General features: G+C 43.9%; 3 protein-coding genes across 4 annotated transcripts; 2 read left to right on the forward strand and 1 right to left on the reverse strand.

Annotated features, from left to right (window-relative positions):
• The first annotated feature begins 211 nt into the window (after nucleotides 1-211).
• On the forward strand, nucleotides 212-72,831 carry PINX1 (PIN2 (TERF1) interacting telomerase inhibitor 1). Of its 2 annotated transcripts, XM_036423500.2 has the most exons (7): nucleotides 213-375; nucleotides 3,942-4,051; nucleotides 5,769-5,861; nucleotides 7,623-7,701; nucleotides 11,416-11,508; nucleotides 17,594-17,670; nucleotides 72,116-72,831. In XM_036423500.2, exons 1-7 carry the CDS (start codon nucleotides 357-359, stop codon nucleotides 72,593-72,595), a joined length of 951 nt encoding a protein of 316 aa, XP_036279393.1. In that variant the 5' UTR covers nucleotides 213-356; the 3' UTR covers nucleotides 72,596-72,831. The 2 variants fall into 2 exon arrangements, with proteins under 2 accessions (XP_045432281.1, XP_036279393.1); XM_045576325.1 differs by lacking the exon at nucleotides 5,769-5,861 and having other exon boundaries at nucleotides 212-375.
• Nucleotides 72,832-89,162: 16,331 nt separating this feature from the next.
• Nucleotides 89,163-94,818, forward strand: SOX7 (SRY-box transcription factor 7). Its single transcript, XM_036423498.2, has 2 exons — nucleotides 89,163-89,529; nucleotides 93,178-94,818. Exons 1-2 carry the CDS (start codon nucleotides 89,292-89,294, stop codon nucleotides 94,101-94,103), a joined length of 1,164 nt encoding a protein of 387 aa, XP_036279391.1. The 5' UTR covers nucleotides 89,163-89,291; the 3' UTR covers nucleotides 94,104-94,818.
• Nucleotides 94,819-113,833: 19,015 nt separating this feature from the next.
• On the reverse strand, nucleotides 113,834-133,430 carry CUNH8orf74 (chromosome unknown C8orf74 homolog). The gene is made up of 4 exons (XM_036425212.1): nucleotides 133,383-133,430; nucleotides 131,583-131,775; nucleotides 116,084-116,487; nucleotides 113,834-114,100 (listed from the first exon to the last, which is right to left on the reverse strand). Exons 1-4 carry the CDS (start codon nucleotides 133,428-133,430, stop codon nucleotides 113,834-113,836), a joined length of 912 nt encoding a protein of 303 aa, XP_036281105.1.
• Nucleotides 133,431-144,179: the final 10,749 nt, after the last annotated feature.

Here is a 144,179-nt window from a genome sequence, read left to right on the forward strand (position 1 = left end):
TGCCAAACGCTCTTATGAAGGCTTTACGTATATCCAACCATTTATCGAATAGTACAGGAAATGGCTTAAGCTAAGGAATCGATACTCCTCTGGGCACCTCTTTACATCCATAGATCTCTGACCTCTCCCCACCTACCGCCGCGCCCCGCCCACCAGAGCCCCGCCCACTCAAGCCCCGCCCACTCGCCTCCGCGTGTGGAGAAGCCTGTCGCGCTTCGCTGACGTCACCAGCGCGCGCCCTCGCCGCCGCCGGTCTCTGATCACGCGTCGGTTTGTCCCAACTTCTCTGCTATTAGGCTGCCCCGCGACTCCAGTTGCTCCGGCCCGGACGCCCGCGTCGGCACAGGCTCTGCGACATGTCGATGCTGGCTGAGCGTGAGTGTTGGGCACGGAGGCCCGGCCTGGGCGCGAGGGGAGAGGTCCAGGTGACATGCCGGACCCGACCCGGTAGCAGGGTCTGCGAGTCGCTGGGAAGCCGGGTTCGGTTCGCCCTGCCCGCCGCGGAGACTTGCCAGCCCAGCCTCCTCCACAAGTTAGAGCTGCGGGTCTGCTAGTGAGAGAGACCGCGGGGGTCACCCTCAGAGCAGGGCACGCGCGCGGGGGTTTGAATGAGCACCAGGTCACGGATCGTGGGGTCCCGAACTGGCCCTTTTCACTTCCCTGAACCTCAGCTTCCTCGGGTTAGAAAGAGGTTAAGCCGGCAGAATCTCCTTCGACTTCAACGTCCCTTTCTCGACTTTGTATGCAACCCAGAAATTGAAAAGCAAGCAGATTAGAAGCATCAAAGGCAGGAAGTAGCGTTGTTGTTTTTTTTTTCTTTTAGGAGGTACAAGGCTAAATAATAAGACTTTGGCGGTTTTAACTTTGCTGGAATTAGCACTCTTCCACGAGTGTTACAGAGATGCCTCATCCTGCCTCTGTTTGCCTTTGCCACTTACTGTCACTTTGTGAAATTCACTAATTTCCTTTCTGGAGCGGCTGCGGAACTTCTGTATGGCACCTGCAGCTACGGTTACCTGCCACCAGAGGGCAGTGGTGCTGTGGGCATAACTTTGGAAGTACGTAGTGAGCCTAGATCTGAAATGGTTTACTTAATAGACCAACAGCAACTACTCTGAGATTTTGTGAAATAAATGCTGTCAGCCTTCTTTTAACTTAGGGGATGGAGGGCTGTGAGCACAAAACCAAGTGGATTAGGCTCCACTCCAGTTTTCACAGGAACAGGAATTAAGGTTCAGAGGAAAATTATTCACCCCACCCCAAGTCAGTGAGCTAGAAATGGGACAAAATTGACCTAGCTGTCTCTATCTTTACGTTGCTGCGACTAGGACCAGCAGTTTTCTACTACTTCGAAATAGGACTCAAAGAATTTAATATGTTTTAGATGGTCGGCTTAGAGCCTAGATCTCTGAGGTCTCTTCTGGTTTTAATATTCTTTGGTGCGTGCTTAATTCAGTAGGAAATAGGGGACATTGGCCCTGGCTCTGCTAATTCATTTGTGTCTCTTTCCGTGATTAGTTTCTGTGTGGTATTTAAAAACTTCATTTATTATCTTTATCACTAGGTTGTCTTAAAAAAATCAATGAGATGGTGAATGTGGAAATAGTTCGAAGTATGAAGTGGTATACAGGTGTAAAGTCTCTATCTGTAGACATCACTAATTACAATTGCATAATTTTTAAGGGAATATTTTTAGTTCTCTCCACACCGTACCTCCACATGTTCTTCCTGAGTCCATTTGAAAGATTGCATGTTTCTAGATATTTATTCACTTTGTCCATATTGTCCAATTTGTTGGCATATAGTTGTTCATAATGTTTTCTTATGATCATATGTTTTCTTATTCTTTGTAATTTCTTTGGTGTCAGTTATTTCTCCTCTTTAATTTTTGATTTTATTTGGGTGCTCTCTTTTTACCTTGATGTGTCTGGGTAAAGTTTTGTCAATATTGTTTATCTTTTCAAAGAAACAGCTTTTGGTTTTATTGATCTTTGCTTTTTTTTAAGTCTCTACATCATCTATTTCCACTCTAATTTTTATTATTTGTATTCACTTTGGGCTTTACTTATTACTTTTCTTTTTAAAATATATTTTTATTGATTTCTGAGAGGAAAGGAGAGGGAGAGAAAAATAGAAACATTAATGATGAGACAGAATCATTGGTTGGCTGCCTCTTGCATGCCTTCTACTGGGGATTGAGCCCACAACCTGGGCATGTGCCTTGTCCTGGAATCAAACTATGACCTCCTGGTTCATAGGTCAATGCTCAACCACTGAGCCACACTGATTGGGCAATTTATTGTTATTTTTCTAGTTCCTTTAGGTATAAAGTTACATTGTTTACTTGAGATTTTTCTTGTTTCTTGAGGTAGATCTGTATGGCTATGAATTTTCCTTTTAGGACTGCTGTCACTGTGTCCCATAGGTTTTGGGTTGTTATGTTTTTATTTTCATTTGTCTTAAGTTAACTTGATTTTTTTCCCTTGATCACATTGTTGACCCATTCATTGTTTAGTAATCTTTTATTTAACTTCCATATGTTGTTCAGTTATTTTCTTGTAATTGATTTCTAATTTCACACCATTGTGATAGAAGAAGATGTTGATACAATTTCAGTCTTCTTAAATTTATTGAGACTTGTTTTGTGTCCTAATGTGATCTATCCTAGAAAATGTTCCATGGGTTCTCGAAAAGAATATATAGTCTGCTGCATTGGGGTGAAATGCTCTGAAAATATCAGTTAAATCCATCTGATTTAAAAGACTTAGTGCCCAGGGTATTTGTTGGGGGCTGGTCACCTAATCAGCCTCTGCCTGGCATGTACCAAAATTCCAGGCTCTCTGAAGGGGTGCAGGTATTTGGCATAAACCATATTGTTTGTGTAAACAGTTAGACATAGTGAGCACTCATTTTTGAGAATGGTAGGAAGCTTTCTGAAACCCGAATTCCCAGCTAAGGGCCAGCCTTGTATACAAGATATGGAATAAGCCCTGACCAATTTGACTCCGTGCATAGAGCGTCGGCCTGCGGACTGAAAGGTCCCAGGTTAGATTCTGGTCAAGGGCATGTACCTTGGTTGCGGGCTCATCCCTAGTAGTGGGTGTGTAGGAGGCAGCTGTTCGATGTTTCTCTCTCATCGATGTTTCTAACTCTCTATCCTCTCCCTTCCTCTCTGTAAAAACTCAGTAAAATATATATATATTTTTAAAGACTCTCCTCCCTTCCCTTCCTTTCCCCTCCCCTCATTCATTCACATGTTTATTGAGTGCCTATTGTAGAAATTTATAGTCATTGGAATCATATGACTTTGGAGCATTTCAGTGAGAAGGGAAGGTATCGTTAGTATCTGTAGATCACCTCTGTGGAGGGCACAGTTGACTGTTGTATGTCTTGGACTAAGAATATGAGCTTTGATGTCAGTGGGAACTTTGTTTGGATAAAGGCCCTGGATTTTGCTTGGGGACATGAGGCACATTTCTGTCTCTAAGCCTCAGATTTTCTCATCTATGGAGATAAGAATATCTACCTTCACTGAGTATCGTGAAAATGGAATGTAACGTGGGGAGCATTCGGCACATAATGTATGGCAACAAAAGCGGCAGTGACCGCGGCTGCTGCTGGTGCATCATAGATTGTTGCCTTTAGCTGACTGTGGAAGGCCCAACTGATGGTATGTCTAGGTATTTCGATTTGTGACCTTTGGAGTGAATATCTTCTTTTTTGTCTTAGAAGGTCAGTTTGTATGTTGGGAGTATACAGTTATTGGGGAAATCAGGGTAACGACCCAATCTGATACTGAATCTGGTACCTCTATCTAATAAAACATAATGTATGTTACATTTTATGCAAGTATGTGTGTATGTATTAGGTATGTGAATATTTGTGTGGTATTTCCCAGGTTTGAAAGGTAAGTTGCTAAGGAGATACTTTGTCATTTTCAGGTCGGCGGAAGCAGAAGTGGGCTTTGGATCCAAGAAATACCAGGTGGAGTAACGATGATTCCAAGTTTGGCCAGAGGATGCTGGAGAAGATGGGGTGGTCTAAAGGAAAGGTATTTCGGAGAAGAACATAAAAATATCAGATCTATGCAGAGAGATTACAAGTCAGGAGAATGCATTTTTCTTAGGAGACTGAGAAAAATTTATGTTTTGGATCAATAAGTGATTTTGGAGAAATAACTATAGTGATCTAGTGATGATAAAGTTAGAATTGAACATAAATGTTAGCTCTTTTTATCATTTAAACTGTATGATTAGCATCTTTTAATTAGTTACATTTTGAATATACTTAACCATCAGAGTTTTATGTTGCTAAGAGTAATACTTTATTTCCCTTCATAACTAGACTACACATTTTCTACTGTTTCTCACATTCCAGTTATTCCTGACTCAAATAGGACTTCTACTGATCTCTCTACACTCAAATGGCCTTGTCAAGGTCTTTCATGATCTTATTGCCAAATCCAGTGGGCCCTCCTTTGTCCTCACGTTAGTTAATCACTTAGCAGCATTGGACATATTTGACTACTTCCTTCTTGAAATACTTCTGTGTTGACTCCCACAGTACTGCTTTCTCTCTCTCTCAATCTCAATCTCCCCCCCTCCCCCCTGCTTCTATCTCACCAGCCACTCCAGTCGGTGACTGCCTCTTCCTCCTCCAGACTATTGAGCTGCGGAGCCCCGGGTCCTTTTCTGTACTCTGCTCAGGCAAGCTCACTTATGCCTGCCTATGCTTGAAAAGCTGAGGTTATCTACCTGTTAACTTTTCTGTATCTAGTCCAGATCTGTCCTCTGAGCCCAGGTTTATAAATGAATCAGCCTGCTTGACATTTCCACTGCAGTAGGCATCTCAAGTTTATACCTTTTATTAGGAAACCCTTGATCTCCCAGATCTTTTTCTTCTCAACTTTCCCCATTTTTGCAAATGGCACTTATTTATTCAAGCAAGAAACCTAGGAGTCAGACTTGGTTCCTGCATCTCTCACTTCAGCGCCCCAGTCATTATTCCTCTCTCCAGGGCATCCTCCTGGTCCAGTCACCGACATTGCTTGCTCTGATCACCATCCCACCCTGTCTCCTGCTTCCCTGCCTCCTTTCTTTTCCTCCTCCTCGGGGCCATACGACAGCCAGAATGAGCTTTTAAAATACAGAAATTAGATCATGTCATTCAGTTGCTTAAAAGTTCAGTGGTTTCCCACTGTTTTAAAGGATAAGATCCAAATTTCTACCATAATTTCCAAGGTCTGTGAGCTCTAGCCCTTCATATCATCTTATTTCCTCTTCATTCACTGAGCTGAAGCTAGCCTGCTGGTGCCTTTTAGTTCTGCAGTGTACTCTCTGGGACGCCTTACCAAGGAGTGTTTATACAGGGACCTGGTATCCATTTCTCCCCGCTTCTCGGTGTTGTTCTGTATAATTAGTTAATGGGCAGAGCCACAGACTCATAAGACTTCCGATGGGCTTCTAATATTTTTGTGGCAGAACTCTGATTTGGAGCATTAAATAAAGCATGTTCTCCATAGTGTTTCCCTGGTCCTTAAATTAGGTCTCAGGTTGAAAAGTTAGTATTCATTATTTTAAGTGCATTTTACTTTTTGGATAATAGCCATATCTTATGAGAATCCATTGCACTGTCTTCTTTTTGAGGGCACAGTAGTGCCCTGCTCCTAGATGTTTACTAATGAATGGCATGGGGGGTGATGGAAGATAGAGATAATCACTCTAAATCTGATTTAAAAAGCTAATTCTTTTTGTGTTTATTCTCCACAGGGTTTAGGGGCTCAAGAACAAGGAGCCACAGAACATATTAAAGTTCAAGTTAAAAATAACAACCTGGGACTTGGAGCCACGATCAATAATGAAGTGAGCAACAGTATGCCTGCTGGAGGTTTTTCTTGCATAATTGACTTTAATATATATTGTACATTTTAACCTGATCAGATTGATCAGTTTTTAACTATTCAAGTGTGTATCCTCCTTGTTTTGGTTAAGTACGTCCATGGCTGAGCTGGTTCTTTATCATGTGTCCTGCCTGCTTGCTCTGCCTTATTGTCTTCGCGGGGTTCTGTACTTGCATATGAGTAAGAGATGCAAACTAGTTTTATGGCTTAACTTTGCAAAACGTATTCTTTTTATAGAAATACTCATTTCAGGACAGACAAGAAGTTTTACTTTTACCTGTGTTTTAATATTAGCTTATATTATTAAAAGTTGCTGACATTTAGTTTCAAAAAGAAATTAAATGATTCTCCTGCAAGAAAGTGATACTCTTTTCCTGTACCATTCTCTGTTTCTGACTGTTAGTTGATAGCAGTTAAATTTATTCACATTTCCTCTTAAACACTGACACTTCGTAAATGTGACATTATAGTTAAAAATTAATGGCCTATCCCAGTGGTTGGCAAACTGCGGCTTGCGAGCCACATGTGGCTCTTTGGCCCCTTGAGTGTGGCTCTTCCACAAAATACCATGTGCGGATATGCATGTACAGTGCGATTGAAACTTCTTGGCCCATGCACAGAAGTTGATTTTCGGCTCTCAAAAGAAATTTCAATCATTGTACTGTTGATATTTGGCTTTGTTAACTAATGAGTTTGCCAACCACTGGCCTATCCAGTCATCATGCTTTTTATTTTCAGTATTACTTGCTTTAGACAAGTCTAACCTGAAATCTTTGTTCTTAATTATTTTTTAAGTCTTTTATCATTTTCAATATTCTTAAATTTTTACAACCAACAGAATCTGGTAGAAAATCTGGAGAATTTCATTAGGTAAACTGAATTATTTTGATTAGTTTAGCAGCATTGAGTAGTAGACTAGATCAGCTAAATTTTTTGGACTAACAACTAAAATTTTAAAAGTCTATAGAGGGAGTTTATATAAAGTTGATTTTGAAGGTAGTTGTTGAGAGATATACAGATGTACTAAATTTTTAGAAGAAGCATTGCCCAGTAAACCTGTTTAATATGATTTAACTTTAAGCAGTCTTAAAATAGTGTGTATGAGGCAAATTCCTCCATTGATACCTTGCTTCCCACTGGTTTAGATGGTTTTGGAAATGTTCATTCTCTCTTAAAGCCAGGTCCTCTTTGTTATAATGAACTCACTAGCTTGTCACCTTACATGTGGGTGCTGATTGGTTCATGGAACTTGGAGTCCTCTCTCCTCCATCCTCCAGTGTTATTTTGTAAAATGGGGTCCATGCCAGCAAATAGAATTGGGCAAAATATTTAAAGTTCAAATGAGCAAAGAAGGGAGTCCCCAAGTTCATGATTGCATTTTTCCTTTACTTACGTGATTTAAACTTCGTGAAAAAAATTTATTTTGCTTTCTTTTAATATTTAGTATATAGGTTGCCTGCTGATTATTTGACTATAAATTGACTATAAGTTATGCACATTTGAAATCAGGACTGACATTTCCAAGGAGCCCATTTTTAATACTAAAATAAATACATTTCATTTCAAATTTGCATTATATTTTTCAAATTTACAAATATCTTGGTGAAACATTTAAAAATTCACGTTAATCATCAGATTTTCTTGATTCCAAAATATCTCTTATCTCAACCCAGGTAGATAAAATATAGACTTTTCCTCTAATGATTTTTTTTGTTTGTTTCAGGACAACTGGATTGCTCATCAGGATGATTTTAACCAGCTTCTGGCTCAACTGAACACTTGTCATGGACCAGAAACACCAGGTATGGGAAATCTTTGCCCTGTTATCCATTAGATTTATAAGATATAACCTCTCAAATTAAAACATTCTTACCAAATATGTTTACTCTAAGCATCACATACCTAAAAGGTAATTTATTGAAGCAATTAGAAGCAGTCTTTCCTGTGTATATTTTGATAGTGCTTTCATTGCATGTAAAAAGGCAACATTTCTGACTTAAGAGCTTGAGATGGCAAGATAAATCCACTCAGTTTACAACCCCAAATAGTAAAATGATTTTTCCAGGGCTTCTTGAATGTGACTGAAAACATTTTAAAAATACAAAGCAAGAAATATCAATTGAAACCATAAATTAGCAGCCAGCAAAGGCTTAATAGAAAAGCCTGTTTGTGTGTGTGTGTGTGTTTTGATTCTACTTAATTAAACTTTTATCTTTTAATGTATTAAGGTATTAATATCTGTCTGCCTTATTTTTCCCAATCTACTTCTGAGATTTATCCCTGATGTATTATCAAAGTTCTGTTGGTGAAATGTTTAAAGTGACCCAAAAAACTCTATTATTTGTCAGGAAGGTAGTAAATGTATGACAGATTCCAAGCAGTGGCACCTTGTCCTTGGGCAGTCCCATCCACAGGTTCACCTTTGCAGGCTGATTCTTTTTTTTTTTTCCTGACTAAGACATAGAAATATCTTGAATCATTGGCTGCAGGAGAGTTACCAATCTGTAGGTTAAGTTCCACTTCGAGACCACTAGAGGGTGCAGGGACTGAGCTTTGGTGGCCTGCTTCTTATTTAGCTCAGTTCAAACCAGTAGGCCTTCAACTGCCAGTATTGAAAAGTCTTTGGAATATTCCTTTAAGAAAAACTCTGTTTAAGGAGTGGACCTGGAGAGCTAATAGATTATTTTTCTGCCAGGTCACCTTTCATAAATACGTATCTTTATTCAAGTGAATTTTTGGTCAGAGTAAAGCTGAAATTAACTGTATTAAAGCTGAAAAGTAGATGATACAGTATAACCCAAAACCTCTTTTTTTATAATAAATATTTTTACTTCCTTAAGATTACTTACCAAATCCATATAATTTGCCTTTCAGTTAAACAGAAATTCCATACTGTCCTCTTCATAGGATCTTGCAAACATTCTGGAAATAACCCTTATCTTCTTGTGGGACAGAAAGATCAATATACGTATTCTTTAAAATTTTATTTTTAAAAAGTTATCTTAGTTACTCTCTATCTGACTCAACTTAGCCTTTTCGTAGACTTAATTTCATGGTTTTAGGAAAAGTTTGTTACTTCCATCAGATATTTTGTTCCTTATGATTTTTTTAATACGTGTTATTGATTTTTTTTACAGAGAGGAAGGGAGAAGGATAGAGTTAGAAACATTGATGAGAGAGAAACATCGATCAGCTGCTTCTCATACTCCCTACTGGGTATGTGCAAGCAACCAAGCACATGCCCTTGACTGGAATCGAACCTGGAACGCTTGAGTCCGCAGGATGATGCTCTATCCACTGAGCTAAACTGGTTAGGGTTGTTCCTTATGATTTTAAACTGGTATGCTGATAACCTGCCATCCACAAAGGTGTGGTTTAGGACAGGGATCTTCAGATTATTTTGCTCACATATCCTCTAAGGGAATTTTGAAAAGCTATACACCCTAGCTCATATTTATAAAAACATCTATAATGTTTTTAATCATAGCTTCAAATTGTTGCAAATTGTAATTTCTGTCCTATTGGGAAATATAGGCAATAAAAAAACCACATTACGTTAGTCCCAAATATATTCAGTAGGTAAATACCAGAGCAATTTGATATTGTCATCTATTTAGAAATATATAAATAAGTCCTTAATAGTCAGAAATATTATATTTCATAGTTCCTTTTCTTCTGAAATAATGTTTTGGTTGTATATACCCCATAGTATTTTATGTTAACACTAGAGGCCTGGTGCACAAAATTCATGCATGGCGTGCAGGGTCCCCTCAGCCCAGCCTGCATTCTCTCCAGTCCAGGACCCCTTGGGGGATGTTCGACTGCCAGTTTAGGTCTAATCCCCTAGATTCCTGGATCAGGCCTAAATAGGCAGTAGAACATCCCTCTCACAATCCTGGACTGCTGGCTCTTAATCACGCACCTGCCTGCCCGCCTGTTCGTCTCCAACTGTCCCTACTGCTGGCCTGGTTGCCCCCAAATGCCTCCCCTGCCGGCCTGGTCCCCTTTCACAGCTCCACTGCCAACCTGGTTGTCCCACACAGCCCTGCTTTTTCAGTCATTTGGTCGTCCCTCATTAACCCCCCCAGCTGGCCTGGTAGTAGGAAGCCATCTTGTGAGGGTGTGAGAGTTAATTTGCATATTACTTCTTTATTATATAGGATATTTTTTGCTTAAACTTTTAAAAATTCTTCATCCTATCATACTTCTCTGCCACAAAACAAATGCATATACCTTTTTTGATTTATTTCTAATAACCTCAAGGCTTTAAGTATAATATTTTTCCTTTGGATTAAGTTGTTATTTTAATTAGTATATTATAATTGCTAAAACCAGGAAATATGTCATAAATTTTGATAAGTAATTATTGGGACAGTAAAATCTTTTTGGAAGTGTATCTCTCGGTGAGATAGATTGGTGTGTGGGGATGGGCTGCTTTCGCTGCTTTGATGCTTCCCTGACATTAGTACTTTGGCTTGTTCCTATTTATCTTTGCCTTTCTTTTGTAAACTGGGTGGAGGGCATGTGGGAGAAGTGGAGGAGAAGCAAACTGAGGCATCCACTCCGAATCAGAGCAGTTTTAGGGAAGAGTGCATGTGGACAAATAGAAGCCGATTCCCCAGAGGTCTGTCCTTGCCCAGATATGCTTTGGGAAATCTGTGTACTGGGAAGATGGAGAAGATAGAATCCCAGTAATTCTTACATCCTCCAAAATGGGAGAGCAGCTCTGCTAGGGACACAGTGTAGTGGTTAAGAATGCACACTCACTCGTATCTGCCTGTATTTGAACCCCATTGTAGCCCCCTCCTAGATGTGCCTCATTTTAACCCAGTGTGTGTGTGTTTCTGTGCAGTTTTAGCACATGTATAGATTCATATGGCCACTGCCACAATCAAGGTAGAGGGTTGTTTCATCACTACAAAAGAGCTGCCTCATGCTGCCTCTGTATTCAAACGCATCTTCCACCTCTCTGACCTCTAACACCCTACGTTCATCTCTGTCTCCTGGAAACCATTCATTAGTTCCCCCTCTTATTAGTTTTGTCATTTCAAGAATGTTATATAAATTTAATCATATTGTATGTAGATTGACCTTTTTCACTAACCATATTGCCCTTGAGGTTCATCCAAGATGCTGTGTGTATCAAATAGCTTATTGCTCTTTATCGCGGTGTAGTATTCCAAAATAAGGGTATCCCAGAATTTGCTCAGCCATTCACCCACTGGAGGAACTTTGGGTTATATCCAGTATTTCATTATTATGAATAAGGCTATCATGTACTTTGGTATATAGATTTTAGTCATTTCCTCAAAGACTAAACATTTCTGGAAAATAGCCTTGCTTGATTCATAGTATACAGTTTAAGATGAATTTCTAATCATTTGGTTAGAATTCAATAATAAGTGATAGAGTTTCCAAAGATTTTATTTAAATAAGATCATGTCACTGTTAGAGAACACAGGAGAATGGATTACAGAGTTTAATGTAATGCTTTTTTAATTTTTTTTATTTTTAAGACTCCTCAGACAACAAGGAGAAGAAATCTTTCAGCCTTGAAGAAAAGTCCAAAGTTTCCAAAAACCGTGTTCATTATAAGAAATTCACAAAAGGTAAAATTAATCATTTCTTTATTTATTTGTTATTGATATCTCTGTGTTCCCAGTGGGTTTCTTAAAACAGTTTTAGCTCTTTGCCAACATTGTGTCTTGTTTCCGTTCAAAATGGGGAATTATGGATAGGCTGCCTGGGTGGATCTAAAGCGGTGCTCAAGTTTCAGTATTTATTGTTAGTCTACTGGGGATCTGGTTAGAGTGCATCAGATTCATTAGCTCTGAGGTGGGGCAAAGCTGGAAGTCAACTTGCTATTTAGAGGCAAAAGGGGATTTTTAAATGGCTAGGCCAGGAAATAATTTTAATTAATTGCTCAACATTTTTAGTTACATTTTCTTGTTTTTCAGAGTTTAATGCTGGTGTTGAATAGTTCCTAACATTTTTTAATTTAGAGAATTAGGTTCTGTAATGAGATCTCCAGTATGAGAAATCTCACTTCCCAGTTGATCTTTATATTATCCCACATCTTTTCTTCATTTCATGGAGTGTTAACATGGGCATCCCTTTGTCACTGCGAAGATAGTGTTAGAAAACATGTTTGAGAACTGGGTGGTAAATCCTTTCTTCCTTCATCACACCTCGCCACTCCCCAGTAGTCAATTGTGCATGCCATTGTCCTCTTTAACCACTAGGTGGCGGTCGTGTATTGTAAGAAACAATTTGAGACCTCATCTACTCCCCAAATGTTTTTCCAGAAAACAGTATTCTGCATTAAGTGCACTTTTCAGGCAGAGAAGCCTATTTACTGCATAATATACTTAAAGTATTAAATATGATGATAATATATGTTGTAATATCCAGTCACAATTTGATGGTTCTTTTATGGGAAATTGGATATACACACCCATCTCTTTGCTTCAGTCTTGTTGACATGACTGGGAATTCCCTAATTCCTAGAACCTGCCTGAATAGCAGTGGGAGCTGAAATTCCCACCTATTTAAACTACTAATGGTGGTTCTCACTGGGGCACAGAACCCCAAAAGACAGGAATGAGATTGTTGTAAATGAGAGCCCATGGCAGAGCTGAATGGAGTGGGGAACTGACTAGCTTCAGGAATGTGTGCAAGGAGACCCTGGTGCTTCCTTCTGGCCCGTCCCAGTGGGTGTGGTTTGTATGGCTCTTCCTGTCATCCCTCTTTCTCTCAGGCTAGAACCTCTGTGGTTTTTCTCCATGGCTTCCGATCAGGGTTTCTCTCTACCCCGACCTGCTGTAGGACAGAAGACAGGCCTTGCTGACACTTCAGTCCTTTTGAGGAGAGGCTGAAGGTCAGTTCATGCCCAAGCCCTTAAATGTCCCTCCTTTTCTCATTAGACTCTATAGGAAAAAAAGAGATACAGCAGAAGAGTACTGAGCAAATTTGTGTCATTAAAAGTGTGCCTGTATCTTTTGGACGGTATGGCATCCTTTTAAGCTTTCACTTTTGCAAGTAAAATCTTCTAATTTTCTTTTAGTATCCGACTACATGCATGAGTTCATCTGAAGCATTTGCTGAAGCCAGGATAAACCTCATTAATCTACTTTAATCTAATGGGTGCCCGGAGTATCTGCTTTCTATTTCTCTATTTCTGGTTAAGCCACTCCCTTGCCAGGTGACCCTGTGAACCTTTGTGGTGTGTTGTGCCTTCATTCTTTCTCTTTTAAGATGAGGTGTGCCTCCTTATTAGCCTTGCTTGGAGAGGCGGGGACATTGGTATGCAGGGAAGAGAGTTCCAGGTATATTGTGAGAAAGTAGAGGAGACTGAGTGAGAACACAGAAATGCAGATTGGGAATAAGTAGAAAGATGGGAGAAGGATGCAGAAATCCAAGTAGTGAAGAAGACAACTTTTTCCTATCCATCTTAACAATATACAGGGAAAGATTATTTTAAAGTTCTTTATTTGCATAAAATAAATTTGTTCTTGAAGAGACACTATTGTCACTGGATATGAATGATAAACTGTTTCATCTAAGGTAGGCTGTCTTAGGTCACAGGAAACCTGGTGCTGGCTGTCACTCTCTCAGACAAATTCCTTAACCACCTTCCTTCTTTCAGACTCAGTTTCCTCTTTTGTAAAGTAAAGATTTTTAAGACGTTATTATATATTTAAAATAGGTTCTGTTTTATGACTTACTAGTAATGATCCCATTGTATGGAACTTTTGATTGTTCAGCATTATGGATAATAAGGATTTTAGCCTGTGGTTATGCTCATAATGAAAGTAATTGACTGATTAGATGAAGATGGTTCGTATTGTACAATAGCTTTGTCTGTGGTCCAGGAAATTAAAACATGGAAAAGTGGCATTTTATTTAGCTTAGTGTGAAGAGTGAAGATAAAGGTTTTATTTTAGTAAGATTACAGTAGCAAATAGCATTATAAAATTTGCTATTGCATCAGTATTGGCAACCATTTTAGTTTTGATACATTATTTCTTTCTCTAGTCCCAAGTTTATAATTTTAATTTGAAATAATTTATTAAATAATTTAAAAAGTTAATTTCTTCCATATTTATTTAAAAGCTTAACTTCAGCATGGTTTCTTTTAATTTGAAAATAGTTTGTTAATGACATATCTGCAGAGAGGAAAATTTATAAATAGGGAAATATCAGTTTCTATAAAACCATTTTTTATACACAGTGAGCAGTTGTTGAGAGAGCATTGCTTTATTACCTCTCCCCGCTACCCCCCCCCACGTTGTGCAATGGGTGGATAAAAAGTTGCTTATTAAACTATAGTGTACAACTTTATCATGGTAATTTACTCAGAGTTCTTATCCCTGTGACTATCTGTAGTATTTGTGGATTTTTGCTTTTTAGATAAGGAAACTGTATGTCCTACACAGGTTCTGGTAGTTGTTTTGCTGGTCTGGAAACACAAACTGTGGTACATCTAGCATGGTTAACTCCTCCCCGCCTCCTCCAATTAGACTCTGCTAGTAATGGGCCTTATGTTTCCTCTTCTGATTTTTTTTACATTTAAATATAAGGTAGCACCATCTCAAAAAATTCTGACTCTCTATTCATTCACTTTCTGCTCTGATTCTTTCCTATTTCCTGGTTTCTGACATTATCCTTTCAGGGAAGTTGCCATAATCTCTGTCCTAGGCTTGTCAGTCTCAGGTGTTTTCATTTAAAAACCACCAAAAAAATCCAAAATATAATATTGTTTGTTTTAGTCTTCTTGATTGGGAAATTCATATGAATTTACTAAGCAAGTGAAACTACCTTCGTGCCCTTTAATTTTTTATTAAAATCAACCTATTTCTCAAACCTGCATTTTTTACCCTTGCCCCTTTGCTCTGAGTAGTAAAACTTAGGTTTTTTGCATCTCAGTTATAATACAGTGCTATAATACAATTTTCTCTTTAGAACTTGGGTTCTATGTGACTTCTGCCCTTAAACTGAAAGGCTCCAAATCTCTGTGATTCTTAAGTTTTAGGTGTTTGTTTATTGTTGTTGTTTTTTTCATGGTGTCCTTTGCTTCCCATGTGAACTTCTTGATGTTGTACATGTATCTACCAATAGCAGTAACATTCCTCCCTTCCAACTTATTACTCTGATAAGATTGGAAAACCTGATACTCATGATTATTAGGAAAACAGCTAAAATGATCATAAAGTGCTTTTTCATCGGCTCATCCTTTCATGGACCTTTGTTACATCATCTTGGCCACTGGGAGCTCTGTTTCCTGGTTCTTGAAACATTATGGCCAATTGAAGATTGATAGATATGTGAACCAAATCCAGACAGATAACATATTTCCTAGTCTGTTCAATTTCTGATTACCATTTTCTCTAAGATCTATGCTTAGCAGCAGTATTTCCTGTGATTTGACTGTCATTCAGAACTGAGACCAAGAAGCTTTTATACTCTTTTTTTAATATGAATATTTTGCTCGGGTGGTGTAGTTTAGTGGTTGAACATCAGCCTGTGATCCAGGAGATCACAGTTCGATTCCTGGTCAGGGCACATGCCCAGGTTACAGGTTCGATCCCCGGTGTGGGGTGTGCAGGAGGCAGCCAGTCAGTGATTCTCTCTCATCATTGGTGTTTCTATCTCTCATTCCCTCTCCCTTCCTTTCTGAAATCAATAAAAATATATATTTTTAAATATGTATATTTTATTTAAAGGTGGCCATAAATTTATATTATTTATAACTATTCAATCAGGACTGTTAACTAATAACTATTTCAATATTGCTTCCATCTTCCATTTTTATCTACCTTAAAGTTCCTTCCCTCGGCCTTTGACCCTTAATTCTTCTCTGTGTTTTGTTTTCCAGATTAAGTCCAGAGCAAAGCCTGTAACAATCCTGGTTTCTACATTTTCTTAAGTGAACTTTGCTAAAGGATAAAAATGTCTGATACAAGACCCAATCACCAACACTGTAGAAATACTTGCACCTTCATTGGTACAGCTCACTGTCTCTCCCAGCCGGGCACTTTTCCCTTCCATTTTGAGATTTGCTTTTCATCTCTGTGGGGCCATACTGTTTCATCCTGTTTTAAAATTGTAATCTTGCATGTACCCTCTTTTCCCGAATCCTTCCAGCATTCCTTAGTTGCATTGCTATGAAAGAGATCTTTATTTGCATTTTTTTTTTCAAGTATCTGTTCCAATTCAGAAGATAGTTTACAATAGATGACCAGCACATATTTTGAACTAAGGACAACTCCTTTTCCTGAAATAGAAACTGCCACCCTGAATCTGCTGTGCTTATGCTATGACAAAGATAAGAATAGATCTCTAGACCTACTGAGGGTTTGTCCACCTCTCACCTCCACGGCCGATTTTATTCCCCCCTCTTCTGGTTAATTTTCTGAGTTCCTATCTGGATGTGCTTCGTTTTGTTCTAAAGTTGGTTTCCTTTGGGGTGTTTTGTCTGGGTTCTACTAAATAATCTCTCAGAACCAGGAAGCCTTCCTCTCTAGCTCCGCAGGAAAGGAGAGAGCAGCGTAGAACCACAGAGGAGCATGTTCTTCCGGATGGGAACAGGTCGTACTGACTGGACCGTTGAAATTGCTGCCTATGAAACTGGTTTTGGCACCTGGCTTTGCATTAATCGAAGGGTGTTTTGTTTTTTTAATTTCGTGGAGTCACTGAGCAATATCATATTTGAATGCCCCAGTGATAGTCAGTGAACCAGAACCTTCTGGGTCATGACATTACTTTGCCAAGTCAGTTTTGCTACAGGAAACCAGCAAGTGAGTCTGACAGTGGAACTCGGGCTTCCAGCTCAAAATGAAAATTCCTGTGTCTAACCAAGAGCCTACTCCCCCAGAACCTTAAGACTTACATGCAAGCAGTTACATTTTAAAAGGCATTTACCTGAACTTGACAAATGGGAATAGATTTGGTCGACTGCTCACAGAGTATTTTTGGTAGAAGTGGAAATTCCAAAAAGTGAATTTTAAATTACTTGGTTTGTGGTTTGAAGTTAAGTTAGAGTTTAGCGATTTTAAGAAGAATCATTTGGCTACATTTTGTGAGAAGCCATTTAATTTCCTGCTTTTATTGTTTATCCTATTATTTAAAGGTGGTATAGCAAACTCTTTCACCCTCATCCAAGACTTTTTATTTGCATTTATTCTTTTTAAATGTTCAGTTATTCAGTAACTATTGAGCAGTGTGTTCTTATTCATATGTGCATGTACGGTTTTGAAGTTCTCTATTCAGCTACATTTTCTAATCTGCATTTCATGATCCTATATAAGTAGCTCGTGTCTCCTTGAAGTCAATAAGAACTATTTTATACATGAGGGATCCAGACACAGAAATAGCACCTTGAAGGTGTGCCAGCAGTGGAGCTGGCTTTAGAATTTAGTTCTCCTCTCAGTTCCACGCTCTTAGTTATTTCCACCATTAAGAGAATGTCAGCAGTCCCAGTTCTCAAACATTTATTTGATTTTAAGTTATTTTGAAATTTCATGTTATTAGTTAATGAAAGAATTGTCATCTGTGCAGGGGAGATGGAAGTCAGTAGTTTACAGAATGGTTTCTTTTTAAAAACTCATTTTGCTTTCAGAAGTTCCACAGCTCACGTTCATGCTCTGTCTGGTAGAAAGATTGGTGTGACTCAAAGGCACCGTGTTGTTTTTCCAGGGAAGGATCTATCATCCCGGAGCAGCACAGATCTGGACTGCGTTTTTGGAAAAAGACAGAGTAAGAAGACTCCTGAGGTATTAAGCTACCGTATAGCTGATATGTTCTATTTCCAGTTTGATTTTCAACTGTGTATAGAACTGTTTATTATGAAGAGTAGTTTTCAGACAAAGTTACAAAAAAAAAAACAAACCCACAACACCTTTTAGAGGCTTCTAACAAAGGCTAAATGTGAGCGTCCTTAACAGTTGGTAGACAGTATGTTTTATAAGGAATCTCTAAAAGGAATGTGTGTTTTCTGGGTTTTATTGTTGTTGTATGAGCACTAGACTAAACTCAGGGATGAATCCTATGGCTGATTTATTCAAGGGGAAAGTATATCTCTCCCGTCTGCAGGAGAGAGAGGTCACATGCAGTGATTTTGTTTGCTTTGCTCAGACTGCATCTCTCTATTTGGGAATATGGCCTGGGGAGGAAGAACATCACATGTGAACTACAGTTCTGGTCTGTTCCATTTTAAAAGATCTTGAAATGGTGTTGGATCAGCATTGAGTCTGAAAGGGATTTAGATGCAGTATTTTTTCCGCTGCATAATATGTTTGTTTCAGAATTAGAAGATAAGAATAGGGTGACTGAACTATACTTTAAACTGGATGAATCTATAACTCATAACCCTATTAAATTAGGTTGTGCAATATAGCACAACATTTTTGGGGGACCAGTTTCAGCTGTGAGAAACAGCCCTGGATGTAGTTGGGCTGTCAGTATTAGAATTCTTAAAATATAATTTTTTTTTAGAGATAATGGGATTACAATATTTAAAATTGATGTTGTCTGCAAAAGTCTGGAGTATATGGTTGCTATTGCTATTACTTGGCTGATCTAGTATGACATACTTATATTCCTATACTAGAAGCCCAGTACACGAAATTAATGGACTTGGGGGTCCCTCAACCGGTTTTGTGCCCTCTTCAGTCCGGGAGCCCTTGAGGGATGTCCACTGCCAGCTTAGGCCTGTTCCCTAGAGTCAGACAGCCTTAGTGCTGCCATGTAGGTGGTAGAGGCTCCCACCACTGCCACCTCGCTTTCCAGCCATGAGCCTGGCTTCTGGCTGAGTAGCGCTTCTCCTGTGGGGGCACACTGACCACTAGGGGGCAGCTCCTGTGTTGAGCATCTGCCCCCTGGTGGTCAGTGCTCATCATAGTGACTGGTTATTCTGCCATTTGGTCGATTTGCATATTAGCCTTTTATTATATAGGATTGGTTCTTAGCCAAGGCCCTTGTGACTATAAAATAAAAAAGTCTTGTTTCATTTATTTCTCATATTTCTCCAGACTGACAAATTTCCCTTTATGATAGTTATTTGTTTCTTAATATTATTTTCAGACTTTGGAATGACCAGTTATTAGAAATTTTGGGACTACATTTTTAGTCTTTTAGCACTTTTCTGACCTTATACCTTTAGCAGTGAGGACAGAGGAAGCAGGCCCCAGAAAGGAAACCTAGGCCACACAGCTTGCCGAGGGGTGGTGCCTGTAGGTCGGCTGAGTCATGCCAAAGGCAGGTGGGTTTTTAGGGAGGAGGTGTTCTGATATCAGGTCATGCTGGATGCTTCATTCTCAAGAGGCTGCTGGAAAGAGCCGAGGTCATCAGACAACCTGCTTCTAGTCACACCTCTTGGTTAATGTGTGCCCTGGATTAGTCCCTCTTCCTGTTCATTAAAGACTTTGCATCTGTCTTATCTCAGTCTTCCTCTCTAACCCCTCCTTTGACCATCGTCAGTAATTCAGGATGGCCAAGGAAACTCACCTCTGCTCTGTCCTATCAGCCCCTCCATGACCACATCCTGCACCTTTGCTTTAGCCCCACGTCCCACCCTGGAGCCCCTATGCTAACCTTTCTGTCCCCGCTCTCAGACTAACATTCCTGCTGCACGGGCTCTTCCAAATCCTTGCGTTCTTGGACCCCTTGAGCCTCCCTTTTCTCCCTGCTGCCAACCCCTACTACCCCAAACCTCCTCTTCTCCAGCTCACCCTGTGCAATTATACAGTTGAACAGGTCAGGGAAGGATATATTACCTTTGGGCTTTTGGTAGAATGTGAAAAGAATTTATTTGGTAAGCACAAGAAAGGTTTTCGGACATCTACTGGAGGACTTACTGGTGTTAGGTGCCATGAGGTTCTCAACAGTTTGGTGTTACTTGACTCTTTGGTGGTGTGGTCATTTGTGATCATGTTAAAATGAGCCTGTGTTTGAGGAGCTTCAGAAATAATTGCCCACGACTTACCCCGGGAAAATTTATGTGGGTGCAGTTGGTGTAGAAAAGACACACTGTGTTTTGTGCAAGATTTACATCCAGGTACATCTCAGTTTTCATTCCAGTTTGATGTTTTCTTCTGAGAAATCCTTCTGGGATCCTAAGTGTCTGCAGGGTGGGTTTATGTCCCAGCCCAGTTCTTGATCTATAGCTGTGGTTCTCAGCAACAGTTGCACTCGAATCACCTAGGAGCTTTTAAAAAAATGCTAATGCCAGGGTTCCATCCCATGCCAGTCAAATCCAAATCTTAGGTTAGGGTCCATGCATAAGTATTAAAAAAAGAAGAAGAAATTTTTAATTAAAAAAAGAAAAAGCCTACCCAGATGATCAAGATGATTATTCTAATGTGTAATAAGGAGTAAGGATTGAGAACCACTATGTGTAACTATACAGGGTGGGCAAAAGTAGTTTTACAGCTGTTCATAGGAAAAATTATACATTAATTAATAAATAAATAATACAAGAATAAACTTTCGCATACTCACAGCTCTAAACCTTCTTTTGCCCCACTCTGTATTTGTGGACTTCTGGCTTGAGGGTCACAAGTATTTCCTAGGACAGGGCTTCTCAAATCTTAATGTGTACATAAATCTGGAGCTTTTGTTAACCTGAAAATTCTGGTTCCTGAGGGAGGGTGGGACCCAGAATTCTGCTTCTCTGGGAGTTCCCAGGTGATGATGATGATGATGGTGGTGGTGGTGGTACTGGTGGAGCTTGCTGCAGGCACCTCACTGAGTAGGCGAGTCGCAGTATTTTACATTTGACATATTCCTGTAGGTATAGATAAGATAAAGTGTCTTTAAGTCTAGTTACATTTTCAAACAACAAACTGAAAGTCAGAGCTTCTTTTAAATTTTACAAATACCAAGATTTTCATATATGGAGTTTGCTTTTATTGAGGCACACCTGAATAAACTGTTGCTAAGAAACCTTACCTGTTAGTTACAACAGCCCTTATAGCCAAAGGCGGAAGGCCTTTGATCAGATCTGTTTGAAAATACAACCTCTTTTGGCTTCTGTTCACAGTTGGGAAGAATATTGCTTTGTTTTTACTCCTTTGACCCCCGTAGCAACATTGGCCTGAATTGTGTTTGGCATTGCCAAGGCAAAGGTGCTGCTGCAGGTCACATACCTGAAGGCTCTCAGAAGCCATGAAGATTGAAGGTTAAAGCAGAAAGACCTCTCTGGTGCTCTGGATAAGGTGCTGACATTGCTGCAGTCCTTGCATCTAGATTTAAAGAATCTTGGACATTGACCATGTCTCGCTTGGGGCAAACATGTGTCTCTCACAATAACCCATACTTAGTAATTTCTACACCCCCTGACTGTTAAGTAACAGAATTACAAGTTTATCCATCATCTGTGTGCCAGACATTATGCTAGGCATTTATGATAGTATCTCATTTAATCCTTCTAACAATCCTATGAAGTCGGCATATCGAGGTTCAGAAGTATTTGTTACAGAGCTCTGAAGTGGCACAATGGGATTTAAATCCACAGAGTCCTTTCCCTCTAGCACAACACTGCTAGTGACAATGAACTTTTATTGCATTTTAAAAATCTACATCTAAATGATTTAGTTGTGCTTTAGAAATTTTCCTTTAGATTTTGTCAGAAACAAGTAGTTAATATTTTATCATAACTCTGTGGGGGAAATGATTGGCTGTTATTCTCATTTTGCTGAAAATAATGTTTGTCTTTTAAAACTTCCGCCTTCCCTTCAGGCAGAGTTGAACAGGTGTGGGTTTAGGGTGTGTTACAAATGCCTGGGCCAGCTTTGGGAACTATTTTACTTTGCCATTGGAGGTGTAGGCTGAATTCAGAAAGAGCTAGTGTGAGTTTCTGTGGCATAGGCACTATGTTACTTGTGCATTTTCTGGTCTCAAATGAAATGAATGATCTGAATATATTTTATTAAAAAATATCTCCAGCTCTTGATTAATAACATGAGGGTTTTCTTTAAGCTTTTAATTTTGAAATAATTATGGACACACAGGAAGTTGCAAAGATATACAGAGGTTCAGAGGTGCTGCTCTTCACCTACCAATAGTTATCCCAGTGGTTACATCTGGCATAACTACAGTGCAGATGAAAACCACAAATTCACATTGGTACAATGTTTGTGCATAGTTCTGTGCCACTTTATCACACTGTGGATCCTTGCAGAGATCTCCCTCATAGTCACTTCCCCTCCCCTACCGTCCCTAACCCCAGCTGCCACTGTGCCAACAGAAATGTTCATTTGAAGTAGAATATGTGTGAACAGTCTGATCTCTCTCAGTTTGATGCTGAGTCTGCTCATATCAATAATGATCAATACACAGGTTTTAAGGGCTGATTATAGTTTCCATGACCTACCTCCACTGTTATTCATGCTGGATTTTATGTCTTTTATCTATGGGTCTATAGAGAAAGCCTTGTAGAAAGCAGCTCATTTGATGTCTTTAAAAAGTCCAAACCTCTCAAGTCATTTACTTTAGTAATTTTGGAAATGTATCAAACTGAAAAGTGATAAATATAAAGTGGTATCATCATTATGTGATAGTTTTGTCATCTGTAACACGTCAGTATAGGAAAGCTCCTTGGGCAGTACCTCAGGGTGCACTTATTTAGTGAGGTTGGTGAGTTCCTTTAAATTGCATGAAGATGTGTGTGGGCATGTGTGCATGTATGTATATAAAGTTCAATGCTTTTATCAGATTTTCATAGGAGTCCTTGATCCGAAAAAGAGCTTTAAAGTCCAGGACTATGCATAAAAATCTCTTCCTAGTTAAAATAAAATTAAAAAATCACTTCAAACGAAAATTCCCTTTGTTAAGGTAATAGGAGTAAGCCTTGTATTATGTAGTCAAACTGTGCCAAGCCAAGAATCTAAATCCTTAATTTTCCATATAACCTATAGAAATAAAATAAAATAACATCAAAATAAAACAATCCATGCTAAACCTTTACTACGATGTCTAGGACATGTTTATGAATTTTAAATGACGCTTTCTATCCTCTCACCTGCATGCGTCTGATGGAGAAATCTATCTGCTATATTTTTATAGGTGGATCTTTTTCACCTATCACATGTGAACTACTTAGAGAGGAAGGATCTGTGTTGTACTCATTTCTGGGTCCCCAGCATGTGATAAATTCAGTGCTGGGTCCATGGTAGGGATTCAGTAAATTGAAGTCTCATTGTTCTTCTCTTCTTTTAAATGGACTGAATTGCTACTCTGGTTTCTATAGTTTCAAAATTAAATACTTGAAATATTTTGATCAGTAAACAACTATCTTCTTTTGAGACTAGAAATATTCATCAGCTAATTTCCAATTCTATGCTAAGTACACAGATTTTTGAGAAGGGATTATTATGAATGTGTGCTATGCCATTTTATGTTTTTAAAAGTCAATCCCATTTGCCATAAATGAGCTTTCAGACATTGCACTTCCCTCTAGAATAATTTTTCATGGGCTTGACTGTTCTCCATGGCTACAGAAGTTAAAGGCTTCACTTTATTGGCACATGGTGTTCCCTTAAGCCACAAGGCTGCCTGGAGCTCTGCTTCCCTAGCCAGATCTGGCTGTTCAGAACTGCTGGCCTAAACAGTGAAGGACCATCACAAACTATCAATTAAACTTCTAATATAACTCTTCAGTGTGGGAATGGCTGGTTATATATTTTCATACATTTTTCATTTTCAAGCCCTTCTTTCCCCCACCATTTTGTACTATATTAATCAGAAGACAGTAACTCTGGATTGGAGTGCACCTAAATTAGAGGTGTATGCACTTTCTACAGAGACAAAGAAATGATCAATTATATTGAATTGAAATTACTAGGGCCCCTAGAGACCTGCAGCAGGTACTTGTGCTGGCCAGTGTGTGTATGTGTGTGTGTCTCTTTTCTTACTTGGTTTGCAGGTTGGAATCAGAGACATTGAAAAACAAATTCCATTAGTTCCTATCTGGTTGAACTTCCTGATGTTCCTTTTTTTTTTTTTTTTTTTTTTTTTTCCCTCATTTTTTTCCTCCCCCACCTTACCAGTTTCCTTCCTCTATCCAGCTTGTTTCCTGATTCAGCCTTATCACTAGAGAAAATACTCCTGAACCATATCAAGGAATTACAATGTTATTACCAGCATTTCTACTTTGTTTCTTCAAACAGCATTTTTCTGACATAGTTTCTTGGCAAAATAATTGTTGGTCTCTTTGCCTGATTGAATTAAAAACCTAGTGAGAATTATATTCTCCCGGAATACCCAATTAATGATCACTTCCTTGAAGTCTCCTGATGACTTTTGCTTTTTGAACCAAAGCATGACTTTTTTTTTTTTTTTTTGCTTTGTGTCCCTTTATTGTCAATTATCATGAATCCCCTTTCTTTTTCACTTCTTACTGATCATCAAGTCTGAAAATGAACTTTAAGCAGGTCCTTCTTTTTAGGTTTGTTGAATTCATGGGGTATTTTGGACCATTTTTACAGTACTATAAGCTACCCTAAGCAGATCATAGAGGAAGATCATTGGGAAAAAGAAGAGACTTTTTCATTTTTACTTGAAATGTCTTTGAATTGAACATTATTATTTCTCCTTATTTCCAAGTTTTCATGTTAATGATGTATATTTATGAATTGGGTTGAGTTTTATAAATGGCTTATGGGATATAGACTCTTGAATTTGAACCTCTCCCATTCCTGCAACTCCTATCACTTTGCCTTCTCCTCCTCATCCCAGACCTGGGCGTCAGCATTCAAGAGTTGGGCAGATTTTCCAGCCTAGTATTGGCTAACATTCTAGTGAAGAACTTTTAGTTATAGATAAATTTAAGCTAAGTTCACAACCAGGCCAAATAATATACTTAATGTCTCAAGTTTATTGTTTGTCATCATTGATGGTTTCAGTAATACTTGTCATCACTTGACCATTGATAACAAAACCAAGGTTCAAAATAATCTAAGCAGGGACATTTAGCCAAAACTAACTAGATGAAATTTTATAACAATATATAAAGTCTCATTTAATTCTGGGAAAATCTAATTTGGTAGCAGCAAGATGAGTATTAAATTAGAGGCTAGGGCATGTAACCTGACCCCAAGTTCAATCAAAATATGTAGAATGTCAGCTATCCTGAGTGCAGCCTTGGGCTGCTTTAGATGGTTGTGCCTACATGCTGAAAGCAACGGGCTTTTTGCTTGTTTTCTGCACTGGTGACTATATTTGAACTGTTCTGTTGTGACTCGGTGCCCTATTTTAAAAGAGTGCATTCAGAGAATGCCATTAGGGACATATTGGAAAGAATGTGATGCATAGGAACTAGCAGATGGGCAGTTGGGAAATTATGCCTCACTACAGAGAGGTCCTGACTTTGAATGTTGGATGCTTCAGTGGTCCTCTAGAAAAGGAACAGATTTGTTTGGTATGTTTCATAAGGAAGAACTAGTGCTAACAGGTGATATTCATAGAAAGATTTCTGCTCCGAGAAAGAAAGCAGCATGGGCTGATAAAGCTGGCCAGGTATAGGAAGTACTTTGTGGTTAGAGGTAGGAGTACCACTTGTAAGATGCAGGAGTCTGAACTAAATGCATGAGTCCTTCCAACTCTAAGATTCCTTGGTTCTGGAGTAAAGAGAACACATGAAATACACATGAAATGCTACTTGACCTGAAGTTTTGCATTATCTATGCTTTTTATTCAGATGAATGTGAAAAGTCTTTGGTGTATTCAAACAAGATATCAAATAACCTTGAGGTAAAATAGCAAATTGTCTTAGTGAATTAAGGCTTAAAAGAGTTATTAGAAATTCTGAGTATTAAAGTGAAATGATATTTTTGGATATTTTTATTTTAGCTGTAAACTCAGTTTTCTTATCTATAAGATGAGAGAGTTAAATTCTGTGTTCTAGTAGTAGATTCTATTTTCCAAAGATGGCCTCAGTGTTATCTCCCTTTTCACATACTCTTCTTGGTTGAACCTTGCCACTTCATCCTCAGTAGTTAGAGCCCAATCCTTTCTTTCCCCTTCCATCTGGGCAGGTGAATGCCTTGCTATAGCCAGTAGCATCTAGTGGTGAGCATGTTGTGTGACTACTGGGGCCTTATTAGCTAAAATGCTTGCTCTTGAAACCTTCAGCCTTTGGGTAAGCATTTCAGCTGCCTTGAGCCCCCAAGCTGTAAGAAGGCCCAAGGTAGTGCACCTAGAGAGACAGAAACTCAGAGAGTTAAAAAGAGAGAGAGGTGGCTGGCCAGCCTCCTGCCAGGCCAGCTCTAACCACTTTTTGACCACAGCCATGTTAGTGAGACTATTAGCCAGAACTGCCCAGCCAATCTCTTTTTTGACTTGCTGACCCCACAGAAATAATGAGTAATAGTGAAATGATTGTTAACATTTTATGCTGCTACATTTTTGGGTGGTTTGGAATCTAAATCACTGAAATGTCTCTCTAGGATACCTCATCCTATGTTTCTCTGATTATACATTGATGGTGAACATAGTAGAACCATCTTAACCAGTAGAATGAAAAATGATGCCATCTAGTGAAATGTTTTATTTCTCTAGTTTCTTCTACAGGGAGGCTCAGTCAGTGGACTATAGTTGAGAATAGGCACTTTAGAGTTTGATAAGCCTGCATTTGAGGCCATGAGTAGTTTGAAGATGATGTGAGTTGAGGCATTTGTTTAGAGCACATGTGTCAAACACAAGGCCTGCGGGCCAAATCCGTCCCGCCAGGCCTTGCAATGTGGCCCACACCGCGCTGTCATCACTGCACTCCGCTGCATTTCCATCACAATGACAGTTTATGACTGTTCAGTAAACCATTCGGCCCGCGATTTAGGCTGGATTTTAGATTTTGGCCCCTTCTCTGATTGAGTTCGACACCCCTAGTTTAGAGCATAAAGAACTAATTGCTTTTAAAAAATAAAAGAAAACAGAGATAGAGGCCCTTTATCATCATCATTTATTGAGTATCCATGGAGATGATGGTTCTGAACTTAATAAAATTTATACTATCCATATTCCCAAAATATTTATAGTGTTTTAGTACCTTTAGAGTCTGTTTGTGTAAAGGTAATAGGATCCCAAGGACAGAAAGACATTTTAGGATCATGACCCTACTTTATGTCCCTGTACCCAAGTAGGACTATTTCTGATTTCTTCTTAGTCTAATTTAAGTATCAATAGGAAGGAAAAACAGATTATAATGTGAGCTTCAGAAATTAAGCTAGTTATAAAGAATGTTCCCATTTAAGAAGGAAGTAGTACAAATTACTTGGAGAGGTTATAGAAAGTTTAACTTTTGGAAACACCAGTGGAATCAAATGCCAACTAGGAGAATTGAGAGACAGTCTATTCAGGAGGCACCAGGAGACCATTATTCTACCCTTTCCTTTCACTGAAATCCATCTGAACAACATAACATCCTTGGGAATATGAAAACTAAGACAAAATAGTAAATAGAACCAGGGTGATTCTTTGTACCTAGGGCGATCTTCACTTCTAGTAACACCCTTTAAGCCAGACATAAAAAAGACTTATGGGTTACATACAGTTCTGTTTTCTTCTTCTCTTCCACAATAAGTATAGTTTGTTGGTACTTATTTAATAATGGAAAAGCAGGGAAAACTTCCAGAGTTAACTATTCTGTATTTATTGAGTACCCAATGTGTCCCAGTTATTACTCTAACTTCTAAAACTATAAAGACAATAGTACTTGGCCCCTTAAAGGATGCCATGGTCCTCTGCTAGAGGAAATAGAAATATAAACATATTGAACATAATGTAATCAGTTCTCTATGAGAGTCTTAACAGTGTATTTTTTTCCATAGCAGCTTAAGTTATCTTTTGAAAATGTAATTGAGATCATGTCAGTGCTTTGTTCAAAACTCTCCCAAGTGTCCTTGTCACACTCAGAGTAAAGGGCAGATCTTTACAGTGGCCTACAGTCCTGCATGATCCTCTCCTGCACTTCCCCTCCCCCATTACACACCTCTCCTCTCTCCCCCCCCCCCCCCCCCCCCCACACACACACACAGTTACTGCCCTTGCTCATCTTCTGTTTTGATCTTGCCCACTCACTCTGCTCTGGTGACACTGGCTTTCCTTGCCATTCCTCCAGCACTTCAGGGTTGCTCCCACCTCAGCTTCTTTACTTGGCAGCCCCTCCACATGGAATCGCTCACCCCCTACCTCTCTCACACTTTTGTCATCTCAGTCATTCTTCCTTGATTACCCTATTTGTATTTGAAAATGCAAAAAATAACATCAAAAACCCTGTCATTCTTACACCTCTTTTTTTTTTTTTTTCAACATAGCAGTTATCACCATCTGATTTACTGAGTAGTTTACTTATTTCCTTCTTCCTCAGAGTAAATCAGGAATTTTTGTACTCTTGTAGCACCGAGAACCATGCCTGGCATCCAGTAGATTCTCAGTGACACTTTTGTAAATTGAATTCAGTTATGGGAGGGTGCATTAAACACTATGGGAACACCAGGCCAGGGAGCCATTAATTCTTCCTGGGGATGTGAGGAAAATTTACAGAGAGAAATTGTTAATTTATTGGGCCCAATGGGCAGGAGTCTCTGGATGGATCAGTCATAGAAAAGAAGATGTGACATGAACAACAACTTATCCTGGGTTTCAAATTCAAATGCCAGTGGAGTCCAGTTGTATAACTATAAATGTGTTAGTCTGACTTTAAGACAACAAGGAATCAGGGGAACTGATATCCTGTCTGAAAGTATCCAAGATTCATAAATAATAACGATGGTGATGTTGGTGCTACATTTTCTCCAGGACAAGTGAATAGTGTTTATGGTCTCATCTAGCACAGACTGCTAGCTGGTAATCTTTGGCTTACTTGAAGGTGAGGAAGCTGGCTAGTTTTATGTGCTTAAGGGTGGGAATTGCCCAGAAAAGATGAGCTGCTTAGAACTATCTTGTTGAGTGTGCTTGGCAGCACTGAATATATTTAATATGTGCTTTTCATCTGATGGATATGTGAATAGTCATATCTATCCTCTATAGGAACTTGATTTGAACTTCTACCTCTGTGCTTTGGTAGCTGTCAAATGCATGTGGATGGACAAGAAGCTTAGAGAATTTGTGCATTTGGGCCACTGCCCAGCTAGAGGGATATGAGTGTGTAAATAGTGCCTGAGATCCGGTTACTGGCTGGCCTCTTCTAATTCAGAGTGCAGGTGAAATCATTCAAGTGAGTAAGAAGCATTGCAGAGCTAGATTTTCTATTGAGCACAGCTTTTGATAAAAGGAAGAAAAGCTGGATATTGACTTTTTGGTGCCTGTTCTATCAGTGGCCTGTTAATCAACAGAGGATAAATTATTGCTCTTCAGAAACAGGAAAGGATCCCCTTGGCTTGAAGCCATTCCTACCTTCCTTTTCTTTGTTTCTTCTCCTTATTGGTAGAGGCTCTTTCCTCCAGCCATTTGCTCCTTGGGGGTTTTGTTAAGGACTGAAGGGAAACTGAAGGGAGCTCTTTTGATTTATCTTCTATCCTTTCCTTTTGGTCACTCCACAGGGCTAAAATAGCCGAGTTGGCTTTAATATGTCGCCATTAGAGACCAAACATTAGCTGGAATAAACCATCATGCCTCACAATGAAAAATGTCCCCTGATTGGCTAATTAATCAGTCAAAGGGGAATGACATGGCTCTTGGCTTGAGGGACTCTGCTGGAGAGAAACAGGCTGTTGATAAATGGTTTTCCAACAAATTCATATATCAAGGAAACTTAGTCATTTTTTAACTCTAGTTTGTGTGACTGCAATTTTTTCCCAACTTTTTCTTTTCTGCTGTTCTTGCTGTTTAGTCTGCGTTTTTGTTGTTGATAAAAAAAAAAAATAGATGGGAAAAAATAAATGCTTTCTACTTTTCTTGTCTGTTAGTTTGATTGCTTTTGATTATCTAGGTTTATCAATAAGTGAATTCAAATAGCTATTTCCAAAATGATTTATAAAACTATTAAATTTTCCTGGCTTACTTTAAAGTTAAAAACTCCAGATTTTGGTTCACACTGCCTGAGTTTGAATCGGTACCATCAGTTTCTAGTAATAAGATTCTAGGCAAGTTGTGTGATTTAATTTCCTATAAAAGGGGGGTAATAATAGTGTCACCCAATAGGGTTATTGTGAAAATTAAATATCATATGTAAAGCATTTGGAACAGTGCTTGGCACATATGATTACTTTTTATTTTATATATACATACATATATATATATATATATATTGGAGGCCTGATACACGAAATTTATGCAAGAGTAGGCCTTCCTTTCCTCGGCTGCTGGCACTGGCTTCCCTCTGGCACCTGAGACCCGGGTTTCCCTCCAACTGCCAACAGGCACCCGGGACCCAGGCTTCCCTCTAAATGCTGGCAGGCACCTGGAATCCAGGCTTCCCTTGCACCTTGGCTTCGTCCAGAAGGCCATCCTATCTAATTAGCATATTATTCCATATATATATATATTTGTTGTTGTTAATCTTCACCCGAGGATATTTTTTCCATTGATCTATAGAAAGAATGTTTGGGAGGGAGAGAGGAAGGGAAAGGGGGGAAGGAAGGGGAGAGAGAGAGAGAGAGAGAAAGAGAGAGAGAAAATCAATGTGAGAGAGACACATTGATTTGTTGCCTTCTGCATGTACCCAACCAAGGGATGGAACCTGCAACCCAGATATGTGCCCTTGACAAGGAATTGAACTGTGACCCTTTGGTGTGTGAGCCAACACTCTTAACCACTGAGCAACACCAGCCAGGACTAATTACTTTTTAAATATTCATTATTAATTTTTAATCAAAGTAATAAATTCACATATATTTTTAAAATTGAACTGCACTAAAGAGCACAAAAAAATGGCATTCTTCAATTATGCCCCTAACTTCACTTCCCAAACCTGCTCCCTATAGCACCGGCTGTTCTTTTTAAATTACATGACATTTATCTTTATTAATTTTCCTTTTAAAGTAAAATTTATTGGGATGACATTGCTTAATAAGATTATATAGGTTTCAAGTATACAGTTCTATGATACATTATCACTATATTACATAAGTGCCCACCACACAAAGTCAGATTATCTCCTGCCACTATATATCTGACCTCATTTACCCTTTACTATTCATCCTTCCCTCTGATAACCACCATACTGTTGTCTGTATCTTTTGAGTTTTTTATTTGTTTTTCTTATTTATTCATTTGTTGCTTTCAGTTTTATAGCCCACATATGAATGAAATCATATGGTCCTTAACTTTTTCTGTCTGACTTATTTCACTATCTTACTTGGACTTTCTTGATGTGTTAATTTTTAACATTTTCTGCACTTCTATTTTGGGAGATTAGGATTTAGGCTTTTTACCATTCTAAATGCTGATATATTACAACTAGAGGCCCGGTGCACAAAATTTGTGCCCAAGGGCAGCGGGGCGATGTCCCTCAGCCCAGCCTGCACCCTCTCCAATTTGGGACCCCTTGAGGGATGTCTGACTGCCTGTTTAGGCCCGATCCCGGTGATCAGTCAGACATCCCTCTCACAAACCAGGACTACTGGCTCCCAGTTGCTCGCCTGCCTTTTCCTGATTGCCCCTAACTGCTTCTGCCTGCCAGCCTGATCACCCCCTAACTGCTCCCATGCCAGCCTGATTGATGTCTAACTGCTTCCCTGCCAGCCCGTTTGCCCCCAACTTCCCTCCTCTGCCAGCCTGGTCACCCCTAACTGCCCTCTTTTCAGGGTTGATCGCCTTCAACTGCCCTCTCTTGCAGGCCTGATGCCTCCCAACTGCCCTCCCCTGCTGACCATCTTGTGGTGGCCATCTTGTGTCCACATGGGGGTAGCCATATTGCGTGTTGGAGTGATGGTCAATCTGCATATTACTTTTTTTTATTAGATAAGGTAGAGGCCTGGTGCACGGCTGGGGACCAGCTGATTCGCCCTGAAGGGTGTCCCAGATCAGAGTGGGGGTTCCCTTGGAGCATGGGGCGGCCTGAACTAGGGGCCTGTGGCGGAGGCCCTGGTATCTGGGATATATTTACTTTCTACAACTGAAACTTTGTAGCCTGGAGCGGAGCCAAGCCTCCTGTTCGCTCTGTGGTGGCAGTCGTTTCTGTTTGGATTTGTTTACCTTCTATAATTGAAATCTTGTAGCCTTTAATGGAGGCTTAGGCCTGCAAGGGCAAACAGAAAGCTTGGCTTCTTCCGTTGCCATAGAAACCCAAGCCTTCCTCCTGCTCTCTGTGGCCACAGCAATCTTGGTTGGGGTTCATTTGCATACTCACTCTGATGGGCTGGTGGGCGTGGCTGGTGGAGCGGAGTGATGGTTAATTTGCATATTACTCTTTTATTAGGTAGGATTATTAGTTAATTTGGTGTTTATATAATTACTAGAGGCCCGATGCACCTTTTGCAAGTTTGTATTGTTTTCTGAAGAACAAAAGGTGTATCTATGTAATTTTCCCCATGCCCTCTACTAGCCTCAATATAAAACTTGCTGCAGTGTCAAACATATTGGATACTCTGTCTTATCAGCCTTTCCCCAAGAGACCACCCTCCTCGGACCCCCTTCTTCCTGCTCACCCTGGACTGGCTGTTTGGTTTGCTGTACTCCACCTGCTTCTGTTACCTCCTCTGTCCTGAATCCTACGTCCCTTCACATCTTCAGCAGCTTTCTGAGAAGCGGGTGCAAGTCTGAAATCTCTATCCCAATATCACGATAGACAGTGTAAAGAATTCTGGGTTGGAAATTATTTTCTTTTAGAATTTTGAAAATACTACTCTAGTGTCTTCTGATATCGGTTGTTGCTATTCTTCAATCCTTTATACATGTCTGTTTTCTTTGTCTTATCTTCAGAATTTTTTAGGATCTTTTTATCTTTGAATTTGTAAAATCTTATGGAAATGTGAGTTGGATGAGTTTTATTCACCAGACACTTGATAGACCTTCTGATGTGAAGATTCATGTCCTTTTGTCAGTTCTGGAAAAATTACCTTTTATTCATTCTTTGATAATTTTCCCCCCTCTGTTTTCTCTGGAAGAAATTAGTTACATGGTAGACTTCTTGGATTCATAGATCTTTAAAATATGTTCTTCTATTGTTTTGTATCTTTATTTTGCTTTGGGGGAAATTTTCTTGAGTTTATCTTCTAAACTTTCTATTAAAATTTTTTATTTTGCTCTCATATTTTTAATTTCAAAGAGTCATTTTTCATCATCTAATTCTTATTTTAAAATAGCATCTTGTTCTTGTTTTATGAATACAATATATTCCTTTGTCTCTGAATGAATTATGCTATGAGATTTACAAGTTGTTTTCTGTCTTTTTTTTCCCGAGCTCCTTTTTTTCTTTGGGATTTAAGAGTCAATCGTTGAACAGCTGTTTGGAAGCTGTTTGTATCAGCAGCACTGCTCATCTGGTGAGTTTTGCTGTAGCTGTTCATGGTGAGTTGGCCTTTCCTTGGGTCACATCCCAGATGTCAGAACTTGCAGGTCTGTTCTTCAGTGGGGTTCAGATTCTCCAGAAAGGCACTCTTGCTTGGGGAACATGGCCTAGATTTGGTAAAGGAGGACCTTACCCATATACCCTGGCCTGTTCTGGCTTCCTTGTTCTCAGGCAGCATCTCAGCCTGCCCTCTAGCTGCAACTTAGATCTTACCCAGCAGAGCCTCTCAAGTTCAGTCTTTCCAGAAATTAACCCTTTTGTCTCCTCACAAATGTTTATTTTAGATGGAGCACTAAGATAAAATCCTTTCACATCAAAAGAAAAATTTGTTTGAAAATTTAACAACTTCTTTATCCATCCATCAATTCCACAATGTAAAGTATTTTATTTCAAAAATCTTGGAGGTGGGGAGAGCTGTTGTTTTCCAATTCTGGCCCTACCATTATTTCCATTTTAAACAAAAACTTGCCCAATATACTTCTTCTAAGGTGTATTTATACAGGATTGTCCTAGAAATCATCTAAATTTTAAATGACGTCTAGTGGACCTCTCCTTCTACATGCATATTTCTCTTTCCCCTCCGCCTCCTCATAACTATTTCCTATGCATATCTGTGGAACATGAGCCTGAATAAGACTGGAACCTCCTCCCCCCACTTTACATGAAGGAGGTGGTACTTACTTATCTTTATTCTTCCTTTCCCTTAGCCTATATATTCTTTCTAGGAGTTAAGCACAAGTATTTGCCAAGTGCCACAGTTGTCTAAAATGCCTTGGAAATATGCAAGTCTTAATTTATCCTATAGAAATATGTGAGTGGATTGCAGAAAATGCTCTAAGACTACAGAATTGCATTGTTGTTATTACCCTGATAAGGAAGCCTTTCAGGTGTAATTTCTTTAGCCAGCAAACTTCATCTGTTGTTGGTTTTCTCCCAGCACCCATTGCAGGATGCCATAGGCCATGTCTTGCCCTGGCTCCCATTTTTCTCTCCTGTAGAAAGAATGCAAGGTGCTCTGCCAGGAGAGACAGGCTTCACCCACTGCAGGTTTGCCTTTCATAGACATTATAATTGCACTGTTGGGAAAGATCAATGGAAATTAGTTATGATGTTGAAGTGGAAAGAATAATTTACTGAGTGGCAGAAATATCTCCATTTCAGTCTTAGATCTATTGGTAACTAACTACTTTTTGACCTTGAGCCAAGCCTTAACCTCTTTGGTCCTGAGTTTCAGATTGAAGTATTCGTGGGCTAAATTTCTGTGAGAAGGATGATTAAACCCATACCCAAAGTAGTAGAGAGAAAGAGTAACAACACTAAGTAAACTTTTCCTCATTGTGTTTCTTATTTACCCAGTGTAGTTGGATAATGAACTTGACTATGATCTTTAAATTTTCTTTCCTTTGACTGTCTTATCCAGTCAGGCTATCACCAACTCCTATTGATTTTATATTTTTAATATATACAGCATTCATCCTGCTTTTCCATTTTTACCAATACCCTGATTACAATATTATTACTGCCAATTGTCTTACCCCTGAATTACTCTTCTCACTGATCTTCCTGACTCCAGTTTTCCCCTTTTTTAAGAGTGTCCTATTATTATCTACTTTCTTAAACACCCTCCTAGTATTCTGCCCCCCTTCAGTAGTTCCTACATCTAACAAATGCACACCCCTTTAGCCCAGTGTACTAGACTCTCACCACCTCACCCTGACCTCTGTTCCCGACGCTCCTACCACTGATCCATATACAGATCTCCACCAGGAGTGCCTCAGCCACTCCAGGCATCTTTGTCTCACAGTTGCTTCCCCGCAACATCGCCTCCCTTTTCACTGTCTTCACCTCATCCACTCTTGCTGTCTGAGTCTTTCCAATGCAGCTCAAATCCTACTTCCCTTCATTGAGGAAAGAAGAGAAGGAATGTACAGTTGTTCAACCAAACAAACACTGATTAAAAAAGTCGTGGCTCATTCATGTATTCAGCAGATTTTTTACTGAGTGCCTCTGTGCAAGGAACTGTTCTAGACACTAGTGATGTAGCAGGGAACTAAACAGACAAGAATCACTGCCCCTGGGGAGCCTGCATTTATAGTAACATCTTCATGAAAGTTCCTCACCGCAGCCTTTCCCTTCACCAAACTCTGCATTTGCTTGAATTTGCTATCACTGTGTGCAGCCTTAGCATGTTACCTCTTTTATTATCCTTTTAGTAGAGTTTGTCTTACTACTCTACCCATAAGACAGGGGCCATGACTTTATGTCATAGGCCCTGCATGGCTCAGTATCTTTAATAATTGCTCACTAAGAAACTAGGTAACTGAGTTATTTGGTAGAATTGAATGGATAGATAGATTGAATGTTTTTAATGCTCAGGGGAATCAAGTGTATTGTTTTAATTGCAGGTTAATTTCCTGGCTTCTTGATTAACAACTATATATAAGAATTCTTAAATTTCTGGTTACTACTAATAACCATATACATCACCCACTTTTTAAGAATTACTTAAAAATATTTTTACCTGAGGGTATGGTTCAGTGGTTGAGCATCAACCTATGATTCAGAAAGTCATGGTCCGATTCCCGCTAAAGGCACATGCCCCAGTTGCATGGGAGTGTGCAGGAGGCAGCCGATCAATGATTCTCTCTAATAATTGGTATTTCTCTCTCTTTCTCTCTGAAATCAATAAAAATATATTAAATTTTTCTTTCATAGTAATCTATGGAAATACATTTCAACAGGAGAAAATATTTTTCAGTGTTAATAAAGAACCTACTGTCTCATGGATTGATCTTAGTAATGCTAAATGTAGAACAGTCAGACCTTGTGTATACCTAATACTTGCAGTATGAACCTATAAAGTATCCTTGCTATAAAAAGTTGAACCTAGCCCAAACTGGTTTGGCTCAGTGGATAGAGCACTGGCCTGCAGACTGAAGGGTCTCCGGTTTGATTCCGGTCAAGGGCATGTACCTTGGTCGCAGGTACATCCCCAGTAGGGGGTGTGCAAGAGGCAGCTGATTGATGACAATCATCGATGTTTCTAACTCTATCCCTCTCTTTTACTCTCTGTAAAAAAATCAATAAAATATATATATATTTTTAAAAAGTTGAACCTAAAGCTAATCAAGTCTCTAGAAGTAGTGACTTCCATTCCCAGAAAATACAGATATATAGATACAAGCTTAGCCGAAACCGGTTTGGCTCAGTGGTAGAGCGTTGGTCTGCGGACTGAAAGGTCCCAGGTTCGATTCTGGTCAAGGGCATGTACATTGGTTGTGTGCAAGAGGCAGCTGGTCGATGTTTCTCTCTCATCGACGTTTTTAGCTCTCTATCCCTCTCTCCTCCTCTCTGTAAAAAATCAATAATAAAAAAAAATATATATATATATATATATATATATATATTTTTTTTTTTAAATTTTATTTAATTTTATTTTTTTTTAAATAGATACAAGCTTAATGATCTTCCTGAAATTATTTTGTATGTTTAGGAGGAGGGAGTTCCTCGGAGATGTATGTTATGGGACTTGTTTCAAGGATAATCTTGTTTATTCTAAATCTGATTCCTCTATCTCCTAAGCTTTCTTTTTATTTGTACACTAGTGATCCGGTGCATGGATTCATGCACATTAAAAGAAAATAATTAGAAGGTGGCCAGCGGGGTGAGACTGGGCAAGATGAGCTGAACACGTCCTGGAGCTAACTTCCATGGTCCCTCCCCAGCTAGCCATACCTGGGGCTGCGCCACAGCAAAGCGAATGGGCTCCCTCTAGGAGGTGGGGTCCCTCGGCTTGGCCTGTGGTGATCAGGCAGCAACCAGCTCTCCAATGTCCTCTGAGGGGTCCTGGAGTGCGTAAAGACACTCTGTAAATTTGCTGTCGTACAGGATGTACAATGCAAATGCAAGTGTTCAGTAAACCAGATTCGGGCCAACAGTGCCCCAGCAAAAACATAACCCACAGCTAAAGTTGGAATCACATGGCCCTGTGAGGAGTCGGGCTCCCTCCTCCCTGGTTTTGGGGCATGTTACCCAAGAACTGCCACTGCCAAGTCACTGCAGTTTGGCATTTCCTGCATTGAGCATCTGTCCCCTGGTGGTTAGTGTACTTCATAGCAACCGGTTGGATAGGCAGGCGGACACTTAGCATATTAGCCTTTTATATATATATATTTCTTTGAAGTTCTTGACTTTCTCTCCAGAAAAGGAAACTAGAAATCCATAGAGGTTGAGCTTGACCACCACAGGGCTTGGCTGAGAGAATTCCAATCTTGAACTTCTTGTTGAAGGCACCATACCACTTACCTGACCATACCTCCTCATCTGGAAAATATGGATGAAATAAGATGTGTGAAACCACTTTCAGATTCCTTAAGGCATATAGCAAGTGTAAAGAGTGTCATGATCTTTGAAATGATAGGGAGTTAGTCAAGCAAATACTTGGATCATATTCACTTTTCTGACTTTAATATATATTCAATATGAGAAATAGAGTTTGAGGTGCAATTATGCAAGACATCAATGGAAATCCATCCCATTTTTTTTCTTTATTCCCACTTTCTCTCTTTGCAGGATGAGGTGTGATGTCATACCAAGGAGAATTCACTTAAAGTTTTATATATTCGAGGATTCCATTTTTTAGTAGCAGTATGCACATAGAATATTTTTGTTTCTATCTTGCTGAATTTCTGATAATAAAATGTAGATCTGAAGAGACCTACACTAAAGATCTAGCAAGTTGGTGACTTCTTATGTGCCTTAGAGTCTGCTTGTGCAGAAAGGAGAGTTGGGCCAGACTTATCATCCACATACTTAGTTATGTAGGTCCTGTAAGTAATTGCCCTGGACAAGTGCTTTAGTTGAAGGCTCTGAGGCTATGGAAAAGCAAAGAGAGGAGAGTGGTAGACTTTTTTTTTTTTTTTTTTTAGGTTGGTGTAACATTAAGAATTTGTACTTTATCCTCAACCAGATCATGTAGATAAATTCCATTGTTTTGTTTTAGTTAACCATGACCTTGAGAAACCCAATTTAGTCATAACAGCACTTACAGTAAAAGAACCACAAAATAATTATCACTGACATTGTATAAAACCCTGCGCTAACTTCTGATTGCATCAGTGCAGTTTAGCAATAGGATCACCCTTGAATTGGACAGGTGCGTTTAAACACATGCAGTGTCGAATAAGCCCTAATGAGAGTGTAGATAGAAAAAAAAATTAATTTAAACCAAAACCAAGAAGGACAAACATTTTAAAGAACAGAAGTTACAAATGTAAAAGGGGTATACGGTAGTAGGAGGAGTGAAGGCTCTGTGCAGGCCTGGGTCTCAGTCTTGACTTGGTTCTCAGATAGGACTTTAACTTTTCTGAGCCTCGGGAGTCAGCTACAGACGAATAGTTCAGCAAGAACTAACTTAGGACACGTTCCCTATTCAGCTTCTTTGGAAATCACCCTAACTTGGGAAAAGCCTACCGTTCCTAATAAAATTTCTCAGATCTAGGTTCAAATCCATAATTCTTAAACGCTTGTTTCTGATTCCCTGACAGCTTGCTCTTATTTTGTGGCCGATGGCTGCTGGCTCATATGCTATGCCCTCTCACTCAGATGCCATGTTTTGTCCACTGCACCCCAGCCGAGAGAGAAGCATTGGTTTGTCTTAGACAGCTTTGGGGTTGGTACCCATTGGGCTGTGCTGTTCCCTGCATGCTGCTTCAGTTTAGGCCACTCACTTTGCACATTTCAGATCCTATCAAAGGTGGTGGGAATGAACTAGGGTCTCTTTATGGCCGCTGTAGAAGGCTGAGTACAGTGAATGAGAGCCAAGCTGGAGAAAATGAAATAGAAGCAGACCTGTTTGTTCATTTCTAACAGGCCTCAGGGGCCTAGAGAAGACTGTTCATCTTGTAATGTAAAAGCAGCCACACTGAAACACTTCAGGCATGAACACACCTTTTAAAGTGGTGTCAGTTTTACTAAGACTATCATTCATTGATATCCTATTCAAATACAGTTAATAGCATAAAACGTGAGTGCAACTTTACCATATACTTAACTGAGCCTACCATTTTCTGTAGCTTTTTTCTTCTGTGCAAATATAGTAGAATAGATTCCAAATGCACTGAACTAAATTTTTTAAAAATAGAATACCTTTCTCTAAATGTTGTATTTTATTGAAATTTTAAAATATCATTGCTACATTTATCAATTTTGTAAGAAAGTTGGAATGGTCCTCATCTATCATTTCTTTTCTGTAAAAGTGTGTTTGGGGATAATTCATGTGACAAAAGGGACTTAATGAGAGAGAACAGAAAATATGTAGGCAAAATATATAACTCAAACATAATAATTAAACTAACCACATAGCTAAGAAGAGAGGAAGGGTTTTTCCCACCAGAGCAAGCAGATAGCCTTTTCTTTGACCACTGTACTGAAGATTTGGGTGATGATGGTTGTTCTAGAAAAATTGATTCTTTTGCAAATTTGGGAAAATAGTAATTTCTGAAAAGCTGACACTAGGAGGAGCTCCTGAGCAGAAATTTAATCACTGCCTCCAGTTCTTTGCAGGCAGCAGAGTCATATCCTGGTGAGCTTGTTAAAAATACGTATTTTATACTCAAGGTAGACCCTAGAAATAGGTGCTTTTGTATTTGGTTGTTTTATTTATTTTTAAAATATATTTTTATTTATTCCAGAGATGAGAAAAAGAGAGGGAGAGAGAGATAGAAACATCAATGGTGAGAGAGAATCATTGATCAGCTGCCTCCTGCATGTCCCACATTGGGAATACAGCCCAAAACCCAGGCATATGGCCTGAACAGGAATTGAACCGTGACCTGGTTCATAGGTTGATGCTCAATCATTGAGCCAAGCTGGCTGGGCTAGAAATAGATGTTTGTAACAATCCTTCCGGTAACTGTGATATGCAGTTTTAGAAACACTAACTATGCCATCCTATAATAAAAGGCTTATATGCAAATCGACTGAACGGCAGAACGACCAGTCACTATGACACACACTGTTCACCAGGGGGCAGACATTCAACGCAGGAGCTGCCCCCTGGTGGTCACTGAGTTCCCACAGGGGGAGCATCATTCAGCCAGAAGCCGGGCTCACAGTTGGTGAGTGCAGCAGCGCAAGGGCTCCAGAGTGTGAGAGGGCGCAGGCTGGGCTGAGGGACACACACTGCCCCTCCCCCCCATCCCACCCCTAACCCCGTGCCACAGAGTGTACGAATTTCATGCAGCAGGCCTCCATTTAGGCTGATAAGAATTCATCTCTTCTGAAGTTAAAAAGATTGGGTGGCTTTTCCCTTTTGAGAGAGTTACAAAAACAATAAAGATATGGAAGAATTTTGATTTAATCAGGTTACTTTACCTAAATTCCCACCAATACAACTTTGAATTGCCTGATTGACTTTTATTAATCGGGAGTCCTAATTGCAAACTTGACTGACAACAAGAAATTATATTTTTTCTTTAATAATTTCCATTTTAGGTTTTCTTATATATTAAGGGAAAGAATGCCTTTGTATTTACTTTTTTAACCATATGCTAGTTAAAAATTGGTAAAGTAATATTATATAGCCACATTACCTCATTCTGAGTAGTTTCCAGTTATGTTTAAGGCAAATAGATTTGAGAGGGTGTGAAAGGCAACTAAATAACTCTGAGGCTTAGAATTGTGCTTGCTCAGTATTTTAATAGCATAGGCATGCCCACACTTTAGTGGGCACTTAACAAGCTTTGTCCAAGTCAGATGTATTCTAGAAGAAGTTCAGTTAAATTTTCCAAAGTTTGGCTAACCAGTTTATTCAAAGAAAGTGTACCCATGTCATATGGTCATCTCAGAAGCACATCTGTTAATAGGACAAATCCAGAATGGACTCTATCTCACCGTCTATTCTTTATTTCCAGTGTAGTTCTTAGTTCTGAAAAATCAAGGTAAATACTTTACTTTCCTTCTACTTAAAAATGCTTGCTTTTATTTCTGAGTAGGTAAAGTAGCAGTTATTGTTTTTGACTTAACTCATTATCTAGGACTTTATACCTTCATACAGTAGTAGGAAGACAGATTTTTCTGACGTTTATGTTTAATGCGAATCTCTTCTCTCCTTCAGAAACTGAAAGGACATTTGTTGCTGTTGTACATTTCCTAATTACCAAATGTCTAAAGAAATTATGATTTTTTTTTTTTTCTGTAACAAAGTATGCTAACAGGGTTGTTTTTATCCCCCATTTAAATTAATACAAAATACCAAAAGATGGTTTGGAAGCTTTTTGTCATGATGCACTAAAAATAAAAGTGAGTTTTAGGTGTTCTTGGTCCCAGGCTGATGTTTCTTTTCCTAAATCTTTGATTCTGAGGTTCTCTTTTTATATTGAATAAACTAATTGTTCATTAACACAACCCAAATTACAGTATTAGATAGGATTTAGACCCTTTTGTCTTTAGAAAGTTTTATTTTGTTTTTACAACTATAGCCACGTCTTCAAAACTGTAATCGAGATTAGTACAGCACCATTGTTGACTAGTCCAAGCTCTACTTGGCAGGTTTGAGCTCCGTGCAGATCTTTTCTGTAAAATGAGCTTTCTGTTATACAGGAAATGGTTCAGCAACAATAACAATGCCTTATTTTTATGGAGCTTTTAGAGAGTACAGTCTCAACATGGTTTCATCCTCCAAACTTGAGAGGTAGGCACGGGGAGTATCAAAAGAGGAAGATTCAGAGAGGTTGAAGTAACTTGGCTGAAGATTCAAACCCAGTAAGTGTCACCACCTGTGCTAGAAAAACAATTCTTTTGACTTCAGCTCTACTTCATTCTTGCTGCCATACTGCTTTATTATGCTGTGGATTGATGCAGGGGAGCTGTGCTGGGGTCAGGGAGACAGGTACTGGATCATCTTCAGTTCAAGCTGTGGTATTGCTTCTTCTGGTTGATTCTTACTGTCATTATTGCCTTAGGGCAGCGTTTTCCAAAAGGTGTTTCCTAGAATGATGGGTGGTGTAACAAATGTTGGGGGAAAGAGGAGGGGAGGGGGCTGATGGTTGTCTTGTCATATGCTTATGTTCAATTGTATTTGGGAAACAGCAGATTAAACATAATCTAACACAAGCTTTTTCGTTTTATTTACTGCATCCTTCTTAGCGCCATTTATGTGGTAATGATATACCTCCAAAGCTTGTTGCTTACTTGACTGTGGACCCAACTTAAGTCAACAAGCTAGTTTCTAGGACTTCCTGGGACCTAAAAATTTTATGTTTTAAGGAAATATATTGTTACCATAATAAAACTAAACAAATAGGACAGTAATGCGGAAGGCATGCCTAACTAGCTGGGTCATCAATATAATAGGTGATTATTGTCATTCCTTTTTCAATTCTACTCTCTGAAACATGATGTGATGCTCAAGTGAATATTATGATGGAGGCAGAAATACAAGGTAAAAATGATATAACTCAACAGGTTCTTACAGATCTCTCTTCTGGTTGAAGTTAAGCAAAGCAAAATTCCTTTAAGCTCCCTGTGGCCCAGAGGACACATGTGCTTCCACCTGCCTGGGGTCTTTGACTTAAGATGTGAGCTCTTCACCCCAGACTGTTCTGCTGCCTGGTTTTTGCTCATAGTTCCCTAGAAGCCTTTCTTATCCAAGCAAACAAGCTAAGTCCATGCATTCAGCAGTTATGGATGTGCTTTTCTCCCCAATATCTGCAACCCCAGATATTAGATCTTATTCTCATTAGAGCCCATTAGTTCTCCAAATCTCTAAGCTCTTTTACCACTTGACATCCAAAGTCATCAACCATGACCCTTTATAAAATACCTTTACCTTTCTTCTGTGAGGGCAATAGTTTCACTTAAATCATCTCGAGTACTTAAAGCAGTCGTACCATTTTCTTGTGTTCAGTTGAAAGGGAAGGACACTTAGGCAGCATGAGAAAGATTCAAATGATGTTTGTGAATAAGGGCCTTTTTGTTGTTTTGGGGTAACTATCATAATATTTGGAATTACCTACCCCAAAGTAGATTTTAATTTAAAAAGTGTGGGATTACTTGAATTTTAAGTTTACCTATTTAAGTAATATAGTATACGATTAGTCTTGATTTTTTTTTTTCTTTTAAGCAGTGACTATCAAGTAAGTCACAAAGTTACAAGGTAAAGACTTTTTTAATTTAAGGTGACATTGATTGTTTAGAATTTTTTTTTTGGCACCTTTAGAAAGAACCCTTTCTGCTCCATTGATCATGGCAGCTAAGAAAGACAGCATGGGAGTGAGCCAGGTCCTTGGTCCGTAGCCAGCTCAGAGAAATTCTGTGAACTTACTTGGCCGAAGTGGAGGTTAGATAACCCTTATCATGTATGCTTGGTGAATTTTCTTACTTTGATATTTCCATCCAGCCCAAGTGATTTTTGTTGTTGTTAAGTAAATTAATGTGAGAATTTTGCACTTATAAGTCAAGAAGTTTTTGAGTTTTATTTTCTGGTTTTCTAAATGAATAGCCAGCCGCTATCTAGATGGGCATAATATTTACCCTCTTTTTAAATATTTGGAAATGAGTGATATGTTCATTTCTAACCTCCAACTCCTTTATCACCATTTCTCTTCTTCATTGATGTTAAATATCCCAATCTGACATGGGCAGGGAAGCTTTCCCTGAATAAATACAATAGATAAATGGGATTTCTGTTCTTGGGAAGAGTGCTTTTTGTCTATGATGTCACTAAAAACAAAATGCCATCTTAAACATATTTCTGCACTCAAATTTTAGTTTCCAATCCCAAAAGTCTCACTGGAGGCATAAATTTTCTTCCCACCCGTTTAGAAATAGTAACCTCTATACTTTGTAATATTGTTTCAGCCTTAAACAAATAGCTGTATATAATAAAGCTGCTTTTTTTGTGAGAAAACAAAAGTTGTTTTCTTTAACAGTAAGTTAAAGCAAGTGTTTGTGTGGATAGGGTCTACATTTTAATTGGTGCTAAATTACCAATGAGTGAGCATGCATACTTTGGTTCTTACTAGCCCATTCCTAGAAATCCCCTTTATTGCCTTTCCATATCATTCTCATTTTTTTAAGAGAAAAATCAACGAGAAGTATGTTAATAACAACTGCTAAGGAATTAACAAATCTGTTTTTAACATTAAAAAAACCTGACTCCTAAACCTTTGCATGTAGTTGTCCCATTATGTAAAAGCTATGCTGACCACCATACCTTCATACCCCCCAATTGACTTGTTTTGCCTCTTGTTTGAATCTGTTAATCGATTCTCATTGCAATAATATTTGTTTTAAGTTTATCTTCAGTTAAATCTGTATAGGTAATAAGGAATGCCAAAATTTTTGTGACTCATATTATCATGATTTGTTACAACAACATTCATTAACTGTAATCGTGCTGCTGCTTTGACAGAGATCCCTGAGGCTAAGTGACTTGTAAACTCACTCTACTTTTAGTTTTGAAAATAGAGTTCTTTTTGTTTGGTTATTGAGAATAATGACTTTTCATGGTAAAACTTAAAACAATATTTCACTGTACATGTATGTGTGATCTTCCTTTAGCATTAGCTCATTTGAAGTTTTTTCCGTGGGAAAATAATTGTTTAGGTCAAAACATTTGAACAAACTGAGCTCAGGAACATGATTCTTCCCTTAGAGAACTCTCGTGCCATAAATAATTGGTTTGAGATTTTATTTTTTTATTTTTTTATTTTTGGTAGACCCTCTACTATAGGATTATATAGATAATATGTTCATTAAAATCATTTAGGGAGCTCTGGCCAGTTTGGCTCAATTGATAAGAGCATCGGTCTATGGACTGAAGGGTCTTGGATTCAATTTTGATAAAGGGCACGCATACTTCAGTTGCAGACTCTATCCCTGGCCCCACTCAGGGTGATTGTGTGAGGCAACCAATCCACGTGTCTCTCTCACATTGATGTTTCTCTCTCTGTGGCACTCTCCCCTCTCTTAAAAAATCAATGGAAAAATCTCCTCAGGTGAGGATTAACAACAACAAAAATTGTTTAGGGAATGCAAACATTAGTAGAGTTAGATTTAGATTAAGGACAGGAATTACTCACTTCTAGAAGTTCCTCAAGGGCAAGGTCTATAGTAGGCACTCCATGGATGTTGACAAGGGTTGGAGTACTGTATAAGAACACACTTTGGGGAGCTGATTTGGCAAAGGCATGGCCCTAGGTGGATAGCTCAGTTGGTTGGAGTATCGTCCTGATACACCAAAGTTACAGGTTCAATCCTTGGTCAGGGTACATATAAGAAGCATCCAATGGCCGGCACCGGTTTGGCTCAGTGGATAGAGCATCGGCCTGCGGACTGAAAGGTCCCGGGTTCGATTCCGGTCAAGGGCATGTACGTTGGTTGCGGGCACATCCCCAGTGGGGAGTGTGCAAGAGGCAGCTGGTCGATGATTCTCTCTCATCGATGTTTCTAACTCTCTATCCCTCTCTCTTCTTCTCTGTGAAAAATCAATAAAATATATTTTAAAAAAAAAGAAGCAACCAATGAATGCATAAGTGGAACAACTAATTGATCTCTCTCTCTCTCTCTCTCTCTCTCTCTCTCTCTCTCTCTCTCTCTCTCTTTCTCTTTTGTCTCGTCTCTCTCTCCGTTCCTCCCTCCAAAAATCAATCAATAAAATTTTTTTAAAGTTCATGGCAAATACATGGAAGTGGGAAAAAGTCTGTGGACCATGCCATGGCTGTGAGTGTTCTACAGGAATGAGAGTTGCCTAAATGGGGAAAAGGTTGAGCAGTAATCTAAAATGGGCAGTAAATGGTAGTCTCAAATAATATAATGGTTTATTTTTATTAATCACACATATTATATATTGCTACTGCACCTTATGGTATAAATTATATATATATATATGTATGTATATGTATATGTATATGTAGTATACATACATACATACTACATATATGTGTGTGTTTGTGTGTGCGTATATATATATATATATATATATATATATATGGTAGGGCAAAAGTAGGTTTACAATTGTTTGTATGGAAAATAATACATTAATAAATAATAATACAAAAATAAACTCTGTTTTGTCTACTCACAACAATAAACCTAGTTTTCTCCAATCCTATATATGTGTGTGTATACACACTCATATGCACACACTACATAGAATACCTTCTTTTACTAACTCAGAGTCGTGCTCTCTATGGGCCGTATATCACGACTTAAAGCAATCCTGTCCTTTCATTATTTTTTGTTTTCTATTCCATTCACCTGTCAATAAAACTATTAGTCTCGAGTTCCTAAAAATATCATTAAGCCTGAGTCCCTATGGTACAGATTACATGCCATTTGGAAATCTTTCATGAATTCAATCATTAAGATTATTTTATTGTAAATTTGCTTTATTTAATTCATTAATTACATAAATTGTTCTTGAGCATCTGTTGTGTGTGTGCCAGGCACCCGTCAAAGCAATGATTGGAAGACAAGGCATGGTCCATCCTCCCAGGGAGCTCACAGTGCCGTGGAGGAGAGAAATGGCCCATCATTTCAGTGCAGTTTGGTAATCGTTGCACTGGAGGTGGGCACATGGCCTCATGGGAAGCCTCAGGTGGGCTCTCATCTTTCAGGAAGAGGTGTCCTTCCATAAAGGACAAATGGGTTCGAAAGGGAAGGGACAGGAAGGGGTTTCAAGCTGGAGTAGCATCGTGTGCAAAGATGAAGCTGAAGACTGTGGAGAGGTTCAGTGTGCCAGGGAGGGTGTTAGGAGACGAGGTGTGAGCCATGTTGTACAGGATCTGCACGACTCTGATTAGAGCCTGATCATCCTGGGAGCCACAGGTCCTCCAAGAGCTACATTCTTTGTGGCCAGGCTAGAAAAGGATTTCCACCACATCCCCAGCAAGTACGCCAGCAGCACCCCAGGCCAGTGCCAAGCCCTTTTGTCTTGGAGGGGACTAGAGAGAGGCCATCACCACTCTTGCCTTTCTTCTAGCTGCATACTCACTGTTACTAGAAAACCATATGAAGCCAGGAGATTCCCTAAGTGCAGTGGGAGATAGCCACAAAGGCAGAGGCTGGAACCCCGCAAACAAAAATACCCTAGAGCTCCTTTTAAAGAAATATAGTATGTTTCCAACTTTGCACTGAAGCCTAAATTCAAGTGGTAGTTTGACAGGCAAGTTTCACCAGCCAGCTTTATTTTTGAGGCTGGATTTAGCAGCCAGTGTGCCAGGAATGAATTGCAGGTGTGCTGAGATATGGATTCCCTCAGCCCTGGAAGTGGCAGGTGGGGCCTGGAGCAACTGACATCACTGGACCGGTCACCTGCAACTGCCACCAACACATTCACCCTTGCATGCTGTATTTGTGTTTGTTTTATGTGCTTCACTAAAAAGGGTGGGCAACCTTTAGATTCCGCTTCACATAACATACTCTAGGGGGCAGTTTGCTATCAAAAGAAAAGAAAGTCTTGTTATAAATTAGTTTTGACTTTTGGGGTGGGTGTTAGACATGGGTCTAACAGGGGTAGTCCCAGAGAACCCTATTAAGACACATGCTAGGAACTTAGACCACAATCTCAGCCTGCACTGGGGGCAACTGAGAAGGCTCAAAGCCTAGGAGAGGGGGCATGATTATTTTTGCAATTTAGCAAGATCCTTTTGGCTGCAGGAGATCAGAAAATAAGAATGAGGGTGAGAGGGACAGAACTAGGCAAACCGGTGAAGAGGCTGTTTTCTAGAGAATTACCCAGAGAATTATGGGCAGCCTGAGCTAATCCTGTGGCAGAGAGCTGGAGAGAAAGGAACAGATTCGGGTGATAGTGTAGATGTTTCAGGACTTGGGGATTTCATTTCATTTCAACTGAATGTGAAAGCACTGAGGCTCTGACTTGGCTTAGGCAATTGCAAGAATAGATGGTGGTGTGTGTCACTGGGACAAAATCCCAAGGGAGGAGTAAATCTGTGGGTACTGGCCAGTTCAGCAGGAAACATTAGCAAACTGTGGGTGTCACCCAGGGCTTTCCATGCAGTCATATCTTCACTTCCTTCCCACTCACTGTCCATTCACCTGCCTATCATTTTATTGCCATTTCTATCAACTTTTTCCCCCACATTTCACCTGTTGCTGTGAAATTCTTACTTGTTTCGTGTACTCATCCACATCTGCCAAAGCCCCTTTCCCCTGGAGCCGTGTATTCCCGATAAGCCTCCTTCATTCTCACTTAGCCACTTTGTCCTGTCACTCCCGTGTGATGGAAGGCGTTTTCAGTCGGCCTCGTTAGAATCCCCGTGACACATGCTGGTGGAGTTTAATGAGAGGAATCACCTTCAGAGACATGTTGGGACCCTCTGGAAGTGAAAAGGATGAGGGAAAGAGTGTGGAGTGGTAGAGGGAACTGAGAAATGCCACCTCCTGTGATGAGCTCAGCCACAAAGGCCAGCACCTGCAGCCTGGGCACAACAGCAGTCTGACCCAAATGTGATTATCCTGGAAGAAGAGCACTGTGCCTCCACCTTGTAGGGTTTATTTTATTTATTTTATTTTTTCATTTCACATGACTTTTTTTAAATTATAAAAGCAGTAAATATTCACCGTAGAAAAATTATTATCTATAGATATGCATGAAGAAAAAAAAAACAACGATCCAGACACCTAGAGATAACCGTGATTAAAACCCTGGCATGTGGAGGCGTGTGGTTGTGGTAGAACTGGTGTCTGTCTGCTGTTTTCTGGTTTGTCAAAAGCAAGATCATAATGTATATGCTATGCTGTAGCCTTTTAAAAATACATACATTTTGCCGTAGCTGGTTTGTCTCAGTGGACAGAGAGCTGGCCTGTGGACTGAAGGGTCCTGGGTTCTATTCCAATCAAGGGCACATGCCTGGTTGCTGGCTGGATCCCCAGTAGGGGGCGTGCAGGAGGCACCCAATCAGTGATTCTGATCATTGATGTTTCTATCTCTCTCTCCCTGTCCCTCTCCCTTCCTCTCTGAAGTCAATAAAAATGTATTGAAGGAAAAACAAACAAACAAACAAACAAACAAACAAAAAAAACCCACTGTGTGGCTATAGGCTGGCTACGGTCTAAGGACCACCAGTTTAAAAAAAAAAAATGCACACATTTGTCTCTTTACTAGGAGCTAGGATTTTTAGCTCTGCCACTAAGCCTGTGAATCATGTTGCTTGTGGGCCTGTGATTGGCGGTATTCCCTCGCTTGACCGTGGCTCTACAGGGAAAGGAAGCTCATCCAGTATGCCACCCTCTCTCATTGGCCCCCTTTCCTTCTCTTTACCTAGGATCCCTTCATTTCTACTTGTTAACTATGGAGATTATCTTTTTTATTCCCTTGTCATTTCTGCTGGCCTAAAAGTTGTCTGGTAATCGAGGGAAAGAAGGAACTGGCTGGAATGGGTGAGGCCAGCAGGAAGTTGTCCTGGGCTTTGTCCCTTTAAGGGCCTGTGAGTGGCTTTTCCATTCCCCGCCTCCACCTTCATCCTGTCATCCTGTAGCTCTTCTTACCCCTCATCCTGCTTTCCCCAGTCTCCTCTGTTCCCTGGTATTACATAATATTCCTGTTAGGTTCAGTTCCTGTTTTGCTAGTGAGAGGAATTGTGACCTCTTCAGGGAAAAACCCTGTTCTAACATTAGTAGCAGCTGCTGGTGGCCAATCCATGATCTCATATGGGAAACACACCGCTTTGCTAGCTTCTGGGTTCCTGTCTGAGTCAGCGCACAGATGGGATTACCTTTCTGCCTTGGTCGGGTTCCCCTCCGCCTTGTTTCTTTTGTGGGAGTCCAAGATGATTTTTCTTATGATAATGGAAGTGGGAGTCCAAGATGATTTTTCTTATGATAATGACAAGCCTCAGTTAGGCCAATTCAGGATCACTTTCACTTATGTAGAAATAGCTAGGGTTACTCAGTGCACTCCAGGAAAAATGGTATAGTAGCAAACATTTGTTCACTTTGTATTAGATTAGCATTTTTTAAAAATATATTTTATTGATTTTTGTACAGAGAGGAAGGGAGAGAGAGAGTTAGAAACATCGATGAGAGAGAGAGTCATCGAACAGCTGCCTCTTGCACACCCTCTACTGGGGATGTGCCTGCAACCACGGTACATGCCCTTGACTGGAATCGAACCCGGGACCTTTCGGTTCCCAAGCTGACGCTGTATCCATTGAGCCAAACCGGTTTTGCCTAGATTAGCATTTTATTATGGAAAGTTTAAAATGTAATAAAAGTAGAGAGACTAATGCTAGTCCTTACCTACCCGCTCCAGTTCTTGGTCAGTTTTGTGTCAGCCGTATTCCACCCACGGCTCTCCCCAGTCATTCAAGCAATTCCTAGATATCATGTTATTCTATCTTATCTTGTTTATTAGCATTTCATTATACGTCTCTAAAAGATAAGGACTCTTAAACAGACTATCGCAGTATCATTGTCACACCTAAAAAATGAACCACAATTTCTTAATCTCATAAAATCTAGTGTATCAGGGCTCCTGAGGGCTCAGTGTTGAAATTTCCTCAGTTGTCTCATAAATTTTTAGCGTGTATGTTTGAATCAGAATCCAACAAGATCTATATGTTGCAATTAATTAATGTGTTTAGATTCTTAACCTAACAGTTCCAATTCCTTCTCTCTTTTTTACTTGCATTAGTTATTGTTAGAGAAACCTTGAATTTTTCAGATTCTGAATTTTGTTTAATTTCTTCTTCATAGTGCATTCACTTTTTAAAGAATCCTTACACTGAATCTTTTTATAACAGAAATTATCATCCCTGCTGGCCCCTTTTTAATTTTCCTTACATGGCTCTTTACCACAAAAATAGTTATTGCCTTCATGTAACTTACAACATGATCTGAAAGACAATGTTGTAAGATATTCTGAAGTACTAATGTCAAATATAAAATGTAAATATAATGTCAAATGTAGGCATTTTTGCATAATACAATATATGTGTTCATTAAAAATGTTATATTTTGCCCTAACTAGTTTGGCTCAGTGGATAGAGCTTGGTCTGCGGACTGAAGGGTCCCAGGTACAATTCTGGTTAAGGGCATGTGCCTTGGTTGTGGGCACATCCCCAGTAGGGGGGGTATGCTGGAGGCAGCTGATCGATGTTTCTCTCTCATCCATGTTTCTAACTCTCTGTTAGAACCCTTTCTCTCTGTAAAAAATCAATAAAATATCTATATTTTTTAAATGTTACATGTTGTAAAAATCCTGTTAAAAATAATAGACCTTATTGGGAAAATTGAGTCAGAGGTATGTTGCTAAAATTGTGCATTTTGTTACAAGGCCTCCTCACCATCTCTTTCTCTTACACACACACACACACACACTGTTGCCTCAGAGAAAATTCACTCAGACCAGGGAAACTACTTAGGGGGATCTTAAAAATGCTCATAAACAATAGAATGAACACATTGGCTGATAGGTGCTGAGTTACTAAGGACCAGAGTGAGCCTAAGGTTAATGCAGTCTGCTGCCAGCTGAGAGCTCTGGGGAGGGAGCCCCATGCAAAGTGCTGTTGCTGGTAGGTTCCTTAGGAAGCAGACTGTAAAAGGGACATTGTGTGGCATGTAGGGAGTGCATTGGGAGGTGCTCTCAGGGTTACTGGCTGGGAGGGGGGGAATAGTGGGAGGAAGCAGGATTGGGCAGAAGATATACTCACATTCCTCAGCTGACTCTGCCCCAGGCCTTTGGAGGAGGCTGGGCCTTTATGGAACTGCATTTCAGTCACTAGTCCAGCCCCCTGACCCCCAGGAATGGGAGTGTGACCCTAGGCCTGGTGCTTGTTCCCAGAGAGGAACTGAGAGCTTAGAGTTGCTAGCCCCTGAGGGAGCAAACCCTTTAGTTCTGAAGGGCAGGTCTGTGACACCAGGCTAAGCGAAAGGACTTTGGCAGACATGGATGGGCCCATGAAAAAGGTTAAGTAAGCATCAGGTGAAATATTTAGAAAAATAGTTAACAGTCATGGCAGTGAATTGCTAGCTAGGTACATTCAATGAGTGTGCATATACTGTCCATTGAGTGGAAAGGAAGTCTTACCAGTGCTCATCTTAATTTTCTGAGAATAGAACTGAAGGTTCCTGCCTGAGCACCAGCCAAGCTGAGGTTTTGGCAGTGGATTCTTTCTTCTGGTGTATACTTACACCATCCTGGCTCCCTTGACCTCAGAAAAGTCACACAACTTCCACATCCTACTGTTACAGTTCCCTGCTTACTAGAGACAGATGAGCTGATTGGTGTTACAGAAAAGATGTTGCCACAGAACAAACTATGTAAATGAGGAGAGAGGATAACATAAGGCCTGTTCACTTTTTTGTTGACTTCAGAAGGTGTTGAAGCCATTCATAGACTTGGCCTTGGCAGTTAATTATCGGTTTAATTACCCCCAAGAAATTCACCTAAAATTTAAGGCTCTTTGTATGGTGGTACCTGATAAATTATACCTAACTTATTCTCTCTCATCAGATGGTCACAGATTTACAGTTATTTATTAGAAAACAACAAAAACTGAGAAACTACTAGATTTTTCTGGCCATCAAGAAAACTCAGATGATTCATTACTTTTAATAACTCTAACTATATTGACAAGGAAACAAACAAATGATGAATGATAATTTACAAAGCATTTTTGATTAATGAAAGTGTGAAGAAAAAAAAGACTAGAATCATGAACTCCAAATAGCTTTTTACAAGTACTTAAACTTTATTGTCTCTTGACTTCAGTAACCTAGATTTGGTGGGGTTTCTATTTTTACAAACAGAAAAGCTGACCTAGGGAGGCTACTTTACCTAAGTAACATTCCAACATTTCATGTCACATAGAACCTGGGCACCTTCAGTGATAAAGTGGATAGCCTCATCTTGCTGTTCACCGTGTCCTAGTTCTGCCATGATAGTCAGACAAAATCCCTAATCTTCTAGTGATCTACCCAGCCCAGAATCTTCAGGTTACTAATCCTACCATCCTCAATTTGGTTTGCCTGGCAACAAGTGCAAACATTTATCTAGCTAAGGAGGAAAGCTATTCACAGGACATTGTGTTCCTTTATAGTATACATTACTTCATCCTTACACGGGGAGTGTATACTCATAGATAGCTACAGAGGTGGGCAAAAGTAGGCTTACAGTTGTTCATATGGAAAATAGTACAATACTTAATAAACAATAATACAAGAATAAATTCTGTTTCCCATATTCACAAGTATAAGCCTGCTTTTGCCAGCCCCTGTAGATGTAGCTTTACATAATCAAGCAGTCCTTAAAAATTGGGTCCTTAAAAATTAATCTTTTAACACTTGTTTGTTCAGACAAGTAAACATATTCAAAATTTTCTTTCATTTCTTCTTTAAGATTGGAGTTTAGGAACCTTTATTCCACAGTAAGAAAACAGGTTCAGCCCTACCTTATTCTTTAAGCTGTCAAAACAGGATTGCTTTGATAAAAACTAATTGTCATTAGCACAGCAAATGTTTGTATATAAATGCGCATTACTAAATTGCTTGAAGCTACCTGAAAGCATTTCTTTTAAGTAATTTAAATAAGTACTTCCCTTAGCCTTAACAGTTCTTTGTAATTAAAACTATTTTGTAATTAAATCATTTGAATAATATATCATCAAAACACTATTGGATGGAGTTTAAGAATCTTGTCTTTTATAGTCTTTGGTTCTAAAGTAAAATACTGAGGACTCTGATTTGTTCCTTTGCTAGGCTAATCCTTTTATAAAACAATATATGTAGTTTAAACCTAGCTCTAAATTGGTAGGATTTCACTAATAGCTCTGTGTAGTTTAATATATTTTTATGCTTATCAGTCATTAAATTGTAATTTTCTGTAGTTCTATTGAACCATCTTAAAATAATCAAAGAAAAATTTAAAACCTCAACCTTTAAAATAAAACTTTACAGGAATTTCCCGAATATTTTTTTCTTCCATAAGATTTAAAATATAAGTTCTCTGTTTATTAGGTATCAGAGTGATGGTAAGTCTCTTTACTTTTCAAGGTTATGTTAGTCCGTGTCTGAAACCAGCTGAGCCTTAGAAGTTCACTCTGAGCTTTATTTCTTAGAACAGCCTGTCTCTGAACAGCACAAGGCTAAAACGATTGGGTTTTAATTTGTCATCTGTTCTGTTGACAAGTTTATCTTTTCTGCACCAGAAAAAGTCGTTTGAAGCAAAGTAGTAGCAATTATGACAACCAACCTCCAGTCACTTTTGTCCCCTGACATTGGTCCAGGATTCCTTTTATAATTTCCATTATAACTCTTAAAGTCATATGGAGGTTTTAAGTTTTACTTGCCTGGCTCTGAAGCATTTTGTGAGCCTGATCTCCAAATATCTTTCTAGTTAGAGCTTAAATTTATTTTATGTCTCAGTAACCGAGATTTGGTGGGGTTTCTATTTCTTCCAACAAACGATCCTAAGAAATCTTTTAATAAAAACATTTATGGTATACTTTATAAAGTTAAACAATGACATTACTCATTCAGTTAAATCGATCATTTAATTTTAGATTATCATGCTTACACTCATTCCATCACTCCCTGTTAAGATGGTAAATACATTATTAGGCAAACAAAAGCATGGTATTTATATTATTTTGGTTTTGAATGTACCCCAATTACTCAGAATTGGATTAATCATGATGCATGTGACATTATCATTATTGGCTATAGTTTATTTTAGACTCCTTTGTCCTTACAAGGGCCTAGGGTCTATAGGCTGATACTATGAGGCCACTTTCTTAAAATTAATGGAAAAAATCAGCCTTCTATGAACTGAAGTTATAAGTGAGCTAATACAGAGCCGGCTTTCTAGTCAGCTATAGGATGACTTAAAACCATGAGATCAGGTTCAGCTGACTTATTGTCTTTTTAAGGATAGTCTTGAACATTTCTTGTTTCGGTGTAATCTCTTATTATTTCATCATTATTATTCTAACTAATATAATTTTAATTGTTTTCTTCCTATCTACTCCCTCTGTTCTAGACCCTTTCAATTCCTTTTTCTACTCAGCTCAAATGTTTGTCCAATGGCATTGTTGCATGACAGATGATTAAATGAGACAAAGTGTCTACTCACAGTCTAGATGGGAAGTCAGAGATGCACACAATCAGCTGGAGCAAAGGCCTCAAGGGCCAGAGGTCTAGGACATGACAGATATTACGTAGTGATGAATTTAGCTTGCAGAGATTAAAGAAGGTGGCACAAGTGTGGTATCTTAAAGGAGCAGCAGGTCAGCCAGGTTGAGAGGCCTTATGAGGAGAAAAGAAAACCATATCCACAAAGACACAAATCCTTGAAGAAGCCACGGGCCTTTGGGGGAACAAATAGAGAATGTGACTAGACTGCAAAGGTGGATTGAGAGGGGCAATTAACCCTGCACACTTCTCCCCTCTGTGTTACTTTTAAATAAATCCCCAAAATCATAACATTTCATCCATAAATATTTCAACACCGTAGTATACACTAAGTGGCCAGATTATTATGATCTCTGAACACTTAATAATCTGGCCACTCAGTGTATATACTATATAATAAAAGGCTAATAGGCAAATTGTCCCATCAACCAGGATTTCAACCAGTTGGCAGGCCGGCCAACCGCCCATGTCCCCTCCCCCTGGCCAGGCTGGCTGGACTCCACCTATGCACAAATTCATGCACCAGATCTCTAATATACATACACTGAGTGGCCAGATTATTATGCATTCAGAGATCATAATAATCTGGCCACTCAGTGTATATATTGTAAAGTTAAAAGCATATTTTTAAATGTATAACTCTAAGACCATTATTATGTAAAAACTGATGATTATTGCATACTATCAATATCAGTAAGTGTTCAGAATTTCAATTTTTATAAGTGTCCTAAATTTTGGTTTTCTTTACAATTTCTTTGTTTGAATGAAATCCAAATAAGGGTCATAGAAAACAGTTAGTTCACATATCTTTATAAGTTTTTTTTTTAATCTATGAATTTCCTCTCTATATCTCTTTCCTTTTTTCTTCAATTTTAGAATAAAATTTAGAATAGACATTTTTACATATCTACTATTTGATTACCCTGAGGTAATATATAAGTAATGAATATTTTACTTGTTTCCTTTATTTACCAATGAGTTTTCCCTGTTTTTTGTCACTCATGGATTGAAATATATTTGCTTTGTTTCAATCTGTTGCACTTACTGTCTTCATTGAGGATCAAATTTTCCATCTTTGCCCAGTAGATGTTAGTTCCTGAATTCTTCTGATATGACCCTAAATGGTATTTGATCACTCCTTCCTCCCTAGTATAAGATTTTCCAGGTTTACCTTTTACATTTAATGTCCTAGACTCAGAATTCATTTCTCCCTGGTTTCTTTGGTGGTAAATGATGTTTAGAGACCACAATCTGAGCAGTAGGGTTACTTATAGTCACCAGTTTGCTTTTTGTTCCTAGACCTTATTCCATGGATAGAACTGTAACTTTTTATTGTTAAGAAATAATTTGAGTTTAAATGCATATTGCCAATTAAAATTCAGGACTACAAAGACTTAACCTCATTAATATTTTTCTTTACTCACAGTAAAAGCATAAAAATATTACATTACTCACCTGCTTATTTCCCAGTATATGCACAATAGTTACAAAATAACACCAATAACTTGATTATTTTTTTAAAAAGTGAAAGAGGGTGTTTTGGGGGGGACAGAGGTTGCCCATTTTGTTTTGTCCTTAAGGTATATCGCATTAGGTTATGTGTAGTCAAATTATGGTGTTTTAAACTCATCTGGAATTTTGTTCTGTGTAGGTATTCAGCTAGCTGGTCACACAGTCAGGTTTGTTTCATTTTATTATTATAAATTGTTTTCTTAAATTTTAATTGTGTTATATGTCCATTGGTTCCTGATTATGTTCCCTATTTAAAAAAAAACACAAAAAAAAAACACATTTTTATTGATTTCAGAGAGGAAGGGAGAAGAAGAGAGAAAGAGAAACATCAATGATAAGAGAGAATCATGGATTGGCTGCTTCCTACACACCTCCAATTTGGGATTGAGCCTGCAACCTGGGCATGTGCCTGACCAGGAATCGAACTGTGACCTCCTGGTTCATAGGTCGACACTCAACCACTGAGCCATACCAGCCGGGCCCATTTTTATCCTTTTGATCGTATTCTAAATTATTCACTATTCTGTTGTTTGAAATTTTCAGACTTTTAAGGAAAACTCAATATCAAGATCTTTCTTCTTCATCTTGGTTATTTGATTGGGTAGACTGTGCAGCTATTCCTGCTTTTGCATATACTAAAAGGAAATATGGTTAGATAGTAGGAAGTCTTGAAACTTGATCCATACATACTTGACATGGTTTAGGGCATATTATTTCTCTGCCACCTTCCATTCCAAGTTGGAAGAATGATTTTTCTGACTAAGCCTGAGAAGAGATTTTCCCATTTCAATAGTGGCATGTCTAGGAATGAGCTAGCCTCTTCTCCCAGGGTCATCTAGCAAGCTGGTTGTTCATAGCAGAATGCTTGGCTGGTCCTCTTTTCACTTCCCTGCCTAGTACCAGCCATTTTTGCATAAAATGTGTGATCCATGGTAAAAACCCACCCACTTAGAAAGACCCAGATCAATCAAAGATTTACTATAAGATTTAATAATAATAAAAAAGTTGCACATTTTATCCAGGTCATGGCAATATCTGTGAGCGCAAACCTCAAAGTAGGCTCAGCAGAATGCGAATTCCATGGGATGTTAGTGATGGTTATACCAAAAATGTTTTCAAAGTGAAATAAGTTTGGGAAATTCTGACGTTTAACAACTCAGATGATAAATATGCATTTTAAATCAAAGGGAGGAATAGCACAGGTTTATTTCTTCAGCTTACTTAACCATGAATGCATCCCAATTTTTCATAAAGCTACATGCTGCGTTAGAAAATAAGGCTGCTTCTAGATGAAACTTCACAGTACATACACGAGGAATATATTAACCCATTTTATAAGTCCATCCATTCAGTAAAATCCAGATCCTGAAAGAACTCTGTAGGACAAATGACTTTGTTTCATCAACAGGAAATTGAAATGAGAGAAGATGGAAACTTGTTGTCCAAAAGAAATGAGACATATCAATCAATCACAGTATTTGGACCTGCTTCAAATAACTTGTAATAAGAAATAACTTAGCCCTAGCTGGTTTGGCTCAGTGGATAGAGTGTCAGCCTACAGACTGAAGAGTCCTGGGTTCAGTTCTGGTCAAGGGCACATGCCGGGGTTGTAGACTCAATCCCAGTAAGGGGTATGCAGGAGGCAGCCAATCAATGATTCTCATCATTGATGTTTCCATCTCCCTCTCCCTTCCTCTCTGAAATATTTTATGTAAATCTTTTCATGTGATAATGTTATTTTAGTTATGGATTTTTCTTAAAAATCGTATCTTTATAGAGATGCATACTGAAATCCTATATAATAAAGAGCTAATATGCTAATTAGACCAGACAACAGAATGACTTTTTGGAACAACCTTCTGGATGGACCAGTGGGTGGGGGCATGGGGCCATGGGCTATGAGGCAGCCAGAGCTGCAAAGGCCAAGCCCTTTGCAGGAATTTCGTGCAAAGGCCTCTAGTATCTTATATAATAAAGAGGTAATATGCAAATTGAACCTCATGCCCTTGTATAAGATGGCCACCACAAGATGGCCAGCAGGAGAGGGCAGTTGGGGGTGACCAGGCTGGCAGGGGAAGGCAGTTGGGGGCGACTGAGCTGGCAGAGGATGGCAGTTGGGGGCAATTGGGCCCACAGGGGAGCAGTTAGGCATTGATCGATCAGGCAAGCAGGCGAGTGATTGGGAACCAAGAGTCCTGGATTGTGAGAGGGATGTCTGACTGCCGGTTTAGGCCTGATCCCACAGTTGGACATCCCCAGAGGAGTCCCACATTGGAGAGGGTGCAGACTGGGCTGAGGGGACCGGGCCTCTAGTTTATAATGAAAGTATATGGTATCTTTGATTTGCTGTGAATGAATGAGATTAGAGTTGGTAATGGTTCTCTTTTAATCGTTGTTGAAACTGAGTAATGGGTAATGGGTACCTTGGTCTCACTATACTATTTTCTCCGCTTATATATGTTTTAAAGGTTTCATGATAAAAAAGTTTCTAAGAGATTTCCAAATTTATATTGCTTTACATGAGTAGAAATAACTGAGGCCATAACTAATTTTAAATTTACCTACTTAGTTTAGATTCTTCAGCAGCTTTGTTTCCCACCTCCCAAAAGACCAGGATTTCCACAGTGTATAAAACTTGGATTCACAGGTGTGATTTGTTGCAGAATGAAGAGGTCCTCAGTGAATTTGCAGGAGTGGCTCATAGCTTGCTCATTCCTTTGCAATGGAAATGGGATTGTGAGTGCCCTGACCCCAGCAAACACTGGCTCTCTAAATGGAGGCACATGTGCCCAGTCTGTTGTCTATGGGCCTCCTGTCAGCACCCACAGCAGATTGGCGCCCACAGCACATCAGTCTTGTACTACGTGCGCAGGAGTCAGTAGCACAAGGCAGTTATGGATGGGCAGGGCTCAAAGCAAGGAAAGTGTTGGTGCATTCCAACCAGAAAGGAAGTTCTTATAAAAACTTCTATCCCTGTTGCTGAAGTTGTAACAAAAGGAGATAGAAAGCGTGTTTTCTTTTTAAAGGCAATTTTATTTGGGCCAGACAGTTTTAAGATATATTAAAAGCCTCATCTCTTTTCCTCATCTTACACCCCTTCCTACATCACTCCCTCCAATCCCCAAGCTGCTCATACACCCGGCCCCCCTTCAGCTAGTTTAGTTTATTGCCAGTCATAGCGCTGTCTGCTCTGGAAAGTAGCAGGAAAAGCTGATAAGGTTCTGAGGACAGAAATCTCTGGTCTTATCTCTCCCTAGCACACGGTGCCGAGAGTGCATCCTTTTCCTGTCCTGGGACAAGAGACATAAACCGACCATCTCCTGGCAGCAAGGACTTCAAAAAGGGTTCTGGGGCCTGCCTCTACTTTCTATAAGAACCAAAAAGGAGAAAGTGGGTCACTGCATTTTGTTTTAGTACAGTAAAAAAATGCTGTCTTCTAGATCAACAAGCATGACTTCGTAATAAGACACTCATTTAAAAAGAATAAAAAGAAGGGGATGAGGGGACTATCAAAACAACCCAAGAGTTCTAAGTCACTGGGCTGTTCTGTTTGGTTAGACTTTTGCCAGGATATAGGTTTGGCCTGAAAGGATTAGATTTGGCTTTTTATTTGTTGACAGACCAGGCAATTGGTTTTAAGAGCTTCTATGATAAGAAGTTGATACACAGATGGCACAGTGTTAGAGGAGAAGAGTAAAATATTGGCTCATTTTTCCTTCTGTTCCTCTGACCTGCCAGAAAAGCAAAAATAACATTTTCTTCCAGATTTCCATCTTGTGATGTAATGAAAATAGAATGAAGAGTTACCTTCCTTTAGGTTAGAGCGCGGCTGGTGGTTGGTGAGAAAGCAATGCTTTTTTTTCTCATGCTGTCATCTGCAGCGACTGTGGTGGGGACTCTGGTGATGTGGGTTTGGATGTCACAGTCTCCTGTCTTGGTCCTCTTCAGAGCCTCACTAGATAAAGCCAAAAGAGTCAGCAAATCTTGATATCATCCTATCACCTGGATAAGAGAGCATCCAGTTTGCAACCTATGACTTCATAGTATTGAGGAGGCCACACTTAATATTTTGCTACCATTTTCAGAAGAAATTTGTCACTGGACAGACAGCCAATGGTTGGAATTCCAACAGTTAACGACAGCTTTCAGAATTGTGTGTATTATATAATAGGCCCAGTTTTATTGTTGAAAGCTTCTTAGTCTCCTGTTGATGAGTGCTGTGAAATTATCTGGGCTACAGTGAATGTTATAATTGCTATGAACCTTTCAAACATGGCTGTTTTGTTTTTTTTTAATTGTATTCCACACAGCCCTAGGAGTTTCTCACAGATGCCTCAAAGGTCTTACAAGGGGTGAGAAGGTTAGGACATGAGCTTTGGGTGCCCCCCAGCCTCACATCAACTACAGAATTTTGGATGTGTTATATATTGGCCTTCTGTTTCTGACTTCCTTTGAAGAATGGTGTGCTAAAACTACAGTATGTTTGGAGGGGGAAAAATTGCTGTGTAGTCCTACTTCCTTGTTTTGCAAATTATTCACTTTAAGACCCAGAAAGGCCAATAACTTGTTCAAGATCACACAGTCTGTCAGATGTGAGTTGGATTTTTTGATGCCCAGGTCACTGTCAGCTTTTACTACACTGAATTTAGCACTTTTCTTACTTTTCTTCAGTAGCTAATATTTTATATGAGTACCACTCAAGGTATGGTCCACACACAAATTGATAGTAAGCATTTAGAAACTTTTATAAATTGGAATTTGTGTTTTATGTCTTAAATTTTTTATTTTCCTAGTAATTAAAAAAAAGTTTGTATTTTATAAAAATCTTGTCCCCAATATATTGTAGATTTTCAAAATAAGTTAAAAAATGGCACTTCTTTCCTGGTGGTTTAAGAAGCACTGTGATATAGGGCATCAGATTTCCACAGAGGATGAGCCTGTTAGCGACTACAGACAAGAGACAGGTCTTGCTTTAAGGAATCTTTTTGTATTCTGGACAGGTTGGGAGGTAGTATTACTTGTTCTTTTTTGCTTAAACTTTTAATATCTTTCTTGCTTATAAAATAAAATATTATAGCTGTGTAAAACTACGATTATATATTTAATAGCAGTAATAATGGTGTTTTTTTTTTAGTTCTTTGGAATTGTAATCTCAATTTAATTGGTGAGGGGTTTCATTGAATGGAGTTCTTTTATAGTTATCTAGTTTCTGTCTATTCAAAAAGTAAATTCTGCCCGGCTCCTGTGGCTCAGTGGTTGAACCAAGAAAGTCACCAGTTCGATTCCTGTTTGGGGCACATGCCTGTGTTGCGGACTCAATCCCCAGTGAGGGGGGTGTACAGGAGGCAGCTGATCCATGATGTTGCTTTCTCATTGAAGTTTCTGTCTCTCTATCCCTTTCCCCTCTTAAAATCAATAAAAACGTATTTTTAACAGCAACAGTAACAACAAAAACCGCCACCTAAATTCTCCCAATGTATTATTTTTATTTTATTTTATAGTCTGTGTCTGGGCCCCTGCCCCAGTCAGGTAAACAGTAGCTGCTCAGTGGATATTAATGAAGGACTGGATGGCCAAATCTTTTTTACTTCAGCCATCTCAGTATCTTATTGTTGTGTAACTTACTTATATTACATCACTCAATGAGTTCAAAATTTAACTTAATCTTACTACTAAAATATCTTCTAAACATAGAACTTTTTGCCCTATCAAATTTACTCCTTCACATGGTTTTATTTACTGCTTTGATTTCTTCTCAATTAAAAAGAGTCTATGTGAAGATTACTCTTATATCGTATTCAAAAACTGAGTAACGGGACTTTTCTGTTTGTAACTTTATTTACCTAAATTAATATACCTTTCTTTTAAAAACAGTCCTGACTATTCCAGATTCATACTCTATTCCTACTTTCAAAATATGAGATTCTCTAACATCTTCCCAAAATGCCATGTTTTCTTTAATAAGGAACCTAAATTTGAGTTGTCGTGATTCTTAAGGAATTTTCTGTGAAGTAAAGATGGAAGAGACAGACTCTCTGTTAGCCCGTTTCTATTTTTTTGAGATTTGGGTACTAACCCTTAATTACTTATAAAAGCCATGTATCCTGTCTCCAGAGAGAAGGAAGGGACCAGTTGACCTAGAATTATAAAATGTAGTCAATTTGGATTATTTTTAGATTCGTCCACAAAAGTCAGTGCCCATGTCACATTGATCATTTCAGGCTTTGGAGGAGCCTCGTTTATCTCAGAATGGCCAGTGTGTTGTGAAATGTTGTCACATGAGTCACTGCAACTTTCCAAGTGGTAGGACCTTTCAGGGAGGCAGGAAACCTGCTCTCTTTTCTTTCCCCTCTTTCCCCCAGAGGCTGTATGACTCTTGTCAGTAGTTCTGATGTCAATTACTTGAGAAATTGTTGCCATAGAGAACCATCCTCTTAAAACATGTTTATGTTGGCTTTTTTTAATGAGTGGTAATATGACCAGCTGACTAGGCAAGTGGAAAAAAAAATGAACAGCTTTGTTAGCATTGGCCTTCATATGAGGAATTTGGCATTGCTTGTATTTTTCTACTAGTGTCCAGTGAAAAGCAAGATACTCTTTCCTTCTCCGTTGTCATCTCTGAGATGCCCTGTTCATTTGTCTGAGTTTGTAAATTCCAGCCAAGGTCTAATGCCAGATTGTTAGAAAAGTATCTCTGCGTGCTGATGGGGCATTGAGAATTCTCTTTGTGCTTGTCTGTCATCCTTCGCTGCTTGAAATCAGACAGCAGTTAGCAGCCTCTCCACCATTTACTAGCATAGCTCATTAAGACATAGAGACACTTCATCAAAACCCAAAGTCCTCCAATTCTGTGTGTGTGTGTGTGTGTATACATCAAACATTTCCAAAAAAGAGATCATATTTCATAATAAACATATTCATTCACTTATCCAACAAATATTTACTTAACACTTTTTGTGTTTACTTAAATACTAGAGGAAACCCCCCCCACAAATTTCCACATATTTTTACTGATGAAATTTAAAACTCTACTTATGGACACTGATATTTGAAATTCATGTAATTTTCACATGTAATATTCTTTCAACATTTTTGTCCCAACCATTTAAAAACATAAAACCCATACTTAGTTTGCAAGGGGTACAAAGATAGCCAGCAGGCTGAACGTGGCCTTTGGGCCCTAGTTTACCAACCCTGTTCTAGAGAGAACCTCTGGGAATTCCTGCTACGTGCCATGGGTTCCAAGACTTGTTCCCACAAGCACACACATCCACACATCATTTCTGAAGGCGTTTTCCAATTGAGTTACTGCATAATTCTAGTTCTGTTAACTATATTTTGGTCTTAACCCCCACTTCAATCAGTGGAGTTTTGTATTTGTTTTTAACTCTTGTGAAGCTTGCTGGCACTAACAGTGATTGTGTTTTCCAGGCAAATTCTCTTAAGGCTGGTTATTATTGAGACTGTGTATTTAAAGCTAACTCCAGATGTGAGTGATAGATACCTGAAAAAACAAAACAAAACAAAAAAAAACCCACATGCTATCACACTTGAATAAACTTTTTGTGAGTGCAAAAGTAGCTTTTTGTACCGAATGTTTTCAATCATAGGGAATCCAAAAGGCTGCCATAGAAAGCAAGAGAAGGCTGCCATAGTGGCACAATCCCTGCTTTCTAATGAACAGTGTTGGTCACTGCTTTAGCTCAACCTGTGAAGGCAAACCCATCTAATGATTCCTGAGAATCAAAAGCTTTCCCAGGTCATATTTTCAGCTCAAAATATAAAGTATGCTGCACTTTAACAAGTTGCTATTGGGACTTCTGGTGGAACTATTACCCACCTGTTGGCCTTCTCAGAATGAGCTCCCACCTTTGCCTCTGATATGCCCTGGAACTCCCTGCTCTCCGGCTTTCCCTTTTCATGGCGAGAATAGTCCAGCCTTACTGCTCTGTTCAGCCAGTCCCACAGAATGACCATGGCGGTTCACATACATCACAGCACCTCACTTATTTCCAATTTGCTCATCTCTAGGAAGGTGACTATGCTAACCTGGAATAATAGACCAGAGGAGAAATTTATGGATTGTCTGACTGGGTTCCTCTGCGTCGCTAAGGCCATAGGGAGTAATTGGACGTTCACACCAGACGGCACTCAGATGTACTTGCCACAATTAGAGAGGCAGCTTGCACCAGACGGCAAAGTGGTATCTGATGAGAAGGGAATGGTTTTATCTGGATGCAAAGAATATACACTGCAGAACGTTGATTCTCTCTTCCCTTCCTACCCTTCCAAATCCCATCTAGTCATTCACTGACGTGCCGATAGTCATTCACTGGCGTGCCGACAAATCTATGCCAACAAATACAAGGCTTATGGTTCAGTGGGAGTGCTTCCCAGCCTTGATCTGCTTGGGCTTGGTGTTTCTTGTGCTTCCCTTGAGCATTCATATGTTTGTTCCTCATTAAAGAGGATGTGTCCAATATAAGTGAAATAGAAATTGTCTGTCTCCAGGAACTTAAAATTTCTTTGGGAAGATGCTTACAAAGCAAATGATACAAAACCAGAAAAATAGAAGTAACTAATTACTAGTCACTGGAAGTGAACATGAGGGTATTCCACAGGGAGGGATTTGGACTTGTTGAAGGAGACAGTTTTGTACTTGATCTTCAAGGAGGTGATGCACTTGACTACGTACACAGGAGCTGTAGGAGCACTGTATCCTGCATAACTAGTGACTCCGTCAGCCCATTCTGCCCCCTGAACCTTCCAGCACTCACTTCAGCTTAATGAGTCATGGAATCACTTTTACCTGAATTTATCTCTGTCCAAAGATTGGTGTAATGTCTAAATCCCAGGAGTATGTCAAGGCATAATTCATGTTTGTCAGAACAGTCCTGCTATAAAGTTTGAAACACACACAAGATGTTCTTTCAAACTACTCACTTGCCAAGCTTTCATAATTTTTCACAGATTAATCCAGTCGGAGCTGACAACAGACTGGCTGGGGTGGAGGTGTGTATTTACTCATCACAAGCAAGAGCTCTCAGAGCTAAGAACCCCAATTGCTAAATCCATTACCCCTGAGCTCTTGGTGCCTACTTTTTCTTTCAATGAGAAAAGTTCATTGAAGGATTACTGTTGCAACATGATCTCTGTATCTTAATATGGAAATCAAAAGGCTTCAATCACCTTGTCACTTAAAATCAGCAGTGACATATGACAAAGTCTGTGAGATGAAAGGTTTTGCTTTTGAAACCCTATCCCTGGACTGGTATACTTATCATAAGTAGTAAGGTTTTATATTTATGGTGCATATGCCCTAAATAATTCTCTGTCCAAAAGATACTAACAACATTCTAATGAGAATCATAACAGTCCACTTTATTTGGGCATTTTACTGTTAATCCATCTCAGTACATGTATTTGAATGACACAGAGGAAACCAGAAGAGCTTGAGCAGATGCTCATTGAGCTGCAAAGCCTCTGGAAAGAATACCTAAACGAAACAAAGAACAGATTGATAATCGTATAGACATTTGAGAAAAGTTGTCATGCGTAGTTTGGGGCATCTTTCAGGCACCTGAGATGATTGTGATATATCATAATTGATGTCTTAAGGAGTTCTCTTGGCAAGGTCTTGTGTTCTTTGCATCCCCCCCACCAACTTTAACCCCCTCACCCCCCACCCCAATTCCAGTGGTAATTCAGAGTTGCCAGAAATAGGTTTAGGCTTTAGGATTCTCTGGCTGTAGACATTACACTCATACAGTATACAGCCATAAACCACTTGAATATGCCTATTACTGAGACAAAGCAAGTTCACAGTGGAGTGGACCGCCTGCCACACCAAGTAATCACTGTCGGTATTGGAAGTGCCCAGGCGGAAGTTGTCTGATATCTGTCCATATGTGGAAGAGTCTGCTTTAGGTGGAAGGATAGACTTCGGTTTTAGTTCCTGCTTTAAAGCACTCCCACTTTGCCAGGTACAACTACATGCTAATTTGACAAAGTATAAACTCTTACACCTGGCTTTAAGCTATATTTAATTCATCTGAATTACAAACTAGCTAATAGTGGTTTTCTGTTTAGAAAGTAGTGTCTATTTCTGGAGATATTTTTTTCTACATGAAGCTTTTGCATCAGTTAACTGTGCCCTTATGAAGTTGAGTGTGGGTCTTGGTCCCTGGATTATATGACCAATTATATAGGGAAACAGGGACAAGTGAGTCTGTGTGTTGCAGGCTGGAAGTCAGTGCGCTGTGATGGAAGAAGGGCAAGTCTGTTTCTACCTCTGAGAAATGGAGAGGATGCCTCTCAGATCGCTGCTGTGAGCATCGCATGAGACGACATATGATGATAAGTGACTGGCATGTTAAAGGCGTCTAAGAGATGACAGCTGCTTTCTCAGCACCCCGAGGTGTGGCCACAGAGGGTAGTTCCTTTTGTGATGAGTGGAGCGATCTTGCAGGGCTCCTATGACTTTAAACCTGAGAGTCCTGATGTGGGAACAGGCCCTCCTGAGCTCTAAGCCTCAGAGTATTTACTGATGGGGGAGAAATTAAGGCCCTCACTATAATTGGGAAAATCGGTGGTCAGTATTTTTTAACACATATTGTTATACTCACCAGCTCTGAAAGAAATGAGAGCACAGTGACATTTGCTGAGAACAGACAAGATTAATCTGTGAAACCATTTTTTCGAATAACACAAGAAACTGGTTCTATTTGTATTTTACAAAGAGTCGCTTCTATAATACATGGAAAATACTTAAGGGGTCTAACTGTGCCTTTGGGTCTTTTTAATAATTAATGTTAGGGGACATGGAATAGTGGATATTACAAATCTAGGGGGATATTTTAAAAACTGTTTTGTTCATTTCCTCACCAGTTACCCTCCTCCACTAGGCTCTTTGAAAAGCTTCTTCATCTCAGGTATTCTGCTTGGCCCTGGACATGCACGTTACATGTGACATGTCCCTGCCCAGATGAGGGGCAAAGGGACTGGTGGCTTCCACAGTCAGAGCCCTCGCTCCTGCTGGTGCAGACTTGATCACCTTTATCCTTCATTGTACCCAAATCACAGCCTTCCTGTGCCATACTAGGCAGCAGCGGCAACTGTCAACATTCGAGCAGGACTTGAAAAAGCTCAGACTGTGGAGGCATAAAGGCAGGGGAGATATTGCCAGGTTATGCATTTCCTTAGCCCACCACACTTTCAGTTCCAGCCAGAGAGCACCATTAGCATGTTCCTCACGTGCTGCCTTTGAGAAAACAAGTTTAGAGGCTGTGAAGGCTCAGTGGAGATTTTTCAGCCAAGGTATGTTAAAAGAGAATCTTCAAATCAGAAGTACAAAGTGGAAATTTATTATCATGTTTAAAAAGTCTCAGCTTCTTACCACCTTTCTTAGAAGTATTGGGATGATTTCCAGGACTTAAGTTTAAAATAAAGTTGTATTCCAGTTAATAATCACTCCAGTTTTTTGTTTTTATTGGTCTTAGCATCTGTATAAACAAATTCTTAAAACGGACTCAGTAATCCAGCTCTCTAAGTTATATTACTGGATCTGCTCTTGGCTATATGCTTTTGTTCAGGTGATGGAGAATATCTTTTCCATGTGGGTAGTCTCTTGTTCACTGCTATCACTTCTGCATTCTGACTGGACAGTTGGCGTAATAGCTGTCTATGAATCAAGCTCTGCCCTGCTGCCTGCTTATCTTGCCTCACTCTCCCTTCTCTCTCTCCTAATCATAGGACAATGGCCAACCCAGATGTCTTTTCACAGAAGAGTACATTGTAGGCCTCCAAGGGGCATTGAAAGTTACCTAACTTAACCTAGTGATTTGACTTCATTAGATAACTGTAAGATGATTCATGCATTAACCATGTGTTTCTTGATAGTATTTTGTATGGAACTGAAAGTTTTCAAGGTATCTGTAAATTTACTTTATTTATTTTTAGAATACTGTTAGCAAATTGGAATGTTCTCACAGTTTATAAAGTAGTGAAAGTCATATTGGTATTACAAATTTTTTTGAGGTAGTGTTATGTGTTGAATGGAAACGTGGGAAGACGCAAGTTGACTCCGTTTCAAAATGCTAAGTAACTAGTGATTCTCTCAGTGCTTGTTCACTTTGAAGTTGAGAGCAGAAATGAAAAGTATTCCTTTTCTTGAGAAGGTGTACATTTTTTATATTCATGGCCAAGAATACAGAAACAGGGATTATAATCTCAGTAGTAAAACTGTATTTATGATCTATAAAATCATCAATTATGAGCTTGTAAAATATGAGTCCTGGGCATCGCTTCTACTGGAATCAGGTTTACTTGTACATCCTATTCCTCCTTGGTTTCTATGGTTCTTAAAACAGACACATTGCAGCAGTGTGGGAGGGCGGCTGCCCCTGGCATTAAATAGCTCTCCCCAGCAAGTCATTGTTCTGCCTACACTTTACTCGGGATAAATAGGATTCGGTGCTGGCACCTCTCTTGCTTGTCTCCATGCCCTGCTAAGCCCAGTGCGCAGTGGCCCAGGGTTGTTACAGTCTTTACCACTGGAGGAGTTATTACAAGCATGGTTATTTTCTGGGATTAGAAAAGCCCTCTGAATTCAACAAGTGACTCAAAAATTGTCTTATATTTCCTAATAATGAAAAGTGTGATTAATACCAGCAGTTGGTTCCCATGATTTAACTGAAAAGCAGAAATTAATAGGTGAGCAAGGTAGGGAGCCATAGGCTAGCACTTGAATTTGAATTCCTGAGACACAGATACACTCCAGAAGAGTTGACAAACCTCTTTTAATCCCATGAAACTAGATGAGACCTATTTTACATAAACAGGCCACCATTATAGTCTGTGTGTGGCTGTGAGCTCTGGTAGAGAAAAGGCAAGAGCTTTCTTGTCCATTAAACTGGGATTGCCTCGTACCAAGAGAGCCCTGAGATTTTCCCATTCTGCTGCGCAGCATTTCAGCTCTCTTTCCACATTTGAAGAACAGAAAGATTAACTGACCTTGTTTTCGTCTCCTGGGACAGCTACCGTATTTTTAAATTTTTCTCAGAATTACCTGGTGGGGTTCCAGCCAAAATTGAATGCCGATAGGTAATATTTAAACTTCTTTCCAAAGCCCAGTTGGCTATTCCACACGTTCTGCATTTTACATTTTGAAATTTTAAACTTTAACCACAGACTTTGTGTTTTTAGGCCTGGGTAAAATAAGGTTTGTGTTGATTAGATGAGGTGTGATGTTGTTGGTAAGGTACCCTTTGTGAGAGATCTCTATGGCATTGGCCACTCAAAATACAATTGTCCATTTGTATGATATTGATTCTGCCAGAATTTCAAATGTGATGCTACTTTGATTCCACTGAGCCCACATTTAAGTTCTGCCCTATCAAGAAAATACATGGTCCATTTATACGTGCTGGTTTGTAATAAAGTTGAATTAATTCCCACCAAGTTCGTAATAACTTACACAGTACTAATTTGAAAACAGTCATTCAGAAAACTCTTTTCCCACCCTCCCAACATGAGAGGGTCAACCAGCCAATCTCTTCCTATGTGAGTAAGTGAATATGAAGGAAGAAGCTGGGTAATTATGAAACCTAAATTTAGCATTATTATTAAATGGCTTGGTTATTTTAAAAGTCTCTGGGCAAAGTTACTCTAGAAATTGACTTTTCTTAAAGCATAGTCCTGCCCTGGCCGGTGTGGTCAGTTGGTTGGGTGTCATCCCTTTCTGTTTGGATTCCTGGTCAGGACACATGCCCAAATTGGAGGCTTGATCCCCGGTGTGGGGCATTATTGGAGTCAGCCAATTGCTGTTCTACTCTCACATCTTTTCATCAATGTTTCTCTCTCTCTCTCTCTCTCTCTCTCTCTCTCTCTCTCTCTCTCTCTCTCTCTCTCTCTCTCTCAAAATCAGTAAAAATATTTTAAATTTAAAAAAGCATAGTCCTTATATTCTTCATCATAAAGGGACTGCCTTTGCACACCTACATTTTCATCATATTATTGGCAGCCAGTGTAACCTATATAGTGACACCAGATTTTCCTTTTTTTATCCCAGCCTACTAAGGCAGTGGTCGGCAAACTGCGGCTCACAAGCCACATGTGGCTCTTTGGCCCCTTGAGTGTGGCTCTTTCACAAAATACCACAGCCTGGGTGAGTCTCTTTTAAAGAAGTGGCGTTAGAAGAAGTTTAAAAAAAAATTGGGCTATCAAAGAAATTTCAGTCGTTGTACTGTTGATATTTGGCTCTGTTGACTAATGAATTTGCCAACCACTGTACTAAGGCATGAATTTTCTCTCTCTTCTCAAGCCTTACAGTGGAACATACTTATTTGAAGTTAAAATGTAAATCTTACATAACCTCAGCTGTTGTGAGTGATTCCTCATATTTAGGAACAAGACTAACACAGACCTGAGTACCTGGTCCATGTCAGAGCAGTGATGGAGGCATCTCCCTTCTCCCCATCCCCAGCCGAGGGGAGAAGGGCTGTCATGCTAACTTGTTCTTTCTGGGAGGAAAATGGAATGCATGCATTCCCAGCCCTGGTGCCTTCTCTCCTGGAACAGGTGCCAGGGACCCACACTTTGCCTTTGGAGGAGAAAGAAGGTGCTTCCAACACTCTAGGTTCCAGGATGACATTGTGATAGGAAGGGTTAATATATGAATGTGGCATCTGAATTTCCACATCAGTGCAAATACCTGAGTAATCTATAACAGAGCTGGAATCTGACAAGATCACAAAGCTCGAGGACTTCGGTGTTCCTCTTTTTCATGGCAGACTGGGGTTGCCATGTATAACATGGTTGCTAAGGTGCTGTTTATTCCGAATTTCATTTAGGTGACTTTCCAGCTCACTCTCTGAAGGTATATTCAACCTGTCATCTCCTATAGTATTCAACCAAAGTGCCTGCCACTTTGTTCTATGCTTTGCAGTTCATTTCTACCCGGGTAGGATGTGAGGGGGATCAAGGAATACCTGGTACTCAGCCTGGTCTCTAACTGCTGAGGGCTAATGGCTCCAGCTGGAGTCCTCCTGGATGCCCTGACATGTAAACAGCTGGTGTTTAACCAGTTTTAATCTTTTTCCACACCTCAGGATGATTCCAGTTCCAGTCCCACCACTCCAGATGGGAATGAAAACTCTATTACGACAACCAGCACCTTCACCATCCAGGAGTACTTTGCCAAGCGGATGGCAGAGCTAAAGAACAAGACACAGGTTGCGGCTGCAGGGCCTGACCTTCTAGAGACCCAAATGGAAAGGAAAAAAGGAAAGAAAAGAAAGAAAGAGGCAAAAAATAAAAACGTTGAGAATTATATCCAACCCAAGACCAAGAAAAAGAGAGACCAAGCTGAGCAGCAGCTCGGAGACCCTCGGGGGGACAAGAATTCTGATGCTTCTGCTGAAGATGGAGAGGACTGCATGTGGCCATATGATGACCAGGACTTACCACCAAAGCCCAAAAAAAAGAAAGCAAAGAAAAAGCTACAAGAGCAGGTTGAGGCAGCAGTGGATGCTACTGTGGACGAAACACCAGTGAAAAAGAAGAAAAAAAAGAAGAAAGATTCCAAGTAAATTCTCTGGAGCCAGGGCCTTCCAGCCACTCAGGTGTTTGGGCACTGCCAGGCTGTCTTGGCCTGGAGTCAGAGCAGAGTTCACCCAAGAGAGTGTGTGCACACCTTTTAACATGCCCGTGGATTGCTGGGTCTCGCCCTCTCACCACATTTTCCCCAAACCATTTTTCAAGAAGAACTTTTTAATGTTTCAAATCATGGCTCTTATGAACAAATAAATTTCTTTGTAGACTCTGAGCCCTTCACTGTGAGTGTTCATTCATATTCGTATGAACACGTCAAGTTGTGTATGTGCACACATGTGTGTAGGTATGTGACAGTCTATATTTGCTCTTTATTTCCTTCAGTAACAATGAATTGTGCTTCCTTCTAAAGGACTTAGTCTAATTAAAGGATTAAGAGGCAATAGTTTAGATTCAGATCATTCTTTTTGTTCTATAGCCAACCATATATTTTTGCCAAGTAGGTATTATATTATTACATTCCCAAATCAGACTTGGTTTGGTTTGGTTTGATTTGGTGTAGTTTTGATGGGGAAACTGTTTTAATGCCCTCTTTTCACTAAGCAGTGACAGCCTGGTGTTCTGAGGTCTCCTTCCCAAGACTGTAGTCTAAGTGAGCTGACTAAGAGTAGGCTCTCCGTGTGATGATGCTCGGGGTCAAATCTCCTATTGTGGGCTCTACCTTATTTATAACGACCAGGAGCTCCTCAGAAGCTTAAAAGGTTGGGAGTCTAAGATCAGGAAATTAGATTGAAATTACCTTGTGAATGTTCTTAAAAGTATTAATAGCACATAAATGTAAAAGATACTTCTCAGTTCAGTCCTGCTCAGACTCAGTTGTGTTTATACTGCCTTCTGCCACACCCAGGCGTCTCCCTGTGTGTGTTTACACAGATAACTTCACGCCCTCCTTGGGATACAGAATTAAGAAGAAAATGCATGCTTATAAATTAAGAGGTCCAGCCTTATTGTTTTCTCTGCCTGTTTCTTCTCTCTTCCTTTCTTTGTTCTCTTTATCTCTTCCTCCTTTTCTTCTCCATCCTTTATTCGTTTATTCCCTCATCCACATTCCCTCCTCATTTTCAATTCCAGTTTTCTTCTAACCTCTTTTCAGTTGCATTCTTAGTGCTTGGCCTGCTCCTGACAGACCTGTCAAGAGTAGCTGTGGGGGTGTGGCAGGGCGTGCAGGCTCAGTCCTCTTTTCCACTTGATTGATAGATTGCTCCTGGATAATACATGCAAGCTGATGACCTTTTGCCCTGATTTTAATTCTGGGGGAGAGTGGGTGGGCCATCATACATTAGATATGAAGCATGGCCCTGAGAGTCTTCAAATTGAGAAAGTATTGTAAGGATGTTCAGTTTTGGCCTCTTAAGAATTCTGAATTTTTTTTTTTTTTTTTTTTAAATCACACATACTACCCACAAAGAAAATTCACAGCCTGAGGTCTAGTTTTTAAATTTTATCATGCCCCCATCCCCGAGTTCAGAATTCCAGGCTATAGTCCAGTCTATTAAAACACCAAAGATTTTAAAGTCACTTTCCTTCACAGAGGGCACATGCCCAAATTATCTCTGCTTGTCCTATCTTGTAAATGAACTGAGTTCCAGAAGGGAGTGAGAATGTATGAAACCTAAAAGGAATACTCTTTAAAAAAATATTTTTTCTTCTCCATCCACATATTTAATATATATGTTTAATATATATAACATATTCTTTTTTGCCTTTTATTTTATAACTTTAATTTTTTTTTTTACCAATAAAAATGAGAGGCATGCAAATATACTGAATTGTGTGCAGGAGGAAGCAGGTGAGATGCGGACGTCAGGTGAGATGAAGAGGCCGGCCAGGAAGACCAGGTAGGGAGGTGCTGAAGGAAAGTTCTTGGAGTTGAGAATTCCAAGGCAAGAGTAAAACATCTCAAGATTATTTAGATGCAACTAAATAAAGAGATCGTGTAGGCTGTAATTTCTATTATTTTAATGGGCTGCAAAAAGAATTCCTAGATGATTTTAGGAATTTCAGGGTAGCCTGAGAAAGAAGTACTTGCTCAGCAAAGAGCAGACATTGTGACCCTCTATTTTGAAGGACATGAAGCTTAATTTTCGCTGGAAATCTGCAGTGTTCATTTTCTCCAAGTGTCTCTTTTATAGGCCACTTAGTTTTCCGGATCTAAGCGAAACATTGAACAATAAAATATATACGCTTGAAAGTTGCATTTCATAGACATGATATTTCTTAAAGTGTTAACATATGAACCCTGTTTTTGCCTTTAATTATTTTACTTGGTAAAAAATGTATTTGTATTCTTCAGTGCTTTCCTTGGCATCCTCTAGTTTTAATAGGGAAAGTAGGTGCCCCGGAAAAGATTTAGCCAATGAAGAGGTTCTTAAATGTTACAGCACCCTTCTTTCCCTTCTGTTAATTTTAATAGATATTAATTATTGCTGCATGAGGTCCTATGTGCCTGGCCCTATTCAAGCACTTTAAATCAGCTCATGTCATCCTCAACCCAGTAAGTAAGCATTATTGTTAGTTAACCCCCTTTTACAGATAAACGCTGTTTTAATAAAAGGGCCTCTTTCAGTTTTTATAATTAGATTGATGCTGCTCCCAGAGAACCAGGGGAAGCCGCTGGCAAACGGTAGAGTTCTACAATGAACTGGGGTTAGCATTACTTACATGAGCTGTGGAAAATACTTGCGGATAGCCTGTACATTTGAAATTCTCAACGGATGCTCCTTCCCAACTTGGTCAAGAGGGTTGGTGAGAAATTAGGTAAGTAACTCAACTTCTTAAAACTTGTTTGCCAGTCTATGAAAAAAAAAAAAAAAAAGTTTCTTCTAATTTGCAGAAAATAATGGTACTTCTGAAAAACAAAATCTAAATGAGCCCTGGTTTTATACCACAGTGCGGATCTTGCCTCTCTCCTCCCTCACCTGTTGGCTGACTCCCACAGGAGCAAGCTGGGACCTGCTCTTTTAGAAATGGCATCAGAGAAATGTTTCGGCACAATCTACCTGAGTGATCTCAGCCTGGACCGGCAAGCAGCGGCTGTATTTAGATTTGACTAAGAACTTCCCACCGTCACCCTGTTTATCTCATGGGTTCTGCAATCATTGCAGTTTGGAGCCTGTTGTGCTGGCACTGACGCTGGGGAGGTCAGATCCCTGCTGATGTGCGATTTCATAGCTCTCGGTTGTTATGAACAAATTAGTATCACATCCTAATAAAACAGATGACTAGATTCCATGCATAAAAGTTTATGATCTAGATAGGAAATACTGAGTCCACTAAAATGGCATGCACAAAGCCCTTATGGGACCGGTAAGAGACAGGCAAAGGCAGAGAGACGGCAGGTAAAAAGGTGGGTGGGCACAGGACTGCGTCTGGTGCCCATGTTGGGATGGTTGCAGTGTGTGGGCTAATGCAGACATGCTCACGGAGCGCTTTCTCACCTGAGTTGAGTTTTTGTGTAAGCATTAGCATCAAACTTTTAAGAAAAAGTGCAATTATTTAACCAATGGAAGGATTTTGTAGTTGTTACATCTTAAGCTTTCTGTTTGTGTTTCCTGAAATTGTTTTCCTTTGAGAAAGGTAACGTGGATGCCAGAAGCTGTTATTTATTCTAAAACCATTTGCTGAGCCCCATCTTTGAACTAAGCCTAGGCCAATTCAGGACTGAGTAACTAATCCACATTCAAGATCTACCAACCTGTGTCATTTAGGATGGGTTTGCTTATCCTAGAATGTACTCAGGACCTGGCCCCCTCCTCACTGGGGGGTTTCATCACCTTTGACATTCATGCTAATCGTGTTAATCAAATTGGGTATTAAGCTGTAAGCCATTCTTTGCTAGCTCATTATTTGACTTAAACCTGAGAAGTGACTTCCTACTCAGATCTCCCTTATTAACATTTCTAACTGTAATAAATAAGCAAAATTATATGCACATTCTTCCACAAAGAGTGAATTAAAAAGATATTTTTGCCTAAGTGGAGAGTGTGAGAAAGATAGACCCCAGCTCCTCTCGCCAGCCCCTCCCCTCACCTCTCCGTCCCTTCTGTTACTGGCATATCTGTTGAGAGAACTGCCTAGGGACCAGGGACACCCTTTGACCCAGATGGAACAACAAATACTAAACATTTGTTAAAGAAATGGAAACCTGCTGAAGGCAAACTCCAGCCTTCAAAACTTGGGGAGTGAAGCTGTGAGAAATCCAGGGGAGTGCCACAGAGCCTTCACTGAGGGGAGTGTCTTGCTTTCACCCTCCTTATCACCAGCTATGTGGCTTCCCCCAGGTGAGTGGCTTTACTCCAGGCTGTTCTGTCTCCTTTCACCTACCCTGCACCCCCTAAATCTCCTGAGTGTCCTTTCCTGAATATTCCTTGGCTGGCAGGAGACAAAGTCCTTGAGTATTTTACTCAGAGGTTTTGTGTTCACTTGTTCCCCCCCCCCCTCTCTCTTTCTCTTTCTCTCCATATATATATATATATATTCATGAACAATGTTTCTGCTTCTTTCTAAACAATTCCCAGGTCTGGATCTGTCCCCCACTGGTCAGTCTCAAGCTTTCCTTCCGAATCTCTACTTAATCATTCTGAGGGTCCCTCACCCCTCACATTCAAAGGATCTGAAAGGAACTATCCTTTCCAGGACACCTTCTGTACCTGTCATTGCTATGGATACCCCTATGCTTTCACTCTGGCTTTAATATCTAGGGCCATTTACAACCAACCTAATTAAGTGACTGTCATTGGTGTCCTAGGTTAAGTCCTTGCTCTTAGGAGCCCACAGTGTAGCACTCCTTCCCTCTTGATCCCTTTGCCTGGTGAGTCATGCCCCAGAGCTCCTGTTTTCCATTTATCTAGTTAATTCCATAATAATTGTTCCTGGACCATTGTACCCACTGCCTTAAGGGACCCCACGTTTCCCACTTGCACTCTCACTCTAGTGTGTGACTGTGCCTCTTGTGTATCACTGTCCCTTCCCTCCTGCTGGCCTTCTCTACCTACTGGCCTTTAAAACCTGCCTCTGATATCATCAACGGTTTCTCCAGCTTTTCCTCACCCGGCCCCCAGCAGCAAACTCTCTCATTCCTGAATCTTCATAGCTTTCTGACTCATCCAAGTATCCCTGATAGTAGAGCTTATGGCTGTCTCATTTCCCCCATTCAAGTCTGGGGCCATTGAAGGTGAAGTTAATCTCTATGCCTACAGCACCCAGGACAATGCCTTGCACGTAACAGGTAGAGAAGGACTCTTAAATGAAGAAGCAAATGAACTGACCACAGCTAGGCAAGAACCGGGCTTTGAAGACCTGCATTGTATCCAGGATGAGGATGTCTAGTCAGGATGCACTGCTGTGACCACAGCCTCCACTTTGGTTCCTTCAAGTTCTGAACCCAAAATATGTGAGACCTGCTCACCCAATTTGAAGGCTCGATTATTAATTCCTCCCTATTTCTCCCCTAGCCTGCCCTGTTGGGGACTCACCTTGCCCACCAGGATCTCCAATGACTCCCTCTCAGGGCCCTATTTTCAAGTCTCCCTCCAGTGGTGGCTGTAGGATCTAGCAAAATACCTGATGAGGCCCTCAGTACATTTTCCTCTCTTTAAGCACAAGAGAAAATGAAAAGTGAGTTCCCTACAAATATTGGAGCCCATCAGAGGGGTGCAGCAGCCGTCCTCCCAGTGCCCCACAGAGCTATCACCAGAGCTATCATAAGTTGACACTTATCCTGATCAACTCTAACTCCTGCAGCTGCTCTTCCTCTTGACTGACAAGCTCCAGAATGAAACAGGGCTGTGTGGTCAGGTCATCCTGAAGACATCAGCGTCCCAGGAGGGCTTAGCGCTCCCCACTGGAGGAGGTAACCTGTGAGCAGGCCCAGGGCAGGGTGGGGTGTGGTCACATTGACTCAGACTTCTCAGGTGACAGGTCTCAGAATCCTGCCCTTGCCTGGGACTCCTAGGCAGCCCTAGTCAAGCAAGTTGTTGCAAATTAGCCTAGAGGGATTACAAAATCCTGCTGAGATGGGGCAAGGCACTACAAGCTGAGATGAACAAATGATGGCAACTGTGCTGGAAGAGGGAGAACAGTGTGCTGGCCACATAAGCCAGTAGGTTCGGTCTTTCTAATCAGAGGAGCCTGAGACAAGCCACCCTGCTCTTACCTCAACCCTGTAAGAGCTGTTATTACATTCCTCATTTATAGATGAAAAAGTAGGCTCAGAATTGTTCAGTGCTTACATCAAGGTCACCAGTTCATAATATGACAGAAGGGCTGTTCCCCCTGAGCTACAACCCTTTTTTTGATCCTGGGAGCATGAGTGTGACAATTCAGAGTTTGGAGGAGTTAGTGCCCGAGTACTTGATGCTCTTCAGAGGGCAGTCAAGAGTGATGACCTTGAAATTCCTTTCCTGGAACTAAACTTTAGTGTTTTGAGTTTTGCTTCATGGATCTTGGAGTTTAGAACTGGAAGGAACCTTAGAAGTTTAAACCAGAAAGATAAAAGTCAGAGCAGTGATTTGGTGCAGAACCACCTGGGCAGAAGCAAAGGAGCTACAGTAGATGACTTATGTCCCACCCAGTCCCTGGGCTAGAGCCTTCTCCTAGCTGACTCCTGCGAGATACTCAGGCTACAAAGACCACTCTACCCCAAGACCACTGGAAGTGACACTACGTGACCTTTGAGTTTCAGGGGTCCCTGCCCTTTCTTATTACTAGTGTTTGACCAAGATGGTTGAAAGGCTTATACATAGAGATCTTAGGCACAGTATAATGAATTTAGATAATTATGTTGTACTATAATTTAATGTGATAAATATCACTACATCGGCAATCATTACAATATGTAAATGTGTCAAAGTAACACATTGTACACCTTCAACTTACACAATGTTACACATTAGATTTATTCAATTAAAAAGAGGCTTATGGTAACCAGGGAGGATGACCGATATATTTATCTCATTATCAGTTATTAATGTCATCCTTTATTAAGCTGGATGCTTTGCAATTATTTTCTCATTCTCAGAACAACCTGTAGGTAATTATGATTACCCTAATTTTGGGTGTGAAAAAAAATGAGATTCTGCTTGATTGACATTTTCTCAAGATTACACATCTAGTAAGTAGCCAAACCAGTACTGGAGCCCACATTTTTCTGACGCCAAAGTACCCACTGTTTCCTCTGTGCTACAGAGCCTTCTTGCTATTCCTGAGAATCATATGAACATGGTTGAGAAGAAACATTATTCAAGATTTCATTCAGCAGCCACCTGCCTCCCTAACCACTCTTGGTATGGATTGTGTGTCCCTCTCAGAGCTTTGCTCCTTTGGAGATGATTGTGTGCTTTTTTTCCAATGTATCACTGGAGAAGATTTTTCTCCTGTATCTCCACCACCTACCACTGCCTATCCTCTAATAAGAATTATTTTTTAAGTAATGATGGAGTTAATAAGTGAGTAAATGAAATAATTTCCTCTCATTCCTAATGTCTCTCCATTTCAGCGCAGGGTGCACGTGTAGACCAAAGAGATCTGTGCCTAGCAATCAATGTTGTATAATTAACAGACTAATGAAGATGTAATTTATAAACAATAAATTCACCAATTTTAAGTGCAATTTAATGAGTTTTGAGAAGTGAGTATAGTTGTGCAATCACCACCTCTATTGTAATATATGACATTTCTATCAGCCAGTAAGTGTCCTTGTGCTCCTTATCAGTTCCCTCCCCCCATGCCCTGGCCCCTGGGCAACTACTGATCTGCTTTCTATCATTACAGCTTTCTAATTTCCAGAATTTTATATAAATGGAATCATTTTAACTTAGAATAGCACTTTTGAGATTTAACAATGTTATTGTATTTGTTAGTAGTTTGTTCATTTTATTACTATGTAAATTACATTATATAGATAGATCATGGTGTATCTATTCATCAGATGAACATTTTGGATTTTTACAGCTGTGTACTTTTGTGCATAAAGCTTCAACTTTTAATACAAGAATATCCATATGAACATTCAAATAAATGTCCTTATTTGGACATACACTTTCATTTCTCATGAAGAAATTCCTAGGAGTGGAATGTCCAGGTCATATGATAAATATTTGTTTAACTTTGTACTGCCAAACAGTTTTCTAAAGGCTACCACTTTACATTCTCACAAGCAGTTTATGAGAGTCCTATATGTTCCACATCCTCGGTACTCTCAATCTTTTTAATTTAAGCCATTCTAGTAGATATATACTAGTATCTCATTATGGCTTTAAATTACATTTGCCCCTGATAACTAATAATGTTGAGCATTTTTTTTTCATGTGCATTTTGGCTATTTTTATATATTTTCTTAAGCATTCTATTTTTGCCCTATACTTCCATTGCATTTTCTTCTTAACATTGAATTGAAGATGATTTCCTACATAGAAAACTCATAGGAATCTACCCCCAAAATGTCCTTGAACTGATAAGTAAGTTTAAATAGCTCACAGGATACAAGGGCCACATAACTATATTAGTACTTTAATAAATTATTGGCTTACTAGGCAAAGACTTTAAATAACTTTTATATGCTCAAATAGCTAAAAGAATTAAAGGAAATTAGGATAATGACATACGAAAAAAATGAGAGTATAAACAGATAGAAATTATAAAAATAAACCTAACAAAATTCTGAAAAGTACAATAACTGAAATTTTACTAGAGGTATTCAACAGGAAACTCTAATAGGCAGAAGAAAAATATCAGTGAACTCCGAAGAGCCAAAAAAAAAAGTGAAGGAAAATGAACAGTCTAAGATACTTGTAGGACATAAGCTGATCAATATAAAAATTATAGAAGTGCCAGAAGGAGAAGAAAGGAGCAGAGCAAATATTTGAAGAAATAATAACTGAAAAATTATCAAACTTGATGAAATAGATGGATGAATCCAAGAAGCTTAACAAACTTCAAGTATGATATGCCCAAAGAAACACACACCAAGACACATTACCAGTATAATCAAACTGTTGAAAGGTTTTTTTAAAAAGCCAGAGAAAAGTGACTCATCACATGTAAGAGACCTCACATAAGACTATCAGATTTCTCAGCAGAAACTTTGCAGGACAGAAGTCAATGGGATTATATATTTTAAATCATGACATTTTAAATCTGTCAATCAAGAATACTATACCTGGCAAAACTGTTCTTCAAAAATTGAGGGAGAAAGTAAGATATTGTATTTCCAGACAAAGAGTTCATTGCCACTGGATCTATTCTACCAAAAACTCTAAAGGGAGTCCTTCAAGTTGAAATATAAGAACATGAGAGAGAGAGAGAGAGAGAGAGAGAGAGAAACTTGAATCATATGAAAATATAAGATTCTTTATAAAGATAAATAAACAAGTATTAAAAATATTGTTGTAATTTTGGTTTATAATAAATGTTTAAAAACAAGCCATACAAAATATTTTTTTTCCAATCACAATAGAATGAAACTAGAAATCAACAGAAGGGAAATTAGAAAATTCACAAATATGTGGAAATTAACACAATCTCAAACAGTCAGTATGTCAAAGAAAAAAATCATGAGGGAGATTAAGAAATATTGAGACAAAAACTATAATACATCACATGAAATGACGAAGCAGACACCTTCACTGTACACTATTCAAATTCCTGACCCATAGAGGCATCAAGCATAATAGTTATTATTTGGATAGTTTATTATGCAGAAATAGATAACTGGAACACATTCCTTCATGGATCACTGTCCAATTCTAGCAGAAATTCAAGGAATAAATTATACAGCTAGTCTAAGTGCATATGTTGAATGGGGAGCATGTTTCCCAGTGAGGTCTTCACAGAGACTGTTGAGATGTCCCAACTTTCTGAATATATATTCAGGAGCAGTTGAGTGGAGTCTCTTCATATGAGTTACTGTAAGCACTCATGTCAGTGCTTGTTGAAAGTGAGGCTATTGAAGGCTGCCCTCTTGTTGCCCAGCTAGCTGGCACACTGTGCACTATCCCTTTTGCCCCAACCGTTTTCTTTCCTTCCATCTTACCCCTTTCACTGAGTGCCCATGATGTACAACACATTATTTTAGGTTCTGGAGTGTGAAAGATGAATATGTATTAACCATGTTATTTATTATCTGCATGCTGATGCTTTGCCACCTCAGGTCTCACTGACTCTGGAGGGACTGCCCCTCCCCAAGCTAGCCAGTTCCTATAGTTAGCAAACAACTCACCTGCTGGTATGCTTTTCACGCAAATCCACACCCCAAACTCTGGGGCCACCATCTACCTGCCCCAATCATGAAGGCCAGGTATCTGACTCTGAGGGATACCTTTATGCCCCAGTGTCCACCTAAATTATTCAGATTTAGTTTATCTAAAGCCTACTTTCCCTGCCTGGCCATTCCTTCCCAAGGAAGCCACAGAAGGCTCTTGCCCACTGTTTCTCCCTCCCAGTACTTTGCCATGTGGCCCCCATAGCATGATATGCCCCTCTTGGGAAGTGTGAATAACTAGCTCTCCAGCAGTCTTCTCCTGATACATTGGCCCTACTATACCTCAAATTTTCTATTAATGTATTTTAAAATAGATACTCAGTCCTTGCCCTAAGGAAACTTAAAATTTATTGAGTTGGGGAGTCCTAAACTAGTAGGACTGGTAGCATTCTGTGTCAGGCATGTTTCAGGCTATGAAATGTTAGCCAGTACTCACCATGTCTGCTTCTCTGTAGGCGTACTGTACTTCAATGAAAAATAATTTTTAAAATCATGGTACTTTATCCAAGCAACCTCATACACTGAACAAATAAGTATCCTCTGCTTCTCACAGCCGGAGTTCACGATGACATCTCCATCGGTGCTGCTTCATAATGTCAGCCATTAGCCTGACACCACTTACCCAGAAATCAGACGACGTGTATGGGTAGTCTGAGAAAAGACTTATTTTTCATTTCATATTATTGATAGGCATTTGCTAGTCACTTTCCCTTCTTCCTCTTAGGCATTTGGAAAGAAGAGGCAATAGAATAAAGAGATAGAAACATTCCCCTTGAACCAACTGCTAGTTTTTCTTGGAATTTGTTCTTTTTTCTACCTAAATTTCAAAGTTCAGCTTCTGACAAACTAAATAAAGATCAGTTCAGTGCTGTAATCCTTGCTCCTTACAGAAGGAAAACTGGCCATTGTTCAGAGTGGAGTGGGAGAAAATTCATGTCTTTGACATGGAGTTCTCCCGGCCCTCAGTGCTAGGGAGAAGCACACACAAAGCCCAGAGAAAGCATTAGCTTGTCTTGGCACTGCTGTGAGAATGTACACACACATCCAGCCTTCACCTCCCTGGGCCCACAAGGCTATCCACCCTGTGCACCGGGCAAGTGACTTGCTCAAACGTGTACCTGCACTCATGGCAAATGGGACCAGACTCATGTCTCTGCTCCAAGCCCAGCTTCTTCCCAGCATTCATTGGGAACTGTGATTAATCATAGATGAGCAGGCATGTATACAGGGAAGATTCTGCAGTAATTAGGACATTGGATCTGGGAGACTCCCAAGAAAATGTGGGCTTCAGTACCCCAGTATTTTGGTACCAATGAGTCCCTCTTGCAAAAGGGTTTGGATATTGTCTGCAGGTTACACTCCCCACACTCAAGAGCAATGTCATTTGAAAATCCTATTCCTTCCCCCTAGTTCCCCACAGGAAAACTGTTAAACCTAAGAAGCTGTACTCTGTCTAGTTGTCTATGCGTCCTACCTGCTTCCAGTCCATGCCGGTAAGCCTATAGGTACATCGTAAATCCATGCTGTGTGGCTGAGTTCCCCCAAATTATTCTAAATTAGGGACCTTGCTGAATTTCTTCTAAATGACTGAAGAGATTTCTGTGGGTTAAAAGAGTGGACTCTGAACACAAGTTTCTTGGAGGGAAGTCAAGGTTTCTGGTTATTGGACCAGCTGTGAGGGGTGAGGGATAGCGTGGCTGGAAAGTCTGGGTCCAGTTTCCTGGCTCTTCAGCATGCGCCTCAACTATTGCCGACAGGGTTAGCCCATTTGCTCTTCACATTCCCTTGCACTTATTTAAGCGTTCTTTGGGTGAGGGTGGGTCCAATGGAACTTGGAGAGATGGGACTGGAGAAGCCACAAGCGGCTTGTTAGAAGCCCTGCTCTCTGGCCGGAGCCTCTGGTGAGTGTGGGGTGCTGGGAGCTGAGCCTGGGCGGCCCTGGAACCCAGAAGCAAAGGCATGAGGGACAGAGATGTATGTTCAGGACTCTGCACTGCCACTTGCATGCTGCAGCCTCACCTTCTTCACTGGCAAGCAGCTTAACACAAACTTGGGCTGCCTACTTTGCAGAGGGCTGTGTAGAGGCTCCGATGAGCCAGAGAATGAGCTTCACAAAGACTGCCAATAAAGTATGGACAAGTTAGTGTGAGCAAAGAAGATGGCAGTGATAATTTTCAAATTTTCACCTCTAGCCTGCTATGAGGGACAAAAAGCACAACCAAAGATTTGTATGCATACATATTAGCATAACCAATGGATACAGACACTGGAAGGGAGGGCTTGCCCTGGGTGAGAATGCCTGGAGTGGGGGGAGGTCAACTGGGTGGAAAAGAGACATATGTAAAACTTTAGACAATAAAAAAAAAAATGTGCAAAGACAAGGGCCACCAGCTGAGTCTCTGCCAACCCAGAACTTGTTCTGTCCCCAAGTTCTGGTGCCCTAGCGTCACTGAGATTCTTCAGTTTAGAATAGAATAAAGCTCTTCAAGGGGAAAGTTTTGGAGACCTGACTGTCAATTTTATTTAAATTTCCCACCATTCATTATTTTATACTATTTCACAGTTCTTTAAATATGCGAGCTGCTTTCACAACTACTGTATCAGTTATCCTATATTACCCCCATTTACAAGTGAAGAAACTGAAGCTGAGATCTGGTAAATGCAACTTGCACCTGGGGCTTCTGACTTCAAGTCCTATATTCCTGGAAACCACTATTTGGAAAGAAAGAAAGAAAGAGAGAGAGAGAGAGAGAGAGAGAGAGAGAGAGAGAGAGAGAGAGAGAGAGAGAGAGAGGGAAAGGAAAGAAGGGAGGGAGGGAGGGAGGGAGGGAGGGAGGGAGGGAGGGAGGGAGGGAGGAAGAAGGAAGGAAGGAAAAAGGTGGGAGGGATAAGAAAGAAAGAAAGAAAGAAAAGGAAGGAAGGAAGGAAGGAAGGAAGGAAGGAAGGAAGGAAGGAAGGAAGGAAGGAAGGAAGGAAAAAGGTGGGAGGGATAAGAAAGAAAAAGGAAGGAAGGAAGGAAGGAAGGAAGGAAGGAAGGAAGGAAGGAAGGAAGGAAGGAAGGGCGAGCCAAAGAAAAAGGTGGGAGGGATGGGAATAAAAGGGATAGGAAGGAGGAAGAAGAAAGAGTTGGATAGGAGGTCAGGTGAGGAGAGAAGAGGGAAAGGAAGGAAGCAAGAAAGCAGGGAAGGAGGGAACTCATTTAAGAGGAGCAAAAAGCATAATTTAAGCAATACACACCTGAAGAATAAGGCTCAGACAGGTCCATTGCATGCGGGGTGTTCACTGCGCCCTTACTCGTCAAGCGCAGACCAGTCACCCGCTTTCCCTTGCCTGCGGGGACCTCCATCCCATTCCGCTGCGGGTCCAAGCACCCGCAGGACCCAGCACCGCAGCCCTTAAGTCTCGCCCTTCTTGGTTCGGCTGCCTGCGGGTTCACCACGCCGCCGAACTCGGCAGATGAACCTTTGGATCAACAACTAAGGGGCCGCGCTGGTCCTGGGCCCAGCGCTGGCCGGAGCAGGCGTCGGGAATGCCTTGGAAGGCGCCAGCGCAGGTCCTCTGCTCAGCCCTCCACGCCCGAGCTTTGGGGATGTTTGGGCTCTCAGCAGCGCTCCGGAGGATTGAAGGTCTGAAGGCTGCCCTGACCAGAGGCGTCAGTCACATTTGACCTCGAATCCATTAGCGCCGCCCGCACCGGGGCACGCTAGCATAAAGTTGCCCAAGTACATCAACGCACGGGTGCAAAATAACGCAGAGACGAAGGAATGGAACGAGTAAAGAGCCTGGGTTCCAGCATGTGGACAGCTCACACTAGCCAGGACGCGCCGGTACTAGCAACGGGGCTGCTAACCCTGGGGTCCTGGAAAACCCAGGCTCAAACGCTTTCTCCGCAGGAAATGCAAGAAATTAAACGATTGGAAACAACCACCACCACGCGGATCGTCTCTGCCCCCGCCCCCGCTGTTTTCTCCATTTTTGCCTTTTGTCTATGGAATCCAACCTGACTGCTCTGCCCTGCCCAGGGTCTGCGTATCTTCCTAACCCGGTGCCGGACGCGGCCCCACTGCGTGCGCGTCCTGCTCCGGAACCGCGCTGGGAGGGCGCCAGGGGCTGGCGCCGGAGTGGGGATGCCCGCGGCGGCAAGGGGGCGCTGTCCCCTGGAGGCCTCTGACCCTGTGGTGGAGCACTGTCTCCTGCCTGGAGGGCGGTGGGGTTACAAAAGGTGGGAACCAAATTCTCCCCGGGGTCCTCCGCTGCAGCGCCAGTGCCCCTGCCCGGATCCCTCTCCACCCCTCACCCTTCCTATTCCCTAAAGAGCTGCCCTTCCCCGGACGGGCGCGGCCCTCGCTCCTCGCCGTTCCCAGAGCATTCCGGCCTGGGATTTTTCTAAAGGAATTTCTGGCAGAGGGGTCCAACACGGGAAATGGCCTAGGCCTCCCGGGGTAGGGAAACCCGCCTAGACCGCGGACACATTCTCTCCGCAGACCTGCCCCACCCCGCCCCGCTCGGCCCCGGCGCCAGCCAGCCCCACCACCGGGCTCCACCTCGGGCTCCAGGATGCTCTCTGGCTGCAAAGCACCCGCTTTCCAGCTCGCTCTGCGCGGTGCCCTGCGCCCTGGGCTGGTCAGCCCGACTGGGCAGAGCAGCAGGCGGAGGCCTACGGTACTGCTTCTGGCTCCTGGCTGGAAGGGAGAGGAAAATTATTAGCTTTTCATTTTATGCGGAGAGCCCGTTCTCAGATGAAAACTATCAGGGTCTTTAGAGATTAAAATTGTGACTTAAACACCGAGAAGTTGCATCTCTCCGTCGATTTGCCGCGTTGTAGCCGTGGAGGCGGTTCGGACGTGCGTATTGCGCGCAAGGCGCCTGTGAACCCGGTCCCTGCCCGCCGTGCGCTGGGGCATTTCAGCCCGGACTTAGAACCTACCAGCTCTACATCCAGAGTTATCTTAGCATCTGCCATCAAGTATAGAGTGTGAACCTCGCACAGGTTATCTCATCGAGTCTTCACAACAGCCCTGTGAGATCAGTCTTATCATCGTCCTTCTTTTAGGATCGGGAAAGGAGGTTTAGAGAGATACCCGACTTGCTCTGAGTCACATGAGTTAGGTAACCCAGACGTGGAAGGCAGGCCCGGACCCCGACCCCCAGTCCTCCCATGACAAAGCTATACCTTCCTTTTGGGTCGCTTCTGGGGAGCGCCGCGCAGGAGGGGGGCACACACACAGCAAATATTGGTGGATAGAATTCCAGGATCTAGTCAAGCCTTGCGATTGCGGTGTTTTATACAGTAGGGTGTGTCCTCGCCGTATTTACACACTCGTTTCTTCATTCACTTATTTGGTGTGCCAGCGCTGAGGTTAAGAACCAGGGGGAACAGTCCTACCCACAGGACGCAGGGTGACACGGAGATGTCACCCCATGGGAGGTAGGTGGGTGTCAGGACTAGGGGAGCTCAGGGGCTCCAGAGCTGGCGGGAGGAGCAAAGAGAAGATACAAGGAGGGGATTCCTTAAGAGAAGAGCTATCGACAGGGGGGCTGGAGACCCCGCACCGGAGACCACAGTGGGGTGGCGAGGGGGGTGTAAGAAGAGAGAATCAGGTGGCAGGCGGAGTGAGTAAGAACTGAGCGCGAAAGCTTTCCCAGAGCCGGGACGCCTCGGGGACATCGCGGGAGGGAGGGGCTCGCATGGATGCTGCCTAGACCCCATGCGGGATCCAACTCCGGCCCCTGTTAGCCTCTGGTGGCCACCAAAGTCCTCTGGGGGCCCTGGTCATTGCATACGACGTGTGTTCTCTGGAGAACGGTCCCCAAGCTGCTCTGGGAGGTTCATGGTCAATGTCTCTGGCGCCCGGCATTCCCAGGGAAACCTGCTGGCTTCGGTTCTCCGCTGGATCCCACGCCCGAAAGGAGCTGGTGGCGTCTGGCCCGTGGAGGCCGTGGCCAGGGGACCGGCTCTGGCTCCGGCTCCTACTCCAGGGCGAGGTGACCGCGGGCGGTGCCCGCCTCCCTGCTCTGCGGCACCGGAGCCGGGAGCCGGGAGCCGGGAGCCGGAGGCGGCGGGACGGGAGGCGGCCCCGGGCGGCGGGGCGCATGTCCCCGGGAGGGACCAGGGAGGCGGAGGGGCGGGCTGGGGGCGGGCTCGGGGAAGCGGCCCTCCTTTCCTCTCCGGCTCCTGGGCGGCAGGTCGGAGCGGGGACGGGGAGGTCGGGTACTCAGGGAGGGAGGGGGCCGCGCCGAGACGGAGGGAGGGGCCGAGCCGCCGCCTTCAAGAGTCATTGGCGGACGGGACCGCCCGAAGCTGATAAATAAGGGACCGGGCCGCGGCTGCGGGCCAAGTTGGACGCCCCGACCCGTTTGAGGGCCAGGTCCACGCCGGCCCCGCCAGGCGCAACCAGACGACCCCCCGTGCGGCCATGGCCTCGCTTTTGGGGACTTACCCGTGGCCCGAGGGGCTGGAGTGCCCGGCCCTGGAAGCCGAGCTGTCGGACGGGCTGTCGCCGCCGGCCGCCCCCCGCCCGCCGGGGGACAAGGGCTCGGAGAGCCGCATCCGGCGGCCCATGAACGCCTTCATGGTGTGGGCCAAGGACGAGAGGAAACGTCTGGCAGTGCAGAACCCGGACCTGCACAACGCCGAGCTCAGCAAGATGCTGGGTGAGTGCCTGGGCGGGCCGGCGAGCCCGAGGGCGCGGGCAGGGGCGCCGGGGCGAGAGCGCAGAGTGGCCGGACCGGCGGTTGGGGACGCGGGGGGCGCGGTGCCGCCGAGGCTGGGCGTCTGCGCGGCCGTGGGTGTGAGCGCGGGGCCTGGGATCAGAGCAGGGGCACCTCTGCGAGGCCCGAAGAGAAACAGCTTGGCCCTGGGGTGGCCCGGGAGGACAGGAGCGGGTTGGGGGCCCCAGGGTGCTGGCCGGGTGGGGCTGTGTCCTGGTCTGGGTCGCCGCTCCGCGGAGACCCGAGCGCGTACTGAGCGGCCGGGATGGACAGATACTCGGAGATGAGTGGGAACTGGCCTTTGCTAGGGAAGATGGACCCTGAACTTTACCATCCAAGAGAGAGATGGTAACTATTATTAACGAATATTCGTGAAGAGAGACCTTTCGGAACGCATTCCTTCTTTAACTTTATCATTAAAGTCTATGCAAATAGACTCCCTTGGAGACTCCACGTCTCAATGGCAGCCGTTTGGTACATTTGATCCGGACACTCGGGGCGCAGGCGGTGAGGATCTGTCTGTCCGCAGCCTGGCCTGGTCGCTTCCTCCGGGGGGTTGATGCTGTGCAGTCCCAGCAGGGGTGGTGGGACCGGGGGCAGGGATGAGCCGGAGAGAGGATGTTAGGGCAGGTCGGAAAAAGCAGAGTTCCTGTCAGGCTTTCTAGTCTTTCTCCCCTGCCTGGAGCAGAGCACTTTTCAACTCCGCCCTTACCCCTAACCTCCTAACTGGTGGGAACCTTTGGAAACACTTGGTGAGGGGAGCAGACCCCTGGCCCTGAGAGCAGGGACAGCATGTGGTTGTGGGAGGCTGGCCCTGCTCTCCAACCCCACCAGACCCAGAACCAAAAACGCCAGTTTCCCTTTTCCCCTTTTCCGTTGGCGTTTGGGCTTCTTCGGGGTTGGAACCCTGAACTGAGGGCTGACACCCACTTTTCTGCCGGTTAAAGCCACAGGCCCCCAGAGAAGGTCCCTCAGGCAATCTAGATGCCCTTTCAAAGCGGCTGGTTGAGTGGAGGTTTCCAAGAGCCTTCTAACCGCCCAGCCTCCTGGTCAGCCTGCCCAGGACTCGTGAGGGAGCCACGTCTTAGTGAGCCTCTTCTCCGTAAAAAGTGTTTGAAATTGTATTTTACCTGGTTGGCATAAAGACAAAGGTATTGATATACACAACAACACATTTTCTTCAACTTGAAAGTTCATATTGGCCCTCAGATTGCTAAAGAAATGAAAACACTTTTTTTTTTTTTTCATGTGTGGGCCTCTAAAAGGTTTTTTTTGGTAGGCCCTAGATGCTGTTCCCGGATGCCCTGGTGGCAGGGATAGAGCGGGGTTTCTGTTGCAGACCCAGGGCCACAGACGGGAGAAGAACTTGGTCTGGGGAGCGTTACAGGAGTGAGGCTGCCTGCTCCCAGGGAGAGGGCTGGCCAAGGGACCTGGGGGACAAATGCCTCCCATAAGCTGATCTCTGCTCCCTAGTTGCATTTCGGCTTTCAGAGGTTACAGTCCATTTTGCAGGAAAGACACAGATTCCTTCCTGCTTAACCACACAGCCCCTGGCACAGGGGGAGGGAAACCAACCCGGGGTTGCTTTTTCAAACACGGTCTTTCTAATCTGTTCATAGCATGATGGATTTTAACTCCCCTCCCTGCCCCCCACCCCGGGATCTCGCCCAGCCCTTTCCTTTCTGACCTAGGAAAGGAAGAGACTGGATGTGAGAGTCCCAGCTTCCCCCACCTACCCCCCCCCCCCCCAGCTTTCTAATCTGTAACATTGAAAACCTCACCAGGAACACTAGTATTCGGAGTATATTATGAATGAGGAAGTGCATAAAGGCAGCTGTACATTTAGTGACATTTTATTACTACTGCAACCCAGGTACACTTAGAACCTAGAGTCACATTTTATATACTCGTTCCACAGATAGGGTGTGTGTGTGTGTGTGTGTGTGAGAGAGAGAGAGAGAGAGAGAGAGAGAGAGAGAGAGAGAGAGAGAGAGTCTGAATCTTGGGCCTCTTGCAACAACTTTGTGGCCCCGGCCCAGGCTGGGAGTTGCGGACCAGCTCCAAATCCAGAGTTCCTCACACTTTTCACATTGCCCTTTTAAGCGACAGCTAAGGAGATTACCCGATGATGGCCAGCACAGTTATAGACTTTTATCCCAGTGGCAGAACACCTTTAATAATCCTCCTCCTCCCACCCTCTTGGAGGGCCTGGTGTGCAGAGCCAGCCCACAAGGGCACAGGCACCAGCAATGGAGGGCCACACACACAGCTCTACTCCCCCTGGGCAGAGGGCTCCGGGTAGGAGATGTGCCCTTTCCTTACAGGGCTTAGCAGGGCCTGTCCTCCAGGCTAGTAACGGAAACGTCCCGGGGGGACCTGTCCAAGTTGTAGAGCCTGAGTTCACCCTAGGACCGTGGTCGGCAAACTGTGGTTCTCGAGCCACATGTGGCTCTTTGGCCCCTTGAGTGTGGCTCTTCCACAAAATACCCCGGCCTGGGTGAGTCTATTTTGAAGAAGTAGCATTAGAAGAAATTTAAGTTTAAAAAAATTTGACTCTGAAGAGAAATTCCAATCATTGTACTGTTGATATTTGGCTCTGTTGGCTAATGAGTTTGCCGACCCCTGCCCTAGGAGGTAGCAGCCTAGGGGTCCAGCAGTGACCTTCAGAAAACCTGCAGCTGGAGGGATGTGCAATGCACTTAGAAAGACTGAATATAGCCTTTTACAAAACAATACACAAGTGAGGGAGGACGAGTAGGAAACACAAGTGAAACCAGCATTGTAGTCCCAGCATTGGGGTCCATGTGTGCGAAGCTTTTAAAAGAGGGAGTTTTGAGTGGAGTAGTATCACAATGTGTTTTCTAATGAGCAAAATAGAGACCCAGGGAAATTTGCTTCTGTATGGAGTCAGTGGCTGTGCAGGTGCCCCCTGCCAGGGTCAAAGGAAGGAACATGTGTGTGTATGTGTATACATGTGTATGCATGCATATGTGCATTCTGGCCACTGGGTCCTCAGACAACAGGGTCCTACTTGACCTTCAGATGTAAGGGGTAATCATATTACCTTAAGTGGGATCCTCTCATTTAATTCTATCTGAGAAATTATTACTCTACCTGGGCTCCCTTATGGAGAGGCCTGTGAGGTTTATACACTAAGTAAATATTATACTATCACCCTGAGAAACAGCAATAATCCACGAGGGCAGAGGATCTTCACTGAGATGCACAGATAATTAGAATCGGCTCTCCCAGGGTTAAAAGAACCCAAGTCAATGCTGTAGTCCTTATATATTTTTCTCCTGTGGCTGACACTGGCCTTTTGCTGTGAGTCCCACCTGCTTTCCATGTTCATGTTGTGGGATGGTTTTTATAGGGGAGGTGATGTGGAAGTGTGTGTCTTTGGCATGAAGTGGTGTTGCCCGGTGCAGGCGGGGGAGGTTGGTCTGGCCTCACTGTGTACGCAGGACCTGGGCTGGAAGAGGGTGCCCTCACATGTGCCTGGTGCTTGGAGGCAAGGATCTGAGACAGGTGCAGCCGCCACCCGGAGCAGCGTAGATACTGACAGGGCCCTTTTCTGACTTGTGTGAGCAGGAAAGTCTTGGAAGGCGCTGACCCTGTCGCAGAAGAGGCCCTACGTGGACGAGGCGGAGCGGCTGCGGCTGCAGCACATGCAGGACTACCCCAACTACAAGTACCGCCCGCGCAGGAAGAAGCAGGCCAAGCGCCTCTGCAAGCGCGTGGACCCCGGCTTCCTCCTGAGCTCACTGTCCCGGGACCAGAACGCGCTGCCCGACAAGCGGGGCGGCAGCGGCCGGGGGGCGCTGGGGGACAAAGAGGACCGGGGTGAGTACTCCCCGGGCGCCGCCCTGCCCAGCCTCCGGGGCTGCTACCACGAGGGGCCTGCGGGCGGCGGCGGCGCCCCTGGCAGCACGGACACCTACCCCTACGGGCTGCCCACGCCCCCGGAGATGTCCCCCTTGGACGCGCTGGAGCCGGAGCAGACCTTCTTCTCCTCCCCGTGCCAGGAGGAGCACGCGCACTCCCACCGCATCCCGCACCTGCCCCGGCCCCCCTACTCCCCGGAGTACGCCCCCAGCCCTCTACACTGCCGCCACCCGCTGGGCTCCCTGGCCCTGGGCCAGTCCCCGGGCGTCTCTATGATGCCCGCGGTCCCCGGCTGCCCCCCATCCCCTGCCTATTACTCCCCCGCCACCTACCACTCTCTCCACTCCAACCTGCACGCCCACCTGGGCCAGCTCTCCCCGCCTCCGGAGCACCCGGGCTTTGACGCGCTGGATCAGCTGAGCCAGGTGGAACTCCTGGGGGATATGGATCGGAATGAGTTCGACCAGTATTTGAACACTCCCGGCCACCCAGACTCCGCCGCGGGTGCCGTGGCTCTCAGTGGGCACACCCCCGTCTCTCAGATGACACCCACGGGCCCCACAGAGACCAGCCTCATCTCCGTGCTGGCAGATGCCACGGCCACGTATTACAACAGCTACAGCGTCTCCTAGAGCCAGAGGCCCGCCGCCCAGCCCTGCCTCCGCCCTGGGCACAGAGCACGTCCCGGATCTCCCTCCTGGGCCCTGAGCATACCGATCAGCGCTGTACTGCCGCCCCACAGGCACGTCTGCAGGAGGGACCCCCAGCGAACCGGCTCTGCAGATTCGAGGACCTTCTCCATCCCCTTTCTCCCCGGCCCCAGTCCCCGCAGCCTGCATTTTGAGTAGATTCCTTCAAATGAGTTGTCATGGGCTACACCTGGAATAAGGCCGGGGCGTTTTTTGAAAGACTACTGGTTCCAGGTAGAATTTTCACGGACCTCTCCTCCCGGTTCCCATCCCCAGAAATAAATGTGTAAAAAGCCCAGCAGCGTTCCCACCTGGGAGCCCTGGGCTGGGATCCGGAGACCAGGGACTCTTAGAGGGCTGGTGATACTCTCTGACTGGCCTCCCCCGCCTGCCAGCCTGTTCCTCCACCCCCCTCTGCAAAGTGGGGGACAGATTTAACAGCGAAAGTCCCTTCTGCTCCAGGGTTTTCTGATTTAGGATTCTCGAAAGGCTCAAAGGAAAGGAAAGGTGGGCCCCGGAAACTCGTTGAGGTATAATCTGGGATAATTTCGTGTGCACAGCCCACGGACACAGGGCTTTCTGCACTTGCACTGCCTTCCAAAGTGATCCTAGTTGTCCAAACGAACCCTTCCAATTTGAGAAAAAAAACAAAAAAACACACTGATCTTGATTTGGGGAATTAACCACTAGGATAGACTGAGTCACTAAAAATGAGACTGTATTCAAGCTGCATTTTTAAAAATATACTTTTTAGACAAGTTCTTTTTTCTTTTGTTACACATTTTAAGAGAGTATACACAGCCTGGATATATACAGTCAGGGTGTAAGAGATACACAACATGCACACGCCTCGTGCACACCCTTACACGCATCCCTGGGTGGCCTAAATCAGATACTCTTGTTGACATTGGCAATTCTTTGTCAACTCCCTCTTCCTATTGACCCAAAGAGCAGGGAACCTAAAAAGAATTTCCTCCAATCTGAATGTGTTGGTTTCTTGAGCAAAATTTCAGCAGCGGGGGGGGCCCCCCCCCTCCCTACCCCTCCCCCCAGCAAATGCAAAGGGAGCTTTCTTCCCTCTGTCTCCATCTCCCTCTCTCCCTTTCCTGAGCTTTCTTTTTCCGTTGCTCTTCCTCCACCCTGAATTGGCCACTAATTCAAAGGTCCCCTGACTTGAAAATTCCAAGCTCGATTCCCATGGCTGGGATGGGAATCCCTCCTGCTCACCAGCCCTGCTGGTCCTTTAGGTAACATCTTCAGACAGTACTTCAGAACAGCTTCTCCCCTACCCCTTCAGGTGCTTACTTCCCAAAGAACAGAAGCCCACTGTGATTCGGAAGGTGTTTCTGAGCCCTGACCCCGCCCCCAGAACATTTCTATCCTCTCAGACCTCCTTTGAAGGAACACACCTAACAGGGAGTGAAAAGGCCATGGTTGGTCTTTGGATGTCTGCATATTATTGCCTGTATGAAATATGTAAGTGTTTTATATATTCTCCTCTTAGTTTTACCTTATATTTTGTATTGTTGAAAGATCCTTTTCTTTTTCCTTCTAAGGAGTCCGATTGTGAAATCGCTTATAAGATATAATTAATCTTTATGCTATTCCTGTATATAATGTTTGGTAATAAATAGTAAACCATTGACAATATGATTGACTGGTGCAGACCAGAACGTGTATCAATAATCTTGTAAAACATGATCACAGACGTTAAGCTAAACTGTTCCTTTTTTTCTTTTCTTTATTTTTATTATTATTATTTTTTTTTTTTGGCGAAAAACTACACATGCTTTGGAACGGTTGTAGATATTGATTTGTCTAAAATATTTAATTTAAATAAACCTTTTTGTACCGTGACCATGCTATCATTTGAAATCAAGTTGTGCCAAAAAAGAACTGTTTCTGAGTGAAGCAGAGATAGAATGCCCAGTGCTTCTTAGAGTATTGGTCCAAATGTTTTCCACATTAACTTTTTTTTTAATTTCACAAAGTTGTTATTTGTAGGCTTATTTTATTTTTGAGTTATGGGGAAGAGCTAAAGGCTGGTATCACACATTGAAAACAGCGTTGTTATTAATAATGATGAAAGAAAAGGCTGATTTATAGCCTACTGGCAGGACAGTTTTCTCCTTAGGATATCTTCCCCGCTTGTAAAATAGAACTGCGTGTTATCTCAAGATAAGAAGTAAGTTCTGCCAGGTGATTGCTTACTTAAGGCTACCACAATTTCTTTCTTTTTGAAATAGTCTTGAAAAATACCTGGGTTGCCCTCTCCGCTATGTATTTACCAGATGTGGCAATAACAAGGCATGTGGGCTCTCGAAATTGGATGGAATGCTGTGAGAAGGCAGGGGAGCACACGGATCAGCAATTAAAGGATGTAACAACTTGGGAGGTTTGGGATTAAAACGCCAGCCAAAAAGTGCCTGGAAAAAGCGGAGGATTGCTCAGTCCGTGCAGGTCACCCGTGTCTGGCTTCTCTGTGTGGCGAAGCGGTTGGAACTTGTTCGAGTCGTGGCCAGTCTTGTGTTTCCCCGGGGCCCTCGGAGCCAAGGAGTGCGTCTTGGGAGAGCCCAATATGTTCCTCCTTCAATGTTGATCACAATCTATAGTCATTATGTTAATAGCACTTTATAGGTGTAGGGAGCTTTACAGAAGGTTTTATGGGCCATTTCTCATCTACAGCCCCAGGTGGGGACTTGTCATCCATCCACCCCACTGCGTACGTAGCCAGGGACACTGGGGTCTGGGGTGGGGAGGTGATACTGTGCAGCTCCCCTCTCCCTACGTGGCCAGTGGTGGCTGGGGTTTCACCCCTTGTTTTCGCGTACATTTGTGGATGGCATCAGCCTCCCAGTCTCACACCGAGGGGCTTTGCCCTCCACCATGGCATGGGGTTACTGTACACGCAGTCCAATGTGTACCTATCACAGCCCAGGGAGAGAGTGGACAGAGAGGAAATCACAGGGCCAGAAATAGACCTGATTTGAACTCGAAGCCGCCCAGGCCCACCGCAGTGGACAGTGGCTGTTGCAGGGTCACAGCTGGCTGGAGCACTGGCCCAGCAGCATCTGCCTAAGACATTGGCCCTCGCCGGTGCCAAAGGGGCGTATTTCATTCCAGGACACACTGCGGGAGAGGGGGCGGTGTCCCTGCCCCTGGGAATGCAGGAAACGAGCAGGCGACAGGGCCGCTCTTTCACTTTTGCCTCAGCTCCCCCTGTGACGGTGGTGTCCCGTGACGAGAGCACTTGTTGCCTTGCCTGATAAGAATTGATGGCTGTAAAGAGTTATAAGTTATGTTTCTAAATGGTAGATGTTATCCTTTCACTCTTTTCCTTAAGATCCTTCAGCGCCTGCTGGCCACCTGTGGCTCACAGGATGAGCGTGGCGGCGGGCTCATGGGAAGCCGACCAGGGTCAAACCTCCCTGTCCCCTCGCATCTGCAGGTTCCTGGGAGGCACCTGGTAATGTAGTCACATGGCCATTTGTTTTTATAAACTTTGCAAAAAGGAAGATTTCTTAGTGTTCTTTCCTTTAAAAGCCCTCCCTACCCCCACTCCCCACCCCAGTTGTACAAGCTTCAGGACCCCAACACCTGCCTTGGTCGCATGTGAGTGCCCATATGGTAGAGCCTCTTCTTTTCAGAAGCCTCTCGTGGTCCCCATCACCCTCCCCCACATGGTGTACCGACTGCACAGAAAACCTATTGTTCCCTGGGAATGCTGTCTTTTTCCATACTTTCGTGTTTTCCCTGACCTGGGAGACCCTCGCTTCCATGATCTATCTAATGACATCCTACTCTCTGTTCCAGTCCAGCTCAGATGCCCCTGACCCTGCTGGGAGGGGGGCTAGGAGGGCTTGAGCGGATCTGGTTTACGGCACTTAACAACTGGTGTCAGAATCATTTACCCATCACATAGTAGCTGTTCAACAAGTAAATGAACAAATGAATAAAGTAATCATTTGAAATGGCCTGAGGGTATTCTGCCTGGTGGGGAAAACCTGAAACCTTTGGGTTCCTAATTTTCTGGCCCATCTCTCTGGAAACCAGGACTCTGGAGCCTTTGTGTGTGTGGTCCCCAGGCGCTGAGGCTGGATGTGATGCAGCCACACTATTCACCCTCGCCTGCTAGAGTGTAGCCTGGAGCAGAGAGGGCAGTGGGTGGGCACGAGGGCACCAGAGGGGAATCTTCTCATCCATCCTTTCAGCAGCAGAATAGAGCTGAGGACAGATGACCTGTAACATTTGTAATTGTCGACTTTTTCTTTTTGAGAAGGTTGTGCTCTTGATTTCATCCCAGTGAAGGGGATTTGGATGGAAGGAAGGAAAAGAGATAGTTATATATATATATATATATGTATATATATATATATATATATATATATATATATATATATATATATATATATCTACCTATCATGCATCTTTCTGTCATCATCTATCCATCTATTCATTTACCCATCTCACTCACCCATCAACTATTCCATCCATCCATCCTACCTATCTATTTATCCATCATTTTTTGGTATTTTAATTCTCAAAAGAGAATGTCTTTGTAGAAAGTTTAAAAAAATAACATTATAGGTTAAAATAAGTTGTCTATTGTCCACATCTTAGAGACATTACTGGTATTTTTTTTTTTTTTTACATCTATCTAGTTTTTTTTTTTTTTTTTGTCTAGTTCTACATATACATATGTTTTTTTTTATAATAAACATTTTTTCATTAACATTAAATAAACATTTTCCTATGCCATTAAACACCATTAAAACACCATTTCTGCAAAAGGTGTTTTCTTTCCAGTAGAAAAATCACTATGAAAAAAAAATTGGAAAAAGATTTCCCACTCCATTGACATACATATTTTTAACCTACTTATGTTTACATACCAACCTCCCCAGTCTTGCATTGATGTGTTCAGAATTGGACCTGATGTGCTCACAGTGCAGATATAGATCCATTGGCATTTGTTTTGATAGTGGTCATTGTGACAATGGCACCCTACTTTGGTACATTAACGTAGCTTTGTTTGCTTGACCATCCCCTTGCCATTAGATAACTGAATTGTCCCATTTTAATTTTTTTTCATTATAAGTAACACTGCAGTGAACATTTTCTTGCTTCCATTGTTAGCTGGATTCCCAGCAGGGTATCACTGGGTCTGAGCATTCAAACAAGTTTCCCAAGAGTCTCAATTGGTAGTTGAGGCACAAAATGACTTCATTCAATACCCAGAATGAAACGACTCCTTTCTTAGCTGGGAGAATTAACCCCCGGAAGACTATTTATAACTGACTTACCTCTGACCAGGTTCAAGTGGCTTTACTCATGGCGGCTTTGTCTTTCTGAAAACCTATTATGTGCTTATTGCTGGCTTCCCCTGGCAAATTGAGAATGTTCCTTTCCCTAAACACCACGGTGGTTGGCACGCCATTCCCTGAGCATAACTTATCAGTGGGGGGAAGGGTTAGTCTGTCAGTTAGCAAGACAAGACCTTTGGTTCCCCAGCATCCCTGGAGCACTCCATCGGGGCTGCTGGCTGCATTCACAGGGCTCAGAGCTCTCGCGGCAGCAGAACAACATCTGGAAATAGCCCAGACCTGTGGACAGAGTCTGCCTTACCCCCTCACTGGATTTTGATTGGGACTTAGGTAAATCCCTGGACCTGTTTTCACCTAAGGGGGGTAGTTAGTGAATATGTGGGAACCTGAGGAATTGTAGAGCTTTATATGCACATACAATATAGCTATTGTCTATTTCTTTGGACAGTTTAGATTTCTTGCAGGCCTGGAGGCAGGTATTAGTGTGAAAAACCTGGAGCCATGTGATTGTCATGCTGGGATTGACTGCCTGGGAGAAACGAGGAAACATGACCCCACGGTGGCTAGAGCGATAACAGAGGGACTCAGCTTTCTTTTTTCTTTTTTTTTAATTAATATATTTTATTGATTTTTACACAGAGAGAAATTGAGAGGGATAGAGAGTTAGAAACGTCGATGAGAGAGATACATCGACCAGCTGCCTCTTCACACCCTCCACTGGGGATGTGCCTGCAATCAATGTACATGCCCTTGACCGGAATCGAACCCGGGATCTTTCAGTCCACAGGCCGACGCTCTATCCATTGAGCCAAACTGGTTTCGGCGGGACTCAGCTTTCTTATCTGGGCCCTAAACTGGGATGGAAAGAGACCATTTGGGTCATGTAGTCCATTCTCCCGCTTCTACTGAGGTCTGCCTCTTAGCCATTCTGGGCAGTGGGGTTCTATATGATTTGCCAGGCCTCTGGGAAAATGGATTTTCCTCTCTGTAAGCCAATCTAACAAGTTCCACCACTAAAGCTTCTTTCTTCTGCCTCCCCCGGTTCCCTTCTCTTCCGTCTGCTTCCCTGTCCCCTTGACGCCACCTGTGGGGATGCACACCCTTCATCCCGCCTGGCCCCGAAGGCTGGTGCTCAGGCTCCTTTTCCTTTTGTTCTGGGCCCATGTTTGAGGCTGGGTAGGGGTGGTGGTCCCCCTCCAGTTCCTCTCTCAGGTCCGCATTCCCCTCTGTCAGACGCTGAATGTTGTATGGATGTGGGAGAAGGAAGGCCTCCTCGCTCCACTGTGAGGGAAAGGCAGGCAACCTCACCGGGAGTGGGAGAGCGGACTCCTCGGGGCACTTTTGGAATGTTCTGCGCGTGGGCGTAGGGTGTGGTCACTTCACATCACTGGGTCAAATAGTCACTCATCTGCCATCCATGCGAAGGGCGGTGCAGTGGCACGGATCTGGGCCAAGGGGGAGGAGACCTTCACACAAGGAAAAGATTTCACTGGGTTCTGGAGAAAGCTCTAGATTAGGATGGACAGAATGGCTCTGCAGCCTCCCGGGGCACCAGGGATGACAGAATGGCTCTCCTGTGTGAGGCTGGAACCCTGCGAGGTGAGGCTGCGGCTTCCAGGGGTGAGAGGTCCTGTGAAGAGGGCAGGGGGACAAAGGCACTGGGTTGCTCCCCCTGCATCTCTTCATGCTGGTTTGTTCTCACCGAGTCAGAGGATCCAGGAAAACCTCCACATTTCAGGTGCCGCGCCGGTCAGGGAAGCGGGCGGCCTTAAACTCCACGGAACCAGGGTAACAGGAGACAGCGATGTGCTCTGATGAAGACCACCAGCTGTCGGAGGGGCACCCTCATGCCAGGAGAGGGGTTCCATTTGTCCTGGAAAGAACAGGGGCCTTGGAATTAGGAGATTCCCGTCCCAGCTCTGTGACCTTGAAAAAAAAAAAAACCACTGGCGGTCAGAGCTGGAAAAACTTACTGTTATCACGCTGTCACCCCCCAGATTTGATGAAAGAGGAAACAGAGGCCCAGGGAGGTCAGGGGATTCGCCTGAGAGCCAGCAGCTGAGAGCAGAAGCCGGTGGAGAGCTGGGGAGGCGGGGGGTGGGGAGGGAGATAGACTATGGGGAGAGCAAATAGTAGGGGCTGATGAGACCCCTCAGGGACAGGGTGGGGCAGGCAGTGGTGGTCAGCGGGGACAGCCAGGGCAGGGCCGTGGAAGAGGGCCCCGCTGCTCTCTGCGGGGCCACAGGTCTCAGCAGTGGACAGGAGCTAGGGGCCCAGGTACAGGGAGGTCAGGTAGTGGGAAGGGGCTGTGGGAATGCAGATGGAGGGGAGGCAGGGGCCCTGTGCGTTGGCATGCCTTCAGGAGACCTCCCATAAGGTTTCTTTTTGTGTTTCCTGATGCCCAGGTGGTCTCGGTGGGTGCTGGCCCAGGGGGTGAGGCTGGGAATGGGCGGCGCAGAGCAAGGGTCCCAGGCAGTCCAGGGACCAAGTGGTGGCTTTTGAGAGCCAGAGGTCGGCACAGAGAGACCCGAGGAGCCCACCTGGACATCTCTGGGAGCCCGTGGCCCTCTGTCGTGTTTCTGCCACCCCTGCCCGCCCCGCGCTGTGTCCGGGCTGCAGGGAAAGGCGGCAGGCAGTCCAGGGGGGCAGAGGGGCTGGGAAGCCGGCACCAGGCAGAGCTCCCAGGGCAGGAGACCACACACTGGACGCTCTGCCTCCCCCGTCGCTGGAGGCCGAGGAGGAGGAGGAGGAGGCCGAAGGCACGCAGGAGGGGCTGCGAGGGCGGAGGAGCAGCGGCTGCTGAGTGTTTTCCTGCCCCTGGGAGCTGCTGTGACCAGGAGGAGGAGGATGTGGCCGGAGCCCAGTGTTTCCTGCCTGATAAGCCGGCCCCTCCCTGGGAGCCCTGGCCGGCCTACCTCCCGGCGCACAGCCCGGCCTAGGGAGGGGCCGGCTGAGAAGGAAAATCACTTCTCCAGATTAGGTCGCCCAGGCCCAGCCTTCCTCCCCCGCCCCTGTCCCCACAGCGGCCACAGGAAACGGGCTGGGGCCAGCCACCCTGAGGTCCCCACCTTCAGGGACCCGGCCTGTCTGGGAGCCCCGCCACCCAAGCTCCCTGAGTGCGGAAGCCCTCTGGCTCCAAAGCCAACTGTCTTCAAGGAGGGCAGCGCCCGCCCGCCAGCCTTTTATGTGTCTGTCAGGTCTCACGCCTGCAGTTCGGGCCTAGAATCCTGGCGGTGAGTTTAAGTACCCGCCCCCGCCCACCTGGCCACTTCTCCCAGGGCACTAAGCACAGAGGGTGCTGAGCTTGGAAGGTAAGATGCCTGGGGGTCACAGAGGGAAGGGCAGGCGCTCCCGTCCCCCAGGCCCAGCTCCTGCTCGGCTTTGCCCAGATGGGTCATGTGTCAGGGGTGAGACCCCCACCCTCTCTGGGCTTCACTTCTCATCTGTAACCGGAAGGGGTGATGTTGTGAGAGCGAGGGCTTCCCTCCCTCCCAGCATCCAGGATGAAGGGCGAGGGTGCTGGACTTGACCGCTTTGTGGGAGCGTTAGGGAGTGTGGCACCCCTGAAATAAGGACGGAGGCCCAGGGAGGTTAGGGGGGCTGCTCAGAGACACGACCAGGATGGTGATTCCATGACACCCAGGGGAGCCCCTTCCACAATAGCATGGCTCTCCCCCAAGCTCACTCAAACTGTGGGTGCCTCCTTTCCCAAGGCCTAGACCTGCTTCCGGAGCCACTGGAAAAGGCACCCCCTCCACCCTCACTGAGGAGCCACCTCTTGATCATTAAAGGGCACAGAGGGAGGACTTAGCGCCCGGCACAGAGGAACACGTGCCTGCCTTGGGGAAACGTTGCACAGGTGTCGACAGACACGGAGCCGCACACACGTACATGAGCAGGCGGCACCTCTGCCCTTCAAACGTGGGCTACCTGCCACTGACAAGGCGCGCTCCCAGCTGGCATTGTATGTGACCCCACAGCAATCCCGCGGGAGGCAGCTACGTGGGTACGATTTGTAGGTGCGATCACGTCCTTTCCAGGTAGGGAAGCTGATGCTCAGGTGGGGCGAAGAGGCCGAGTAAGGTCACCCGGCTGGTAAGCAGAGATAGGGATCAGTTCACACACCTGCCCTCCCTCGTTCCTGCCCAGAAGGAGGGGCTGGCTGACCTCAGCCTGCTCCGGGGGGAGCATCCACACAACCACAGCTGAGCCTGAGCCGCTGGTGGGCGGCTGAGAGGGAGAAGGGGAATTCCCTGGGCCAGAGACTGCCTGCAGCCCTGCGGATGGCGCAGGGCCACCCCAGCCACCTCTGCGGGGCAGCCCTCCCTCACCTGGGGCCCCTGATCATGGGAGACCTGGATTTAGGAGAGGTGGGAAAGGAAGTTCAGGGTCTAGGCCTTTTCATCTTACACTCTGCAGTGCTAGTCCAGCCACTTGAGCAGGTCACTTTCCTTCTCTGCGCCTCTCTAAATCAGCAGGCCAGAATCCATAGCCTTCGGGGGCTAGACTACCCTGGTTCTCTGAGACTGTGGAAGGAAGCAAGGAACAGAGGAGTCCCCTCCTCTCTGCTTCTGGCCTCGATGAGGAGTGGTTTCCAGGGAGGTGGCACTGGTGGGATGTTGCAGGGCAGTGGTGGGGTGTCCCCCTGAGCAGAGTGAGAGCTGCACAGGTCAGTGCTAGAGCTGAAGCTCCCGAATGCAGGTCCTGAACACCTCCCGCCACATCCCCCACTCCTGCCTCAGCCTCTGTCACTAGGCCATGACATGCGGTCCCCAGACACCTGGCCTGGCCCCACCCCCATGTGTCAGTCAGGCCCCGGCCCCACCTCCTTGGAGCTCTGCCCCATCTTACCCACATGAGGTGCTGGGCCGGACAGGATGGGGCAGGAGACCGCTGTCGTCTGAGCCCAGCCCGGCAGGTCCTCACGTAAACTTGACACCCAGGAGCACTCCCTGCCAGGCAGGATGTGGTGTGAAGGTTGTAGCTGGTCTCCTGAGGGAGGCTGCGGCCTCCACGGAGGCTCTCAGACTTCATTCTCCCACCCCTGTCCACTCCAGGCTCTTAGCACAGCCACGCAGGGGCTGGGGGTTCTCTTCTTCCCATCTAGCTAGGGGTTCCATAAGGTCTGAAAATGACACGTTTTTGCTTAAGCTCCTTTCTCCCCAGTACTGCCAATAAGGAGAAACTCAAACTTTTCTGAGAGACATTCAGGTCCCAAATCACCTGGCCCTCCTCTTTTCCCCTTGACTCACTCCCCACCCTAGATTCTGAGCACAGAAAATTTCCAAATAGGAGTTGTTTCTCCATACCTCAGTGTCTTTGCATAGGCTGTTCCCTTAGGCTGGAATGCTCTTCCCCACATCTTCACTCTGTGGATTCCTACTTATGTCTCAGGACCCAGCTCAATTATTTCCCCTCTCAGAAAGCCTTTCCTCACACCCTCTACCTCTCCCCTAGTCCCCACTCCAGGTGAGCTTGTGGCACCATTTTCTACATATTCACACAACCCTCTCATATAGCACCTATAAGGTGCTGATGCAATCTCTCTGTTTTTAAGCCTCTATCCTCCCACTAGTCTGGGAATGTATTTATCTGGGAAAGGCATCTCATTTCTCTTTGATTCCATAGGACCTGCTTTGTGCCAGGCACATAGTAGGTATCCACAATATCTGTTCGATGATGGAACAGATATTCATCTCAAACACGTACTGATCCACATTCTTCTCAGTGTCTGATCTCAGGCCCACCACTTTATTTCTCTACGACTCAGCTTTTCTCTCTGTCACCTGGCACTGGTTTATATTAAGAGCTTTCAGATTATGGGAATAGCTCTGGGGATGACCAATAGTGAGGTATAAAGTCCTACTGTTGCCTTTTCATGATCCCAGGAAAAATGTAATTCTCACTGGCAATTCCATCACCTACTAGCCCGTGTCCATACCTTGGCCATCAGTTAGGAATGAAGACTATTTGTAATGTTGTCCCTACCAGAGCAGTTAGGAAGAAAATTTGTTCTGCATGTAGAGTTTACACACACACACACACACACACACACACACACACATGCATATGTGTGTGAAGCCTGATATAAAAGGCCTGAAATACCTTACTTTCTGGCTGCCTCCAGGTACAAGGGCTGACATGAACAGGTAGTGTTAGGCTTTCTCACAGTAAGGAGCTGGCTGCTAATTCCATAGTAATAAAAATGCTAACTTCCCTTTGAAAATAAATTAGCCCTTTAGCAAGTTGCCTTTTCCAGGTCTAATTAATTTTAAAAATCATATTCTTAATACATTTATTGTTATATAGGTACATCCAGAAAGCTTTCAAAAACATAGATACAATGAGAGAGAGAGAGAGAGAGAGAGAGAGAGATTGTCACCTGACCTTGCAAGGTTACCTTCTGTTAATATTTTGCTGTATTCTTTCTAGGCTTTTTTTCTATGCATATGTGTGTGCTCATACAAATATTTTTTAGCTTTAATTTTAGAATATTGGGACGACATTGTTTCATAAACTCTATTTTTAAAGAAGTGAAATTCAGCCCCAGCCAGTGTTGTTCAGTGGTTGGAGCGTTGGTCCTCGCACTGCAGGGTAACTGGTATGTTTCCTGGTCAAGGGCATGTGCCTGGGTTGCAGGTTCCATCTGTGGCTCTGGCCCCAGTTGGGCAGGTGCCAGAGGCAACCAGGCATGTGTTTCTCTCGCATCAATGTTTCTCTCTCTCTCCTACTCTTTCTCTGCCCTCCCTCCCTTCCATTCTCTCTAAAACTCAATGGGAAAAAATATCCTCGGGTAAGGATTAACAAAAAGAGAGAGAGAGAAAGAGAGAGGGAGAGAGAAAAAGAGAGGGGAGGGAGATAGAGGAAGGGAGAGAGAGAGAGAGAGAGAGAGAGAGAGAGAGAGAGAGAGAGAGAGAGAACAAGAGAGGGAGAGAGAGAGAGAGAGAGAGAAAGAGAACAAGAGAGAGACAGAGAGAGAAAGAGAAAGAGAGGGAGAGAGAAAGAGAACAAGAGAGGGAGAGAGAGAGAGAGAGAGAGAGAGAGAGAGACAGAGAGAGAGACAGAGAGAGACAGAGAGAGAGACAGAGAGAGAGACAGAGAGAGACAGAGAGAGACAGCATTGAGCCTCTCAGTGGGCGGGGAAGGCTCTGATGTGGCTGTTTGGCAGTTCCTTTCTGCTCCCCATGTTATGGAGCCTGTGGATGCCGAAGAAGCTGAGGTGGCCCCAACCAGGACCTTCCTCTTCTGCTAGCGAGTTCACCTGCGTGTCACATCTGACAGTCAAGTATGCAATCCCCACCTCTTAGGGGTTCTCAGCCTTCAGCTGTCCTCTCTTTCTGGGAGTACAACCTCCCTCCTTCCTCTTCCCTTCCAGGAACTACCTCCCGTGCCTGTTCCCATCGCTCAAGCAGGGTTCAGGGCTTTCTTCAGTGGTGTGTGTTGCAAAAATAAGTAGGCACTGTTTTCACTTTCTAAATGCAGGTTATATTTTCCCGTGGAATATCAGCTTTCAGGTCAGATGTTTCCCACTCTCCTGTGTCACCTGTCCTCCCTTCCCACCCAACCGGCAGCCGGCAGTTCTGATGGGAGGAGACCCTCTGGCAAGGGTGTGGGTGGTGAGGGACGCAGGGATGCCCACTTTCAATGCTAGGCCGGGTGCCCAGCAGGGAAGTGACTTGTCTGGAGGTTGCTCCGTGAGTCAGCAGCTTGGCCCAGCTGCCCTGTGAGTGCTGGGAATGGGCCCCAGATCGCGGGCTGCGGGCCTCGGCCTCTGACGTGTGCTGTCTTGCTCAAGGCGGAAACCTCTCTTCCTGGGAAGGAGGGACAAAGGCCCTGGGGTGGCCCCGGGCCCGGCGCTGCCTCCCTCTGCTAGGAACCACACAGGGGGCTTTTGGGTGGTATTTCCTGTGTGCGTCTCCTCCGTGCAGCCAGACTGTGACTGTGCAGGACGCAGGCTTCCTGTCTCCTGGGCCTCCCTCCCCAGCTTGCGGCAGGGCAGAGCGTGCACACAGCGGGCAGAGGCCGGGATCCATGAGACCAGGGTGAGTCACTCCATTTCCCTGAACCCCAGGTTCTCCAGTGGGAAGGATGGAGACCCCGAGACCCCCTCACAGGGTGGGTAGAAATCCCACGTCGTCCTCAGATAATTCAAAGCAGGCCCTCCTTACTGAGCACTCTTCCATCTGCTTCATCCCATTGCTGCCCCGCTGGGAGTCACGTGGCTCCTTCCCTGGGAACACTGCCCAGAAGCCTCCACCTCACCTGCAGGCCCTTTTCCAGGGTCTTCTCCCGCCTGTGTGGTGAGGCCGGGTTTGTGGAGGGGATGCACCCCCCCCCCCCCCATGAGCACACAATTTAAAAAACAACAGGGCAGCTTCAAGACAGGCCTCGCAGTGCTGCTCTGTGAACTTGGCATTCAGGAGCCCCCATCCTCCTACACAGACATTCCTGGGCCTGGGCCCCACCAGCCAGCCTTACCTCCGCCACTGCCACCAACTCTACCATCCACCCTCCTCCTCAGCAACCAGCCTTCGCTCCAGTGGGCATCATGTCTGCTCCGGTGCCCTGCCCTCCCCTCTCTCTCTCTCCAGAACCTCCTATCTCGGAGGCCTGGGCCCTCCTGGGGTCCTGCGGTGCCTCCAGGGCAGGAGTCTGCCTCTCCTGTGACGCTCTGCCCCTGAGTGCCTATGGGCTTGTCAGCCTCAGTCACATACCTATGGATGCAAGGGGAGGATTTTGGCCTCTGGTTCAATGGACCTCCTCGGGGGAGGGATCACATTCATGTGAAGACCCATTGAGGGGTGAAGGTGAACCCAGGTGGGGTTAGGTCAGATGGGCCTGGGTTTGAATCCCAGCAGGTTACTTATTAGCTCAGGAACAATATAGGAAAGTCCCCTACTCCCCCCAGCCTCAGTTTCCTCATCCATGAAATGAGAATAATGAAGCAAAGTGCCCGATACTTGCTAGGTACTGAGTGCAACGTTAGAGAGGACATTTGTTGGGCTAGTTCTGCATTCTCCTCGGGGCCTTGTGTGTTCCAGTGGTACCACCAGCGTTCCCAACACGGGGATGCGGCAGTGGTGGGCGTGCTGGCTTGGGCTGTGCAGCTGGGACAGGCACAGACGCAGAGCAGGCAAAGCTGCACACAGAGGCCCTGCGGGGTCCAGTCTGAGCCGCTGCCTGTGTGACAGCCTTAGCCCTTTCACGGGCTCCCTCCTACTCTCGGTTTCTGAAGAGTTTTCAGTAGCTGCTTACATCAGGTGAGAGGGTGGCATTTCCCAGGAATAGAGACTTGGGAGGGATTTGGAAGGCAGAGGTCTAGGTGGAGAAGGCAGCCCTTCCTGCTCTCCTCTGGCCGACATCTCAGCACACGGGGAGGATTCGCGCTGGGAACTCCAGGCCTGGGATTGTGTCCCCAGGACCTCGGTTTCCTCAGCTGTACCGTGAAGGGCAACCTCCTGAGAAATGGCTCTGAGTCCATAGGCCTGGTGGCATAGTCTTATTGTATCAGGGTCAGAGAAGTTTCTCCCGGTCTCCCTCTAACCCAGGAGCCTGGGAGCCGCGGCTGGCAGCCATGCTGGAACAGGAAGGGGTGTCAGAAAGGATACAAGGGTTACCTGGCTCCTCAGGTGAGCCCCAGCAATGTTCTCTGTCTTCTCAACCTTTGGTGTGGGTATGAAAGGACTTGACAATATCAGAAATCCCACTGGGTTATTGGGAGGACGTTGCACAAGTGCCACGGTGAGGAGCTATGATAATAACCCGGATGGTTGACAGAATTTTGGGCTGAATGCATTTTATGCCAGCGACCCTATGGAACAAGTAGAATAAGATGGGGCAGTTTTCAGAAGTGGAACCAATGGTGATTGGTAAATCCTGGCTCTTGTTGCTCAAACCTTCCATTTGATTTTCTGCATACAAGTTCCCAGAGAAGAGGTTCTGGCCCCTGGGCCCTGAGTAGTTTTCCATCTAAGAGCAGATGCTGTGGTCTCGCTCAGAGTCCAACACGAAAAGGTGGCTTATACCCAGGAGACATTGCACATTTGAGCAGGGTGGTGGTAGTGCTACAGGGACCGTACTCTTTGAGGCAGTGGATGAGACAAGAACTCCCAACGAAAAGGTAGAAGTTCCGGTTGCTTCTGTCCTTGCTTCACCCCTCTTAGTAAAGTGACCTTGAGCAATCGTTTCACCTGTCCGAACCTCAGTTTCCTCATCTGTAATGTAGGAAGCATTCCTTGCCCTGCCTGTCTCACTGACCTCAGTTAGATCCTGGGTGTGTGCAACCACTACCAGGGTGGAGCTGCCTCCAGGGTGATTGGATTACTGAGCAATCTCTCAATCAATCTTGCCTTTTTCTCTCCTACTTCCCATTGTATGTTGTTTTTGTTCTCTCAGGCTGGAAATAGCTACTGGCTGCTCTGACCTACTAGAATCCTTACAGCCTCAAAACCAAAAGTGAGAGAACCTTGCCAACAGTAGGTAGAAAAACTCCTGAATTAATCACCATGACTTGGTGATGGTGGGAGGTGGGGGGAGGACAGAGCATTTTGATTGGTCTAGCTTGGCTCATGTGCCCGTGCCTGCCTGGCCCAATCACTGTGGCCAAGGACAATGGAGTACTATGATTGGTCCACTTGGGGAATGTGCTCATCCTTTGGCCAGGGAGGGAGGCAGGTAGCTGGGAGCCCCCATCACAACCAGCTGATGGCGGCAGGGAGTAGAGAACAATTCCTCAAAGGAGTAGCTGCTGATCTGGGAAGTCAAAACTAAATATCCACTGAGGTATAGGGCTACTCTGTAAGCCTGTGGGTGCCGTATTTCTGTTGTTAGCCCTGTACCCGAGTTCTGTGAGGATAGCCAGGGACTGGTACCCAGCTCCATTCTGAGTACCCTAGCCAAGATAATGGGAACTTGAGTTCTTGCCCATCATTGAGAATTCCAGTGTCTGGTAATAAAAAAAGGTCTTCCTTTCAAAGCAAAGAACACAGGATGGGTACCATTAAAAATGGTTCTCTATTTCTCCTCTATCAACACAACCACTCTTGGCTGAACAGGTGGTCTTTGGCAATGCTCTTGAGTCTATGTGCATGCAACGTGCCCAGCCCAGTGTGCCTCTAAGCAGACACAATAGAGGTGCAATGGCTCCTGGCTCCTAAGGAGTTGCGGGCTAGCAGGCAAAGCAGCTGGCAAACCAGTGCTCAGGAGCTTCTGGGGGAGGGGAGAGAGCGGGAAGGTGGGGGCTACAGATGCCTAGTCTAGTGAAAGGAAGCCCCTGTTACGGCCAGGCCACCAGCCCATGAAAAACAGTAAAATGTGGATGTGGAATATGTGCTTTGTCCAAACCTTCTGGTGTTACTTAAGCCCTGCCCATCAGTTTTCTCATCTATAAAATGGGAATGGTAATAATAGTATCTATGTCATAGGACTGTCACAAAAATAAAAATATGTTAGTACATATCAAGTGCTTAGAAGAGTACCTGGCACACAGTATGTGTTTAACTATATAACTGTCACATCTGTTACATCAACTATTTAAATACCTATTTATTTATTCTTCTCCCACTAGATTATGAGCAGGGACTTTTTTACTCTCTGGTGTAGTATTCTCAGGGCCCAGAAGAGTCGCAAGCACACAGTAGGCACTTACTAAATATTTGTGTATTGCATACTGACAGCTAATATTATATTTGACTTGAATTATTTTAATAGTTTCCTTCCTGGTTTCCTGCTGGGGGTTTTGATCCAGCATCTTGAAGAGTTCAGGAATCTGAAAAATGTGCTGTGTGTAAATTAATCAAGAGTCCAGAGACAAAAAATAAATTTTGGAAGTCATTTTGGGAAGCCAGATGAGACTTAGTTAAAGAAAACAGCAGAGAGAGAGAGAGAGGGAGAGAGGGAGAGAGAGAGAGAGAGAGAGAGAGAGAGAGAGAGAGAGAGAGAGAGAGAGAATTCCAATATGTTAGAGCTGTTGTTTCAAGTAGTCTAAAGGCTGAGTCTGCTGTAGAAACAAAAAGAGCTGATGTCCCATTTCAAAGGCTGTCAGGAAGGAGGAATTTTTCTTACTCAACAGAGGTCAGTGTTTTGTTTAATTCAGGCTTTCAACTGATTGAATGAGGCCCACCATGTTAGGGAGAGCAATCTGTTTTATTTAGTCTACTGATTCAGACATTCATCTCATCCAAGACACCCTCACAGAAACACCTGGGGTAATGTTTGGCTGGGATTTTAGACAGTCTTCTGAAAGTTACTGGTGACCTTTGAGTTAGATGCTAGTGCTTCTTGAACAGATTTTGTCTTGATTTTTATATGATAATTGGCATCACTATGGTTCTCAGGGGGATGATTAAACACAGGAAACCATTTTATACATTACAGTTTCATCATTTTCTTGAAGAAGAGAAAGTCAAGATAACTTACATTTTCATTACTCAAGCACTTTCCTTTTTTTGGTCAAAGTCATTGCTACTGAGGGTTATTGAAAAATGAAAATGCCATAGCAAACACCAAGATAAATAATTGTAGATTCACACTGTATAGTAAGTGGCAGTGTCTGCAGCAAGGCTGCTCCCACCACGGTCTGAGCCCATTAGCAAGACGCCTGCCTTCTAGCTCCTGCACATCGTGTGTATACCCTCATTTGCCACTCCCACCTTTCCCTGCTGACCCTGGTGCCTGGTGGCCTAGTGGCTTCATGCATTTGCAGTCTGTGGCACAGAGCAGCAATACTGTTTGTCCCTAGCAGCATCCCAGAGGGGAAACTAAACCTAATTAGTTGCTGTATCTGCATGCATTTCACCATCCCAAGTAGAGTTGCATGCATTGTCCCTGAGAGGGTAACACTAAGTCAGGAAAGGGTGGGGAAGGAGAGGCAGGTCAGCAGCCCTCATCATCTTTTGCATTTAACCTTGAGTTGAGGTGAAAACTTGCTCACTGTCCATGTGACACACACACACACCAAGAGAAGCAATCGTGGGGGTAGCTGGAAGTACAAGTGGAGGGATACCAGTCCTATCCAGTTCTTAATTGGATTCCCTTAAGCAATGACAACCTAGGCAGGACACTATGGCATCAAGGTAAGATGGAGAGAGAGAGTCTGAAGTAGTGCTCCCAGTGAAGCCCCTTCGCAGCCAGAGTTCCGGTCTCCTGCAATTCTCTCAGAGGGCCCCAGGGCTGGTGACATGCCATCCCGGGTCTCCCTCTCTCAATCTTGGATCAGCCTGGCTTCCAAAGCAGGCTGGCTTTGCCTGGAAACAGACCCAGGCATATCTTCAGTAGCAAGACTTAGAAAGCAGTTGTGGTCATGGAGAGATAGACGTGAAAATGACAGGGAGAGCTGCACTGTGGCCCACCCCGTTCTGAACAAGGAGCATGGAATGGACAGCAGAGATGACAGCAGGTCACTGGCCTGGGAAGAGTCAGTGAGAGGTAACATCCTTTCTGCCATGATCTTCAGGGCCCATTCACCTGTCAATTATATGTCTGCAATAGCCAACAACTACAGGATTTGTGTGATTGTTTACACGTGGCACGATGTTGCAGAGAAAAGAGCACAGACATGAGTCTGGAAGCCTGAGTTCTAATCCCGGTTATTTCATTGCCTTGCTGAGTGACTTTGAGTAAATACTCCATTCCTCCTTGAACCTTGAACCCCCTTGACAAATGGGAATAGCAAACCTTGCTTCATCTATCTCCTGAGGAAGATGGGCCTTTGACACTGGCCCGGAACTCTCCCACTTGATAGAAGAGAGAGCTGGGACCTTGAGACAGAAAGGACACTGGCGAGGTCACACAGCAGACTAGCAGCAGAGCTGGGTTTGAAACCTGATCTCTGACCTCTAATATATTGTAGTTTGCTCCCCTGACTCAGTCTAAACAGAGTGGATTCTTTCAGAAGGAAGAGTTCTCTGGAGGCACCAGTCTCCTCTATCAGGGAGACCAGCACACGGAGAGCAGGCTGAATGTGGTCTATTCTGTGTACCCAGAAATGGCAATAGGATCCCAGGACCTGTTCTCCCCATGTGAACATCAGAACGAGTGTGTTCCTGGAAGTCCTTCTTGGTGTCTGGTGTCAGCCCTACTCTTACCTGCTTCAACCCACTGGTAGAGGTTCTGTCCTCAGTGTCTAGGCTCAGGCTTAGTAAGGAGGGGATGTTTACCTGCCCATCCGGCACAAAGCTCTGTGGTTGGCAGAGAACAGCCTTCTTATTTGGGTTAGATTTTCAGGTGGTAGAAGATGGTTTCCAGAAAAAGGATAGAGATAAGATGATGGGTGTTGTTTCATTTCTTTTAATCACTAGAAATCACTGATCTATTTGGTGCTGAGCATATCACATAATACTTTCATAATCGTCAATGATTCTTCTTCAGTGAGTCTTTAGATTGCCTCTTGTCTTTTGCTTTCTTTGCTTTGCGTGCTTTGTTGGTCTTGAGAGATTCGTCTTGGCCTGGCTGGCCACTGATGGAGAGTGGGAAAGGGATAGGAGCATTGAGATTTAAAGTCTTCTTCTGAAGTTTCAGGTCCAAAATATCAAAAGTTGTCTGTATCTCATACTGAAGCAGCTCTTTCAGGCACTTGATCTGGATGTGAATGGCCTCATTGATGAGATTTTCCAACTCCTAGAAGAAACAGAACATGGCTAGTGAACAGGGCTCAGGGGAAGGTTAAGGCCATCTGCAGATAAGGTTCCTCAACAGGATCCAATTCTCTCCTCTTACTAAGTGCTAGGACCTTCCATTTCCCTCTCTGGACCTCTCTGCCCTTCACCCTACTCTTCCCTGGGAGGCTGACTTAAGAGGGCAGCATCAACTGGCTACCTTAGCTTTTGGCTTCTGGTGGAGTTCCACCAATGGGAGGTTCTGGTAGGAGATCTGAGTGTGGAAGGAGAATGAGGTCTCTCACCTTCCTCCCAACCAGCTCTGGGTTGGCCATAGCTATGATCCTCTACCTACAGCTACACTTCCTGTCCCATGATTCCAGCAATTGCTCCTTTTCTTCTCCATTCTGGCCTATTGTGGTGATCACCCTACTTGAGTGTGTAATTTATTACTAACATTGTTCTGGGACCACAGGTCAATGCCATATCTTCTGATTTTCTTGTCAATGCAAGTTCCATTTGGATATCATCTCCCTTCCTTTTCCTCCTGCCCTCATCTCATTCCCACATATGAAAGTTTTAGTAGCTTCTTTGGAGGGGATGGGAAATTTCTTAGAGAGTTGAGAAGTCACTAACCAGCATTATGGGAGGGATGTGGTGTGGGCAAGAGTTGGACAGGATGTATCCCCTTCTACCCATAGCTTTGCCCACATATTCTAGAGCAAGGTCCCTGGAAGGGCATGGAGACAAGCTCACTTGGGTTCTGTTGGTCCCCATTGGATGGCTTAATGCACTAAAATTATGTAACAGCCTGGTGAGCTATTTACCTGGGAGACTTAACTTTAGAAAAGTATCATTCATTCTGTTGTGTTTATTGTTCTTTAGAGATTTTTCTCAATGTTTTATTTGGATTCTTTCCAGGACCATTCACTCTTTGCCTGACAATTCAGAAATACCCTCCTTCCCTTCATTTTTGTTAATCCTCTCCCACGGATATTTTTCCATTGATTTTTAGAGGGAAAGGAAGATGGAGGGAGGGAGAAACAGAGGAAGAGAAAGAGGGAGAGGAACATCGATATGAGAAAGCACATCAGATTGGTTGCTTCTGGTACACACCCCAACTCACACCCTGACTGAACCTGCAACTCAGGTACGTGCCCTAGACCAGGAATCAAACATGCAACCCTTTGATGTGTGGGCTGATTCTCTACGACTGAGCTACACTGGCCAGGGCAGAAACTAAACTCTTTTGATGCACACAGACCCTGTGACTTCAATGTCACATCTAGTTATTAACCCCTCATACATGTGTTCATGTACATACATGCAGACATGCCACATGTCTCTGTGTTCAAAGATGATCCAACAGTGATGATATCAGTGTCTATGTATCGCTAAAAAAACAAGTTTAGACTCTGCCAGGCCCTCAAGAAGTTGACTCCCTGAGGACAACATAGTCGCCATTTATTAAAGAGCTGGTCTCTGGAGACTCTGGCTCCTAGAGGGCAGTCCAGTGTCTTAGCTCCACACACCCCATCTCTTTACCACCGTATCACATCACTTACCCTTCCTTTGTTACCTCCACCCAGGCCTCATTGCAGGCAGACAAAGAGCCCTGAGAGAATCTGTGGTTCAGAGCTTGGGAGTCATTCTGGGGGGAATCTGTCACTGATTCTTGAACTTGGACTTTGGAGTCACCAGGCCTCATTCTAAATCTAAACTCTACAACATGCTAGCTTGGTGACCTTAAGCAAGTTGATGAACTTCTCTGAGCCTCAGTTGGCTCATCACTAAAATGGGAACGTGAATTACACCTTTTTAGCATGTTTCATGAAATGCACATGCAAAGGGTGTGTCAGATGGTCAATGACTCGCTGTCTCTTTCTACCCCTTTCCATGTGTGCAGACAATCGAAGTCTTGTCGGCACCTGGATACTTTCTTGGTAGGAATGGATGTTTGCTCATGGCATGTGAGCAGCATTCCACCTTGCAGGCATAGCCTTACCTCTCTCTTCAGAACCCGTCTCTGCTGCACAGCCATCTCAGAGAACTTCTTCTGCAGCATGTGCTCCTGCTCCAGGTGCAGCGCCTCCTTCAGGAGCAGCACATTGGTGCGCTTCTGCATCTCAGCTGTAGTGAGCTCAGCCAACTGCTGCTCAAGGTTACATAGGTCCCTGTCTTTGCCCTCAGCCAGCGGGAGGGGCTGGGGCGGCACACACACCTCCACATGGTTGATGGTCAGGTTGACTTCTTGGTCCTGGCCCAGGACATATTGGTAGAGTCTGTAGTGGCGGATAAAGGTGTTGTAGAAGTAGTCACAGAGGGCCAGCAGGTGGGTGGTGTTGAACTGCCCCTGGTAATCACTAAGCTTATTCCTCAGGATGGTAATGGCTTGGGTGATGGAGCAGCCTGTGGGCAGAGGGTACAGGCATGGAGTGAATCAGGGGACAGCTGCATTGATGGGCTTGATCAACATAGGCTCTGAATCCAGGCACTCTGACCCCAGAGCCCATGGGGCCAGAGCCTACTAGCTATTTTATATTACCATTTATTAGTTTTTAGAAGATACAGGATGTACTACATTTCCCTTCTTACCTTGGATTCTTGGAAGCTCAAAGTCAATTTTATGTAATAACATTTATCCTATTGTTTTCTTATGTGATTATCCTTCTCCTTACCTATAGTTTGACTTTTAACTCATTGTAAAGCCTTATATTATATAAGCCTTCAGCTGTGCCTTATATTGTCCCTACTTCAAACCCTTTGGAGATGAGGGTGTAAAAAAGGGAGTCAGATAAGAGAGCAGTATGAGATGATTGGAGAGATAGATGTTATATTGGAGATTTGTGGCACAGAGTTGGGCAAATACTGTTTGCACCATGAAAAAACATCAGCTCTGTGTGGCATCCCTCACAATGTGAAAGTCCGGGTCCTACAGGGGCTCATCTGTCTCTTCCTTTTGACTTAGTTGCCCTCCATCCCCTCCTGGCACACTGGCCTCAGTCTAGGATGCCCTTCCCTGTGTAGGACTCACTGAGTCACCCCCAGGAGTGCCACTTCCCCTCACCCCCCACAGTGCCACTTCCTGAACTACCTTACCCCACACTGCCTAGAAACTAGTTCTTTTGCCATATCAAGCAAAAGTTAGAAGTTAAGTTTAGTGAAAAGAATTTTTAAGAAATCAACTTCATCTGGAGGTGGAAGAGGGAACAGGGAGAATAAATGGTGATTAGAACAACACATAAAAAATAAAAAAGAAATTAACTTTATTAACTGTTTTGCTAGAAAAGTGACAGTTTCAACTGATAGAAGATTTGTTGCATTGCTATTATTACTATGTATTTATGTAAATTGTTCCTTTGCATGTTTAATTTAACAATTACAATTTAGGTAGGTAAATAAATTACATTAAAAGTTATTCAGAAAGTATAGCTACAATGTTAAGTTAGATGTTGGTAGTTTTTCATTTTTAATTTAACTTAATCATCCTTAAATTTTATTTAGTCTTCCTTAGCCCTGAATCGAATACAAAGAGTAAGCTTTCCATGTGAATAAAGCAGATACTATATACATCCAGTGTATAATCAGATGTATAGATTATGGCATTACAACTTGATGGGGGTGGGCAATTAGAAAAAAAAATGTCTGAAAGAGCTTCTCAATATGGCCCAGCAATTCCATGTCTGAGTTCATATCCAAAGGTCATTCTATCCGGCTCTTGAAGGGATATCTGCATTCCTGTGTTCACTGCAGCAATAGTCCCACTTGACAAGATATGGACACAACCTAACTGAATGTCAATGGGTGAACGGGTAAAGACTATGTGATACACACACACACACACACACACACACACACACACACACAATGGAGTGTTATTCAGCTCTAAAAAAGAAGGCAATCCTGTCATTTGCAAAAATGTGGATGGACCTGGAAGATATTATGCTAATTGAAATAAGGCACAGAAAGACAAATAACTGTTTGACTCACTTAGACGTGGAATCTCAGAAAATGCAAATCATAGCAGCAGAGAGTAGAATGCTGGTTGCCAAGGGCTGGGGGCGGGAGAAATGGAGAGATGCTTGTTGGTCAGGGAGGCCAAGTTCCAGTTACACAGGATGAGCAAGTCCTGGAGATCAGCTGTGCAGTGTCGTGCCCATAGCTAGCAATGCTGTTCTGAGTGCTTGACATTTGCTGAGAGTAGACCTTAAATGTTCTCATTATCAATAAAAGTGGTAACTGTGTGAGGTAGTGAATATGTTAATTAGACTGAGGGTGGTTACCATTTCACAGTGTATATCAAATGTTACATTGCACACCTGACATACTTGTGAATTACTGACAACTGAAAATTATTTGTGCATACTATGTCAATAAAGCTGGTGGAAAACCACACACAAAGCTATTTTTTAAGAATTGCTCTTGAGGAAAACAACAGTGACAGGTTAAGCTGCTGCCTTGGCATGTGCGTCAGTGTGAAGTGCACTCTCCTCCCAGCTTTTCATTGGGTTCTCGAAGCTTCTCATTGTTCCTGGAGAACGAGCCTCAATGACAGCGATCTCTGCATTCCTTGCTTGGCCTTCTTCTGGGAAATAAGCCAGCCAGGTTGCTGATCCCGGGGACCTCTTCACTCCTAAACCTTTGTCTCAGGTTGGTGGTGTGGGGGGCCCAGGGCCAGCAGGAGCTCTATGTTCCAGAATCATCTGGAGCTTTCTAAAATCACAGAGCCCCCCTGTGCGTGCACGTGCACGCGCACACACACACACATAAGCACACATGTGCACACATGTGCACAAACACACATCAGCACAAAAATGCTGATTTCAAGCTGGGGACTGGCTTGGGAATTGCTCCTAACTTTGATAAATGACTCAGATTGAGCCTAAAGAACTCAGACATGGCACACAAGGACCATTGAGTCATCAAATGACCAACTGCAGGAGGATAGTGCCAAAGGCCCTGTTCTGAGAAGTGACCCTGACACATGGCGTCTGTCCTTAGAAACCCGGTCCCCTCACTTATAGTAGGGCTGCCGGGCCCCTTCCTGCACATGTGTGAGCTTCGTGCTGCTCAGATATGGCGGGTATTTTGTTCTATTCCTCTTGCTTTGGGAGAGAGGTGGTTAAAAGGGACAATATGGAGTCTTATTTTTATGGTGCTCGGGTACATTATAAAATCACAGAACAAGCATTGAGGGCTCCCCTAAAGACAACATGCAAGTCAGTGCCCGGGGCAAACTGGGCACCCACCCAAGTGCAGAGAGGAGGAAGGGAAGCACAATAAGACCAGGTAGAGGAGGCGCTCTGACCCCAGATGCTGTGGGGCTGGGCGCCAGGGAAGGTTTCCTGCAGAGAGGACGTTGGAGCCCAGAAACAGGATGAGTTTGGCAGATATGGCATTCCTGGTGAAGGGACAGAAGGGAAAAAGGCTAGAGGCAAGTGGAGTACTATGTGGTTGTATGCATGGGTCCTCATGGCTCGGGGATCCTGGGAGGCAGAGCTGGAGCCCGGGCATCGGAGCTGGGGAACAGGAGACTTAAAGTCTTCAGTTTGCAAAAGGCAAGCATGCGTAAGGCACATGGAAGACCTGCACTTCATCCCAAAGCCAGAGTTCATGGAACCCGAGGACATCCAAGGATGGGCTCCAGGACCCGTGGCACCCCCAGGAATTGCACTGTCCAGGATTTTGCATGCGCATGTTTCTGGGGAGAGTGTGCATAGAGAGAATCATCAAACTAAGAACCACAGAAATCATCAAACTAAGAACTACAGTTCTTAACTGCAGCTGAGAGTTGAGGAGCCACTCAGAGGTATTAAGATGAGACGTAAGATGTCAGATGGGTATTTCCGAGAGATGGTGATGGCACCTGGAGGCCAGCAGGGAAGGCAGCAAAGGCATCCCAGTGAGTGGGGGCAGGGTGAGGTCACCCTTTTCTGATCATCAAAGCTGGAGTCCAGGCTGGTGTGGAAATGACTGTATCAATTTTGTCAGGTGAATCATTGCACCTCTAGGCTCCGTGGAGGTTGTACTGTTGGAAGACGCCCTCCTCCTCCCCCAGCTCGGTCGGTAACTCATGGGGCTGGGTCACCAGCACCCCCACCCCCCATGACTGCCTCCCCACCAAGGCCAGCCCCTAGCATTCTCTCTTTGGCCAGCAGCCATGCACTTGGCTCAAGCTTGGACCAAGGTCTCCAGGCCCAGCAGTGCTGAGCACCCTCAGTGTGTGCACCAGCTCCCAGTTGCCCGGCATCCTGGGAGAGGCCCCACACTGGGTGTGAGCTGTGACCTCAGCCTGGAGGTCATGAAACACAAGTGGGGACCTTGTCCTGGGTAAATAGGGAAGGACCTCTTAGACATAATTCCAACGCTCAGCCCCATGACACTCGGGCAGGCCTGGTTTTCAGCAAAGCTCATCCCCAGCTGGCCCGTGAGACACACTTTCCTGGCCCCCGGACCACTCTCCACTTGCTACAGGCTGAGAAGTCTTGATGACTCAGAGGATTAAGTCTCCGGAGAAGCCTCTGGCTGCCAGGTAGACAGATCTGAACCTGCAAGTGGTTCTTCAATAACAAGGAGTGGCCTTCATTTGCATTGGCTGCTGGAAACTTCCTGAAGATGGTCCCCAAGCCCCTGGAGGCCAGCACCTGCTCGGGGACAAGGGCAATGAGCAGGGAAGAGCGGGGGTGGGTGACAACACCAGACACTCCAGAATTGGGGCAAAAAGGCACGGGCATGGACCAGGCACCCTGGGCACCCTCTCACTGCCCCTCACATTTGGGTCTGGGGCTGGGAGACCAACAGGGGCTGCTCCTTCTGGGTGGGCGTGAGGGGGAGGATCCAGGTGCCACGGGTGCCCTGACAAACCAGTTTGGTGCCCCCGCCTTGGCTCCCAGGGGAGGAACCAAGTCAGGTCACAGCCTGGCTGGCTTACCTTTCCGAATACCTGAGCGCCTACCAGGGCTGACCTTGGATGGTGGGAAGCAGACCAGAGCACAGGGCCCACCCTGTCACCTCATCCTGTGGCCTGAATGCTGCCCCCTGCCCATTTTTTCTGCTCTTAGCAAGGCCCTGACAAATTCATTCACTCTGGGGTGCCAATGGCAGTGACAGCTCAGAGGACAGGTGTGCTTTTGAAGTAGCAGATGACTCTTGTGTAGGGAGTTCTCCCTGGGTCCCTCAGGCCCTGGGTCACTGCAAGTTCCACCCCACCCCAACCCTCTGGGATCTGTGAGACAGATGTAGGCATCATCCCGAGTTTATCTAAGAAGGAAACTGAGGCTCAAAAAGGTCAGGGAATTTTACAAATGGTAAATGGCAGAGCCAACATTCAAACTGGGGCCTGACCCAAGGAGGCCCCTTGCAGCCATCCTGATGGCTCTGCACTCTCTTTGCAGACTCTTGGAGGTAGATACTAGAATATGTTGGACCCAGAGAAATTAAACAGAGCTCATGATATGCTATTAGGCTCAGCAAAATGTATTACTAGGCCAGAGAAGGTTGAGCATCTGCATGTTTCTCAAATTTATTTTGAGTTAAGTAGTCTCTTGGGACTAAGGATCCTATTTTGGCAGCTATTGAGCTAGTTAGTCCTTTCACCCTACAGATGGGAAACTGAGGTCCAGGGAGAGGCAGAGCCTTACCTGAGGCTCATTGTGACAAAATCAGGTGTTGGTAGTCTAGGACCTGTTAGCACTTGCACTGTGGGGAAGGGACTGGTTTTATTTTCCTCTCTGCCCACTGGTCCTGAGGCTTGGACAGTCAGAAATGTCTCTGAAGAGTGCGTGGGGGTGCTGCTTGCCCAGGGGGAGGAAAGAGCCAGGTCAGGAGACACGTGTCTGGTTCTTCTCTGGGAAGTTTGCTCTGTGGCTACCCTGCTAACCTCTGGCCTGGACCTAGGCAGGAGGAGCCTGGGATGAGAGCTTGCACACCCTCCACTTCCTGCAGCTCCTGCCTGTCCCAAGGTGTCTGAGCTGCTGGCCTCCCCTCCTGGAAAGGGGTGTTCCCCAAGGAACTGCTTGCTCTGCAATGGAAGGAGATGGTGCCCATGGTGCACTGGTTTGTCCATGGTGCAGCTGCCTGGTGAGTTGCAGGGAGAGTAGAGTGGGTGTCTGGTTTGGTCTGATGCCCATCTGCACTGCTTGGGATTGGCCACAGGAGGAGCAAACTGGGTGGATAAACCTTCCCTGCTGTCCTGTGATTGCGGGATCAAGGATCCCATAGCATCTCATCTTGCCAGCCACATGCTCTGTTCTCAGCCACTGTTCATGGTCATGTGGAAGCCACCAGTGAGCCTGGGGCAGCCCCTGGATTGGAGTTGACATTGACGCTGGGGGTGGGTCATTCTCAGAGCTTGTGTGGGGTGCTGGGTTAGAGCACAACTGGGAATGCAAACCGATATGGACCCACACGTTGCTTCTTGATCACTTGCACAGGTTATTTGCTTTAGTGTTTTCATCTGTGAATCAGAGGTACTAACAATGCCCACCTCATGGCATCAGAGGAGAGCATGTGTGTACAGAGCTTCCCATCATGCCTGGTACACAGTAAGCAATCAGTAAATACTGGGGTTGCCATTTTCAATATTGTGAAGAGGCTACTAGCATTTCAACTCCCCAGGACTGTGAATTGTTCAGGAATTCACCAATTTCTCCTGCTAAGAGAGTCCTCACTCTTCCCAGTCCTCTGGACCAGGGCTCTGGATGCTGGCTGGAGAATGGCTGGGGAAGTGGAGCAGGATTAAACTGATGGGGAGGAGGAGAGGTCAGAGGGTAGACCAGGAGCCATTAGGCAGAAGGCTCAGAGAGACAAATTTCAGTTCAACAGCAGGAAGAACTTTCTAGAAAATGAGAGTATTGTCCATGGAGTGACTCTTACTTTGAGCAGTGAGGAGGCATTTAACTAGAGAGGATTCAGTGATGGTGAGGTGTGGATCAGATTACTTCTTGGGTCCCTTTTGACTCTGAGAAGCTATGGTGACTTCCATGAAGATGACAGCTCCTCAAAGCCACATATGGGGTGTGTGGGCCTCCTGGTGAAGCTCTGCAGCTGTCTCAAGCTTGGCGAGGGGAGCCTCATGGTAAGTCTTTGTCATCATCCTTGTCGTCAGCATCCCTGAGATGAAAACGACCTAGCCGTCCCACCATGCCAGGGACAGGGCACGTCAAAGCTGTACCTCACCACCTTTGATGTTGGGATCTCTAGGAACCAGCATGTCCAGCTGACCATGGGAGGATAAGGGAAGGCAGAGGTAGGGTAAGAGGTCACTCCAAAGGGCTGGAGGTTTGGTCTCAAGGGCACTGGTACCATCTGCCCACACCCGGGTGGCACCTCCAGACTGGAACACATTAGACAAATGGCACAGCTCACCTTCTCAGCTTGGCCTGCACACTGGAGCCACCTTGCTGGAGGCTAGGATCTCAGGCCCATGTTGTGAGCAACTCCAGGTGACCCAGTTAGGAACCCGGTCCCCAGGTGTTCTCCCTGGTCTACCAGGTTCTCAGCTCTTCCTGCTCCCTGGAAGCCTCATGCCCCTCACTGCAGGGTGCTCTCCTGAGTCACATACTTCTCAGGCTTTCATGTGCCCGGTGTACAGATCCCTCTGATGAAGATGAAGGTCACAGGTGGGGCTCGTGCTTTGCCACCAGGAAGTCCTGAGTTCAAACCCCAACCTTGCTTATGAGAAGTGCAACCTGAGAGAGTTTACTTAAAGTTTCTGAGCTTTTAAAAAGAACTTCAGATAAAGTTCTTTTATCTTTACAACTAGAGGACTGGTGCCTGAGGCGGAGGGGGGGGGGTTAAGGGAGAGGGGGTAGTCCCTTAGCTTGGCCTGCACCCTCTCCAATCTGGGACCCTTGGGGGATGTCCAACTGCCATTTTAGGCCTGGTTCTCATCCCTCATCTGCCCTCCCCTGCAGGCCATATTGTGGTGGCCATTTTTTGGCAGCCATCTTATGACAACATGAAGGTGGCCATCTTGTGATGACACTGCATGAGGACGTGATACCACCTAGACTTTTATTATATAGGATTATGCTTATGTTATTCACAGTGGCCAAGACATGGAAACAATGAAAGGGTCCTGTGATAGAGGATTGGATAAAGAAGATGTGATACATATACACAATGGAGTACTACTCAGCCATAAGAAAGGATGAAATAGCACCATATGCAACAACATGGATGGACCTTGACAACATTTTTCTAAGTGAAATAAGTCAGTCAGAAAAAGCTAAGAACCATATGATTTCACTCATATGTGGGATATAAAACTGAAACTTATGAACACAAACAGCAGTGTGGTGGTTGTCAGAGGGAAGAGGGTAGGGGAAGAAGGTGGACACATGGTGCAATATACAGATTTCGTAACAAGGAATCCACACATGAAACCTATATGTTCATGTTGACCAGTGTCACCCCAATCAATTTAATAAAATTTTAAAATGCTTATGATTCAAGTTCAAAGTAAGGATTACTAATGATGCTATGTGTGCAAATGCAAGGCTCCATAGTGCCTCCTTCTGCAGATTACTAATGATGCTATGTCTGCAGAATGCACAGCTCCTTGGGAAGGTTTGGGAAGGTTTCTATGGCACAGTCTTGATTTCTGGCCTACTAACTGGCTCAGTCTTCCCTGGTAAGCTGTGACCTCACTCAGTACTATGGGCTGACTTATGGTATCCCCACTTGATTCATATGTTGAAGTCCTAACCCCCAGGACCCTCAGAATGTGACTATATTAAAAATAAGGTATTTAAAGAGGTTTAAATTAAGGTTAAATGAGTCATGCAGTGGGCCCTAATCCAATTTGACTGGTGTGCTTATAAGAAGAGAAGATTAGGACATCACACACAGAAGGAAGACCACATGAAGTACAGTGTGAGGATGGCCATCTACAAACCAATGAGGGAGGCCTCAGGAGAAACCAATCCTGCTGACACCTTGATCTTGGACATCCAGTCTCCAGAACTACACGACAATACATTTCTAGTATTGAAACTGCCCAATTTGTGGTATTTGTTATCGCAGCCTGAGCAAGCAAAAATGCTCAGGGAGGTATCTCTGAAGTGATAGTTGCCCATTTGCCCCAAAATATCAATCATTGTCCTCTGTGGAATCTTCCTCTAACCATCAATGAAGAAGTTGCCTCCAAAAGCCCCTCCTCCAGGTTTAGTGTGAGGAGCATTGGGTTCATGCTGTCTGCTCAGGCTGCTCCTGAATCACTGGAGGCTCCCCCATGTGGGCGGGGTATTTGGGGGCTGGCAGATAGACCCTGGGCATGGCTGTGAGTGTGCAGGGGGTGGGGGATGGGGGAGTAATCCCCCTCTTCCAGACCCCAGCAGTGGAGTGTGGGTGGGGTATCTGTCTTCCATCCTATGGCTGCCTGGACGACATTTCCTAGAGAATCAGGAGTGGCTGTGGGTGGGACTGCAGATACCAGTGCCGTGACACACTTCACTCGGCATTCATCAAGCCCACTTCCTGCCACCTCCGGGACAACAGAAAGGGGATGCTTCTTAGTCCAGACATCTAGGAGCATCAGAGAGAGGCCAGTGCTCACCAGACGCAGAGGATGCCAAGAGGCAAAAGCTACAAAGTGGTCAAAGAGGTGGCTGGTAGTGGTTGGGGTTCTGGGGTAAGTGTTTGCACTGGCCTGCACCCCTCCAGCGCTGAACTCCATGCTGAGTGATGGCTGGGGCAGGGGAGGCTGTTTCTCCTTTTACCGTGCTGACTGCAATGTGCCAGACACAGACAGGAAGTTCACCCGAATCCTCTGCAGCTCCCCCAGGTGGAGGAGCGACTTCAGAGTCAACATACGCCCCAACATTTCTCTCCGTTCCTGGTCTTGGCAGGGTTTGCAATATCTGCCCTTTTCCTGTGATTTCCTTCCACCAGGACAGAGCTGGCAGCCTCTGTCCCTCTGTGCTGTGCCTGGTGACTTCATGATGGGAACCACTCAGCGCTTCCGGAGGCTGTCAGGGGAGGTGTGAGGGAAGGACTCATTCTTCTGGCCTGGGGTTGAGACCAGAATGTCCTGGTGAGCCATTTTCCAGGACATGGAATCAGCTTACACTTTTGAATAAAGGGCCACCCTTTCCCTCCTGGTCCCAATGCTCGATGATTGGGCAGGGAGATAAGCTGAGCTGTGGGCTGTCCTGGCAAAGCTCTGATTCATTGTTGTGCAAACATGACTCTCCTTAAACGCTGTCTGCCAACTTCGTTATCTAGTATGCAAGCAGAGCTCAGCCATCCTTATCCCCAGATTAAACACACACACACACACACACACACACACACACACACACGCCTCGAGAAGCTATTTTCCAAGAGGAGTGACAGACAAGTGTGGAGTTTAGCTGAAATAGAAGCTTGAATGTAAGTCAATTGGCCAGCGGGACCCCAGGCTGTCTGTATCCTGCACCCCATGACCTAGGGAAGATGTAGCTAGATATGTAGATGGGACGTGTGCCCAGGAGGAGGGCAGGGCAACTGTGAGATGGGAGGGACCTGACCTGCCTTCTTCACCAGCCCTTTCTCTCCCTTAACAAGAACAGTGAGCAGATGCCTTGGGCAGGGATGCCTCCTCACATGTGTGCCCGAGGATGGGTCATATGAGTGTTTAGAGGGTGTTTGGACCACCATTCAGTCTGGTCTGCAGATTGGGAGAAGACAAGAAATGGTACAGACAGCAAGTCCCCTGAGGGGCAGCATATTGTAACTCTAGTCCTGGATCACTGGTATCTGCTGTTCTTCTGCCTCACCTCATGTGTGGTGGACACATGGGAGCTGACATTAGCTGAGCACTTACTATGTGCCTGTCACTCTGCAATGAACACATTTTGCGTGCCCTTTCTCATTTAATCCTGCCAACTGTCCTAAGAGATGGAGTTATTACAGCCCTCATTTTAGAGAAGAGGAAATGAAGGCTCAGGGAGGGAATGTTTGCAAGATTACACAGTAAGTGGGGAGGTGGGATCTGAACCCAGATCTTCTGACTATAGAGTTTGGTGGACTTCACTGTGCCGCTTCTAACATCATCTGCACACACAACCCTCAATCCTGGGATGAGCCAAGCAACCTAACCTTCTCTGTGCATATAGAACTTGTTTTCTCCATGGCCATCAAGAATCCATTCATTCATTCATTCATTTCTTCATGCAACACCTACTGTGTGCCACATGCATTAATAACACTGGTAGGACAGATAGAGGGGACAAAAAGAAAGAAGGTATAGATGCCCTCTCCAGGGATTCAATCTCCCAAAGAAGGGCAATAAGAAAGGGGGCAGAGGGGCTTGGGTGAAAGGACTCTATGGAAATGATACAATATTAAGGTAATAAAAGGCACAGGAAATCCTAGTCCAAACGGGAACACCTGATGATCACACTATGTAATGATGAAATATCTCCAGGGCTTGCACTCTGCGTCTAGAGGACACACTTGGAGCATTTGACTAAAAGGTGTAAAAGGAAGACATAGCTAGATATGTAAAGAACTTCAAGGATTTCCTAACAACAAAAGCAGTGTACACAGGAATGCATTGCCTCAGAAGGAGGGAGCTCCTGGCTGCTCAGATGGTTCCTGCAGAGGCCGGAAGAACCTTGTTGGCTGCTTGGGCTCCCTGCAGAGAGGGAGTTAAGTTTTCTGATCACCAAATCTTCCAACTCGTTAGAAGCCTACGAGATACAGATAGACTGTGTTGGCAAGGTACGTGATACCAGACACGCCGACAGCGATCTAATCTCCTCAGTTTGAAGCTGGGTTTGCATCATCACCGACTGTTTTTGAAGGGTTTGGCCTGTGGAAGGCTCTGATGGAAACTTGAAAGAGCCCGCGTTCCCACCTGCTTGGGGCTGACATTCTTCTTCTCCCTAGTCAGTGTTTGTTCTGGCCGTGAGCCACCGCAGAGCTCACCCAACGGAGGTGAACTCTGGTACCCATGTGCTGCTGTGAGCAGCGGGGAGTGGGAGCCAGAAGGATGCCAGGAAGGCCCCGGGGAGCGGGGGCTGCGAGTGGCAGAGGTGGGATGAAATTTCCCAAGAGCTCTGAAACCAGTCCATGTGTAATGCCATGTCTTGCTCAAATCTTCAAACTGGGACCACAGGGTGGGAGCAGAGAAATGGAAGGGCACATGGCGGCTCCAGAAATAAAAGGTGGGTCCAAGTGCACCTGAGATGTGTGATGGGAACACTGAATGGTTGAAGCACAGGAGTGATGGGATTTTATTTGTGTCTGAAAAGAAATCACGGTATTGTTTGGTGAGTGGGTGCAGAAGTACAAAATTGTCAAGAGATGGAGCTGGGTTAGAAAGGGTGGTGGATGGGGAAGTGGTGAAACATGCTGAGATTAGGGAAGGACATTGAGGTGCTGATAAGGATTGGTGGATGAGCTCTGGGTACATTGGGGACACTATGCATCAGGTCCAGTAAGGGTTCCTTAGACACAAGTACTGCAATACCGCCATAGTCCATCTGATACCTGAGATGGTCCCTAAGTGAGCAACATAGGGGACAGTATACAGCATGGAGACACTGGACAAAGAGATTATTCATGTCTGGAGAGGGACAGAAGGGATGCCATGAGATTTCATCATATTATTCAGAATAGTGCCCAATTTAAAACTTAATAATTGATTATTTCTGGAACTTTCCATTTAACATTTTCAGACTACAGTTGAATGCAGGTAACTGAAGCCATAGAAAGTGCTATTGTGGACAAGGAGGGAGACTACTGTATACAAAGAACTTCCATAATTCAACAACAAAGAAACAACCTGATTGGAAAATGGGCAAAGAGATCTTAAGAGACACTTGACCAAAGAAGATATACAGATGGCAAGTCAGCATATAAAAAGATGCTTCATGTCATACGTTACCAGGGAAATGCAAATTAAAACAATGGGATACCACCCTGTGCCTATTAGAATGACCCAAAATCCAGAACACTGACATCAAATGCTGGCGAGGATGGGGAGCAACAGGAACTCTTGCTCATTGCATACTCCTTTGGAAGGTGAGTTCTTACAAAACTAAACATACTCTTACCATATGATGCAGCAATAATGCTCCTTGGTATTTGTCCCAAGTAGCTGAAAACTTATGTCCCCACAAAAACTTGCACACAGATATTTATTGGAGTATTATTCAAAAATTGCCCAAACTTGGAAGCCACCAAGATGTCCTTTGTAAGTGAACAGAGAAACAAACTGTGGTTCATAAAAATAAAAAAAAGGAATATTATTCATCTCTAGTAAAAAGAAATGAACTATCAAGCGATGAGAAGACATGAAGAAAACTGACATGTTTATTACTAAGTGAAAGAAACCAAAATGAAAAGGCTACCACCTATTTTGTGATATCAACCAAAGGACATCCTGAAACAGGCAAAACTATGGAGACAATAACTAGAGTTGTGGTTGCCAGGAGTTGGTTAACCCAGAGGGATGTGGTATGTGAACACTGATGAATAGGGGAAGCACAGAGGATATTTAGGGTAGTGAAACTACTTTGGGTAAATGTCATTATACATTTGCCAAACCCATAGAATGTATACCATTAACAGTGAACTCTAATGTAAACTATGGACTTTGAGTGATTATTATGCATCAATGTGGGTTCATTGATTGTAAAAAATATATCACTTTTGAGGGGGATGTTGACAATGGGGAGGCTGAGTGTGGCAAGGTTTCTGTGGGAAGTCGCTGTACCTTCTGCTTTATTTTGCTGTGAACCTAAAACTTCTCTTAAAAAAATTAAGTATATAAAAAAAATAGTATAGCCCAAAACCATAGGGGAAAAGCTCCTTGACATTGGTTTTGAAATGATTTTTTTAAGATGTGATACTAATGCATAAGCAATAAAACAACAAATCAACAAATGGGACTCCATCAAACTTAAAGCTTCTGCACAGCAAAGGAAACATCAACAAAATGAAAAGATAACCTACAGAATGGGAAAAATATTTTAAAAACCATAACTGATAAAGGGTTAATACTCAAAATACATAAGAAACTAATACAAGTCATTAACAAAAACTCAAATAATCCCATTTAAAATTGGGCAAAATACCTGAATTGACATTGCCCCAAAGAGGATATTCAAATGGCCAATGGGTACATGAAAAGGTGCTCAATTCTACTAATTGTCAGGGAAGTGAAAATGAAAACCTCAATGAGATATCACCTCACACCTGTTAGAAAGGCTGTCATCAAAAAGCCTAGAGATAACAAGTACCAGAGAAAGGGACCCATGTGGAGAAAAGGGAACCCTTGTGCACTGTTGGTGGAGATGTAAGTTGGTTCAGCCACTATGGAAAACCGAAGCTCCTCAAAATCAGAACTACTATATGATCCAGATATCTTACTAATGGGTATATGTCTGAAGGAAGTGAAATTATTGATTTAAATAGATATCTGCACCCCCATGATCACTACATCATTACTCATAAGAGGCAAGAGATGGAAACCACCTATGTGTCAATCAAAAAATGAATGGGGGGAAAAGAAATGAATGAAAATGAAATTACACACACACACACACACACACACACACACACACACACAGGACTATTATTCATCCATAAAAAAGAAGGAAATCCTACCATTTGTGACAACATGATGAACCTTGAGGGCATAATGCTAAGTGAAATAAGTCTAACAAAGAAAGACAAATACTGCATAATTTCACTTACATGTGGAATATAAAAAACTGAACTCATGGAAACAGAAAACAGATTGGTGGCTGCCAGAGGTGGCAGAGGGAGTTGAGTATAGTCGAGTATAGTCAAAAGGTATAAACTTCTAGTTATAACTAACTTCTGGGGATGTAACATACAGTTTGGTAACTATAGTTAACAATACTGTATTATATATTTGAAAGTTTGCTAAGAGAGTAGACCTTAAAAAAAACCCCTATTAAGAAAAATTATAACTATGCATTTTGCAATATATATACCTTAAACTAATACAATGTTAATATGTCAATTGTATTGCAATAAAACTGAAAAAAATAGAGCAAAGAAAAATTTTCCAAATTGGCCCATATAATGTTCCATTATCCCAGAATCTTTTCATGCACATTTCCTAACATTAGGACATTCATAACTATAAGAATCCCATCACCCTTGACATATCACTACCCCAGAGGTATTGATTTGATGACGAAATTCATGTTATAGTGCCAATGTCTGACTGGGAAACAAACATCCTGGCTGCTGTGTGAACAACCAGGAGTGGCGCAACGTTTTCAGTCAGGGAGACTAGTGAAGTCTCAGGGAGAACATTTTGTTTGCTTTGTTTTCAAGAAGCCTGGACAGGGACTCCACTGATATGCATGTGGGAAGGGTAAATGCCGGGTGGGGGTAGGGGGGTGTGAGGGAGGTAGGGGATGGGAGAAGGAAGGGGCTCTTGTTTCTTTAGAGAGCTCCTGGGGCGATGGCCTACAGGGGGTTCTGTGTGTCCCCCCATCCTCCTGCAATCCTCTTGGACTCCTGCCCTGGAGGCACCATACCTTTGGTTTCCTGGAGCAGCTCTTGCGTGAACTTAACCACCTGGACCACTTCCACCCATGGGAAGCCTTTGCCCACGGCAAAGATGATGCTCTCGTAGAAGGTATCCAGCAGGATGCTTCTGCGGGAGTCTCTCACTTCGTCAAACTTTTCCCAGTTCAGCAGATTCCGGAGGTGCTCCCGACCTTCTGGTTTCTGAGAAGCATAACATGGGGAATCAGGATCACTGGGCAAAACACTCCTGGGGGTCCCCACATGGCTCCTTAATGTCCTGAAGAGTGACCAAAGAATATGTGTCTGCCTGGCCAGAGTGATGCCTTCGTTTCTGGACAGCTCCCCTGCCTCCCCCAACCCTCTGCCCCCTTTCCTGGGGATGCACTCTTTCTAGTGCTGCTCATGTCTCTGAGCATTCTCATGCCAGCCATGGCAGACCTGAGTTTGTAAACCTCCAGCAGGCTCCAAGACCTGAATCACGGTCCTTCCTTCCTCTTCCCTAAAACAAAATATGACTTCTCTCTGAGCCTACTTTTCACTAGCTGCCGCAGAGGTAAATTTATACTAAATTCATACTCAGTCAATGACTGAGAAGAGGTTCAGCAAGGCAAGAAGGAATGTGTCTTGGTTGGTGAAAATTCAGGCACTCTGGCAGACCAATGGGGTAAAGATTGATCAGGGTATCGTTTTTCCCCAATCGATAGGAAAGGTCCCATTTTACTTGAGCATTTGTCTGGCCCTTCCAGAAAGGTTCTTACAGATCATCAACAGATGGAGAAGAAACAAGTGCCTTGAAAGGAAGGGTTAAGAAGAGGCGTGGTATGGAGTGGAGACCAATGAACCCTGGAGCATTGCTCCCCTGGAATGGGAGGAAGCTGTGCTGGGGGGACTGTCGATGGAGAGGGCAGGATTGATGGCTAAGTTGGTGCCAGAAGGAGGCCCAGGGCCCTGTCCTCAGCCCCTAGGACTTCCTGTTCCCCCTTCTCCCCCCCCCCCCCCCACCACCACTCAGTCCTTCCCTGCAGCCTCACAGATGCCCAGGATGGTATTTGATGGGACAGTTCATTGAAGATGTGGAGGAGGTGGTGGAAGCCACTTGCCAAGGCAGGGACAGAGGCGTCACAGGGCAGCCTTCGCCTGGTGCCTGCCCACCAGCTCATAGCTGCGGGTCAGAGGCTGGTCTGAGTGCACACTTGGCTGGGACTCAGTGCTTGAGGTCAGTGCCCGCACCCCTCTGTGGACGGCCCTGCTCTGGAAGGAATTTGCCGATGGGTCCAGGCCCTGTGTCTGAGATCCTCATCACTCCTTGTCACCAAATTGGTTCTGAGAAACCAAGGAAAACTGACCCTTCCCTGCCTTAAAGAAACAGACGCCCAACCCCAAATACACACACATATACACCACGCACTCCTTACACACTTTGGCATGCAATCTCAGAGGACTCCCAGGGTCCCAAGTCTCCTTGGGAGAGGTGGCACCCCCCCTGTGATATGCCTCAGGGCCTCCCTGGCCCTCCTGGCATGAAGACAGCCCCAGAGCCCACATACCCACCCTTCTTTCCCTCCAGCAGGCTCTGGGCATCAGAGGCTGTCCCTTTAGGCTCTGAAGGCAGCCCCCAGCTCCAAGGGCTGGGGAGCCTTTGGCTGGGCATTCTGGAGTGGACACACCCATTGGGGACCTCAGAGGTGGCACAGGGAAAGATGTGATGCAGGAAAGAAGTGGCTCCGTGAGGGGCCACTTCTCGCACGCACCTCACTGCTACATCAGTCTGAGCAAACTTTCTTTTAAAGGCCACGTTTTCTCTTCACCTGAAGTTGGAAGACCTTTTTCACTCCCTGGGGTGTTAAAAATGCCATTGCCCCTGCATCCAGTTGCTAGTGGGGCCACCAGGACTGACTCAGTTCCCAGAACCTGGGGGTGAGGGCAGGGCTTTGTGAGGTCATGGAGACTGGCTTTCAGCCGGCTTTTTTTTTTTCAGGCTCCTTCCCTCCTGGCCTCTCCTCTCCAGCTGGGCTCTGGGTCTCTCCCTGACACCTGCCTGGGGACTCTGATCCCTTCCTTACCTCCAACATCTCCCTCATAGCCCATTTGCCTTCCGGAGCTGAGCCTTCTCAGGCTTCCCTGCAAACACCCCCACCTCCTCCAACATATTCGTCACTCAAACCCTATTCTCTTCTTCCTCCCACAGTCAAGGACCTATCTCCATGCAAAGATGCCCTCCATGTGCTCTCTTCACTAGAATCTGGCTTCCTCCTCACTTTTGGTCACTGCCAGTGACTCGGTTTCCAGGGTCCTGATTTCGCCTTGGGGAGCAAGAAGCAGATTGGCAGAGCTGTCTCCAAGTGCAGTGCCCGAGCATCCACATGCTGAGATTCGCAGGGCTCCAGTCTCTCACTCCTGGCTGGTTTTGTTCTTCTCTGTCCTGGAAGCCCTCGAGTCCACTGGTCACCTGAGGGGCAAGTCCTGCTCTCCCCTGCCTCCCCAACTATAAACCCCAGCTCTGTGCATAGGAGCCACAGTGAGGAAAGACAGGGGCATTGGCTAGGGTTGGTGGCTGGGGCTGCCTCAGCTGGTACCTGGCCAGGTCTCCTGGGCTCTTTGGGTTTGAGACTGGCCAGGGGTTTCTGTCCGGGAGTGAGAGCAACCAGGTTCCAGCTCTTGCCCCAGTAAGGGGAGGAGTAAGAGCGCCAAAGTTTCCAGCATCTGCCACCTTTACTACTCAGAGCCATCATCCCTGTGGGCCACATGACTCCATCAAGTCTTATTCCACAGCCCACCTTCCTTACCCTCATGGGCATACTACTACAGGCCCTCAGTGCTCCTCCCACAAGAGGAGAGACTTGGTTAGGACTACATTGTCCTCCCCTGCAGAGGATCAGGAACAGGGGAGGCAGGGGGATTGTCCTTACCTGCTTTGAGGCTGCCGAGCTCCTCATACAAACTTATCCATTTGCCAGAAACTTTGCACTCTTGTTTATCCATGGAAGGAATGAGCATACCAAGTGCACCCCTGTGCAACACGTAGTTGCTAAGTCTTGGGTCCCTTTCTGTCCTTGTCATCCTTAATGGTTGCCTCTGTTGAACATGTTTACTTCATAGCTTCTAATAAGCTGTTCTCTCCTGCATGATTGTCTGTCTCTCCACCCATTTCTTCCCTGTCTTCTGTGAAGGCTTTCTTTCCTCTGTTCTTCCCCTACAGGTTGGAGCACTCCAGGGTCTGTGTGTGTGCCCTCTTTTCTTTCTAGAGCACATATTCCTTTTTTTAAGAGAAAAAAAGTATTTTTTTTTTATTGATTTTTCTTTTAGAAAGAAAGGAAGGGGAAGGAAGAGAAAGAAACATTGATCGGCTGCCCCCTAATAGGGATTGAGCCCACAACCTGGGCACATGCCCTGACCAGGAATCAAACCAGCACCCTTTTGGTGCATGGGATGACACTAAACCACTGAGCCACACTGGCCAGGCCACATATTTCTTTTGCAAATTCTAATACAGCTAGAACAGAACCTGAGATCTATGCTAAATACATTTCTGAGTTCAGATACAGTATTGTTAACAACAGGCACACTGTTGTATACAGACTTCTAGAACTATCCATCTTGCCTAATTGAAGCTTTATGCCTCTTGATGAGCAACTCTCCATCCTGCTCTCTCTCCAGACTCTGGAAATCACCATTCTACTGCCTGACTCTATGAGTTTGACTATTTTAGACACCTCACGGGAATAGAATCATACAGCGTTTGTCCTCTGTGACTGGCTTTTTTTCTTTTTCTTTTTTCTATTAGGCTAAAATACATGTAAGATTTACTTTTTAAGTGAGTTCAGTCAGTACCACTAAATACATTCATGTTGTTGAGCAGCCACCCCCACCATGTATTTCCATTGCTTCCCCAACTCCTCAACTGAAACTGTCTTCATTAACCCTGCCCATTCTCCCCTTTCTCCGCTCCTTTCAACCACCATGTACTTCCTGTCTCTATGAATGTGACTACGCTGGGTATTAGTGTAAGTGGAATCATACAGTGTTTGCCCTTCTGTGACTGGCTTCTTTTCTGGATGGGAGTGTTTGTGACAGTTATTATCCTTTCCTGCCATTGTATATGGGGCACGCTGGGGCCTACTCTTTGATTTTTAGACCTTTGGGCCTCGAGGGACCACATCTTAGACATGATAGAGAGGAGCATCACCCAGAGTCCTTCGTGTCCCTTAGTAGGAATGTGAATATGAAAGCAAAGGAAGGTATTTATGGATGACAGGAAATTCAAGAGGGTGGATCCTGGCAGATACTGCTTGTGGTCTGTCTGTATTTATTCTCCCTTAGTCTTACCATAGAACTCCAGTTTTCCCAAAGCAGCAAAGTGCTCAGCCAAAAAACATTTCCCTGCCCCTTGCAGATAGGAGTGGTCATGTGACATAGCTCCTGGATGTGTTTTCTAGCCTTTGAAAAGTCCATTTAAACTTTATCTCTTACTTCTGATTGGGAATGCAGAGGTAATTGCCGGAGCTCCAGCAGTCATATTGCAAACACGAGAATGAGAATCCTATCCAGGTCCCTAAGGACAGCCAAAGTCTGCTGCACCAGCCACTGGCTACTGACCTCTGCACCTTTTATGATATAAAACACACACACACACACACACACACACACACACACACACACACACACATACACACATGCATCTTGTTAAGACACTGTCATTTGGGTTTAGAGTTACAGGTAGCTACCTACACTCAATCTCTCAGTGCTAGAGAGACTAATTTCTAAAACTCAAGTTGGGTCAAATCAGGTCATGAGATGGACCAGGCAATGAGGGGTTCTTGTTCACAGAAGTAAAGCGATTTGCCAGAACCAGGAAGTGGGGGCGTTTAGGTTGCAGGATATGTCCCCTGGTCACCAATGTGAGCTGCACGTCCGACTTCCTGTCAGGACCCTGAGAAAGAGACAGTTTGTCATCTTGGGAGACTGTTCCCGGGCTGGCGGAGGGTGGGGATTCTCATTAACATAAAAGGAGCCCATCAAGGACAAACCATTATGATGAGCCAAGATCCTACCCTATTGTGGACACTTCTCAGAAGATAAATTTAGCCTTTGTGACGCGCAGCCTGTTAGACAGGTAGGAACCCTTCTTTTTCCGGGTGAAGGACCCCTGGAGGTGGGGTGGGGAGAACGCAGTGGAGAAAGGTCATTTTTAAGGCACAGTAAATCTCTGCATGTTATTCATTCATTCGCTCATAAAAATGTTTATTGCGCATTGAAGAGTCGCCATCCTATTAAAAGCATGAGCTACTGAGACGCCTGTAAAGTCTTCTATGACGTGGCCCTAACTTCCCCTTCCCCCATTTCCCAGCACTGTCCTCCTGTCCTCACGTCTCCTCTGCTTTATCTGCTGGACATTCTATGCCTTGGGGCACATCCTTCTTGGGATCTTTGACCTTTCATTGCCTCTGTCTTAAAGATTCTTCTCCCAGGTCCCTGCTCAGTGAATTCACTTCACTCAGGCCTTGCTGTCCTCAGAGACGCTCCCTGTCCCCATCTCACCTTTACGGTGGCAGCCCCTTCCTCTTTGTAGACCCTCATTCTGCTTTCTTTTCATTCACAGCATTCCACCAGCCACGTGGTTATTACTGTGTTTGTTGTCCCTCACAGAATGGAGTGTCCACAAGGCCAGGGTAATGGCTTTGCTCACTGAAGGGACACTGAGTCTAGAAGAGTGTGTGCTCCACGTGTATTTACCCAACATGTGCCCACGCCAGGGAGGAGTAGACCTCATCACAGATGTGTCTAATGTAGTAACAGTGCATGCTGGGAAAGGGGGGGCATGGAAGAAAGAGGGGCATCCAGTCCAGATGGGGATGGCTTCCTGGAGAAACTGACATAGTCTCTGTGCCTGTAGATAATAAGGTATTGTCTGGGGGAAAAAGAAGTGGAGGACCTTGGGGATAGGAGAGATGAGGGACCATTGCAGGATGGGGGCGAACACAGTGGAGGGGCTGAGGGGGAGGCCACCGTGGGAAGCCTTCAGCGGTGGGAAGGGGAGAGGATCAAAGGCTTTGATGTGCAGGGTGTGTCAGCATCACTTTAAACTGTCCTTCCTCACCTACAAAGTCACAGCTGTCTATTCTACACCTGGGTCTGGTTGGGGAGAAATCAAAGGCAATGCAGGGCAGAAAGGTATCAACTCAGAAATCACTTCATGAAGGATTGGGAACGTGGCAGTAATAAATGAAACTTGGGGGCAAAGGGGGAAAAGTTGTAGCCCCCCAAATCCCTTCAGAGATATGGGGATAGGTGCTGAGTTCTCCACCCAGGTGGGTAGTGTTGGAGTCTGTTTAACTGCTTCTTCAGAAGAGAGAGGGACCCCAGTCTGATTTTAATAGCAAGGCAAGGATAATGTCCTCACTGAAAGCGAGGCTTGGGGATGGGGTGCTGGCCAGTGGGGCTAGCAGAGGTTCAGAAGAGCAGCTATTGAGATGATGAGCAGGCTGGGGATGGATGCAAGGAGAGCCCTGGATCCCCCAAACCCCAACTTAATTCAATCAAAGCCTTCACCACACTAAGCGAAGGACTCGGTCAAAGTCTGCAGTTCCTTGAGGGACTCTCTCGAGAGGAGGGTATGGCAGGGAGGCCAGAGGGTCTGGGGACCTGAGGCTGGCAAGGAGGGAATCTGAGAGCCTGCAAAGTGAAAGGAGAGACTGGAGACTCTGTACATCAGCCCATTAGAGCACACTTTATTTCTTTAGCATCTCCAGTGCTTAGAAAAGTATCAGACACATAACAAGAAATGGATAAATATTTGTTAAATTAATGAGAAAAATAAGTTCCCTGAATAATCATCATTTTGCTGCACATGGCCCCATTGGTTCTCAGTTTATAACTGGTCAGACACTTCCACTCTGAGCCATGGTCCACGACATCCTGCCATATTCGCTATTCTGTTATATCCCAAGAGCTAAGGAAGGCACTGGAGAGTGTCGGGAGTAGGGTGGAGAAGATACAAAGGTTGGAAGGACTACATCCTAACTGTATGATGTCATTTGTGTTATGAGCTGAATGATGTTCCCAACAGAGCCCTGTATTGAAGCCCCCATCCCAGTAACTCAAATGTGACAGCATTTGGAGATGGAGCCTTTAAATGAGGTCCAATGGTGGGACCTAATCCAATCTGACTTTTGTCCTTATAAGAATAGGACACAGACACTGGCAGAGGGAAGACCATGTGAGAACACAGAGAAAAGACGGTCATCTTCAAGCCAAGCAGAGAGGCCTCAGAAGAACCAGCCCTGCTAACACCTTGGGCTTGGACTTCTGGCTTCCAGAACTGTGAGAAAATAAATGTCTGTTGCTTAAACCACGCAGTCTGTGGCACTTTGCTCTGGCAGCCTGAGGAGACTCATACAATGGGTGGGATGGGGGAGATACGCACAATTACCAGAAGGTTCCTTCCTTTCAAAGGCTGTGACTTGTAGGGTAGGGAAGTGCTTCTCAAACAATCTTTGGGGAAGAAATGGTTTGTTTGTTTTTTAAATTTCCAATCTGCAGGTCAATACATAAAAGAAGATAATAAAATGGATTACTAGAAACATATTATCCTTGTGCTGCCAGCTGACTGGTGCTGCTGCTTCTTGGCCATGAGGTGGGTGATGACTGAGAGCAGGAGATAGGACAGCAGCAGATGCTGGAGCCTAGAGGCTGTTGAGTGAACTGCTGGAGGCTTCTCACAGCCAGAGCCCTGTGGTCAAGAGGAAGCACGACAAGCACCCAGGGGCTGAGGCCCAAGGGCCCTGGTGGTAGGACTGTATCTACTATGTGGTAGGGGAGGGCAGAGGCTCTAAGAAACAGAGGGAGCCACTACTCCAAGGAAAAATACCTGTGGGGTAAGTGTAGTTCACTTTTAAGGGCAGCCAGGCCTCACAGGAAGGATGGAGCCAGTATGTTTATTGCTTGTTAGTCTTCTCTTTGTGGCTAGAATGTGCTCTTGCTGCTCCATTTCCTTGCAAAGAGGCAACACATCAACTTGCATTTCCCCCAGGAAACTCAAGGCCCATCCAGCCTCTCTTCCCTCTGCTTGGGGTGGACCTTTAGGGGATTTGAATGGAAGCAGTTTTAGTATCAGAAAGGTTTATTAGAAAATTCTCACCCTGAACTGGGTAGCATGTGATGTGGTATTGTCATTCATTAAAACTGGAGGGGAAGAAAGAAAGAAAGAAAGAAAGAAAGAAAGAAAGAAAGAAAGAAAGAAAGAAAGAAAGAAAGAAAGAAAGAAAGAAAGGAAGAAAACATATTAGAGATACAAAACACAGGCCAACCATTTCACACTTGGATATTACCACAAGGTAGAATCATTATAAAAGTTTCTAAATGTTTACTCTCAGGATCTGGCCGAATCTCATTTTACGCAGGTAACAAGCAGTTCATGACTCACTTCTGGCTGCAAGCTTTAGTAGCACTGGTCTAAGGCAATTCTCCTCATTCTGAAGTCTGGCTGTAGAGGTCAGACACATGGCTAACTGTGCCCAACCAGGAGCTCCTGAAGGGCCCTGCTAGCCACCCCTCCAGCGATGGGACCCTGCAGAAGTGGCCAGCAGGTGGCCTGGCTGCCTGGGGCTCAGAAGCCCTTCTCTGTAGTAAGGAGATAGGAAATGGGTATCCTTCCTCCCAAAAGAAATGAGGGGTGAAGAGGCAGAAGGAAGAGGAGGATCCAGATCATCAGAAGAGGAAACTCCTCTTCCAACCACAGCAGCCACCTTTGATCTGAGGGCAGGATCTTAGGTAGGTTTTCCATCGAAGCCACCTAGCTCTCCAGGACTGCAGACTGCAGCGTGCAAAGAGGCAACACATAGTAGTTGAGGAAGGTGATCACAGAGATCACCCTACAGCAATTTATTTCCAGGGGATTTTTTATTCCTCTGCAAGTAGGAATAGTTGGAACCCAGTGGGCAAAGAGCCCAGCTCCTATTGTCCTGCTCAGCAGTCTGTTAAGATGGTAACTTGGGGAAATTGATGACAGTTCAGAGTAGCTACAGCGAGGACTGGGCCTGATCAGGGCCTGGTGGAAGCACTGAGGAGTCTCACTGGAGGCTCAGTTAATGTTGAATCCATGAATTTGAAGGAACTTCAATCCACAGGAATGAGTGAAATCCTCCAGGTGCTTCTAACTCCTGAAGGTGGAAAAGAGGAAGGAGGTGGCTGGATGAATCAACAAGAGATTGGCTGAAACCATGTCCAAGGGCACTAAGCTGGGGGCAGGGCAATCTTGAGCTAGAAATGGGCCAGAGGGATCTAAGGAATCTGACTAAGGTCTGCTGAGAGTGAAAACAGATGAAGAAGAGCAGAAGAGAAGTCAGAGATAGAAGGCTGTGGTCTGCACCCCAACCAGTTTGTCTCAGTGGAGAGATTATCAGATGGCATACTGGTCCCGTGTTTGATTCTGGTCAAGGGCATGTACCTCGATTGCAGTCTTGATCCCAGGTTAGGGCGCGAGCCGGAGGCAACCAATCAATGTTACTCTCTCACATTGATATTTCTCTCTCTATGTCTCTCCTTCTCCCTTCCTCTCCCTAAAATTCAATGGAAAAATATCCTTGGGTGAGGATTAACAAACAAACAAGCAAACAAAAAACACCACACACACACACACAACAAAACAAAAAACAAAAAGAAGGAAGGCTGTGCCCTAGGACTGATCTTGTAGAGTAGAGGTTCTAGAGCCAATCATGTTTGGGCAACAAGGCCTGGGGAATGGACAGGGGAGTGCATTGGGAGGAAGGTTTAGACAAAGTGTTTTAAGTCAAGGGAATATGAGGACAGGTTGTGGTCTGGGTGCCACACATATTATAGTTGATGTTAGCTTCTCGCATATTCCTGTGCATTTTTAATAGTGGCTAAAGAGGTACTGGAATATAGTAGGTATATTAAAAACATTGAGTTGTGAATCTCTTATGGATTGATATGAAGGCCTCTGTGGGGCAGGTACAAAAGCTCTAGTTACCTTTTAGAGCTTTGAGTAACTTAAATAGGTTTTCTGGAGGACAAAGTCTACTTGACCACACAACTCATTCAATCATAGACATTTACATATGGTCCTTCTCAGGGGTAGCATAGTCCTAGGTCCAGATTGCCTGGGACAGTCTCGGTTTACTCCTATCATCACTTCCTAAAGTATCTTGGTTTGGCTGATGAAATAAATGGTCTCTCCACTTAGAGGTCACTGGATTCACTCATTCCATTTCACAAATGTGTGCATCAAACAGATTTATTTTCCCTTTACTTGCAATGGTTTTCATGCTGAATATCCAGAAAATGAAAAAGCTAGTGAAAGATTTGAGTGTCCTTCTGTGCTTATTCATAGGTTTAGACAAAGTGGCATTTATTAAACACCGATGAACGCTGTACCCTTTGCCGGTGCACATAATGGGAACTAACACATTCCGTCTGAAATTTCTTTCTGCTGCCTGAATTTTAAACTTTGCATAAATAATCTGGATTTCAGCCATGACTATTGTGTTTGACAATGTTTGTTCTAACTTTTTAAAACTACTTGGGCAAGCCCAGTGTGATGGTTAATTTTATGTGTCACCTTGGGCTAAGGATGCCTAGATAGCTGGTGAAACATTATTTACAATGTGATTGAAAAGGTTTTTCTGAAAGAGACGAACATTCAAATTGGTAGACTGAGGGCATTCTTCCTCCCACGAGCACACCCTCAGCTTTCCCTTTTCTTCTCCCACAGGTATGCATCTCCTAAACTCTAAGGGACCCCATAAGACTTGAAACCAGGGGAGCAACGGGCAGCAGCAGCTTCTCCCAGGTTAACCCTCTGAACCTGTCTCCAGGGCCCCCTTTTCTCTGACTCTCAATTGAGCTAACAGGAATCCCACCTAGACCTGTGATCAACAAACTGCAGCTTGAGAACCACATGCGGCTCATGAGCCACGGTTTGTCGCTCTGTTGATCAATGAGTTTGCTGACCACTGACCTAGACTCACTTCTTTGCCTTATGTTTCTAGAGAGGCAAAACAGCCCCACCTGGACTCACTCCTGTTGCTTATTCTAGTTGAGCCACTTCCTTATTTTACTGTCCCCAGCTTTTGACTATTAGCAGTGGATCACTCAGCTTGAGTTTCAATGAAAAATCAGCTAGCTTCGAGATTTAATGTGCATTGCAGGACACATTGATCATTGACACTTTGAACACACTTGCAGCTTTGCCTGAGGGTCGCTAAAAATACAATTTTTTTTTTTAATTGACAGTCTGAGTAAAGCAGATCTCTCTCACCAATATGGGTGGACATAATCCAATCTGTTGAGGGCTCCAATAGAACACAAAGACAGAGGAAAGGTGAATTTGCTCTCTCTGTTTGAGCTGAGACCTTCACCTTCTCCTGCTTTTGGACATAAACACTTCTGGTTCTCGGGCTTTTGGACCCAGACCATAACTTATATCCTGATTCTCAGGACTTGGGGCTGGGCCTTGAACTACACCCTGGCTTCTCCTGGGCCTTCTCTTGTGGACAGCAGATTGTGGGACTTCTCAGCCTCTGTACTCAGCAAGAACCAATCCTTCATAATCAGTTTTTCTCTATATACCTGTATATATCCTATTGGTTCTGTTTCTCTGGAGAACCTTGACTAACACAGCCAGTTTTCACACACAGAGAGTGAGTGCTGCACTGTAGCTCATATCCATGCACATCTGATCATTTGTACCAAAGGGCTGTTGACAGGCAGCTAGCTGTAAGCCTTGAGTGATTTTGTTGGCAGAATGGATCAGTCATATTGATGTGAATCGTACATTGGCTCAGTTTTTACCTCTTGATGACAATGCAGTCTCAGTCCCGATTGTGTCCACAGGTGGCTCTTTAACCTAATTAATTCCCAAGGAGGAAACCACTCGCTTCAGTTCACATAGTTCATCCCTGCCCCCAGGCAATCCTGCACATAAACAAGGATATTCTAAGAAAGAATCGTTTTCTGCCCTCAGAGAGAGTGGACTCAATCATCCCAGGCTTTAACAGTTCCCCTAAAGTGCTGCCAACATAAAGCCCAATGGTTAATTTAGTCTAAAGTCAGGAAGGAGGGTCCTGTGAGGAGGAACAGGCTATTTGGCGTTGGTGGAGAAAACAGCTGATGGACGGGTTTCCTGGTCAGCTGGTTTTCTCAGGCCTCCATATACCTAATTCCTGTCTCATGGGACGCTATTGTGTTTTGTTTTCTGCTTTATTTGGGGAGATGGCAGTCAGTGAGCCACCGTTTTCCCTCTGTCCCCAGTGCAGGACTCAAGTTTCTGTGGGACACTCCCTGGGGAACGACACCCCCTTGGGCACAGACTCCCTGTGGTGCACCCAGGTGTCAGGAATTGGGTGGGAGCACCCAGGGCTGGGAGGGCTCCCTGCAAATCCATGGTACTGTGTTTAACAGTCTTGAAGGAAAGAGTGTGCCGTATCCTTGGGCAGAGGGCCAGGAACCATCTGTGTAACCCACTAGGCTAATGGGTTACAGATGGTGTCCCCCACTAATCCTCTTTGGGTTTGTAGTAATCCAGCTCTGTTCTGGGAGTACTACAGCGTGGTTGGCCTCAGTGCGATTGGGCTGTCTGCGTGGGCTGA

The sequence above is a fragment of the Pipistrellus kuhlii genome, unplaced genomic scaffold (assembly GCF_014108245.1).
Source record: "Pipistrellus kuhlii isolate mPipKuh1 unplaced genomic scaffold, mPipKuh1.p scaffold_m20_p_8, whole genome shotgun sequence".
NCBI lineage: Eukaryota > Metazoa > Chordata > Mammalia > Chiroptera > Vespertilionidae > Pipistrellus > Pipistrellus kuhlii.

Excerpts from the sequence above, each read along its gene's own strand:
- PINX1 (XM_036423500.2), top strand. Across the intron at positions 7,702-11,415 it reads TCATGGACCAGAAACACCAG|ACTCCTCAGACAACAAGGAG; the intron begins GTATGGGAAATC and ends TTTATTTTTAAG. Across the intron at positions 11,509-17,593 it reads TTATAAGAAATTCACAAAAG|GGAAGGATCTATCATCCCGG; the intron begins GTAAAATTAATC and ends TTGTTTTTCCAG.
- SOX7 (XM_036423498.2), top strand. The coding sequence starts at position 89,292 with ATGGCCTCGCTTTTGGGGACTTACCCGTGGCCCGAGGGGCTGGAGTGC. Across the intron at positions 89,530-93,177 it reads CGAGCTCAGCAAGATGCTGG|GAAAGTCTTGGAAGGCGCTG; the intron begins GTGAGTGCCTGG and ends TTGTGTGAGCAG.
- CUNH8orf74 (XM_036425212.1), bottom strand. The coding sequence starts at position 133,430 with ATGGCATTTTTAACACCCCAGGGAGTGAAAAAGGTCTTCCAACTTCAG. Across the intron at positions 131,776-133,382 it reads AAAAGGTCTTCCAACTTCAG|AAACCAGAAGGTCGGGAGCA; the intron begins GTGAAGAGAAAA and ends TATGCTTCTCAG. Across the intron at positions 116,488-131,582 it reads GCTGCTCCAGGAAACCAAAG|GCTGCTCCATCACCCAAGCC; the intron begins GTATGGTGCCTC and ends CTCTGCCCACAG.